This window comes from Nilaparvata lugens, chromosome X (assembly GCF_014356525.2).
Source record: "Nilaparvata lugens isolate BPH chromosome X, ASM1435652v1, whole genome shotgun sequence".
Lineage (NCBI taxonomy): Eukaryota > Metazoa > Arthropoda > Insecta > Hemiptera > Delphacidae > Nilaparvata > Nilaparvata lugens.
In genome coordinates, this window is record NC_052518.1 from 86,888,169 (window position 1) to 87,001,156 (window position 112,988).

General features: G+C 34.8%; 5 protein-coding genes across 8 annotated transcripts in view; 1 reads left to right on the plus strand and 4 right to left on the minus strand.

Moving 5' to 3' along the window:
• Positions 1 to 10,893: 10,893 nt before the first annotated feature.
• Positions 10,894 to 14,863, minus strand: LOC111045159. Its single transcript, XM_022330483.2, has 2 exons — positions 14,696 to 14,863; positions 10,894 to 13,696 (listed from the first exon to the last, which is right to left on the minus strand). Exon 2 carries the CDS (start codon positions 13,694 to 13,696, stop codon positions 13,106 to 13,108), a length of 591 nt encoding a protein of 196 aa, XP_022186175.1. The 5' UTR covers positions 14,696 to 14,863; the 3' UTR covers positions 10,894 to 13,105.
• A 3,303-nt stretch (positions 14,864 to 18,166) lies between these two features.
• On the minus strand, positions 18,167 to 18,715 carry LOC120354686 (zinc finger CCHC domain-containing protein 7-like). Its single transcript, XM_039442093.1, has one exon. The coding sequence runs from the start codon at positions 18,713 to 18,715 to the stop codon at positions 18,167 to 18,169; it is 549 nt and encodes a 182-aa protein (XP_039298027.1).
• Positions 18,716 to 19,720: 1,005 nt separating this feature from the next.
• Positions 19,721 to 63,336, minus strand: LOC111045160 (histone-lysine N-methyltransferase, H3 lysine-79 specific). 2 transcript variants are annotated; one of them, XM_039441813.1, is made up of 10 exons: positions 62,913 to 63,336; positions 47,859 to 48,196; positions 45,241 to 45,414; positions 43,041 to 43,183; positions 36,991 to 37,481; positions 29,186 to 29,351; positions 28,263 to 28,543; positions 26,313 to 26,444; positions 24,855 to 24,959; positions 19,721 to 21,892 (listed from the first exon to the last, which is right to left on the minus strand). In XM_039441813.1, the coding sequence occupies exons 2-10, from the start codon at positions 47,974 to 47,976 to the stop codon at positions 21,589 to 21,591; spliced, it is 1,914 nt and encodes a 637-aa protein (XP_039297747.1). In that variant the 5' UTR covers positions 47,977 to 48,196; positions 62,913 to 63,336; the 3' UTR covers positions 19,721 to 21,588. The 2 variants fall into 2 exon arrangements, with proteins under 2 accessions (XP_039297747.1, XP_022186176.1); XM_022330484.2 differs by having other exon boundaries at positions 43,041 to 43,213; positions 62,913 to 63,335.
• Positions 63,337 to 75,738: 12,402 nt separating this feature from the next.
• Positions 75,739 to 93,047, plus strand: LOC111045157. 3 transcript variants are annotated; one of them, XM_022330476.2, is made up of 5 exons: positions 75,739 to 76,019; positions 83,720 to 83,932; positions 86,351 to 86,437; positions 88,835 to 89,370; positions 92,480 to 93,047. In XM_022330476.2, the coding sequence occupies exons 1-4, from the start codon at positions 76,002 to 76,004 to the stop codon at positions 88,880 to 88,882; spliced, it is 366 nt and encodes a 121-aa protein (XP_022186168.2). In that variant the 5' UTR covers positions 75,739 to 76,001; the 3' UTR covers positions 88,883 to 89,370; positions 92,480 to 93,047. The 3 variants fall into 3 exon arrangements, with proteins under 3 accessions (XP_022186168.2, XP_039297749.1, XP_039297748.1); XM_039441815.1 differs by lacking the exon at positions 75,739 to 76,019 and adding an exon at positions 82,030 to 82,169; XM_039441814.1 differs by lacking the exons at positions 75,739 to 76,019; positions 83,720 to 83,932; positions 86,351 to 86,437 and having other exon boundaries at positions 88,882 to 89,370.
• Positions 93,048 to 109,678: 16,631 nt separating this feature from the next.
• The window catches only part of LOC111045153 (transcription initiation factor TFIID subunit 1), a 182,180-nt gene continuing 178,870 nt past the window's right edge, over positions 109,679 to 112,988 (minus strand). Inside the window, exon 8 of the mRNA XM_022330471.2 lies at positions 109,679 to 112,988. This exon is cut by the window's right edge and continues 1,137 nt beyond it. The gene's annotated coding sequence lies outside the window, so the exon portion shown is untranslated.

Genomic DNA, 112,988 nt, shown 5'->3' on the forward strand with positions numbered 1-112,988 from the left:
AACTTTTTTTTTAAGAATAGAATAGAATTTATTGTTTCTCATAAACAACAGTACAATATTACAAGAAAAAACAAAACAAAGTTATAAATCCAACTACTTATGCTCATAAAAAACTAATATTAAAAATTCATATTTCTTTTAAAAAACGAATCAATACATTATTATTGTGAATTAATACATTAAAATTTGTGTTCTTGAACTTCTCATAAATCACACTGCAATCCAGTACCGATTGTACCGGTATCAACTTTTGGTACATAGATTTATTTATAGTAGATTTATTGCAACATTATTCAAGTTATTCAGAAGCAATACATTCGTTAAAAAAGACAATTTATACATTAATATATTATTAGTATGTAGGCTAGATTCAATGTGTATATCTTCTTCTTCTTTGGCTACGCCTAATCCCAATAATATTGGGTCGGAATTTCCCTTCTTCAGCTGTCTCCTTCACAAAATCCTGTTCATCTCCTCCCCGTGTCACCAACCCCTCTCCCGCAGATCAGCATCCACTCTGTCTCTCCACCTCATCCTTGGCCTTCCCCAACCTCTCCTGTCATCCAGATCCAAATCTTGCACCCTCCGTTCCACATAATCCTCCCCACGTCTCTGCACATGTTCAAACCACCTCATCCTGGCCTCCTGCATCTTCCTACCCAGTGGTCCCACCCCCACCCCAACTGTACCTGAGTATCTCTAATCATCTCGTTACGAATCCTATCCCTTCTTGTGACCCCACATATCCATCTTAACATTCTCATCTCAGCCACTTCGATTTTCTTCTCTTGCCTCTTTGAAACAAGCCAGGTTTTCGCGCCATACAACGTAGCTGGTCTCACAACCTATCTGTACACCTTACCCTTCATCTTACAATTCACTCTCTTATCACAGATCACATCACTCATTCTTCTCCAGTTGAACCATTCGCAATTCAGTCTATGCTGTATTTCCTCATCCAGCCCACCGTCCCTTTGCAAACTTGAACCCATGAACTTGAGCTCACAGATGATTTGAGTTGGCTTGAGTTCCACGGTCAGTTCAATGTGTATTATTATTCCTGAATAAGTTGGATAATTTACTAAATTCTCTCCACATTAGGATAATCTTAGTCAAAATCAATAAAGAAATATCCAAAACACAAGAAAATTTAAGAAAAGATAAACTTTTAAGGACTGGGTTTGATATTTTTAAATAACAAAACAAGTACTGTCAATTCAATATGATCACTATATTATTGTACTATATTAGTCTGATCACAATAGTTAATCATAAATACAATATTGATTTCTCAATCTATCAACTTACATTGAAATGCTACTGTTATAAATAGTTGAATAATAATAATACATATCACAGGAATCATCAAGAACACTAAACAAATCAGAATGTTAAGAGAAACATTCATAACATGCCACACTTAAATAGTTTGAGTAAAGATTGAACAATTAACTTCAAACTCCTTATTTTTCAACCTGAGAAGTCAATCTATAGCTCTTAGAAAAGACGAAAACTAGTAGAAAGTAAACTCCCCTCGCCAACAGAGAAATTTGCAAATATGGACATTCATTTTGTTGAATGGATACTGTCCAATGGTTGAAGAATTCAGAAAAGGAGAACTTATTTCTGTATTTAAAAATTATATAAATAGTACCTTTATTTGTAGCTTCGTAAAAAGTGAACACGGTAATTTTACAACAAAAATACATTTTCAAGGGGACCCAGATCTCTCTGGGTATTTCATACTCCCCAGACCATACAGACTTATTGCCCCCACCGGGGCCAGTCTGGTAGCCCCTTAAAAACATGTCAATTTGTCCAAATCAAGACAATAAAAAATATTACTGTATATTATAAGTAACATTTAACTACAGATTTAGATGCATCCAAAAGCTCTATTTATTATAATGAGTTGAAAGAATAATAAAAGATTACAATTTCATCACAGGGACCAATTTCATAACAATATTTTTTTATTTGATGTATGGTATAACAACCAGGTCATTGGGAAACCTGACATGCTTTGGAGTATTTTTTTGTGAGAAATCGGTCTTATTTTTGTGTGAAATAAGAAATCTTGAATCAAAATTGCAGAAAAAGGTATGTTGTTTAGCATAATATTACACTGTATATCTTTATGGAACAATATTTTCGAGGTTCAAATTATCATAATCATATCAAGTTAGTACTAACATTATTACATTTTTACAATAATAGAATGATTACACAGTAAGACAAAAATGAAATATTGTTCAAACAAATCAAAATAACCTAATGCAATGAATAATGGTATCTTATAACATTGATACAATCCAACCATTTCTGAAGAAAAAAAGTAGTAGCCCAACTGAATCTAATACAAAATTTGACTGTTAACATCTAATAAGCCCTATAATAGATTGCATCTCGTTACAGTAAGGAACAATGCCTTTCAAGATTATCAGAAACGCAAATCGATAGAATTAATAAATATTCAAATCTACCACATAGAATATTATTGCTGATGATTCCTTGTAAAGGATAGATCAATAAATTAATTTATACAAAATGTTGAATTTATATTATCGAGTAGATACAAACTAACTGGCGATTGCAAACGCATTCTTTGAATCCGTCGAAAAACTGAGTCAAGTATAATAGTGGTTTATTTATTATATCTGAAACTAATATTGTGATACACATGTACAATTTACTTGATATGCTGTAATTTAATTAAATAAATTAGTTTGGGTAATTGATTACGTAAATGATTGTAGTGGCCTATGACCTTATTCTTGCAATTAAATAACTACTTTTCATTGAGACTCAATTCTCTTCAATTTTGATTTAGAATGAACATTAATGTCAATATTTATTTCATTATAAATCATAAATTTTCATTTAAAATAAACATCAATGTCGATTCAATTCATATTTTCCCCAAATTAAACTTAAATGCATGTTTTTGGAACTTACTCTAATCCGCTTTTAACTTATGGAGAGGTTTAGAGATTAATTTATTAATATGAAGTTGGTATTTTTTCGCCAAATATAATATTTACAAACTTACAGTACAGAAAGTAAAACAAGAAAAATTATATGATAATCTATGACTCTCAAGTATTCTATTTGCCAAGGTAATAATTTAGAAAATTGAGCTTCAAAATTTTTTCAATAGAATAAGCACATTCATCATTTTTCTATTGATATATTCAAGTGAACTCCTCATATTTAGAATAGTTGAATACATATCCCCCAATAAATTCCTACTTGCTTTGGAATAATACTTTAATATTAACAGGCTAACAAAGATAATTATAATAATACTGTTTAATAAATGATTATCACTAACAAATGGAATGTCCAAACTGATATGTCAAATAACACATTGCACTAACACACACACACACACACACACACACACACACACACACACACACACACACACACACCACACACACACACACACACACACACACACACAAGTGATTAACAACCATACGAAATCAAACCGCAAAAACAGTACATACAGCAACTATAGATGAACAACAATCATATTACATAGTTCGGAAATTTATAAAACAACTTTACACTGCTGTAAACAATCAACATCCAAAAATAAATAATCTAGTTTCTCCACCCAAACAACGAACCTATTACTTTGAAAACTAAGTCAAGTACAGCATATATGGAGTAATACTATGCTACATAAATAACATTGTCACTGCTAGACATATTGTCAACATTTCCTACATTAATAACAACAGGAATTGTTATTACTACTGGAACCATTAACTAGATCACGGCAAAGTAAGATGTAATATAAAATCATGAAAGTCGCATGTAGAGGCTTACATAGAAAAATATATTTTTTTAAAATTATGATTTCAACTTTTTATTTTTATTTAAAATGTTTCCAGATAACTCTAAGCCAAACAACACAACAGATTTCAAAAATCAAATTGCTTTAGAAATTTTCATAATTCATAACTAGTATTAACAACTGAATTGCAATATGAAATCATCACATCAAGACTGTATATTAGAAAACAGTTATACATTTTAACTAGTAGCAATAAAGTACTTGTTAAGTTCACGTTCAATATTCTTCTATCAATTCATGTTTCATTTAATTGCATTTTTCCACCAATTATCAAGTAACAAAAAATGGTACACTAATAGCCTACTTAATAGAGAAGGATGACAGGAATAACGTAATGTGAACAATAATATAATGAATAATGGTATAATGCTATAGAAGAAAAACACATCACTTGAATGGGCTACTTTTTACAAATTAATAAGAGCAATATGAAGACTTGTAGTTCCCTTTTTTATTTTAAATATTACAACGTTAGGTCATTTCCAAGTTGAAATGTGTCTTGGCAACACATTTCAACTTGAAAATGACCTAAGTTATGGTCGAAACTAGTCGTTGTAATATTTTAAATAAAAAAGGGAACTACAAGTTTTCAAATTAATTTGCTATAGAATGTATACAAATGATTCGAAAGCCTAATTCATATTATGTACTGTTCTGATCATAATTTGAATCTCATTTAACTATTTCTTGAAAACCACAAATCTATATCATGAGCAATAAGTCCTGTTATTTTAGATCTCAAATTGAATATATTTGTTACATAAATGTTGGGTATCATTCCATGTAATTGTCCACTGCTTTACTTAATATTTTTTTCCTTGCGTTAAAATATGAGATCATGACAATAGAAAAAACATGAAGCTTTTATTTAGTACCAAAAGTAAAACTAAAAGTCTAAGGCATCATCAAAGATAACATTTTCACTTCAATTACGTATAAATAAAAATTGCATCAGGTTTTTAAACATTGAATAGAATTAGAATTTAAAATTGTTTCAGATAGATGATCAATGAACTCGTGAAAGATGATGAATAATCCTGTAGATTATATTAAAAAACTAAACTTACATTCCTATTTGTTATGACTAAGAAGAATATCAGCACCAACAGTATGTGGTTGTGTACTGGCTTTTAAACCAGGATACAACATTATTAAAATTATTCATTGTTTTGGTTACTAATAGGTTTAGACAAATTATGAAGTTAATAAAGATGTAAGAAGACAAAATGTAGTAATTACCAATAATTGGCTTTTGCCCAAATTATAAGAATTACTCATGTGAACTAAAAGCATCATGGGCTGAAAGTTGTTAATCAACAACTTGCGAAGATTGTTGCATCTAATGAGTGGAGGTTCTATGTAGTTTACCAAAAAAGTTTTTTGAAAATATTTTCTGGCGTTGTCTTAGAAAATAACATTACACAAATTATCATATCACAGTTGAATCAGACAAAATAATGAAAAAAAGATTTCCTGTCATAAATCAAACTCGTAACATACAATAACAGTTCAAGTAAGAACATTTGAACATCAAGATAAAATTATTTATCAAATTAAAGACAATTATATAACACCTTATGCACCATGAATATTGTAATAGCATGTAATATCCAAGCACGTACGTCTATTACATTCTAATCGAATAGGTTTAGTAGTTGAACATGACTTTAAACTTTGAAGAATTATGTAATACTTGTATTTATTTGAACAGTAGCCTAATTTCAACATTATAAATATCTTTCCAACTGCTAATTTACTTGTAATCAACATTCAGCATTTGTTAATACTGTACTCATCAAGAACTAACATTATCAATAATTATAGAACGATTTTGTAGGATACTTCACAAAAATTATCTCTAATAATTGATTAAGTTTGAATACTTTGGGAGAATATTCTGATGATAACATCACTACAAAATACAGAGTATATTTCATTCAAAATTCAGCGCCCTTATAATCTAAATGCAGCCGCTTGTGTTATGAAAATTTTCATATCTTTTTTTTTAGTTGAATACATTCCCATACAAAGCTAATTTGATACTATACATATTTCAATCCCATAAAAATGTTTTATCACTGATAACTGTTAAAATATAGAATATTGTCAGTATTACTTAGGTTTTAAATGTTTAAATTAATTACATGGAATGGTTAAGAGCTTCACTGGTATAGTTGAATATTATATTAATTGATGTGAGATTCCAGGACAAAAAAAAATTAACAGGAAGATCAATTAATATAACCAAGAATGCGAAAGATTTATGTTATAACTCTTATGATTACAGTTTTTGGTACAGCTGTATTCTATTATCAATTAATATTTTTGTACTAAAGATTTTTGCATTGTCTTTGTTCTTATAGAATTACGAATGATATATTTTACAATCTGGGGCACACCAAAATTATTGACGACCCGTCAAAGCCTAATTGAATTCCTTTGTGGAAGGATTAAATTGGAAATGAGGGAGCTGGCAAGGTTTTTTCTATCCCATGGAAATGGTCTAAACTCTAAACCAATATCACATCCTCTATAGAACTAAAGACATTTACATCTTTGACAATGTTATTTAAATAGGAACTTGATTGTTCCGCAAAATTGCTTTTTTTAATTAAAATTAAGGAGTAAAAATGTCAGGAATGTAATTTTACAAACTAATTTAGTTGAAATATGTTCACATATGATGACTTTGGAGTCCCAAAATCTTTTGCCTACTGATGACTAAGAGGCCAACACGTTAAAATCAAAATCAGACCGCTCATTATATTTATACAGACATTTAATCATACAACAATTCACAGACATTTAATCAATTCATTATTCACAACGATATAACCGATCCTTTCTACTTCAAGCAGACCTGATTACTGTTAATGTCTCTTTCAAGGAAGAGTGTAAGTTATTTTCAAGTTGTTAACAGCTGAGAAATCTGATCTGAAAGATGATTCTAAGATTATCAAGTTATGTTTATAGTTAGTAGATACTAAGTTTTGGAATGGATAATCAAGTATTTTTACATTTTGATTGACGGCAGTAAACTTTACAAGAAATCAGTTGTGATTTGATATTTATTTCAATTCTTTAAAATCCTCAAATTATTTAAAAAGGATGAATACAGAGCAGTGTAACATCAAATAATCGTAATATTGCTCACAATCCTTAATTTTTCACTTCATTGTTATTTACTTTATTTTTAACTTGTTTAACTAGTTGTCATATTGGATTGATCCGTCACCTATTCACTTGACACCATCTGAGCAAAAAATACCACTTGGTTATAACTTGGGGTTCGACGAAGCTCGATTGTCTATCCATCACAACATTTTGATATTTGGGTCATCGTCCAACGACCATGAATTTATGTAACCACACATATACAAATTAATGCATTGCACATTATATCACTTAAATTGTTGTCACCAAGCACTCTCTTTCTCTGTTGTTTAACCTGATAATTGATTATTGAAGGCTGTAGAGATATCCTGTTGATGAAAAGCAGTAGATAAAATCTGATGGAACAGTAGAATGACTACGAATAGGAGGTAGTCCAGGCGAAATACTTGAAGAAAGTTGGAGCCATTGATAACGAAGAAGATTTTGGGAAGAATTTGAAAGAGAATTATAAGAATAATAAAATATTTAGGAGAACAGTGGGCATCTGGGAGGAAGAAGAGTAAAGATGTCCAGAATGTAAAGATGTCCAGAAAACGATCTAAGAGCAAAAAAGTTGGATTTCATTGGATAGTAATACGAGTAAGATGATGACAGTAGAAGAAGATTAACATTGCTAGATTACATTACTAGACAGGATAATACAGATGAGATGCAGTTGACCAAGGAAAGAGCACAGCTAGCATCTTACATACTAGACAAGTACAACGACACTGTTTAAAAACAGGGAGAAATTTTAACTACTACTGGAAGAGTTCATCATTCAATTCAACTAAAATCATCAAAACCTATATTTGTAAGGTCTAGAAGATATCCGCATTCAATGAAAAAAATTATCAAAGAACATATTGGAGACATGCTCAAACAGGGTATTATTAGAAAGTAAATTCCATTTTGTAGTCCATTATGGGTTGTTCCTAAAAAGACTGCCCCGGGAGAACCACCAAAGTACAGAGTTGTTGTAGATTTTAGATAACTGAATGATCAGACTGAGTCAGAAAAGTATCCCCTTCCACGTTTGGAAGAAATGGTTGACAGGATGAGGGAAGCGCAGGTTTTCAGCACTTTGGACCTAAAATCTGGTTACCATCAGATCAAAATGGACCCAAATGATATTGAGAAAACAGCATTCAGTTTTGAAAGAGGACATTACGAGCTCACAAGAATGCCATTTGGTTTAAAAAATGCTGCATCTACTTTTCAAAGACTTATGGATAAATTCTTGAAAAACATAGATGAGCAAGCAATCCAAATTTACATGGATGATATTGTGGTATTCAGTAACAACCTTCATGATCATAAACAACATCTTACGCAACTGTTTGAAAGAAAGAGGAAATTTGGACTTGAGGTCTCAAGAGAAAAAACTAACTTATGTCAACCAGAAGTGAAGTTTATGGGACATGTAATTTCAGCTAGTGGAATTCACCCAGATAATAATAAAATAAGTGCCATACTAGAAATTCCTATTCCCAAGAATATTAAGGAGATAAAAACATTTTTAGGAATGGTAGGCTACTACCGAAAATTCATTAATAATTTTGCACAGATGACAGAGCCACTGACAAATTTGTTAAGTGCAGTTCATTATGTCGTCTGATGTTATACAAGCAGTAGAAAATGTAAGAGAGCAATTCGCTGTACACCTGTTCTCCAGTTTGCAAACCTTTAGCAACCGATGCAACGTTAACAACTGATGCTAGTGGGGAAGCAATAGGGGGGGGGGGGGGAGTTTTGGCTGAGGATGATGCACGTGTTGCATTTGCAAGTAGTTGCACTGTCACCCGGCCACAGAGACACGTTATAGCACCATTGAAAGAGAGCTGTTAGCAGTTGTATGGTGTAGAGACAACTTGAGGCCGGCCATACCTCTATTCAGCTCACAACCCATCATATGCCGCATTATTATGCAAATCAAGCAAACCTCTGCACAAATCACAAAATGCAAACAAAAATTAGCTGTCTACAATTTTAAAATCAGACACATAAAAGGAACCGACAATTCTGTTGCAGATTGCCTATCAAGAAATATTAATCCATTATCTGTCAATTCAATGGAAGAGAACAATGAATACTTGACAATCGAACCAAATGAGATTGAAGTAATAAGTGACATCATCAATGATAAAAGGAACCAAATAGTCCTGTTAAAGAAACAAGATGGAATAATTGAGACTAACATGCATAGGTATGGGCCTATCAGAATTACAACTATTATTATCCCTCCTCAAACTTCAGATGGAGACTTTATGAATACAATTCGAGAAATAACAGTCATAGGTAAAATCTATTATATTTATTCGGACGATCAACTATTAAAGGATAAGATTGAAAGACTCTATAAAAGTAAAGAATGGGATAAGAAAATAAAATTCTTCATGCGTAATAAAAAGGTAGAAACAATAGAAGATAGGATACAACAAGATAATATAATCAAACAATATCATGTAGGGAGAACTAATCATCGAGGAGTTAAAGAGACTGTTCAACATCTCAAACGACAGTATTATTGGCTCAATATGTTCAAAACTGTGAATAATGTTCTAAGTGCATGTGAAACTTGTGAAAAAGTTGAATATGATAGAGCCCCTTACAAGACACCTCTACAGTTAATACCTACACCTGAACAACTCTTCCATACAATGGAAGTCGATGTTTTCCATTACAACAAAGAAAAATATTTAACTTCAATTGATCGGTTCACTAAATTCGCCACCGCTTGGCCTCTTGAAAACAAGACAGCTAAATGCCTAGTACGGTAGTGAATCTGATAAGACTTTTGGGGTTATACCAAAGTCCACAGGAGTTAATTATGGACCGAGGGAAAGAGTTTTGCAATAGTCGAGTGAAGGCAGTATTACAAGAGTTTGGAATCACAAGTCATTTTACAACAGGACATCCAAGATCCCACGGCATGATTGAGAGATTACATAATACTTTAACAAAACACCTTCATCTCTTGGAGGCTGATAAATCAATAACTGGAAAAGAAGCTATGGCGAGTGCAATATTTGCTTACAACAATAGCATTCATTCAACAACAGGCCTTACGCCTCTGCAATTAATTCATCAACATGAGATGCACAAACGGACTAAAGCAAATCACCGTTTTAGAGGACCTTTTATTGTACAGGAACGTCTCTCAAGGAATAGATTGAAGCTTGGAAAATTTCAAGGAATGACAAAACGTTCTGAGATAGCACATGCTCATGAGATAATAAGAGTCAAGAGGCGATCGCCAGATTGCCAAACGAACTAACATAGGCTTGTTTTCATTATTATTTTGGTTTTTATGTTTGTTGCAGGGATAGTGATGACTGGGGAGGGGCAGATAGTAAACCCAGCTGTTACATCAGCTTCACTATCCCTATCATTATAATTTGTTGATTTTACAAAAATAAACAGTTCAGTATTAGAACCAAAACGAACCACATTACTTAACTTGTATATTTTCTTATTGAAAGTAATGTTTTTAAGCATTTTTTTTTGCCAATTCTCATACTTTGTTAGGAGTCTCTGGGAAGATATTAAAAAAAAAAAAAAAACAGCAGGTCATAGTCAAGGTCAAATTGACGAGGGGGGTGAGGCCAGTGAAGCCAAGCGACAGAAACTGAGAGAATTTGGGGTTAGCGGTGACTGTGTTAAGAACCTGAAAAATAATCGAAGTAGTACTCAAAGTGATGGGATTCTAAGAGAAATTGATCCCTGTATAGTAGCTGGAGGTGCCAAATTTGGCTCCGACATTTCTCATGTCAAGCTATATCTATGGTGCAAGTTTCATCCAAATCTGAGATACTTTTTGTTTCAGTGTGTTTCACGATGAAAAAAGGGCAAAAATACTCCACAAACTAAAACTTTAGGAGATATTAGCAGTACACTCTCGCCGAGACAAGACGAGAGCAGGCGAGGGCAAGAGTGTACACGGTGTGCTCGTCAGGCCATGTCTCGGCCTCGCCTGCGCTCGGTTTGGGAGCGGTTTTTGGCACGAGTCAAAGGGCCCCTTTACACTCTCGTCTGCACTCGGGCTCAGTTGCACGCAGTCGCTTCTCCAACCTGTTGTTGCAGTTCATTGTCTTGTGCTTGTGGTTAAGTTGTGATGTTGTCTAGTGGAAATGGAGTGGACAAACGAAGCCACGCTTCAGTTTCTCGAAGCTTATCATGCAGAGGATGTTCTATAGAATCCTACACATGAACATCATAAGGACAAACGAAAATTACATGATGCCTGGTGCCGTTTGAGTACGGATTTAAACCGGCCACTTGCGGAGTTGAAGAAGAAAAAGGACTCGTTAATGGCAACATTTCGAGGACACCTTAGGAAAAAGAAGGCATCTATAAGATCTGGAGCTGGCGTGGATGACATTTACAAACCAGTATGGTTCGCTTTTGAGTACAGTAGAGCTTCGATAATTCGAAGTTCAAGGGACCGACGCTTTACTACGAATTATGGAAGTTTACGAATTATCGAAGTTACGAATAATTATAGAAGGTTGTAGAGAAAAAAGAACGAATTATAGAAGGTAGTATATAAAGTACTGTATTCTCCTGTTTTCACATACTGTACTAATCCTCACAGGGATATAACAAACAATATAACAAAACTGAAAATGAGGCAAAGAGATAAACTAAAATAATTATTGTATAAAAATAATCAAAGTAAAATGTCCTATAAAGCCTACGCCTAGTTTTTATATTTTCAAGATAAGATTAAATTATGGAATGATTCAGATATTGAATACAGTACCACTACTGTACAAGTACATAATTTAAAGGGAAAAGAACGCAAAAACCCCAAATTCTCACAAGGATATAACAAACAATGTAATAAACTGAATACGAGGCAAAGAGATAAACTAAAATAATCACTGTATGAAAACATTCATTTAAAAAACATTTTTACAATTCAGTTGAAAGCACTGAATTTGAATGATGACGACTGTTCTGACCTGGTGTTGATCTTCTCCATACTGAGAAACAGTTGACTCTTGTTACCAATTTATAACCTTGTTGCAAGATTTAACTGTTTCTCAGCCTGATGAAGATCAAGATCAGGTCGAAGCGATCGTCATCAATCAAAGTAAGTGTTTTTTTCTATTTTGAAAGTTTTTTTGAATCGTAGTTGAATTAAACAGTACTAGTGAAAAATAAGGGATATACGATACAGTAACTATGAGAAAAATCAAGATTATGTTATTTAAAAAAAGTCAGTTATTTTTGACTGCTTAAATTGGTCCGTTCTAGTACGATCAATTGCGTTTTCAATGGATACCAAGGCAGAGAAAACTGAATCATCGGCATCTCTTGTTGACAAGAAATTACGCATGCGAGCCCTCTCTCCCATTCTCTTGCGAGAGAAATACGCCATCTCTCCCACTCCTTGGTAACTTCGAATTATAGAGTGTTATGACCGACGTTACTTCGAATTACAGAGTCTCAGGATTAACCAGAACCAGCAGATTCACTTCGAATTATGGAAAGGACCAAAATACATTGTTTTTCTACGAATTAAAGAGGTTTTTTCAAGGGTCCGGAGCTCTTACTTCGAATTATAGAAATTACGAATTATAGAAGGTTCGAATTATCGAAGTTCTACTGTATATGGAGCAGTTTTTTCTCCAGTGTATGAAGTAACACAAAATGTGAATACAGAGAATCCGGTAAGTAAACAACACAACCATGTTCTGATTACTTACCATTTTTATTGTATAATTATAACAAAAATACATATGTGAATGATTGTTAATTAATCACGCTAAAACATTTACAAATTCATTTATGCGAGTAATAAATTGTTGTAATGTTGTATGTTGTAAATAACTTGGGAATTGTCCGAACAAAGATCCAACTGTAGGTTTGTAGAACACATCAAGTAATTACACGTTGTTTGCGAAGTAATTGACAAATTCATCACGGATCTTCTGAGCAGTGATCGCTGGTCTGCGGCCTACTCTTGCTATAGGCCTAATTGCGCAACGTTCATCGACGACTTGTCGCCAATCTCCCTCGAATTAATCTACCGGTGCCATCATACTGGTCCATAGTGCCTGGAGGGTTGTACAGTGGTCTAGATGTTTAACTATTCATTAAAAAGTTGTGGAGTAAAATGCTTGTCATTGTTATCAATGTAACTTTTTCTGGAGTTATTGCAATTGGTTTTCTAAACACCCTAAATCTTGCTGATAAAATACCAAAAGTATTCTCTACAATAATTCGTGATCTTGACAGCCTGTCATTAAATATGCGTTTGGCAGAACCATACTCATGGTCACCAGGAAAAGGCTTCATTATGTGGGTACTTAATGCAAACGCACCATCGCCTAAAAACACATAAGGTACAGGGATGTCAGATCCTGGCGAAGGCCTTGCGGTGGGCAGGTTTAGTTTATTGTCACAAATGTTGTCCCACAAAACACTGTTTCGCAAAACACCACCATCACTTATTCTGCCTTGACTTCCTATACCAGCAAAGATGAACTGGTACTTACTGTTCACTACAGCCAATAGAACAATACTGAATGTTTTTTTATAGTTGAAATAGTCCGATCCACTATGAGGAGGGTTGAAAATCACGACATGTTCCCCGTCAATTGACCCTATAGCGTGTGGGAAATTGTTACTAAATCCTTTTTCGATTTCCAACCACTCATCCGCATTACATGGCATCTAAAACAAAGTACAAGTATTAATATTATTGGTCTTTAACAGGCCCTTGTTAAATGAAGTTTATGAACTTCCAATATTATTTTGAGGTTGACCCATTATTTTAACAGATTTCCCCTGTCTATAGTTCTAACACAGTACTTAGTAAATACATTAACATTAAAAGTTATCGAGTTATGATTTTTTTCAGGTAGCTCAGGACGAAGTTACAGCTGATGACTTGGATGAAGGAACTGAGGATGCACCGGTGCCGATGACAACCCTAAGAACTCCACGTCAAGTGAGTGAAACTCCACGTCAAGAGCCTGAAAAAACACCGTCTGCAAGACAACAGGTAAATTCTCAGCAGACCATCCGGCGATGCCAAAACCCCCCAGAGCTCCAGGAAGCTGGAAACCAAATGCGAGAGGCATTTACAATGTTACAAAACGTTGTAAGCAACAAAACAAAGGTAAATATTGGAAAAATATTGGCCAAAAAGTTGAAAAAATTACCGGAAGAAGAAAGAGAACTCGTTATGTATGAAATAGACGGAATATTACTCAACCGAAGGCAAAACCTATTCCTAAGTGGAACCATTCCATCTCGTATGGACTGCCGTCCTTCTTCAAATGCATCCAGTTCTACAGAGATGTCTGGCACTACAACTAGCCGCCATAGTTATGGGCGGTCAATACCACATACTGTTCCGTATGGCATCAACTCGGACCAGTCACGTCAACAGGATGTCAGCCAAGACCCCCGTCGACAAATAAGTCCTGCAGATGTGCTTAGTGAAGCTCTACCAATGACATTTCAAAACAACAGCTATACTAAAGGTTATTCATAATTTAATTTGTGTGTTTTCAAATAGGCCTATTGATAAATAAATCTGACATATATTCATTTATACTTCCAATAAAAAAGTAGGCCTATGCAAAACTCATGCAGACATATTTTCATTTATAATAAATAACATTTTATACATGAAAGTTGTGTAAGAAAATTATTTGGACAACTAACCTTTACTTTTTCCTCTAACACAGAATTCAGAGCTTTGCAAACATCAGGAATAATTCTTGATATTATTTCACTTGAAACTTTAAACAAGTAGTGTAGACTTTTAAAACTGTCACCAGTTGCCAAATACCTCAGTGTGATAGCAAGACGAAGTTTGGCTGGTATGGCTAGTCACAATTGGGTGTCATTTTTTCCTATGACTGGAGATACTTTGTCCAGCAAGTACTCAAAATCAGAATATGACATTCTTGAAAAGTTTTCAAATTCTCCTGATGGCTCAATTAATAACTCATTTAACATGTTCTCCATTGACTGCCTGAAAAAACAATATATATAGGTATTTATATTTAAAAGGTACACTGAGAAAAATTGATCCTGCAACGATTTCGTGGTGTGAGATGAATTTTTTAAAGGGGACATTTAAAAATAACAGGTGAATATCCCATTCAAAAAGTCATTTTCACATTTCCGTAACAGGTTATTTTTACAGTTTTGTATAAGGTCGTAAGGTGCAGACAATACCGAAAATACCTGTTAATATTAGTATATCTAAATATTGCATTTTATTTACCTTGTTCTGTTCCGGTAGATTGTTTTCATCCACCATCTCCTACGTCTCCAGGGTTTTTTGACTTTCGTCTTCTTGTAGGTATACACGTACTTAAAATAAGCAAATGACAACAAAAATGCAGCTGCTGCCACTTCTAAATCAAGAGTCTCCTCCATTTCAACAACCACCAATCACCAGCCGGACCAAACCACCAACATGCAACGGCAGCAAACTAGGCACGGGCCACCTCAGCGCGGCCCCTCGGCGAGAGTGTCTCGGCGCGGCCCCTCGGCGAGAGTGTACTTTGTGACCTCGCTGTACAATTTCGTGGGTCCTCGTCGGATAAAGCCTCGCCGAGAGTGTACTGCTACCATAACGGTCGTATTATTCCGGGTAAAAAGAAGAAGATTGGAAAGAGAGGGAGACAGAAAGACAATGAGTGGATTGTTGATTTAACGTCAGATAACGAGGATTCTGATTGTCTAGTGGTTAGTGACGAGAAAAAAGGTAATATGGAGGATGATGCTTTGGTTTTGAATGTATTGGGTGATGATGAAATTGTAGATGAAAATTCACTTACGACTACAAATAATTCTGAAGAAAAAATTGTTGAAGGAGAAAAAAGTGCGGAGAGAGTTGGAGGAGGTGATGTGAGTGGAGAAACTGTTGCTAATGGAAGTGTGCAGCGAAAACGTCTAAAGTCGACCAAAAAGCAAACAAGATCAAAAATAAAGATGAAGAGGAAAAGTTTCAATTGTCAGAAGACGAGGACGGCTTCAATGGTGAAATTCTACTGTAAGACTTCCAAACTCCGAGAGAATTTCAATCATGATACGCTCCTCGTTAAAATGAGAGCCAGCAACATTGCACGCGACAAGTGGGTTGTCTCGAAAGTGGACAAGCGGCCGCCCAACAACCGGCTATCCTATACGCGGTGCGACCGCTGCCGTCAGTTCGGTCACGTGAGCCGCTTCTGCATCGAGCCTGTCAAGCCCATCATCTTCTACATGTATGGATACCACGGTCACCGCGAGAGCAGGTGTCCTGAGCGCAAGTGCTTGAATTGTGGAAGAGAGAGTGACATCTATGTGGAGATGTGCGCCGAATGTCATTGCGCTATCAGCGAAGGCATCCTCTACTGTGCGATCTGCAACAGTCTCACGCACCACACCCATCTCTGTCCCAACCTGTGGAGAGCATTCCATATGACTACAACATCGGGCCCCCTAATGGTGCCTCACACGGACATGAGACGACGCAAGTTACACTGTTCGAACTGCGCATGCGAGGGTCACATGTTCTACGAATGCCGCAACACGTTCCACGTGTTCCTTGGCCAAGCTAACCGTTTGAATACTGTTCCTTAATCAACAGGGATCAAAATGGAAATTTATCCCCAGTTATTCTTGAGAGATTTCGTACTATGTAAATAGATTGGAAACGAAGATTCAACTGGTGACCTTGTCAAAAATGTAGGAGGGGAATTATTGGGAATACAGTTCAGTCACGAGAATAGGTATGGCAAGTGAAGAATAGCCCACGTGTTGTTGGCTGCCCTGATAATTAGTGCAAACATACATCAAGAGAAACAGAGCAAATATTCCCTTCTCATGCCTCTACAATTTAAAACATATATCTGAAATATCCATGGCATTATTATAAAAAAGTAGCTCATTTACAAATACTAGTTTATTGACCTAGTTTGTTTAGTTTCATCTCTGTTTTCACAAAGTGAGATCCACCTTGAACTATCAGCAAACCTTATCAATAACACCAACATTTTACATCCAATCATTAATTCTGGCAGTTGAAGTAAATCTCACTACAGCCTACAATAACTAGCTTATGGTCGGTTGAGCGTGTGCTTGGAGTGGAGCTCTGCCCCCTGACACATTTTCGTCACGGTCAGCCCTATTCACAGCAAGCCTTGAGTTATGAGAAGTTGAGATTTTGCACGTGTAGTTTGGGACTTGATGAATGCAACAGTGCTCTGTGGCATAGATAGCTGTTACTCAAACGTAAAAATGAAGGCCCTTATATGGCCTTGATGCAAATGGATCAATCTTTAACATGGAATAAAAAACTACTAAAAGATGTTCTTTTTGCGAAAATCATGCTCTTATATGGCCTTGATGCAAATGGATCAATCTTCTAACATGGAATAATATGTACTTATGCAATAATATGAGCTTAAAACTTAAATACCTAATATATAAATTTTATCAAATTAGACAATTGAATAACTTGGAAATTACAAAATTAATTTACTTCTCATATGCACAATCGGTTATACAATATGGTATACGGGCTTGGGGTGGGCCTTTGGATACACATTTCAAAAAGCTATTTATAGTTCAAAAATATATAATTAAAACTATGCTAGGCAAGCCCAGACGTTATCCCACCTGTGATCTATTCAATGATTTTAATGTGTTAACCGTTCGACAGCTCTACATAAAAAACCTAATATTTTACATAAAAAGCAATAAACATAAATTTAATAAGCGTGTAACCGGTTCCAACTTGAACTTACGCCCTACTAGAGACATATTTCAGCAAAATAGAATGGACTTAAATGTGAGTAGAAGACAATTTTCTTACGTCTCTCAGAGGCTGATAAATTTAATCCCGACTAAATTCATAGAAAATATGAGCGGTAGAATTGAGGAGTGAGGAATGAAAAACTACTAAAAGATGCTCTTTTTGCGAAAATGATGCTCTTATATGGCCTTGATGCAAATGGATCAATCTTCTAACATGGAATATAAATCTACTACAGAATGCTATTTTAGCGAAAATGATGCTTTCATATAGGGAACATTTTTGACACGGTCACCAATTGAATCTTCGTTTCCAATCTATTTACATAGTACGAAATCTCTCAAGAATAACTGGGGATAAATTTCCATTTTGATCCCTGTTGATTAAGGAACAGTATTCAAACGGTTAGCTTGGCCAAGGAACACGTGGAACGTGTTGCGGCATTCGTAGAACATGTGACCCTCGCATGCGCAGTTCGAACAGTGTAACTTGCGTCGTCTCATGTCCGTGTGAGGCACCATTAGGGGGCCCGATGTTGTAGTCATATGGAATGCTCTCCACAGGTTGGGACAGAGATGGGTGTGGTGCGTGAGACTGTTGCAGATCGCACAGTAGAGGATGCCTTCGCTGATAGCGCAATGACATTCGGCGCACATCTCCACATAGATGTCACTCTCTCTTCCACAATTCAAGCACTTGCGCTCAGGACACCTGCTCTCGCGGTGACCGTGGTATCCATACATGTAGAAGATGATGGGCTTGACAGGCTCGATGCAGAAGCGGCTCACGTGACCGAACTGACGGCAGCGGTCGCACCGCGTGTGGGATAGCCGGTTGTTGGGCAAACTCTCTCGGAGTTTGGAAGTCTTACAGTAGAATTTCACCATTGAAGCCGTCCTCGGCTTCGGACAATTGAAACTTTTCCTCTTCATCTTTATTTTTGATCTTGTTTGCTTTTTGGTCGACTTTAGACGTTTTCGCTGCACACTTCCATTAGCAACAGTTTCTCCACTCACATCACCTCCTCCAACTCTCTCCGCACTTTTTTCTCCTTCAACAATTTTTTCTTCAGAATTATTTGTAGTCGTAAGTGAATTTTCATCTACAATTCATCATCACCCAATACATTCAAAACCAAAGCATCATCCTCCATATTACCTTTTTTCTCGTCACTAACCACTAGACAATCAGAATCCTCGTTATCTGACGTTAAATCAACAATCCACTCATTGTCTTTCTGTCTCTCTCTCTTTCTAATCTTCTTCTTTTTACCCGGAATAATACGACCGTTAAAGGATGCATTACCCTTGTTACTCACACTAGTATCAACAGTGGTGTCAAATCGTTGATGGTTGTTCGATTCATCAGGTTTTGGTGGATTTGTATCAGATCTACTGTTATCTATCTAAGCCTTCAGAATCTTCTACGGTTACAACTACAACATCACCGTCTACTTTATTAATATCTCCTAAAGTTTTAGTTTGTGAAGTATTTTTGCCCTTACTAACCATCGTGAAATACACTGAAACAAAAAGTATCTCAGATTTGGATGAAACTTGCACCATAGATATAGCTTGACATGAGAAATGTCGGAGCCAAATTTGGCACCTCCAGCTACTATACAGGGATCAATTTCTCTTAGAATCCCATCACTTTGAGTACTACTTCGATTATTTTTCAGGTTCGTAACACAACCGCTAACCCCAAATTCGAACTGAATATTACGTTGCCTAGTGTAAATTCTGAGCTGGTACTTTGCATCAAGGCCATAATATAGGGGCATCATTTTCGCGAAAAGAGCATCCTGTAGTAGATTTATATTCCATGTTGAAGATTGATCCATTTGCATCAAGGCCATAATATAGGGGCATCATTTTCGCGAAAAGAGCATCCTGTAGTAGATTTATATTCCATGTTAGAAGATTGATCCATTTGCATCAAGGCCATAATATAGGGGCATCATTTTCGCGAAAAGAGCATCCTGTAGTAGATTTATATTCCATGTTGAAGATTGATCCATTTGCATCAAGGCCATAATATAGGGACATCATTTTCGCGAAAAGAGCATCCTGTAGTAGATTTATATTCCATGTTAGAAGATTGATCCATTTGCATCAAGGCCATAATATAGGGGCATCATTTTCGCGAAAAGAGCATCCTGTAGTAGATTTATATTCCATGTTGAAGATTGATCCATTTGCATCAAGGCCATAATATAGGGGCATCATTTTCGCGAAAAGAGCATCCTGTAGTAGATTTATATTCCATGTTAGAAGATTGATCCATTTGCATCAAGGCCATAATATAGGGGCATCATTTTCGCGAAAAGAGCATCCTGTAGTAGATTTATATTCCATGTTGAAGATTGATCCATTTGCATCAAGGCCATAATATAGGGACATCATTTTCGCGAAAAGAGCATCCTGTAGTAGATTTATATTCCATGTTAGAAGATTGATCCATTTGCATCAAGGCCATAATATAGGGACATCATTTTCGCGAAAAGAGCATCCTGTAGTAGATTTATATTCCATGTTGAAGATTGATCCATTTGCATCAAGGCCATAATATAGGGGCATCATTTTCGCGAAAAGAGCATCCTGTAGTAGATTTATATTCCATGTTAGAAGATTGATCCATGACACAGTTATATTTTTGTCACATCCACAGTTATTAGACTTATTGTAGTGTTTGAATACTGTTGTAGGTTAATAACAATTCTGTGTTACTGTTGCATTGGTCCTATATTGGGGTTATCACAGTTACACTGTTCCTTGGCTCAGCTAACCGTTTGAATACTGTTCCTCAATCAACAGGGATCAAAATGGAAATTTATCCCCAGTTATTCTCGAGAGATTCCGTATGTAAATAGATTGGAAAAGAAAACCATATAGGTGTCTTTGTTACTCCCAACTGGTGACCTTTTCAAAAATGTTCCCTATATATGAAAGCATCATTTTCGCGAAAATAACATTCTGTAGTAGATTTATATTCATGTTAGAAGATTGATCCATGACACAGTTATATGTTTGTCACATCCACATTTATTAGACTTTTAAACAAAAATAACGAAGCTGCAGTCCTGTTCAAAAGTCTAATATGGTCTTATTATAAGTCTAATATAGTCTAAAATAAGTCTTTTTTTTTGTTTAAGTCTAATAAATGTGGATATGACATAAAATAAAACTGTAATCCAAAAATTGCTTCACATATATGGGCTACTTTTGCTCAAATTAATAAAAACAATATAAAAACTTGTAGTACCCTTCATTAAAAACTTTAAAGTATTTTAATGACTAGTTTCGACCATAGGTTATTTTCAAGTTGAAATGAAAACTTTAACTTGAAAATGACCTATGGTCGAAACTAGTCGTTAAAATATTTAAACGTTTTTATTAATGGGTACTACAAATTTTTATATCGTGTTCATTAATCTGTTTATCCAATTATTGGGAATATTCCACAGTATAAATTCTCATTAAAAAAATTTAATTAATGTAGAAATAATTACATAGTACCCTTTTTAAAATGTTGTATATAAACACTTATATAAAGGGTACTAAGTTATTATTTCTGAATTAATTGAACAATTCAAGTAGCCCTATTAGCCCTACTTTATAACAATATATTGTTCACACATCACCTTAATATGGAAAAGTTCCACAAAATTTCTGTATCTAGTGTGAAGTTTACTAAAAAGATGATTCTCTACTGCTTATTTGTCAAGTATTCAAATGATTGAGTCGAAAATTAATAAGCAGAAAAATAAATAATACTGAACAAAAATATAATCGATGAGGAAAGGTTAGCTCATGGTAGGATGTCTCTGCTGATGGATTCTGGAGTCGTTGGTTGATTTTGATGACAATGCAGCAGCTTTCCTGCAGTTGCACAGCCATTTGATGATCCTTGCGTTTCGCTCCACCACTGAGGGCAGATCGGTTGCGTTCTCGCGTTCATTCTTTTCAGGCTCGTTGAGAGCTTCGCCACTTTTATTCATCGCTCGCCTGGCGACTGCGCATAATTCGGCTGAGTCAACGGTTGACGCATCTGAGAAAAATACTGGTGATGACGTTTGAGAATTAGACTGGTTGCCAGCTATCAGGGAGCTGCAAGAAAAACCATCGCAATGTCAATCAAATAAAATACATGTCATAGGCTAATTAATTAAGAAATAATTTCTTAGTACCCTTTTTTCAAACGTTTTTCAAATAAACACTTGAATAAAACACAACAACTAAAGCCGAAACTAGTGGTGTTTTATATGAGTGTTTTACGACTATACTATATATAAAAATGATGGTACTATGAAATTATTCCTTTATTAATCAACAATTTCAATAGCCCTATTGTAATACTTTATGTAATAGGCTATTGGTTGGTCAACTCCTGACTATTATTGATTGAAATTTACATTTATGTATTTATAGAAAAATCCTGTGAAAGAAGATTTTTCTAATTCATATTGCCATGAAACACTAACTATTCATGACTTGTGAAGAGTGTCTGTGGATTCCAAGAATTTTATGCCTGTGAATTTTCCCGCATTGTACTTAAAGTCAATAAATGAATGACTGAATATTCCTGTTTCTACTTGAATTAATTTACTAATAACCACAAAAATCTACATAAATAAAGCGACTTTGTCAAGTTATCTATATCTATAAAAGGCTTAGCCCCGACAGACTGAGATCACACCACAGCCAAAACTACTGAGCCTAAAAACCTGAAATATTGCACAATTGTTTATGGTAGCCTCAAAACGTCCACTAAAAAAGGATTTTCAGAAATTTGCCCCCCTGAGGGAGCTGGGGCCTCCCAAAAATTTGGTACTTTTTAACCGCTCATTGCACCAAAGTCATGAGGAACTTTTTTGTTCAGCTACGAAAAAATTAGATATATGCTGAAAAATTCCAATCAGGAGCACAGGGGGGTTAAGGAGAGGGCATTTTTCGAAAATGTTGATGTAAAATCACACTACAGCTCAAACTAATTGGCCTACAGACTTGAAACTTTGCACAAATATTCTTCAAACATGCTAGACGCACAATAAGAACGGATTTTGAGATATTTTGCCTCTAAATGTTTCAAAGGATGAAAAAGGATCCTATTAAGTAAGGTTATGAACATGGTAAGGTGAACGCCATATGGAACTGAGATAATTGACACATGATATTCTAACATATGTTGTAATCATTGGAAAGCTTAAATAATAATCTTATCAATCAGCTGATCGAATTAATTTTGCGTTTATCGAAAGCGCGAGCTTGCCACGTGTTTGTTCCATTGTTGTATGCTTGGCCAGTTCGGTTTACGCCTTCTATCAGATGTATATGGAGTCTCATACATTCCGATTAGAACAGAGCACAGAGATTTTCGGTTAGGAGTTTGTTGATAATTCTTTCGGTTAGGAGTTTGTTGATAATTCTTTTTTCAAATTCAAATTTTATTGCCTTAAAAAATCAAATTGAAAACTTTCTTAATAGACAACAAGATTACAAGAACAAGATGTCAATCATATACCTACATTTATTTGTAGCACGGCCAGAAATAGACAAACTTGAGTACTAGCCGTGAGTTCATTCAATATAACTTATATATATTTTATGTTAATATTTTGTGAATAAAAAGTACGAGTTGATGAGAGATGTGAGTAATTCCTTATATTTGATCCAAATGGTTATTCATATTGTAGTAGTCGGGGTCACTGCAATCAAAAGTTTTTTTATTCTGTAGCTAATGAATTCCATACGTATTGATTGTCCATAATGTATCCAGTGTCCATAATGGAAGTGATTGAACTACTCAAAATTAATGGCTTACTGGTCCCTCATAGAATTTATAGTATTCCTGGTGATTGAGCGCTATCATAGTTTCACCACTATTCTGTTCCACAGTCCTATCTCTTGCAGTCGTTAACTCTATAATAAAGTAAATACAGTAGTTGGCTGATACACGTACTGGATAGGAAAATTATGTTTGACGCATCATCACGTCTGAACTACTGGACTAATTATCTTGAAATTTTGCATATAGATTCTTAATTAATCAAGAATGGTTATAGGCCTATTTTCAATTTCTCAAAATTTCATTACGTCAAGTTTTCGGTTTGTCAACTTTTGAAATAGATCCTTGCGGAGCACGGGTTTCTGCTAGTTGTATTATATGTATACAAGAGTATCATATACTAGCTACATAGTTTCAAATTGAAAGCAGTATTTTGTCTTATAATTCATAATGAAGAACACTGCTTAGGCCCGGTTGAACAAAAGTTTGTGGAATTTTAACAGCTATTGAATGACGACTAAATGCCAGAGAGCCAATCAGAGAAGCGGAAGACGTCTTTAATTAGCACTTGGTTACAGTTGGAATCTAACAGACTTGTGCAACCAGGTCTAAGAGTAGTAGTAATTCTGTGAAGTGAAATGAAATTGGAATCTAAACCTTATTCACAAAGATGAATGACACTATTAAAAATTAATATTGTAAGTATTTCAATACAATAGTAAAACTTTTGTAAGTTAGTTAGCAGAGAAAACTAGTGCAAATTTTCAAGGGAATTCAGTAAGTTGGTGACATCTATTTTGTACTGTATCAGGTTTTCCATCACTATAATGAGGATTGCAAGATTCTTTTAATAATGATAAATTATTTAATCACTGAATTTCCACTAAAATATTGCCGGCGAGTGACGATAAAACGACTTGTAACAATATTTTATATATTAAATTTTAAATTATATATTTATTTACTGACTTGATTAATTTTTACATTATTTTGACAAATATTGTCTAAAATCAATCATTACGATGCTAAATTAAGAAGAGAAACCAAGAAACCTAGTAACATCGCAGTTTGTAATGGTTTGATAAATTCAGGATTGCAAAATTGAATATTCTAACGTTAATTGGATTAAATCTCCAAAGCCCATCTGCACCATCTCAATTTAAACGGTGTATATATGGCCCTAAGAAAATGCATTAGTAAATAAACTGTCGACCATTTCAGGGTAGAGAATCTGATAATTTTCAAGGATTTGGAAATTTGTTTTTTTTTTCCATCAGTACTCACTTGTATTCTGCTGCATCGAGACCTAATTGTTGAAAGAATGTCTCCAGGTCGGCAGGGTTGGTAGGGGAAGTATCAACGGGCGAAGCATAAGACAATCGTGCATACCTGAAAGATTTTCATTTTTTAGAAACAATCCAATCAATTCGTTTGAACAATAATTAAAAACAACACAATTAAAGGTTTTACCTAGAAACAGTTACTGGCAAAGATAATTTAAACTATTACACCAATAATGTAAATTAAACTTGATATCGAGCCAAGTATTTTGAATTTTTGTGAATTGGTTCTGAGCTAGGTCAAGAATGTTGTAAAGTGTGCAAAGAAAATTCTAAGACAAGGATTACATGTGATATTCTGAAGTGTCTAACGGCAGGAGTACGGCATCCGTAATGCGCAAGCGCTGGTCACGTGCTAGCTATATGAGGTAAGGTTTCAGAGATAAAAATGACAATATTCTAGTAATATTAAGAATTTTACATTTTCGAGCAAGGAATTATATCAATGTAGTTGACAAAACGCCCACCGGAGCGCTGAAGTACGTAGTAAAGAAGTATGGTATTCCAAACTGGTTGAAAAACGCTTGTTTTGCCATAACCTTGAGAATACTTTTCTAAGTTTTAAATTAGAATCTATAAAGTTGTAATTTGCTGTACCCCAAACCAGCAGTTAAAAAAATCACAACCATTAAACAGAGTTCATAAACAGTGAATCTTGAAAGAGAAATATAGTATTTCAAGTAAGAAATATAGTATTTGGAGAAAAAAGAAATTATAATTTTTCGTCAATGATCAGCTGATTGCTGAATCTAGCCATGAAATATTTAGTGAGGTCCTCGTTATTTTGGCAGTAATTGATCAACATTGGTGTTGCTATCCTTGTCTAACATTCGACAAAGCAGATAGCACTATCCTTTTCTTGATCCGAAACGTTGCCAGGTCGTTTTTTAACACTGTAGAAATATAATTAAAAAAATATTCAATCTCAATTATGAACATTTATTATTTAATAATTGAAAAATATATTTTCTTGACTAATAAAATTTAATTGATTAACTTTAAGCAAGAATGAACAGTTAATATTAGATAAGATATACAGGTATCATCAATCATCTATAGGAGGCAGAGAATACGCAACGCTGTCTCCTATCTTTCTCCACTGCCATTATAACGTGGATCTCACTATATAGAAGTGTTTTCTTTTTCTGTGGCTGAAAATATTATGTTAATCCTTCTGATTTACACTTGTGTGATATTATTATTCATTAATAAATATGAATTGCGATAAATACCTGATTGAAGATTTTTGTTTAAAATCTGAGTATAGAAAAACTAATACCATACCAGATGATTGGAATAGAATAACTGTATAAAATTAAGATGTTAAAGGCACAATTATGAATATGAAGCCGATTGATTTCGAATTTGGAAGCTAAATACTATAAACATTGTAGAATATTACCTTCTGCCCACATCGGATTTGGATCTAAGTATGGGACGCCAGTGTCGAAGAGATTCACTTCCAACCAATTCGTTATCATCCTTGTAATCTCCATCCACAGCAGTACTGCTCCAATCGGTATCGCACCGGATCCTGGAAAAAAGGATAAAATCTGTAATATAGCAAGTTGTAACTAAGAGTTTTGGTTTCACTAACATTGTTGCTGATGTCATGAACGTCAACCTCAAAATTGTTAATAACTGGTGTCCTGGAGAGGGACTAAGCATAATAGTAATCCTGTCAGATTGTCGGCAGCCCTCAAGGCTCTTGACTCCAATGAAATCAAGTTTAGATTGGTGTGGGAGTGCCACAAAACAGTCAGCGGGCTTGCAACAAGCAACTCTGTGCATCTTGGTTGGGTACCTGGCCATGTAGGCATAGGAGGTAACGAGCGTGCAGATGAGCTTGCTAAGCGAGGTTCCAGTATGCCATTCTTTGGTCCAGAGCCAAGCTGTGGCCCTTCCATACAATAAGTAAATGGTCCAGGGACTTACATCACCAGCAATGGCAAGGTCACTCTGGTCAATCACTTGGCAAAAGGCTGCTGACAGACTTAAGCCCTTGCTTTACCATCTGGCTAGTAAGTCTGGGTAGAGGGCAGGTCAAGCAGTTGATTGCCCTGATAACTGGACACGGCCACTTCAGGAAACATCAGGAAGCATATCATACTGGATTGCGAAAGACTTCAGGTTAGAAGAAGGGCTCTGTTTGGCTGCAAGCAACCAGGTGAGAAATGGGATGTTAGTATAGGGAAAAAATTCCTGGACCTTGTAAAGGATACAGGAATTGGTTTGCATAAATAACATACTTGGGATACACACAATAAGCTTCGGTTGACGTGTGAGGTTCTTTGAACCTTTGGATCTTTGTATCCGTCCCTTCAAAACATTAACATTAGTTTTCAATTATTAATGGAACTAAAACAAAAAAAAAACAAAAAAACAAAACAAAACAATAACAAAACCAAACTACCGCTAGCGGACGTTTTTTGGTGTGGCCTGAACTACCGCCCGGGAGCGAGCTCGCTACCTCTAGCAGACGTTGGTGTGGCCAGTGCTTAATAGGCTAATTAATTTACAAACATTAGATATGGCTACTCGCTTGGCATTTCTGTAGTCTCTCAGGAAAAGAAAACTGTAATTAAATTTTGGGGTCGGTAAACTGGAACAATATCCTATTATCTGAAAACCTTACCTTTGATCACTGGTCCTTTGGTCTGCACCTCAGGTTTGTGGAAATGAACCACTCGCAACGTTAATAATAATAATAAAACTTCACAAAATGATTGATCAAAACACTACTTATTCCTACAAGATCCTAATCCTGAAAAATACAATATTAAGTAAGGTTTATAATGCCCGGACTGAGACAGCCTATAATAATTGTTTCTCAAGACGATGATCACTTCAGGTAAGCAGTGTCTCAAACAATCAGTTCAATCTATCACCATATTTTGATTTTTACTTGTTTTGGTTCGTTTTCAGTTTTAACTTTCTAATTGGATGTTTAGTGATATTTTTGATTGAGAGGATTGTCATTGTAATGCTATTTCTTTTTGCTGCTTTTGTTTTCGTTCTAGTTTCAAATTTCTAATTAAACTTTAAGTAGTATTGTATTGTAAGTTAAATAGCACAACTCGCATCCGCGCTCAGATTCTTTCTTTGCGGATGCTAATTTTTCCATAAATGTAATTTCTATCTTTGTTCGTGAGCTGTTTATTGAATGGAAATAAATTAGTGTGTAATGGGGCTCATAGGAACATGCAATAACATATATCTTTTCTTGTGCATTCAATGAGAGCGTTTCAAAATATAATTAGCAGGAGAGCAATTGAAAAGGTGTGAAATAAACATAAAACAGTAGATGAATAACAGAAATCCAGGAACACATAAACTCTGTTAAGAAACTTACCTACTATACCTAACTGTAGTAGATGCTGCCCCAATGTAGCTTGCAGAAGATTTGACAGGAGATCCAAACACCAAATCAACGTCTCCATCGAATCCCTCATCTCTTTCCGCATTCAGATCATCATCTTCTTCCTCTTCATCCTCATTATCATCCTCTTCATCTCCGCAACCACCACCATCGATATCATCATCATCATTGTCATCTCTCACTTCAATATTTTCATCATTGTCTTCTTCTTCGTCATCATAATCATCTCTTGTTTTATCACCGCTAGCTGAGTCCTGAAAGAGGAAAGGAGAATTGACACAACAATTAAAGATTGAACAGAAGAAAAAATTCCTTCAACCGAGAATTATGAACTATTATAACTTCATTTTTTATTACATTGTGCACAAATAATTGACTTGACTAGAGGCACAAAGGCTCATGCCAAAGAATGTCCCTTCTGTGATGTGATATGTGGCCGATTCCCTACTTATCTTAAGCTGGATTGCCACATATCAGTGACAGTGATGAGAGTATTATTCCCATAAGTTCTAATGGGATTTTCATGCACGCTAGACCGTGCTGAGTGGGAACAGTCCAATCAGAACTCATGGAGATTATATTTTCACAATGCCGGTCACTTTCACTGTCACTGATATGTGGGAATGTACCTACCATAAGCCAAATTCTCAACCGGTTATTTGTGTTCCTCTAACACGGTATAATTACTAATACACAAGTCTATGGTGAGGTACATGTTACCTGATCGTTTGCTATCCTTGGACCAATTAGATAACTCTATCCTTTTCCAACTTGTATCCTTTTGTTGCCAAATTGTTTGATGGATATGAAGAGATAAAATGAACTACCTACCAGAATATTGAATTTCAATTATGAAAATTATTAAATAACGAGAATATTTAGCGTTTCAAATTTACCTCATCTGATAAGCTTCTCCAACTGCTTCGAGCCGATTGTCTTCGGCTGTGGCCTGAGCACACAGACATTGCACTATTGCTGTTACTCGATTTGTTATTATTGCCACTCGATACTCGATGTCGTGCAATCGATCTTTGCTTTTTCTCACTTCGACTACTGTTTGTACTGTGAACATACGATAGAAGAGAAGCTGTAGAAAGTGTACAGTAGAATATTAGTCTTTCTTATCTTTTTTCATTTAATAGTCTATGAATAATTACCACAATATCAACTTCTCAACTACACAAAAAATCAATAATATAAGTTATTTCGATAATCATTATTCACGTTCATTTTTATTCTATATTTATTACAACAACTCAGCAACAACAGTATTTTATTACAACATTTTTTTCAACCACATATAAGACACAGACCAGCAGTAGGGGGGTATTTTTGCAAGCATAAGGCAATAGCATAGAGAAAGGATAAGCGTAAGTCTATTTGTTAGTCTCTGGCAATAGTTAAGCATGAATATAATGAAGAATTATTATGCGGCACATTGGTTTGACTCATGTTGAGCCGAGAAACTGTCGTCACAGAATGTTGTAGGCCGTTTCCATTGCTACAAGTTTCCGGTATTCGATCTCTAGTAATGTTCCTGCTTTAAATCCTGGTAATGGAAACGAAGCTTCAGCAATACAACATGGCGAAACAGTATTCGTTCCTATAGTCCGAGAGATATTATTTTAATATGAAGAGGGGAGACTTTCTCGTTGCACAGTTTGTAGCATGGACAGAGTAATGGGGAGGAGGAAGCATGCTGCGCACAATTGGATGCTGACACAAGTTCTGTGAACAAAAGTAGGGAAAAAGTAGGGAGAATGCAGTAATTAGTGAAGGAAAGAGCATCGGGGCTCTCTGTCTTTGAGAGAGAGTCATGTAAAAAGTAAATATCTCTCAGACTATAGTAATCAGTGAGTAAACACTAATATTTCTACAGCAAAAATGTTCGTAATTTTTTTGATAATATTGTTTTGTGTAACATATAATGATATTATAAAAAAATTTTCGGAAACTTTGCAGTAGGAAGAAATGAAATGAAATGAAAAAATTCTTTATTAGGCGGAGTTAGGACTTTTAAGTCCTCTCTACCACTCAACCTCAACATAACAAATGCAATTGAATAAAAAAAATACAGTGTAACTTAATATATAAATAAAAATACATTAAATAATATAGCTACAAAATAGAAACATAGTTGGAACAAAACAGTCAATCTGCATTTAGACTAAAAAAATCAATGATATAATTCAAGAAACAATAGTAAAAAAAAGGAATTATTAATATAATCATTCATACAACATTCACACAGCCCACCAGACCAGTTCCAAGCGCCAACCACACGCTACCCCCGCAGACCCGCCAACAAAATCCGCTTGACCTCCACCCCAAAGCGAGCACGCCCATCAATGGCCCGGACAGAAGCAGGAAGATTATTCCACAGCCTACAACCAGTGACAGTGAATGATCTCTCAAAAGTCGTCGTTCTATGAATGGGAAAAGCTAGCAGTAAGTTGCCATGCCTTGTTGCACGTTCACCGATCTCAGACAGGAATCTGAAGCTCTCAGACAGATAAGATGGAGATTTGGTTTTGATTATTGAGTGAAGCAGAGTCAATATGTGCAAAGTACGAAGATCATTCAATTTTAGGAGAGATAGTTGTACATAAAAAGATTGGTGTTTGAACCAACACAAACACACACAGTGTCCTAAAGCCAACTATATATTATAGTGTTCTAAGGGTCGGTTTCCGAGCTCGGGATTTAGCTAAGTTCTAGATTTTAACTGGCTGTAAACTCTGGAGTCAGAAAATTGGCTTTCCGAGCCAGAGCGTTAACGTAGTCGAGGACTTAAATAGACTCTGGAGTTTAGAGATCATGTTAGATTCTGGAGTTTATAATTTTGCTTTCTGAGTGAAGGGCTTATAAGTCCAGGACTTGAATTAGATTCTCGCCTCTTTCCGAGTCAAGGATTTATCAAAAATCGTTAAGTCCAGGACTTGAAACAGCGTGATTTTAAACCCTCGACTAGGGTAGGGTTTAAATTCAAGTTCTAGACTTAACTGAGCAAACACAATTCAGTTATTGTTTTGGAGTAGATAAAAAGCCAAATAGATGTCATATAATACCTAAATTATTTGGATTAGTCCATCTAAATTCATAATTCATAGTTTGCAAGTTCATTTTGGAATAAAATTGTATCAGAATTATGCGTAAAAAACTAACCTCATTTTACGACTGTGACATAACCTAAAAATGTTCAAGCAAAATAATACAAGGATTGCCTTGAAATGTATATTCCAATCTGAATGTCATATTCAATGTCATTTTGATTAGATTCTAAGAACCCTACCCTAGTCGAAGGTTTAAAATCACGCTGTTTCAAGTCCTGGACTTAACGATTTTTGATAAATCCTTGACTCGAAAAGAGGCGAGAATCATTCAATGTCATATTCAACATATCTCTATACTTATAAAAGGCTAAGCCCCTACAGACTGAAATCACACCACAGCCCAAACTACTGAGCCTAAAAACTTGAGATTTTGCACGATTGTTCATGGTAGCCTGAAAACATCCACTAAGAAAGGATTTTCAGAAATTTGCCCCCCTGAGGGAGCTGGGGCCGGCCCAAAATTTTGTACTTTTTAACCGCTCATTGCACAGCAAAGTCATGAGGAACTTTTTTGTTCAGCTACGAAAAAAAATTAGATCTATGCAGAAAAATTCCAATCAGGAGCACAGGGGGGTTCAGGAGAGGGCACTTTTCGAAAATGTTGATGTAAAATCACACTACAGCTCAAACTAATTGGCCTACAGGCTTAAAACTTTGCACAAATATTCTTCAAACATGCTAGACGCGCACTAAGAACGGATTTTGAGATATTTTGCCTCTAAGGGTTTCAAAGGATGAAAAAGGATCCTATTAAGTAAGCTTATGGTAAGGTGAACTCCATATGGAACTGAGATAATTGACAATGATATTCTAACATATGTTGTAATCATTGGAAAGCTTAAAACAATTTCATCAATTAGCTGATCGAATTGATTTTGCGTTGATTGAGAGCGCGAGCTTACCACGTGTTTTACGTGGTAAACGTTCTACAGATTTATAGTATTCCTGGTGATTGAGCCTGTCTTTTTCAGCGTTGTCTATCAATAATAAAGCTTAATTTACAACTAGCTTACCCAGCGAACTTCGCACCGCCAATGTATCTCATGTTACACTTGACTTTATTTGGTGAATCATGAAATTTATCTGACAATCAACATGTTCATTTACATCTCAATACGGACTTCCTATGTGCTTAGTCATGCAGCATTCATTATTCCGAAAACATATTATTCTTCTCAATCAATTGGTAGTAATATCAGTAAAGTTTTCAATTGAAAAAAAGGTTATATCAGAGTTTCAAACAAAAATATTCAATGTTTTCATAGCTGTAGATTGTCGATATATGGTCCAGGAAATATGCGATGTACGATGAATCACACAGAATTCCATATTCTTTCCATTTTAGGATGAATATAAGCTAATAAGCGAAATTCAAAAAATTGTAAATTATTCTTTCATTCTTCAGTAATTAATGATGCAATATGAATACTAAGTTATACATATGTACTATACAATACTCTCTTTCATTAGGTGAATGATTTTTTCAACATTTTCCAGTTTCTCAATGATAGGGGAGTGATAATTATTTGTATAGGTCTTCTAAGGAACCATTATCAACAGCTGGTACCAATCAACTACACTTCAACTCCAAACTACCGTTTTAATACCAGTACACAATAATTTATCACAGGGTGATATGTTTATTACAGCTGGTAACTTTAGATGCTAAATCATATTATCACAATTATGATCTTGAATCATGATCATCTTTTCGTTCTTCAGTAGCCGCTCGGCCGAAAATTTCGAAAACATATGACTGTGAAATGGATTAATAAATGATTATTATTAGCCCCCCTATTAAAATTTCTGTTCAGAAACCATCCCCAAGATTCACACAACATATGATTATTATTAGCCCCCCTATTAAAATTTCTGTTCAGAAACCATCCCCAAGATTCACACAACATATTCCCAAAGTTTCATGCCGTTATGTCAAGTAGTTTTCAACTTTTCAAGTCTACAGGGAACAAACAAAAACACAAACAGACATTCATTTTTTTATAAATAGATTTCCATTCGGCTCAAACAAAAGCCTCTAAATGAAGGTACTTACGATGAAATCCTCTGATGAGGATTCAGTTCTGTTGTTTTAACATTTTTTCAAATCACTTTCAAAAAGTTCATGTAGTACCTACTATTGTGTTTGAGACACTTCTGGCGCTATCATAGTTTCACCACTATTCTGTTCTACAGTCACGTTAACTATATCTATAATAATTATATAAAGTGAAGAGCTGGCTTATGCACGTACGGGATAGGAAAATTATGTTTGACGCATCATCACGTCTGAACTACTGGATTAATTAATTCAAATTTTGCTAATAGATTCTTAATTAACCAAGGATGGTTATAGGCCTATTCTCAATTCTTCAAAATTTCATTACGTCAAGTTTTCATTTTGTCAAGTTTTAAAATAGATCCTTGCGAAGCACGGGTTCTTGCTAGTTAATAATAATAATAACAATAATAAATTATTATTCCAGTTTTATCAAAACAAATACGTTTTCAAACTCAATAGCCTGATGAAATTTTTACTCTAAAATCACTGGTTAGGATCAATGATCAATAATAGCATAACGTAAAATGAAATGTTTATTCAATCAAAGGTTTTGCTTTGAATAGGCCCACAAAGAGATCGAAACGTATTTTTACAAAATAGTTTGGAGAGCATGCTTATTTGAATTATCCCGCTGCAATCAGCTGTTTCGTTTTGCTATAATGCCAACAATACAACAGCAAAATATTGTGAATTTCCCTCATGTTTACTGCGTTAAAGTTAGGGATGTCTATCCCGGGACTGATTTCCAATCCCGGTATTTCGGGATTATCCAATATCAATCCCGGGATCCCGGGATTGGCAAAAATCAGTTTTAAAAATGCATTTTTAACCAATTGTTCCTCCTCAATTACATGTTCAGTAACAGTGTGTGGAGATGAAAAAGGGTCCATTAAAGAGGAAGAGGCTATTATAAAAATGAAAAAAAAAACTTGGGAATAGTATTAAAATTGAACATTCTATTTCTGTAAAATAATGTTTTCAAGATAGGAGTAACTGTTTTATTCCATGTCCCACCTCAAATTTGCTGTATCCTAGATGATAGTGAGAACTGAGGAAAGCAAGATAACAATAGCAAAGCAATATAAGCAAGAGTCTTTTTTATGTAGAACAAAAGCATTTCTATCCTACATCAGGACGGGATAGAGCTCACACTTTAATTACGTCAAATACTGTAAAGTGATTTAATATCACTTGAATTAATAATATTAATAATAAAATAGAATACTTTTTGTAAGACCGTAACGCCATACCGACCAAACAACGCGAAAGCTGAATTACTATACTACTAAATGAAATTTTGTAGAGCCAACTATAGTATTCACTTCAACTAGGTAATTCTACTTATGATAGAGAAAGAGAAGAGAAGAGAAGAGGAATAATTGGACAGAGAGTGAATCGTAAGTGCTTTTTTATCTCTGATTTCGGAAGTCTTTTCAAAGTTCGGAATGCATTTCAAGGAAATGCCATCAGTACTATTGCAAATATTGCACCGTCTAGACTGGTAATTGTGGTGCTGTGTAAACAGAAACAAGTGTACAGACATAACAACCGATCAACAACCATTCTGCCAATTATGCGAATTATATTAAGCCAGTAAAGAGTACAGTATACAATCAATATTATGTATATGCAACTGTAGACTGTGCCTGTAGAATAAATTATGTAAACACTTAGGTCCGTTTGCACAGTGTAAGTTTAAGCTAAAGCTTAAACGAAATCTGGATTTTTTTTTTGGTTTAAACTAAAATTCCGTTTGCGCAGTATCAGTTTAAACTCTGTATTGAGTTTAAACTCTGGGAAAGTTTAAACCTCCAAAACAGGAGGTTTAAACCAAATAATTTGGTTTAACTCAACATCTGTAAGATTAGATGGGGAAACAGCTAATAGTAAATCATTTTTCGACGTTTGCTTTTAATGCTTCTGTAGACGATAATAATTATTTGGGTTATAATGAATCATTATTTGAATGTAAAAATAATTATAATGGAGGAATTGATAGAAGTTTTTAATGCGATTTATAAAGATGACTGCGAAGAAATTTTGGAACTGAGAAAAATTGGGCGAAAAACGAAACATTCAAATTTCTGGGATGATACCGAATATTTTTAACGGTTTGGTTGAGTAAAGCAAGTGCCAATTTAGTATTTGATTAAATAAACCACTTGTTAGAAAATAAGACAATTTTTATCAGTGGTCTTTGATTAGAAAACATATAACTGAGATATTTTGCTTTTGAGAGATTTCTAATAAACGAGGAAGACCGTAGTAGATTTAAGAAGATTTTCATAACCAAATAAGGTTTTTATCTTACATTCTAGAATATATTTTTTGGTGCCAACTAAATATTAGTTTGTTTCTGATAGTAATATAGCATTTCATCATTTTTTGGAGAATTTCTTGATCGCTTTTCACTTTTATTACTGTACAGATTACAGCTCTGTGGATTTTGAAAGAGGAAATAGTAGCTACATAACCTCAATTTACTGATGTTTTGTAAACAAATAACAAATTTCCTGTAAAAATCAGCCTTCCTATTATAAACGATGACTTTTATATTATAAACGATGACATTCTATTACGAACTTAACGCTAAACTGGTTTAACTTAAACTGAATTAGTAAATGCACTGAGAAAACCGATTCAAGTTTAAACTTTTAGATTAACTTAATCGAGTTTAGCAATCTATACTGTGCAAACGGCCCTTAGAGCAATAAATTAGTTATAAAAACTCATATTCATCACCGTAAATAAATTCCATATTGAATTGTTTTTGGAAAAATATGATTCACAATTTCAGGTTTACAATCCCGAAAATCCAGGGATTGACACTGAAAAATCCCGGGATAGTTAAGTATCAAAAATGGACCGGGATCCCGGGATTCGGGATTGACATCCCTAGTTAAAGTCCTGGACTCAAATAAGTCGAGATCTTCATAGACTCCGGAGTTTAGAAGATAAAATCATGACTCAGAAAGTCAATTTAGACCCGAGAGCTTATTCTATTCGTGGACTCTTCAAGTGCAGAACTTATAGATGCTGAGCTCGGAAACCGGCCCTAAAAGTGTTATTGAATTGATGTTGTTTTCCATGACGAAACACTATATAATAACTCTGTTGTAATTTGGATGGAAACTTCATCAGCCTTATGAACTTCCGAGACTGATGAAGCTCCTTCCCAAGTGTGAAATCAGTTTCTCATTTCATTATAAAAATGTAAGCGTTTTTTAAATATTTACAAGGATACACATTGTCTAAACTACAACAAAGTTATATATTGAATTTCAAAGTCCAAGCTATGAACTTCAGAGGCTGATGAAGTTTATCCTCAGGAGTGAAATCAATCCCTCATTTCATCATAAAAAAGTGAGTGTTTTACAAATATTTACAAGGACATACAGTTCTAAACTACAACAAAGTTATACATTATGATAGTGTTTTAAAACCAAAATGTTATAATTTTTCTTTTATAACAGACGAGTTTTATGATAATTTCAGAACAGAATAAAATTAGGGAATATTACAAACTAACCTTGCACTGTACAAAGCATAATTGCACGACGGATTTTCCTCACTGGACGAAATACTGGAAGTAGCTGAGGATGAGCTGCATTCGCGCGATTTGCAAGGAAGCGCCACAAGGCTGAGATCCGGCAGCGATTTGTGGAACCAACTGCGACGTTGCACATTCTCCGGCTGATCTTTGCTGGTGCGACTTGGCGGTATTTGTTCCGCGCAGAAGCGACCACTGACCGAGCGTCTGGAATCACCGCCGGAGCGACTGCGTCTGCGCCGTTTGCTCTGTTTGTCGACCTGTCTGTCTCGCGAGACAAGCGTGCCGGCCTTAGTGGTGCGGACGAGACTCGTTTGCGACTGTGACGAGGCCAGCGAAGAGCGACGGCTTTCCGAGAAGTTTTTCGGCGGCGGCAGTATTACAGATGACATCCTATCGATAGAAGACTGCGGCGAAGTGGGTGTCGGTATTGACGAAGGCAGGTTGGTTAGTAAAGGCGCGTCTTCAACCTGAAAATCAATGTGGGCTCTTATAAATAGAGTGAATCCACTTGTTGAACTGGATTAAACTAGGAATATTATTATCATAAATATAATATAGATATATATGATAGGGAAAAGGATAAGGTATTAATAGTATTATTTGTATTACATATAAATAAATAAATAATAATTATCAATTCATTATTTATTTATTTATTTATTCTTACAAAAATCTAGGAGTGCAACAGGCATAACAGCCCAAAACGCACTCATGAATACAGGAAATACATTATCAAAAATTATTACAAAAAATAGATATATATAAATACTAGAAAAGTAATAAAAGAGAATGATTAAAATGGTACATGTGAAAAACAGAAAAGAAAAATAGTATAATAGCTACTCTGAGAAAGAAAAGAACAATGTTAAAGGTAAATGATAAAATTTGAATTTTGATATTCAATAAGATCAATCATAACCACATAAAATAACAACATATAACCTATGTATTACATATGGTTCTAAGAGAAGTGATAAAATAACTAGACAAAAAGGGATCAAAAGGGAAGTGGAAAAAATATTAAAAGTTAGTTAGTGGAAAAAGGGTGACCATGGAGAGAACAAAAAAAAGGCCATTGTGAACCAGAGTAAATTAAGAACAACAGGTCTATATTACTCTTCAATTGAAGAATGGAGACATTTTCCTCTTGAAGCTCCATTTAGACAAGCAGAAGAGATCCACCTGACCATCACAGCAGAGGAATATACGAGGAATACGATTCATTGGTGAGTAATAATGACCAACCGTGTTACATCTACAGATTGAGAACTCTTGCCGATTACGATTATTGAAGACAGGAACCTTAAAATTCAGCCTTGCCAACAGATTAGGACTGCTCACGGAACCGTTCACAAGACCATAGAGGAATAAACAAGAAAGTACCTTCCGTCTGGATGCCAAAGTCTCAAAGCCAAACATGCTGCGCAACACACCAGTTGGAAACCCCAAAGGACAAGGACGATTCTGTTTTCTACAAAATAACAATCTCAAAAATTTATTCTGAACAATTTCAATCTCATGTATCAGACCCACCTGATGGGGATCCCAAACCACCGCGCAATATTCAAGCAAGCTCCGAACAAGGCTAGGAAAGAGAGCCATCAAGCCTTCAACATCTCTAAACCCAGCCGTAGATCTCATGATGAAACCCAGCATCCTATTAGCCCTACCAACCAAAGAATGGACATGGGGAGCAAAACTCAGAGAAGAATCAAACAATACACCCAGATCCTTGAAACTATCGACTCTAGAGAGTTGAAAGCCGTTAATTCTATAATTGAAAATAGGATAATTCAGCTTACGAGTGAAGACCATAAATTTACATTTGCCAACATTGAGATCGAGGCCGTTATCAGTGCACCACCCCGAGACAAAATCCAGGTCACTTTGCAGCAGAACAGAGTCATTATGGCAATCAATTCTCCTGTAGATCTTCAAGTCATCAGCAAACATCAAACAATTGGATTGCAACAGGCAGCCAGGTAGGTCATTAATAAACATTAAGAACAACAAAGGACCCAAATTACTACCCTGAGGCACACCAGAGGAACTGACATAAGTGCTAGATTTCAAATTCAAGACATAAACATAATTAAGACGATCACTCAGGTAGTCAGAAAAGAAACTAACAAGCTGAGGCACCAAACCAAAACTAGATAATTTGCAAACAAGCCGCTTATGACTGATTCTATCAAAAGCCTTGGAAAAGTCAGTGTATACTACATCCACTCTACCCCCAACATCAAGCGCCTCTGAAACATCAGCTGTGAACTCAAGCAAGTTAGTTGTGGTTGAGCGACCCCTCAGGAAACCATGCTGACTATTAGATAAAAAGGGACCAATATGACAAATCACACAATCATAAAGCACTCTCTCAAATACCTTAGCAAAAGGTGACAATTGAGTTATTGGGCGGAAGTTGGATATGTCATTCCTTCTTCCAGACTTAAATATGGGAATAACCTTACCAATTTTCCATCTGGTGGGGAACACTGAAGACCTCAAGGACAGATCAAAGATGAACTTCATGGGAGGGCCCAGTATTTCAGCACAACCCTTTACAATAAATGCAGGAACATTGTCAGGGCCACAGCCAGAGCTAGGTCTCAGATTACCTATTGCTGCCAATATTGTACTCAGGTCAATAGAACCAATTGAAAGGGAAGGGATATTAATTCCAGGATTGATGTTGCCATCGTCGACATCAGCCAAGTGTGTGTCATCAGAAAAAACTGAAGAAAAATATTGAGCGAAGCCATCCGGCAAATCATGCAAACCAAAAACCTGGTCACCCAAATACATACCTTCATGAGTAGAGCCATTAGTTCTCCTCGAGTTGACAAAACCCCAAAAGCTCTTGACATCACTTTTGATACCCGACTCCACCCTGGATATATAGTTACTATATTGCCGAGCAATCAACTGCTTGACCCGAGTTCTCAAGCTTTTAAATTGTTCCAAGTGGTATAAAGAGAAACTCTTCTTTTTAGCACACCTATCCTTCCTTTTCATTAATCCTATTATTTCAGCATTAAACCATGGTGGATATTTAGTGCCTCCCGGCCTGACCCTCCTCTTTGGCACACAATTATCAAAGCACTCATAGATGAAGTTGTAAAATATATCAACAGCTTCATCCACACCAGAAGAATTATAAATAAGTTCCCAATGACAATCTCTCAACTGAGTATAAAGCATGAGATAGTCCGCGCTCCTGAAGTCATACAGTTCAATACAATTCGAACGGGAATTAGGAAATGTGGACAACATCTGAACTGTAATGACAAGCGATGGATGGTGAGCATCCTCTGGAACCAGGAAATAATCACAACGCTCGACATTAATTTCAATGCTGGAAAAGACCAAGTCCAAGATACGATTATTACAATTGAGAACTGTATTACAGAGAGCCAGCTCATAAAAGTTAACGAAAGAGGCCAATCTTCTGGCAGAAGGAGAGCCCAGCTCCAAACAATACCTATCATTGGTAATTTCAGGTAAGTTAAAATCCCCCAAAAAGATCAACTTATCACCAATAGCTGCATAACAAGATTCCAGGTGACTCAAATAGGTATCGAAGTACTGAAAGCTAGAAGAGCAAGGAATGTAAACAGCGATTACTGTATGGCTAACACCCTCAAAGTTGATATTGACACCAAGACTCTCGTACGGATCAAGAGTTAAACAGGGACATAGATTAGAGCGAACCCTACGATTAACAGCAATCAGGACCCCACCGCCCATACCTTGTGGCCTATCTCTCCGATAAATAATGTAGGAGTCGGTGAACAACTCACTGTCCATGATTCCATTACACAACCACGTCTCAGTGATAACAATAACATCATAATCAGAAGCCAAGAGTGAAGTCAGAAATGAGTGTGTCTTTGTCCTCAAACCTCTAACATTTTGATAGTATATTGATAAATATTTATGCTGCTCATTCACTCTCTCCATGAAAGTAACAATTTTTAATAAATAGAAGAAAAACAAATAGATGGTAATAGATGGTAATAGTACTATTAAAATTGAAAGTACAAATTAAAATAGAATAAAAACAGTTAAGATATGGAATAAGATGAACGGATAAACCCATTCCGCACTCATCACCGATAATTGAGTAAACAAAACTAAACTAAATCTAGACATAACAACCAAAAATGAAATCCAAAATAAACATAGAAGGAATGGATAAGAAAAAAAAAAACAAAATAAAGCAAGGGTTTGCTGACCCAAAATTAAATAACTTGATAGATAGAAACTCTGTGATAACTAAGTACCCCAAACCATGTACACTCTCTCATACTCCTTTCCTCAAGTTGTGTATTTGCTCTGTTGTAATATTATTGTAAATTGTGTAAATTTTGCTGAAATAAATTCAATTCAATTCAATTGTCCAATGAAATATATTTATTATACAATTTACAATATTATCACATGAATAAATTATTACATTTATATTGAAAACTATGACTGTATAACAAAATTTTGAATTAATCATATATGTTCAATTATTATAGAAATAACTAGTACTCTCTTTAAACTTTTTTTACATAAACACTATCAGTTTCAATACTCATGCCACTTTCAAGTTTCAAAATGAATGTTTATTTTCCACTAAACAAATATTAAAAAAAAAGGAAGATGAAATATTTGTTTACTGGTAAATAATAATTTATTTTGACAATTGAAAAGAAGATGGAATATTTGTTTACTGGAAAATAATAATTTATTTTGACACTTGAAAAATGACACGAGTGCTGAAACACTAAGGGCCGGTTTCCGAGCTCGGGATTTAGCTAAGTCCTAGACTTTAAACAGCTGGAGTCAGAAAAATGGTTTTCCAAAACGGGGCGTAGTCGCAGTCATTGTCACGTTTGAATTAAATTTCGAAAAACTAGAAAATTGAACACAAAATAAAATAAAGAGAAAATAGTGTAAAGTATCAGCTATTTTGAATTATTTAGGAATGTCTAATTTCGTCAAGGGAAAACGTTTCCAATATTATAGAAATGAGAAAATAAAAACTACGACTACTGTTGTTAAAGCTGCGACTACGCCTTGTTTTGGAAAGCCAATTTTCTGACTCCAGCTGTTTAAAGTCTAGGACTTGGCTAAATCCCGAGCTCGGAAACCGGCCCTTAGTGTTTCAGCACTCGTGTCATTTTTCAAGTGTCAAAATAAATTATTATTTTCCAGTAAACAAATATTCCATCTTCTTTTCAATTGTCAAAATAAATTATTATTTACCAGTAAACAAAATATTTCATCTTCCTTTTTTTTTAATATTTGTTTAGTGGAAAATAAACATTCATTTTAATCCCGAGCTCGGAAACCGGCCCCAAGAGTTTAAAAAGGGCATTAGTCATTTCTATAATAATTATAGAATTCAAGTAACACTATTATAATAATTTATTTTTAATAATTATATACATCACACATGAGAAAATAAGATTAAAGATACAATTCAATATATTAATAAAATATTGTGGTGTGATGTGCGACCAGCGACAGTTAGATGAAATATAAAGTTAACGGAACTTAAGCTATGCTTTGCTCACCATGCCAATCATGATTAGGTCTATCAAAATGTATTTTAGTGGTAGCATTGGAGGGCTTCAAAGATTGAATTCAGTCCAAGACGATCAATCTCTTCTAAGGTTTTCTTACTAAAGTTTGTGCGTCTTTGCGAGTTTCGGTTTGCGCGTTAACTGCTGACGTTGACCACGACCGGGTCGTGCACATGTATGACGAACACAATGTTCACAATGTTCAACACAATTGTCCTGTCGTTATTGGCCATGCTAAATTGAGCTATAAGTAACTAGTTAATCTTCATGATTTACTTTATTCACTTTTTACAATAGCTTATTTTTTATAAGGTTAGCGAAATAAGTATTCCGTTGAGATTGTGTAAGATATTAGGACTTCTAACTGAACTAAATTGAATTAATAATTTCAATTCATATAGTACTTTGAATTAAATTCTCTGAAAAAAAATGACTTGAGCACTTTAATGTACTCACATCGACAAGGTTCTCCTTTGAATCAGCATTCAATAACCGTCGTAATTTGGCTTGCAGTTGATCAGAAGTCGATTTGACAGGCTGGTTGGGCAAAACCAAGGATGCGGAAGACATCACAAGGCGAGGTGACTTCGGTTGATGGGCTGGCAGAGTCGTTGCAAAAAACACACCATCTTCAAAATTAGGAAAAAAGTTGGGTGATTACATAGATACCCCCAATCAAGCCTTACATTGAACACATTAACACATCTACTAACTTAGGGCCTACCACAAGCATAGTAACTGCTAAAAAATTGCAGAACATTGCATAACTGCAGAACATAGCTTGTTAACAATAGTGGTCCTGGTCCTTACTACGAGCAAAATAAATCTGCACATTTTTACTTTCCTTGCCCTATTACCATAGGTAAGGAAAGTATTGCTTTCCAAAAAAAATTAAGGTACCCTAATTTCAAGTTTTCTATACGTTTCAAGGTCCCCTGAATCCAAATACATGATTTTTGGGTATTGGTCTGTGTGTGTATATGTGTGTGTATGTCTGTGAACACGATAACTCCATTCCTAATTAACCGATTGACTTGAAATTTTAAACTTAAGGTCCTTATATCATAAGAATCGGATAATAAGAAATTCAATAAAATTCAATTCAAGATGGCGAAAAAATGGCGGATAAGTACTAAAAAAAACATGTTTTTCACGGTTTTCTCGAAAACGGCTTCAACGATTTTCTTCAAATTTATACAATGGATAGCTATTTATAAGCCCTATCAACTGACATGAGTCTCATTTCTGGGAAAATTGCAGAAGCTCCGTAATATTCTTGAGAAAAATGGCGGATAATTAATAAAAAAACCATGTTTTTCACGATTTTCTCAAAAATGACTTGACCGATTTCTTTCAAATTCATACCCTGTATAGTTATTCATCAGCTCTAATAAGTGGTATGAGTTTCTGGGAAACTAATGGGAGGTCCACCCCATCCTTGAGAAATGAACTTTGTAACCTCCTTCTCGTGCATGAGGTAGGTAGGTAGGTAGAGCAGTTCATGAAAAGAACACATAGTCGAGATTTTTCATCTGTAGAACAGCTGTTTTGACGACTTTTAAAAAAATCATAGAATTTCACAATTTACACAAAGGTAAAAGTACTCTGAAAACAATTATATATACACATATACAGTAGTCTGATCGCAGTTTCAAATATGTTGCTGCCAATCGTCATTATGTTATTCCCCTAAATTATTCTCCTTTAAGAATGGGGCTTACAGTTCAATGAGAAAGGAAAGTTGTGTGAGTGCGCCACACCAGATTTTTTATAAGGTTAGCGAAATAACTATTCCGTCAAGATTGCGTAACATAAATAAGGACTCCTATTTGGATCGACGCATATAGAATTGTTCTTTTGAAAAGTGCAAGTGACATAAACTACAGTTTGATTTGGACTGCATAGTGTAAATTGGAAAATATAATTTCGGGCATGAGCCTATTTTGTATTTTTCAAGTTTAGTATTATTTGTGCACAATGTTGTAAATAAATAAATATAATTATTTGAGAGAAACTACCTGATACGAAATTCAACTTGACGACTTTCACTGATGAACCTACCAAACAATCGTAATTTATAACTGTATTTAATTTATAGTTTGTATTATAAGAGTGAGTATTATGTATGGGAACCCTTCGATAAGTTGAAGATATAATACTGTAACTTTCAGCATAAGTTATTGGTCGAATACCCTTCCTTTTGACGTACAACTGAATTTCAACCCCTCATAAAAGGGTGACTGTAACTCGAATATTTCAAATTTGAACACCCATTGTGTGGTACATCATTTTAAAGGCCTTTTTAAAACAAGAAAGATGGCATCAATAAAAAGTTCTATGATACTTGTATCAAAAATGGCGGCTTATTGAAGTTACAAGTGAAAACTAAAACATCAATCAGCCGCCATTTTGGAGACAAGTATCATAGAACATTTTCATTGATGGCATCTTTCTTGTTTTGAGAAGTTGTTCAAAAATCAAAGTTCATAGAACAATATAACAAGTTATAAGAGAGCATGATTTGCTTACTTATGTTGACTCATTATCGTTTACAGTGATTTAAACTGAAACCTACATTTTAGCATGATATTTAAACTGAAACCATAAACATTCATTCATTCATTAATAATTAAACGATCCAGATTGGAATAATTACCTCTCCGAGTCTTGTCACTATGATAATGGCAGTGATGGCTATGATGCCTTGGTGACTTCCTTTCACTACTGCAAGTCAAGGCACTTAGCTGCTGCTTCTTATCGAGCACTGTGTTCGATTTCACATAAAGAGACTTCGTTTCCTGAAGTAATTCGACAGCACTTTTACGTTTTCCTGGAATAATGAAAGAAGAACCTAGGATTACATATTGGAAACACACAGAATTATTAAGATTATAATTATTCAATGCAAGAAATTAATATTTTTAGGACCGTTTGCACAGTATAGATTGCTAACTCGATCAAGTTAATAAAGTTCAAGTTAATCTGAAAGTTTAAACTTGAATCGATTTTCTCAGTGCATTTACTAATCCAGTTTAAGTTAAACTAGTTTAGCGTTAAGTTGGTAATAGAATGTTATCGTTAATAATATCAGGAAGGCTGATTTTTACAGGAAATTTGTTATTTGTTTACAAACCATCAGTAACTTGATGTTATGTTGCTACTATTTTAGTATTTTCTTGTTCTTGTCCAAAATCCACAGAGCTGTAAGCTGTACGGTAATAGAAGTGAAAAGTGATGAAGAAATTCTTCAAAAAATGATGAAATGCTATATTACTATTAGATACAAACCTATATTTAGTTGGCACCAAAAAATATATTTTAGAATGTAAGATTAAAAGTTATTTTGTTACGCTTGAATCTACTAAAGTCTTCCTCGTTTATTAGAAATCTCTTGAAAGCAAAATACCTCAGTTATGTGTTACTAAAACATGTTTTCTAATCAAAGACCACTGTTAAAAATTGTCTTAATTTCTATCAAGTGGTTTATTCAATCAAATAATAAATTGGCAGTTGCTGTACTCAAGCAAAACGTTAAAAAAATTCTCTATCATCTCAGAAATTTAAATTATTTGTTTTTTGCCAAATTTTTCTCAGTTTAAAAATTTCTTCGCAGTTATCTTTATCAATCACATTAAAAACTTCTATCAATTTCTCAATTATAATTATTTTTACATTCAAATAATGATTCACTGAAACCTAGAACTCCTGAAATTTATCTGAGCTGAAATTTTCCCAGAAATGAGACTCATGCCAGTTGATAGGGCTTATAAATAGCTATCCATGGTATGAATTTGAAGAAAATCGTTAGAGCCGTTTTCGAGAAAACCGTGAAAACACGATTTTTAAGTACTTATCTGCCATTTTTTCCGCCATCTTGAATTGAATTTTATTGAATTTCTTAATGTCGGATCCTCATGGTATAAGGACCTTAAGTTTAAAATTTCAAGTCATTCGGTTAATTAGGAATGGAGTTATCGTGTTCACAGACACACACAGACCAACACCCAAAAATCATGTTTTTGGACTCAGGGGACCCTTGAAACGCAAAGAAAACATGAAATTAGGGTACCTTAAATTTTTTGGAAAGCAATACTTTCCTTACCTATGGTAATAGGGCAAGAAAAGTAATAAAAACAACCGTCGAAGAAATAATTTACTATCAGCTGTTTTCCCATCAAATCTTCACAGATGTCAAGTTAATCCAAATTATTTGGTTTAAACCTCCTACTTTGGAGGTTCAAACTTTCCCAGAGTTTAAACTGATACTGTGCAAACGGAAATTTAGTTTAAACAAAAAAATCCAGATTTGGTTTAAGCTTTAGCTTAAACTTACACTGTGCAAACGGCCCTTAATGAGATATTTCTCGAAAAATTTTTAATCAGTGAGATTCACAACAAACTGTCAGAATTCCATAAATAGGCCATTATCAATGGCTCCCATTCAACCAATGCTGACAGATGGAAGTGAATTTCACAATATTCTAATGGTTTAATCATGGTTGTGGATTATTGAAGTTTATGAGCTATCGCTTAATAGTTTGGCATCTTGTGAGACGGAATCCCATGCTCTCAGTGAACTATGGTTCTAGAGAATTGTCATGGAACATCAATCAATGCAAAATGTGAACAGCTGTGCTAATAGTGGATGTGTTTGTGATTTTTCTGGCTCCAAATTTATCAAGTTTTCCAATTTACCTTTCTTACTAACCCAGATACAACATCTTCAGTATTTGGACTGTAAATTTCTGTGATTATTATGAGAAATGTTTACATAGCCTCATTTGGACTACTATTTTCTTAAAAAAATAGAAAGAAACAGTTTTGGGTTTATCCCGTTGATTCTTTCCTAATCATTTACTTGATGTTGTGATAGGGTATATGGAATAAATTGAATAAATAGGCTGAATCATCTTCCCTTTTTGCCTATAAAGAGCTTTCATTATTAACTTATCAAAATTATATTTATTAAATGAGTGAGCGGTTTATGCAATCTCCATTAACAGAATAATCTAATCCAATCTTATTTCTCTACCAATGATGAATTGAAATAGATTACATACAACCTCTCTGTTATATGTAATACAATCTTTGCATCTCTTATAATAATAAAGTCAATTGGGACAAAATTCATCGAGCCTTGAACTCCCCTGGTCTGCAATTTAAAGATATCTATTTCTATATTCACCTCCAAAGTTATGTATATAGATTTAAATTCGTCTCATTCTTATGAAGCTTCAAATTGGATGAGAAAGAAATGAATCTTTAATAACTCACCAGACATTGAAACAGATGAACGTCCTGAGCCATTTCCATGCCTTTTGAAATTGCTTCCCCTATTAATTGTTCGAAGAGGGGTGGATGGTGCTGTCTGAGTAACTGTGCTAGTATTCATGTTTCACAGCCAAAAAGCGAAGCTGGTTGCACGCAATGAACAATACACAATTTGGTCAGCTATGGATGATTTGAAGGTCATCAAATGATGAGTCTGGCAAATTGGAAATCATTCCATCACGAATTGAAGCAAATACTGATAAGCTAACGGACATCTTGCGCTTTTTCATGTACAATTTGCATGGCAAAATTTTCTTTCGCAGTGCTGCAGAATCCTCAACCTGCAAATTTAGATAAACACAACATAAAAACAATCGCTTCTTGTTTTATACATTTCAATATTAAAGATATTCGAAAAAGGACATGGAAAAAAATAAACAGCCTAGTAAAAAATATGCACGATATATCCACTTGATGCGTTTAGGGGGGAGTTGCATTAATTATTCTAGGAATTACAAAAATAAATTTTATATTTTATAGAAAGGTAGTGATTCTATCTATGGGCTGTGACTTCAATTATGATGAGATTATCAATCTGACATGCCTCCCAGCGGCATTCAAACCCATGACCAGGTAGTTAGCAGACTGAAGGGTGTAACACCCGAGTCATATCCGCTGAAATTATTGAGATTTTTCTTCAATTATCTGACTTGCTTGACATAAACCTGGTCTCTTAATTTTTCTATGATGCCAACTGCTGAAAATAATAGTTAACATTGAAATTATTCTGATACTCTGTAGCATTGGAACTGAAATTACTCTTAAATTGAGATAGGCCTACTGCAATAAGAAAGTCGTCTGACACGATCAATTTCATTCATCAAATTCTATAAAATAAAAGAGCATCACATTGATCACCTACCCAAACAATAGACACACAATATATAGATACAATAGAGATTAGGATAAGCAAGTTGTTACTTCAATATACCAACAAGATTGCAATATGTAGTTCTAGTGGTGGCACTAGTTTCTGAAGGATTATCTGGCTCATCGTAGACAGGTGGTGTCCATTGGTGGTGCTGAGTCGGGCACTCGTGATGTGTGCTGTGGCGTGCCTCAGGATTCTATCCTGGGACCTCTCCTCTTCCTCATCTTCATGAAAGACCTTGAGCTGGATGGAAGTGCTTTGCTATTTGAGGATGACAAAACCCCAGTACCCAGGGATGAGGATGTTGATGTGGTAATACACAGGTCTGCCCAACTGTTGGAGGTTGCCAGTGATTGGTTCCGGGTGAACAAACTTGCATTGAACGAGAGGAAGACACTAAATCGACTCTGAGGCGGAATCCCCCAAACTTCGGGGATTGCAATGTGAAGCTACTTGAATTCATGATGGATGCCACATTGACATGGGAGCAGCATCTTGACATGATATGCAATCGACTGTCAAGAGTTACATATTTTATGCGCAAGCTGAGAGGTCATGTTTCTTTGGAGTACCTGGTTACATCATACCATGGCCTCTTCCACATCCATACCAATTGTGGCATTGTGTTTTGGCTGCAGGCAGCTGCAGAAAGATCCTGCTCCTACAAAAGAAGGTTCTAAAAGTTATGAAAGTCCATAATCAGTATCCGTTTAGTTCGCTGTTACTGTTGAGAAGAGGCCAACATACTTTTCAGCAAATAGGACATGTACACAGCCACAACACAAGGAGGAGGAATGATATCAATTTGACTCATTCCAGACTGACTCGATAACATAAATAGCTTCACTGTCCTTGCATTCCAGACTGACTCGATGACATAAATAGCTTCACTGTCCTTGCATTCCAGACTGACTCGATGACATAAATAGCTTCACTGTCCTTGCATCCAGACTGACTCGATGACATAAATAGCTTCACTGTCCTTGCATTCCAGACTGACTCGATGACATAAATAGCTTCACTGTCCTTGCATTCCAGACTGACTCGATGACATAAATAGCTTCACTGTCCTTGCATTCCAGACTGACTCGATGACATAAATAGCTTCACTGTCCTTGCATTCCAGACTGACTCGATGACATAAATAGCTTCACTGTCCTTGCATTCCAGACTGACTCGATGACATAAATAGCTTCACTGTCCTTGCATTCCAGACTGACTCGATGACATAAATAGCTTCACTGTCCTTGCATTCCAGACTGACTCGATGACATAAATAGCTTCACTGTCCTTGCATTCCAGACTGACTCGATGACATAAATAGCTTCACTGTCCTTGCATTCCAGACTGACTCGATGACATAAATAGCTTCACTGTCCTTGCATTCCAGACTGACTCGATGACATAAATAGCTTCACTGTCCTTGCATTCCAGACTGACTCGATGACATAAATAGCTTCACTGTCCTTGCATTCCAGACTGACTCGATGACATAAATAGCTTCACTGTCCTTGCATTCCAGACTGACTCGATGACATAAATAGCTTCACTGTCCTTGCATTCCAGACTGACTCGATGACATAAATAGCTTCACTGTCCTTGCATTCCAGACTGACTCGATGACATAAATAGCTTCACTGTCCTTGCATTCCAGACTGACTCGATGACATAAATAGCTTCACTGTCCTTGCATTCCAGACTGACTCGATGACATAAATAGCTTCACTGTCCCTGCATTCCAGACTGACTCGATGACATAAATAGCTTCACTGTCCTTGCACTCAGAATGCCGGTGTATTTCCGTGAGCAGGAGGAAGAGGCAATACAATGTTGTTTTTTTGAGATCTTTGACTAACCTCTCATCTTGAACTTAGTTTTTGTTATTAACCAAATTTTTGACGCAATCTATCCAGCAAGTGCCTAATAAGAATATCATTGCAAATGAGCTGTAAACTGGATCATCAATTGCATGCAGTTAATAACTCAATTCAACTTTTCATAAATTCACTGCTTCCAATAGAACAGCTGACAGAATATTAGAAGCATTTTGAACGAGTTATCCAGCCAGGGGTTCACTGAAATTGAATTGACTAGTTTAATACCTTTAATACCTTCAGCTTCATCCATTACCCACAATTGTGAGATCGATGGCGTCAAAAAATCAAAACATGTACAAAACACATTCAAAAAAACTGTGACAGTTCAGATGGTAGTGATCCAGTGCTCGCACTCTCAATAAAAATTCAAATTATCACCAATAGATTAGTTTACACTGTAATATGCCTTGTCACACGGTAGCATCATACCATCACAGCCTCGTGACAAGCTGCAGATGATCCTTTGGGTCTAGTCCTCATTCAGGTTCTCCTGAGGGCGGCCTCATCTAATTGCTTCACACTATTAGGCAGCTTGTTGTAGAATTTCAGGGCTGAAATCCTGTAACTGGCCTGTGATCGGTGAAGGCGTCTCCTGGGGATATCCAACAGCTCACTGCGCCTAGTGTTGTGGCGGTGGATGTCACTACGGGCAGCTAGAGTATGCTGTGTCTTCTTGACATACACCAAGCACAGGACGATTTAATGGCTGAAGACAGTCAGTACACCAAGGCGAGAAAAGATGGGCTTACAGTGGGCAAGATGGTAGCTGCCTGTTATAATTCTTAAAGCCCTCTTTTGTAGCCTCAGGACATCAGCAGCCCCTGCCGAACGACCCCACAGGAGCAATCCATAAGTGATGTGGCAATGGAAGGGAGCGTGATACACCATTAAGAGATACCTCTCCATCACCAGGCCCCTCATCCTGAGCAGCAGGAAGCAAATGCGGGAGAGTCGACTGGTTAACTGCTGTAAATGACTGTTCAGCTGAGTTTACAATCCAAGACAAAACCCAGCAGCTTTAGTGGATTCTGAGAGTCACGCAGTTCTCGTGACAAGCTGCAGATGATCCTTTGGGTCTAGTCCTCATTCAGCTGGAATCGATTAGCGAGGAACCATGAAGATGCTCTGCAGACGCCTCCAAAATCCGCTCAAGCTCAGCACCCGATGACAGCAGTGATGCATCATCCGCAAACATCAGAGAAGAACCATTGTCGTCGAGGTCGTTTATCATGACAAGGAACAGTGTAGGCCCCAGCACCGATCCCTGAGCAACACCAAAAGCCACCGGGAAGGGTCTGGGAGTTTGAACTACTGAGGGAGACAAGCTGAGTCCTTTCAGAAAGGTATGAGCCCAAGATGGAAAGGGCCGAGTCCCTTAGACTGTAGAAACTGAGTTTTCTAAGTAGAATATGATGGTCCACACAGTCAAAAGCTCGGCTCAGATCACACAGAGCCAGAGCAAGAGACTCACCATTCTCGAAGGCAGCATCAACCCGCTCAGCTACATGGTCGACTGTACCCACTGTTGTCTCAAAATAGTGAAAAAAAGCTGCAAACAACTCAGTGCCACCTGAGGAGAGGAAAATGTCATTCCAGGATGTACTGGACAAGACACCTCTGAAATTTTCAAAGGCTGGTCTCGTTCGAAAATTGTAGTCAGCATGCCAGGAAGAAGAGGGCGCTACACGTGCCTCAGCCGCTGTCGGGAGGATGCAAGCAGTCCTCAAAGCAGAGTGGTCATCCCCATGAAACTCTATCACATTTGTGCTGCAAATTTCAGACTGAAAGCTAACTGCAACATTGTCAAGACAAGCTCTTCCTCTTGTTGGCTCAGTGCAGGTGATATACAGTCCATAGCATTTCAATAACAGTTCGAGTTTTTGGATCATCACTGATAAAATCAACATTGAAATCACCAGCAATCAGGATTTCAGAATCATAATGCTAGGTTAAAAATATCAATAGTCGTTCAAAAAGTTCACAAAATGCACAAAATTCTCACTAGGTGAGTGATACAAAGACACAATAATAACACGTAATTTAGGCACTGAAATGGCAACCACTTCAAGGTCAAGTTCACAACAAAAAGGGGTTACATCAATAACATTGAAGTCAAGGTCAATTCGAACATAGAGGGCACAGCCCCCACATCTCGTCACACATCTACAAAAAATTGAAGCAAGAACTAGGTCTGATATCTTCATATAGAAATCAATTTCAGAAGAAGTCAACAAATGTTAATTCAAACATAATGAAAGTAAGCAGAGTAAAAAGAAAACATCAAACACTTATACAAACAGAAAGACTAACTGAATGCAAAACTTCTGACACTCCACCTCAAAATAGCAAACACATATGGCAATGTTTACTTTGAAAATCAGAAAAAAGCATCCAATAACTGGATTCAACCGAAAATAGAAGAAATTAGGAAGAAACATGCTAAAAAATTGATAACCTCAAAACAAAAACACAAAAAATACAACCTAACCACAACTTAGCCCCAGAACGATCAACAAATTCAAATTCTTTTATTGTTGAGAACATCGATACAATGTATAACAAAGTCATAGAAACATAGTATAATAAAATAAAAAAATAGGAGAACAATACATAGATAATGAGATCAACATAACATATAATATATCTATAAAAGACATATCACATCACATATTCAAAAATAATTAATTCCTGTTATAAGGACATTTTTCAACAACATAGGTTTTTATTTTACTTTTAAAACATTCAAAATCGTCAATGACTATCTGGCAGGTAATTATAAAGTCTTGTACCAAATTCAATAAAACAGTTCAATGTATAGGAATGAGTGAAAAGGCATTTCTTGTTTGATGGCTATGAACAGAGCTATTCAAAGCAAGACAGGCTAAGTTTTTCTTAATATATAACAAACATTCCAGCGCATAAATAGCATGAATTGTCAAAATTTTATGATGCTTGAAAAATGGTTTGCAATGAGACCGACTAGGAACACCAGCAATAATTCTAACGGCTCGCTTTTGCAAAACAAACAGTTTTGTAACATTAGTATCATTTCCCCAGGCAATAATACTATAAGCTAAATGACTATGCACATGAGCAAAATAAACAGTTTTTTACACATGAGAATCGACAATAAATTTCAAACGATTAAGTAGAAATATACCTCTTGACAGCCTGCCATGCAACAAATTTATATGTAACTCCCATCTAAGATTATTTTGAATAACTATGCCTAAAAATTTCAAACTATTTCTGTTAGAATTGAAATCAAACTCCAACATCTGAGTTTTTTCTTTGTTGAGATATAGTGAGTTTGCTGCTGTCCAGTAGTCAATACATCAACAAAACTATGTAAATTACTAAAAACATTGATAGGCTTACTTTTGATTTGTACTGCCAGATCATCCGCAAACATAAAAGGCTTTACAGAATTGGAACTTATGGCAGCAGGGATTTCATTGACGTAAATAATGAACAGAAGTGGGCCCAAAGTAGATCCTTGGGGGACACCTGATTTCACTTCCAAGAAATCTGAATAGCAATTATTGTAAAAGACAGACTGACACCTTTCACTCAAGTAAGATGACATAGGAGCAATTGCAGCATTGTCAAAACCATAAAAAGTAAGCTTCTTAATTAATATTTCATGAGATATTGTATCAAATGCCTTAGACATATCATAGAAACTACCTTTTACCCTATGCCCATTATCAATAGAATAAATGCAACTCTTCAAAAATTCAGAGACAGCCATGCCAGTCCCTCTGATAGGTCTAAACCCATATTGACTGTCACTAAACAAATGATTGACCTCAAAATATTCAATAATTAGATTATACAAAATTATCTAAAAGATTTTGGAGAAAATAGGGATTATTGAAATAGGTCTGTAATTATTACAATCTGAAACACAGCTCTTCTTGAACACAGGAATCACCTCAGAATATTTAAGACATTTAAGAAAAGATTCCAACATCAATACAATGATTAAACAAATAACAAAGCACTTCACAAATATAAGGAGAGGCAAGTTTTACAATAAACGAATTTAAATTATAAACATCAAGGCAGGTACTATTCTTTAAAGACATAATGGTTTTATGAACTTGTTCTACACTAGTATGACTAAAATTAAAAGAAGTAGGTATAGCATCAGGTACAGGTTTCTCAATTTATCAAGGTAGTAAGATACAGAATGACCAGCAGCTGGAACACTTTGCACAATTTGGTTAACCTTACTCAAAGGTTAACCAAATCATTTACTAAGAAATGATTAAATTTATATGATGAGTGGCTAACACAGTTCCTGTTCTTAGGTACATCATTTCTGATCATGTTTTCATTAACTATAGACCATAATATCTTTGGATTGTTGCTTGCATTGAGTATACGATTATTGTTATATTTGAGTTTAGCCTCTCTAACCATTCTTTTGAAAAGCTTTCTCAGATTTATCTCTATAATAGTTTAAGCCAGTGGTTTTAAATAGATCGTACATAATTAAATGCAGTTCTTTCACATGTCTAATTTCACTATTGTACCAGTTCATATTAGGGGAAGAATTGTTTCTATTAGGTACACACTTAACAGCAAAAACCATGTCCACAATACTCAAGAATGTATTGTGAAATTGAGCAAATTTGTCCTCTGAAGAATTAAAATAATAAATGACTAACCAATTAACTGCTGACAACATAGTAACAAAATTAAAAACAAAAGAATTGTAAAGTGGTCTGAAAATCCTGGTTCCAGGGTCATCAGAAGCATTGATAACTTGAGAACACAAATCCAGAGAGCACTTGAAAACAATGGCAAAATGGTCAGAACCCAACATTGGTTCAACCGCAGCAGTAAGTATTCTCTCTCTGTGGATAGAGGTTGCCACATTGTCAATGCATGACCCTTCTCCTTGCTAGGAGGAGACTGGTCTGGTAACTTCATTTATAACTAAATTAAGATTGAAACTGATTAAAATATTTTGAAAAATCATCTTAAAACTAGAATTTGTTAACATATTAATATTAAAATCACCACAAAGTATCACATATGCATTGGATTTGTTTCTATTATTAAGCCTATCAAGAATGTTGAAAATAATTTCAATGAAAGACTCAAAATTACTAGTCTTAGGAACTCTGTACACTTCAATACAAATAACGTTGAATTTATCAATAAGAACTGCTGAGATCTCTCAAACACGCTGTACTGATAGATCAATTAAATAGTCAACTTCTCGACCAATCAGACCATTTTTCAAGAAAATAGCAGACCCACCTCGACCACCAGAAGCTCTACAATAAGAACTAACACAGGTGTAGCCCATGACTGTAGTCTCAGCAAGTTCAGCCGCACTTAGCCAGTGCTCACTCAAACAGAGTATGTCAACATCAAATTTCAAATTTAGATAATGCAGTTCATCCAAACTACTGATCAATCCCTGAGTGTTCCAGTGAACAATCACCAAACCAGAAAAAGTCTCAAGAGAACAATTGATGCTAGAAGTACTTAAGTCAAGAACAATCGACCATTATGCTTCCTTGTGAAGTACTTAGCAAGATAGGTATTTTATGGCCATAAGTCTGCCTTGTACACAGTATCAAACGTACTATCTGAAACGCCATCTTAAACGACATGTAAGAGTCAGGATGATTCGAAACAAGTTTCTCAACTGTGAAATCACCAATATTCTGACTTTTTAAAAACTCTGATAAATTATCGGAAGTCGTACCAAGTGCAAATCTTGATACAAAAAGGAATTTTTTGCGATCCATAATTGATAGATTTACTACACCAATCATATTACCTGTAATAAAATTTTTATTCTTCCTAATATTAGCGTTACCAGGCATCTTGGGAGTGATAGACGAAGATTGTTCGTTAACTTTACGAGTTGCTTTACTAGGTTTTTGCCCTTTTTTAAGCACTGCAGCCCAGTTTTTCCCATTAGATTCACTAGCATCATTTTCTACTGAATCATTAGTAGTGTTCAAGGGTGGAAAAGATAAGGAATCGATTTTATAATTATTCCTAGCATTACTTGACAATGATTGATTTTGATTCTCCGAGTTGGAATTCCTAACCTCAATAGCTTTAATCGAAATCGAGGTATTCTTGTCAACCAAATCGATAGTAACTATCGATCTTTTTCGACCCGACAATCGGGCAGTGTCACCACCAGCATGTCGATTCAAATTAGAATCGACAGTCACGCTCTGTTTGATTTTGAACTGGAACAGTCCGTGTCAAGATCAACAAGTCCGTTACCGGTGTCATCATTTAAAATAAGTCAAATTGAGTTGACTTACCATTTATATTAATTAATAAAGCCAAAATAGAATCCAACTTTTCATTCACTCTAACATTTTCCTGTTCCACTACACTCAATTTTTTGTGAACCTGACTCAATTTACAATCAAAGTCTACTAGACTACTCGTATTAATCTGTAACTCACGAAGTTTTTCTAACCTCAAATTACATGTTGGACAAAACCATCTAGAACGATCTCCAAGTTCATCAATCTTCGAAAGATCACTTGAAGAAATATTAGCACATTTCGAGTGAAACCACATGTCACAGAAAACATCACACATGATTGCACCATCATTAGAATAGATTTATTACAGTGACCACATAGAGACCTGTTAACAGCGTCCGCAGCCATCTTGATAACCTGACTCTAATGTAACCTTCTCTGACTCTGAAATGAATCTCCTAAATGAAGGACTGAAGCACAACCTCAATTACAAAGCCAACACAAAAACTGAAAAAGACACAATATTATTGACACAGAAATAGGACTACAACATACAAACTCTGAAAATCATGATTAACTAAGATATTATAAGCCTGCCGAATTCCAAAGATAGAAAACAAAATTAAAACATCATCAAATCGATCAGAGAACAACACAGCTATTAAATTGAGAGAAAAAGCAGAGGAACACAACATCACATTTTTAAAGGCAGATAAGAGTAACAGCACAGTAATAATGAACAATGATGATTTGTATAAAAAAACAATAGAATTCATCACAAAAACAATATAATCGAACTTAAAAAAGATCCTACAGAAACATATAAAAAACAGTAAAACAAACTATTAACAACTCAATCTACATGATCAACAAACACCAGAAAAGATACCTGAAACAAATGCACCCTACTGCCCCAACTCTCCAAACCTTACCCAAAATCCACAAACCTGACACACCCATTCCCCAATAGTAAATTATCAAGGAGCACCAGCTTACAAATTAGCAAAGCACATGGACAAAACACTAAGAGAGTTGATAGACATAGAATACGTTTCATATTTGAAAAATAGCATTGATTTAATAGATAAAATAAAAGACAAGAAAATACCCAACAACTCCACCCTTGCATCCTTTGATGTAACAAATCTCTATAGAAAAATATCCCCATCCAAACCACCATAGAAATAATCAAAAACACCCTCACTAACAAACAGATACCCACTGAAAAAATCAATGAAATAATATCGATTCTAAAAACAATAACCACTCAAAACTACTTCACTTTCAACAACAAATACTATACCCAACCTGACGGCCTACCAATGGGCTCTCCAATATCAAGTATCTTTGCTGAAATATACCTCCAACACATAGAACAAAACCAAATCTTGAAAAACACTCACCGCAAAGAAATAATATATTGGTTCAGATATGTTGATGACATCATCCTCTTATATAATGGCAATAAAAGACAATGTGAATAGCTCAGAACAAAAATTAACAAAATTGATAAAAAACTCCAATTTACAGCCGAATATGAACATGAAAACACCCTCAATTTCCTAGATTTAAGTATCACAAAACACAACCAACAACACTCCTTCAACATATTCAGGAAGCCAACCATGTCAGACACCCTTATTCACAACTCCTCAAATCATCCTGTTCAACACAAACACTCAGCTTTCCTATCTATGCTACACATACTTCAAACCATCCCCCTCTCACCTGAACACTACAAAGCAGAACTCAATACCATAAAATATCTCAACCACAAACAAAATCTCAGCACAACAAAATGGATACCAACACAACCTGATCGACAAGCTACTTCAAAGAATCAAAAATAAAAAACAAGAGAAGGACAAAACTGAAAAGTTCATAACACTGACATACATAAACAACAAATACAACAGAATAGGAAGTATGTTTTGAAGACTTGGGTATAAAGTAGCATTTAGAACAAAAAATAAATTCTACAAGCAAATCAATAAAAGAGAAAAGATTCAAGACAACAGAAAACTCAAACTCCCTGGAGTATACAAGCTAAAATGCTCTGAATGTGATAAATTCTATATCGGACAGACAGGCCGTTCTTTCAATCAAAGATACAAGGAGCATATCCTCTTATCCAGGGACTAAAAACAAAAACAGAATCTGCATTTGCCGACCACCTAATTCAAAAAATCACAAACATAAATACTGATCTACAAATCATACACATAAAAAACAAAGGACCAGAATTAGACACAATAGAACAATTTGAAATATACTCCCAATTTAAAAGCAACAGACAATGTATATTGAACGAAAAACCAACTTCAAATCCCACATCCTCTTTGATTACCTTCTCAGCCACAACAAACCCAATAAACACCAACAGCACCAACAGACACTAATCCAATAGCCACCAACAGCACACTAAAAATTGCCATCCTATCTTTATACTTGTCTATGAGTACAACCAAGAAGATGGCGGACCTGCCGAAAGATCTCGTTGTCACAGTGAGTGATTAATTCATTTATTGTAAAATATCTGACTGCTAGTCGTTTTTTCTAATAGCAAAAAGTGATTTGAAAGTAAGCCTTGTTTGTTTCTCACGCTTTGGGCATTCCAGTGACCCACAATTAGTTTTATATTCTTTTGAGTAATATCATTTATAAGCCTGAGTAATGGTTGAGGCTTGATTTCCCTAAAAAAAACACGGGAATTAACACGGTTACTGAGGGGTATAAAGAGCTTCCGAAGGCCAAAATTTAGCATTTAATAGCCTTTCCAAAGATTTGGAAGGCACCACAATTTTAAATGACATATGAATTGAATTTAGTGTTAAGTTCAATACACTGAGACACTTCAATTTTCCTATCAGATAGGAACGATTTCACGGTATCAACAGTTTCTCTTAAAGAAATACGGGAAAGAAGAATATGATTACTATCACTCGAGGGACTAGAATCATTAGAAAATCTATCATGCATTGTAGTTTTAAGCCCATTTACCTCACCTGTGCATAGCACTGCATCATACTTTACACTCTTTTCCTAATTTCGGATTGATGTAATATTAGATTTCTTCCTTCCAACACTATCCCTAAGACTGCACGATTTTTTTCTCAGAAACAATACTAGAAGTCTTTTTAGGCTCTTCACAAATAACATCAGTTACAAAATCAGAGTAAATCACGTAACTGCAGGTTCAACTTCTCAGTTTGAGACACGTTACGTGCAGGTTTTGAAGAAACAGACTGTTCAACTTTTTGAACTCTATCACACAAACTCTAATAATTTTTACTAATTTTATTCAGTTTCTTAAGAATATCACCTACTTGAGAATTCTTTAGAACTTCAGGATTAGTTTTTCAACTTTTCCTGAGATAAAACTGATAACTAACTCAACACGACATGAAGCATAGAACTTCAGGATTAGTTTTTCAACTTTTCCTGAGATAAAACTGATAACTCAACACGACATGAAGCACAGTAGGCTACCACGAAGTTATGTCAACAAGATTCTGAATTTACCGATATTCGAACACAGATACTTTAGCACATTTAATATGATACCATTTATTGCAAAACCCATCACATTCCAGAGCATTATCATCATTTTTAACAACTTTAGATCACACACCACATGAAGACTCGCAATCACTGTTCACTGCCGTCTCGATTCACAATCACTGTTCACTGCCATCTCTATTTATTTTAAATTCATTTTATTCATCTCTTAGACCAGTTATTGAATAGACACGCTGGGAAGTCTAGCCTCTGAAGCTAAAGGGCAGGTCACACCGAGCTCGCGTCCGCGGCGGTAGCGAAGTCAAAAATCTCGCCTTCCATGTTATTAAGTTGTGCAGGTCACACCGAGCTCGTTACCGCGGAGGTAGTACCTCGGCGGTAGTTTCACTTCGCGAGTCAGGCGAACTTTTGAAACGTCTCCTAGTGGGAGTACCGCTAGCGGTAGTGAGCTTGGTCTGACGTGGCCAATCTAATAACATGGAAAGCGAACTCCAGAACTTCGCCATCGGTAAAACATGCGCAGAATACCGAGACCACACGTGACAATGAGTCATTTGCATGCCTACAGCGACGCAACATTTTGTGTTGCAGACGGAATTGAGCTATTGTCATTTGCATTGTCTTCCGTTGTTGCATTGTCATTTTCGTTGTTCATCATTTTATTAATCAACTATTGCTTCAATGGAGAACCTAATTGAAGAAGTGAGAAAACGACCCATAATATGGGATTTCAGAAACGACAATTATAAAGATGGTACGAGAAAAGATAGGGAGTGGGATGAGATTTCCAATATTCTGCAAAAAGAAAGTAAGTACTACCATGATCTTAACTTCTTAAGTATATTTTTCACTTGAAATTACTACAGACTACAGTCACTAGTACAGACTATAGACTATAGACACTAGTACAGTACTGCACGAGACGAAGTACAGCACTCTGCTCTGGTTGCCGGCCTTCCCCCACTTCTAGAGAACCAGCCTCATCAAAACAAGAACAAAACCAAACTACCGCTGGCGGACGTTTTTTGGTGTGAACTGCATCCAGAAAAACTACCTCCGCGGGAGCGAGCTCGCTACCGCTAGCAGACTTTGGTGTGACGACCGCTTAACATCTACTGCCATATCACCCCATCGTGACGTCAGCATCGGATAGAAAACTTTCCTGCAGTTTGTATACATTGTTTTCCATAGCTGATTGTGTCTATTTCAGATGGAAGTAATTGTGTCTATTTCAGATGGAAGTAAATTATTATTTATGAAAATGGTAAACTCCTGCTGAAATAGAAAACAATTGAAGAAAACTCTAAAGAAGTTTTCTATCCGATGCTAACATCACGATGGGGCGATATGGCAGTAGATGTTGGCTTCATCGACTTTGAGTATGAATATACAATGGGCAGTGTCAATTCTATAACTGGGGCCTATTTCACAAAGGTACCAGTATTGTTACCAACCATGGTTACGAACAAGTACTTGTAATTACAAGTACTCACGTTTCACAAAAATTTATGATCTACAATTTTACAAGTCTACAAATACTTCAATAGTAAACATAACATATTTTCATAATACTTTCCTTTTTCCATCCTTTATAAAGGTTACTTGTACTTTTCAATAATTACTTTGAAAATATTTGAAAGCGATATACTTAATGTTTTTTGTACAGTCTACTTCATTTATTGCTGAATTTGTAACCTACACAGTATATGTACTCTGTATAAATATATAGTATATGTACTATATATACTATAGTACACATAACCTATGAGGTAACACATTAATAACTATTTTGGAAATTTATTGAATTCAATTTCCTGATGCATACATTTCCAAAATAATGAATTATAGAGGAATATAGGGCATTTTTGATTATTAGAAATATTTATTGAATATTTAAAATCATTTTAATGATCACTTGTAAATCCTTTACACAGCTTTCCACTTCGGTAGAAATATACATTATGTACACATCTGCATTATACTTTCAAATTGTTGTTTTTATACATTCTACATTGACTGACAACTGTTTTTATTCCATTTTTCAATAAATAGGTTAGATTTCAGGAGTTGGTTAGATTGTACCTTCAAGTTGAATACAAAAGTCCAAATATTCTTGAGTCAAGACAACTTAAAGATTAAAGTTTTGAATCGACGAAACTTTGACTCAAGAAAACTTGGAGAAGAGTTAATATTGGTGAATTCAAGTTTCTGTTTTTGTCGTTTCAAGTTTTCTTTGACACTCGACTAATGCAAACTCTACTTTAGTTGAAATGTGATGTCTGATATGAAAATCGTTGATCTCACAGGAAGTTAAGGTTATATCACAAATCTCGTTCGTAATATTGTAAAGAGATAAAGAGACAAATATGCCTTGTACATAGAATAATATTGAATTTTGTATTTCCAGTCTCAATCTCAAGAAATAATAATCATGAAGGATGATGGATGATAAATAATAATTATGGTCAAAAATACTCACATACAGTTGGAAGCCGTTTGCATGCCTGAATGAAACTGATGTAAAATTCACAACTAGCCAATAATTTTGTACTGTCAATCTGCTCACACAACAGCTACCAGATTCAATCCCGATATTGTAATTAAAATTATTCTCAATGAAGAATTTCTTTGGGAATAATTATCGGGGAACCATCCAGGAGATTTATGAAAGCGGTTTCGCAACTTTTCACTACAGTGCTGCAATAAGTTATTCAGAATCTCACTAAAGACAAATGAAAAAACGATAACGGTGATCGTATACAGGCTAAAAAATTTAAATATCGTATCAAGTATAAATAACAGGAGAATGAACATTAACTGTACTTGTGTATTTGCATTTTTGCAACTGACATGGGATTGGGATGGGAACAAGAACAAGCCTGACATAACATAAACCAGTGACCACAGAACAGAGCTGCTAAATTACCCATAGTGCACCAGTTCTGCGGTCTGCGTCCAGCTGACATCAAAGAATCAGCTGTGCATACGTTCACAGAGTATATGACACGTCACAAACGTACCAAAACGTCACACATTGTGGGACAACCATCAAAGGGCGCACAGTCTATAATATATTATCCATTCTGTGTTTGGAAATGCACAGTGTGTCATCTGATTATTTCCATAATAGATGATAACAGTTGAAATGACCTGCACAGCACAGTAAATAGTCCAACAAGTGCGCAACCGCAAAGTGACACTTGCTGTTAAATCTGGCATTTGCAGTCACCACTTGTTTTGGTCGCCGCCTCCTGGAGCGCTGGTGCTTGTGTGTCACCACTTGTTTTGGCTGCTGCCGCTTGGAGCGCTGGTGCTTGTATTCACAGTTGCCCTGTCGATTTTGATAGTTTTAATTTTTATTCGTCAAGTTTGTCATTTCAATCGATTTATCAATTAGATTTATTGTACTTAGTTCAGCATCAGTCCTATTTTAGCCTATTATGGACTAAAATATTAGTCGTATTCATTTTCTCAATAAATCGAACAGTTTCCTTGATAAAAAAATATAATGTAAAAATTTAGGGTTTTTTCGATTTGATTTTTGTTTTCTCCGATTAACTTCGAAGCAAATAATCTAAAGAAAATTAGACAAATAATTAATGTAGCCACATTCATTGCGAATCCATTGATGTATATTGTTATTTATTTGCGATTCGATTTGACGCTGTGGAAGGGGAAACAGTTGACGTGGTACCGTGTGGCTGACTCTCTTCACCATAGTAAACAGTAAAAAACAGTAGTAGGCCTACTGCTTTCTAAGTTGCATCTTATTCACACTATGGCGCTCGAAACAATCAATTTTGTCTATTGTTTTGACATGCGATGAAACTAATTTTTCACATTTTGATTCTCTAAATTCTCTAAAATCATTTTGTTGTTATATATGTGCTAAATCATGCATTCTATGACAGACAAAGATATTGTTTGCAACCGATAAAATATTCATACTATTACATAATATAATACATATTTCAAATATGTGTGTATGATCATAATTCTATGCTAAAATTTATCATAAGTTATGAATGTCAAAAAGTGAGATAAATCATAGATTACAATAGTGTTAACAGTGGCAATTTCCTGAAAAATCATAGCGTGCAGTGTTTGCTGTTTTCTACAGTTAATATTCTCCAAGCCAGGTTGATAATATACCTTCAGTTGAGCCAAATATATATGACGGCTGAGGCATAAAAAAATTTATACATTGGGCTTGTTGAGTTGAAATTTTCTATGATTCTCTCTGTAAAGTAGCTTATCTTCCGTTCTTGCTAGTTGTTACCGTTCTTACTATTATTTAGACAGTCCAATATGAAAATTCAGTAGATTCTAAAGATGAAAGCCATGCAAACATACAAATTAAGGAAGAGTAAGCATGCATAAAAGGTAGGAAAATCATGAAAGTGTGTCATATTAATTTAACCACAAAGTACCCTACCGTATAAGATTAAATGAAAGATGATTCATCATCTTCTATTATTTTTGTTAACATATCGATTTTTCACCTCCACTCGCATCTTGTCATTCATTACACAAGGTTGGCAGAAGCTTTTCTTTATGTCGATTAATGTTGATTGAAATTGATTTTGATTAGGGCACCAAAAGAATAGATCATTTTCTATTTGAAGCATTCAAATTAAATCTATTGAACATGATTTCTTATGACTCAGCATTCACAGATTTAGTTGGGTGAAGCTATTTGAAAAATGTACCTGATTATCAATTTCATGGTTTTCATACCATTCTAGTTCATTGTGATCATTGAAGGGTTGAAGTGATGAGTTAGTTCAAGTGTACTAGAAACACAAGTATATTGTGCTTATAATAGGCTCTTCTTTATTTTCTATCGATGTTTTGCTCCAGTAGAGAAAATTTAAAATGTTGGTTTTACATCTCATAGGCTTTATAGATAATATAAATCAACGGTAATATAAATTCGATAAGTCCAGTATCGATGTTGATTTTCATTGTATCGCTTTGTATCAATGTTACTTGCACTGTTTGCAATTCATCATTATTCTCTCAAGAATTAGTTTTTTATGAATTTCATGATCTGAAAATTGAAATTCACATTGAAATTGAAAATTGACGTTCACATTCCACTGTTTTTTTTACAATAATTGTTACGTTAAAGAGTGAGGCAATTCAATCCATTTGGATGTAGAAGGGAATCACAGTGCGATTTGAACAGTGACTTTGAAATTCAGTTGCTCAATTCATTTCGGCTTGATACTATCATTTGTAATTATAGTTGATCAGAAATATGCATTGTATATAATGTTTATATTTCAGTTTGACTAATCTTCTATCACAATCTCGCTTTCATTCATAAACATGATAATCCTAAATACGATGATTACCTTAAAGATTTAGCTTATCTTACGTCGAACAATATACAATACAAACAATTTACATTAATTTACTAATATGATGATCATTGGAATTTCTGCCTGTGATTGAGAAAAAGTCATTTTATGCGCCTTTAAATTTGTACCTAGAAAAAGTTGCATTATTGCTAGAAATTTTGTTATTTTTACTATTTATTATAGGTACTGTACATTGATTTTTGTGATTATAGAGATCAACTACTTTATTCTGAATCAGGATAAGGATAAATAGGGAAATTGTGAGATGGGGATAACATCCATAGTTACATAGCATCAATTCGAAAGCTCTGATAATAATGATTTGAACGGAACTGCGATCTGGCTTGGTATTGCCTCTTCATGTTCAGTGAGAATAGAAAGCTTCAGAGTAATTCGTTCTCACTATATGTGATAATATTGGTGATATTTGGTAACATTTGTTAATATTTGAACCGAATGTGCAACAGATTAATCTACTTTCAGCTTGAAAATTTTCAACTTATCAGGAGTACAGTGTTATCATATAGAATCTCAGGTAGGCCCACCCTTTTTTTTGTTCACGTGATCTGATGATATTCATTCCATTATCAAGTATTTAAATTATAAAGAGTGATGAAACAAGATAAAACACAAGAAAAGCTATGAAAAGAAATTTTGAATCTTCATTTTTCACAAAATAAGGATAAGATGAAGGAGTCGGACACATAATATATCATGAAACTTCGTTGAAAAACATCAATATCTGAAACTAGAGTTATAAAATTGTGTTACCTCTGACTCGTATGAAGAAGGCAAACTTCAAATTAATATAATAAATTCTGTGAGCAAACAACGAAATCCTGATTTTTATCATGAGCATGGTTAAATCAAGAAAATTGTAATATTTTTTTAGAGTATTGAAAAGTGGAAATCTATATACAGCACATGTCAAAACAATAGACAAAATTAATTGTTTCGAGCGCCATAGTGCAAATGAGATGCAATGTAGACAGCAGTATTATACTGTATACTATGGTGAAGGGAGTCAGCCGCGTCGGATGTTTCACCTTCCACAACGTCAACTTGAATCGCAAATACATAACAATATACATCAATGGATTCGCAATGGATGTGGCTACAATAATTATCCTTCACATTGTTCTTTAAAATTACTTGCTTCGAAGTTAATCGGAGAAAACAAAAAAATCAAATCGAAAAACCCCTAAATTTTTACATTATATTTTTTTTATCAAGGAAACTGTTCGATTTATTGAGGAAATGAGTACGACTAATATTGTAGTCCTTAATTCAACGAATCGAATGACATATGATAGATTTTTTCCGATGTATGGTTACAAAGATAATTGATTTCCAGTTTGCTGTTTACTATGGCTAAGAGAGTCAGCCGCGCCGTTCCGTGTAGACTGTTTCCCCTACCACGACGTCAAATCGAATCGCAAATACATAACAATGTACATCAATGGATTTGCAATGAGAGTGACTACATTAATTATTCGGCTCATTTTTCTTTAAAATTACTTGCTTTGAAGTTAATCAAAGAAAACAAAAAAATCAAATCGCGAACCCCCTAAATCTTTACATATATATTATTTTATCAAGAAAACTGTTAATTTTATTGGAAAAATGAATATAACTAATATTGTAGTCCATAGTGTAAGGAATCAAATGGCATATGATAGAACTGTTTCCAATCAATGGGTACAGAGATAATTGATTTCCCGTGATTACCTGCATTTTTCAACTTTGAGGGTGGCTAGGGGGGAAAGCTCCGGGGGGATTTCTTGGGACTTTTGGGAGATTGACCCTCTGGGAGGGTTCTATCGATGGTAAAAGATTCAGCTTTTATTTAATTTTCGGATCGAAAAAACCTTTATTGACTGGGCTATGTCGATGGAATGGCTGAAGAAAGCGTATTTCCAAGTTTCAAATTTATCCTTTTTAATTTAAAAGTGACAAATTCACATTGAAAATGTGTCTCATCGATTCATAAATATCTATTCTCGATGTGGTATTCTAGTTTTCAACGTTCATCATTATTTGTGTCAAAAAACTTGTAAGTAACTGAACGGCATTACTCGCACGCAATGTGCTTTGTCCCTCAACTTCGAATTTCAACATTTATCAAATTTGTGCTTCTAATTCTGAAGAACTGTTGATCCAACAACGATAATATCCAGAATGAACTATTTTTACTAGAAGAAAGCTCAGAAGAACTTTATTCTCTGTATTCAATTCTAGCTGTGTCCAAATGATACATGTTAGGTTATTTGTTTCATCATGAACTTTGTTTGCAATCTCTCACTTGCAAGAGCATTTTTGTCAGCAACTGACAATTTTCAATCATCAAGAAAATATATAGTTCCACTACACTCAATGCATTAAAAACATTACTTATGCATTAGACATTTCTGCATTGAACTAGTTACTAAGCAAGGTTACAATTTATCCTGCATCTAGGATTTGAAGAAGCTTGTCCATGACAATTATTCCTGGAATTACATCAACCCTTGTAATTTCCTCTCATCATTTGAAATCTACACTATTGTGATTTCTTTTCTCAGTGACTATTGCGCACTATTTTGGCCACCAGTTGCCACCTCATTGTAACCTAGAACTGTTCATGTTTGAAATTGCTTTATTGGGTCGCGGCTATCAATCTACTTGTATGCTGCTAAGTTACATTGCGCCTGCCATGTGTACACCTTCATTGAACTATCATCATCACCATTGTGGTTTATCAGAATTTGTGTGTGCTTCGATCATATCACCACAACAATTTACATTTGTGATCTACTCACTTACCTGGAGTTACTAGTTTTCTCTAACAACATCTTGTCCATGCACAAGCCTACTCATTATCGCGCAACACTTGCCGTGATGACATCTGTAATCATCATCCTACTGACTTGGATTCAATTCTATCTCCATTTGTAACAAACCTACTGAGTTGTAGCGCTTAGTACAGCGCCCTTGTTACCATCATTACCTGCTGCTGGTCACACTTGGAGTGGATTCAACTTCTGCACGGCTCCTTGCCATCTCACTGCCGGTCTGTCTGAGGATTCAGCACAGTTCGCCGCCGACGCCGCCCTGGTACTTGGTTCCATGGCTCCCTGCCGTCCTGTTGCCGGTTTTGTCCAGGTATCTGGTCCAATTCAACGCCGACGCCTACCTGGTGTCCAGCCCATGGGCATCGCAGACCTTCCAGAAATCCTACTGGTTTTCTTTAAGCCAGCTGGTGAAGACATCTAACCTCTTAGTTAAGTATTTTGTTCCGTGCTTCTGTGCACTTAACGATTCATTGTTCAACCATTTTCATTTACATTTGTTTTTAGAAACATTTATAAATTACATTTTTTATATTTACTTTTTGAGGTCGTATATTTAAAGTTAGACTTTTCCGCAGTCCCAATTATTCGTCGTGGTCCCTTTTCAATTTCTCTTGTCTTGCGGAAGACTTTCAATATTTGTTTGTTTATGCAACAGCTGGAATTTTATTAATTACACGATTTTTGTGATTAGGAGTTCTACAATAAATTCAAAACAATTGTATTTTGAAGATTCTGAATTCTCTTTTTATTTGTCAACATAATTGTCCAACTGTGTGGACCCACCATTGTATGTACATGCTTTACTATTCTAAGGTAATAAAACAAACCAAATTACACTTTTTAGAAGGTCTGTTACGTACTCATGGTCATTATAATATTCTTTATGATTCTAATCCTTGTATGTCATTTAGCCTACCTGTTCCAAGATGGTACTATAAATTCATATATTCAATTTCAACTACAGCTGATCAATAACTCTCTTAAATATCATTCCTTTTTTGCTCAACAGAGTCTTTTATGAGGACAGTTTGGGTGGTCTCATTGAGAGTTGCAATTCAGATCTTGACGACTCTTAATGTCACAATCATTGCAGTCCGCTTAGAAGATTGGAGGTTATGCTTCAATTTCGCCCAAATTACTCACTTGCATTGAAAGAAACATTTACGCACGAGCCGTACGTGAGTGCAGAATAAATTCTTGAGTGCAACAAAGAAGCTTTGCGCAGGTATTGCACATTATATTTTCCCTGCAGTTGCTGTTGAATGTGAAAAGTGATTAATAAGAAGCAAAAATGTCCTATGAATCACCAAATGTCAGTCTGTGAAATTTCGTAGTATTTTTTGCTGATGATAAAGGTTTCAATCATTCCACACAAAGATGCTCAGAAGTTGGTGTAAATGACCATAGTGATGATATTTAAAAGTTATCACAAACTTGATTATTCTGATATCATATCTACAGGAAAAGTAATAATTTTCAATGTAAAAAGTTAATAATGTCAAAAAGACCTACAATACTCAGTCTGTGGTTTATTCATAAGAGGACAAATGATTTACAAGGTGATGTATAATAATACTATTACTGTTATATTGAATCACATCATATTTGAAACTTGAGAATAATGTAATCATCGAAACTATAGTGAGGTCCACGTTATAATGGCAGTGGAGAAAGATAGCAGAACAACAATGCCAATCCTTTGTCTAGTCAATGCCTTTTATAGACGGTAGCTGATACAGGTTTATTGATGTAATATTAACTGTTCATTCTAGTTTAATAAAAAAAAATCCTTCCTACATTTTTCAATAATTTTCATGATTGAGATGGAGTATTTTGTTAATTTATTATTGAATCTACATTGTTAAAAGACGTTTTTGCTTTGAAATTGCAATATACTAGAAGGGGCTAGGGTCCAGGTAGAGTTACGTTTTTTGATGTTTCAAAGGTTGAAGGATAGGTTAGGGGGTTGGGATTTTGCTTTGAAATCTGTATTAAATAATGTGAAAGGATTAGTGGTTAGGTTTTTCAGGTTATATTTAATGATGTTTCATAAGGGTAGGTTAGGTTTTTGCTTTGAAATTGTAATATACTAGGAGGGGCTAGGATCCCAGTAGAATTATGCTTTTTGAAATTTCAAAGGTGAAAATATACCTAGGTTAGGATTTTGTTTGAAATTGCAATATGCTGGAAGGGATTAGAGGTTTATATCAAGAGTTATGTTTATTAAGATTTCAAAGTGAAAGGGTAGGTTAGGGGGTTGGGTTTTTGCTTTGAAATCTGAAGTAATAAATAATGTGAAAGGGTAAGGGGTTAGGTTTTTCAGGTTATATTTAATGATGTTTCATAAGGGTAGGTTAGGTTTCTGCTTTGAAATTGCAATATGCTAGAAGGGGCTAGAGTCCCAGTAGAATTATGCTTTTTGATATTTCAAAGGTGAAAAGACAGGTTGGGATTTCGATTTGATATTGCAATATGCTGGAAGGGATTAGAGGTTTATATCAAGAGTTATATTTATTAAGATTTCAAAGTGAAAGGGTAGGTTAGGGGGTTAGGTTTTTGCTTTGAAATCTGAAGTATTAAATAATGTGTAAGGGTTAGGGGTGAGGTTTTTCAGGTTATATTTGATAATGTTTCATAAGGGTAGGTTAGGTTTTTGCTTTGAAATTGCAATATGCTAGAAGGGGCTAGAGTCCCAGTAGAATTATGCTTTTTGATATTTCAAAGGTGAAAAGACAGGTTGGGATTTCGATTTGATATTGCAATATGCTGGAAGGGATTAGAGGTTTTTACCAAGAGTTCTGTTCATTGATGTTTCAAAGGTGAAAGGATAGGTTAGGTGGTTAGGATTTTGCTTTGAAATCTGAAGTATTAAATAATGTGAAAGGGTTAGGGGTTGGGTTTTTTCAGATTATATTAATTAATGTTTCATAAGGTGATGTTAGGTTTCTGCTTTGAAATTGCAATATGCTAGAAGGGGCTAGGGTCCAGGTAGAATGATGCTTTTTGATATTTCAATGGTGAAAAGATAGGTTAGGGGGTTAGGATTTTGCTTTGATATTGCAATATGCTGGAAGGGATTAGGGGTTTTTACCAAGAGTTGTATTTTTTCTACTTTGTGCCATTAGGCCAGTTTCACACGGCAGAATCCTGCCTCCTGAAGATCATATTACAGAAGATTATATTTCATATTTTGCAGCTCTCTTGTGCTTTTACATGGGGATCTTTCAATTTAGCCGACGAATGTAACAAGTAAGTGGACGTTTGCTCAAAGTATGACTCATCACTTTTTCTCAAAGTCTAACTTCCTTAAAAATATACATAGAAGATTTATGATTTCGGATTTGGATCCAGCTACCCCAAATTATTAAAAGTGTAAGTCCCATTTTCAAAAATACCCAAAAACAAGGGAGTTATAGCTGTTTTTAATATAGCTTTCCATTATCATATGATTGTACAGTAAACGTACAAAGATAACAATACTCCTGTCTCAGGAAGAGACAGGCAAAGGTTTTAAGAAGTTTTCAAACACATAAAAAGTTTAAACATGAACATTTTCAATTTTTAAAAGTTCAAGAAAATTAAACTTTGAAAAGATGAATCCAAATATGAACTCATAAGTCATCTCTACTCATCACCAAATAAAATATGAGGAAAATGACAAGTAAAATTCACTGAATTTCAATTTTCATTCAACTATCTAATTTATCAGGTTCAAATAGTTGAATATACCAATAATTATTTCTTTGCAACAATCAGAAAAATCTATTATGAACATACAGTATAAACATTGTGGTGATCTGAATCGATCTATGGTAATAATAGGAACTGAAAGAATAAAAAATGTCATTCCATTCCAACTAAAACGAAACTGATGTCTGTGTTTGTATTAGAACTGCTGAGTGGATAATGCATACTGAGAAAGTCATGAATAGTCCAGACCAGCCTGGCGACTTTGATGCTTTTGACACTGGAATCTCGTTTTATTTTTATTAAAGAATGAAAACCATGTATCATAGTAAAAAGCAGTTCTATACTTTGTATTATTATATGAGTAGTGATTAACATAATCATGGCTTGTCAATTTTAGTCACTGAGCTGAATCCTCAGTCGTAGCACTATGGACCAAGCGCAAGCTTTTGCTTTCTATGTTGTATACCGTTGACTCAAACTTCAGCTTTTTTGTTGTTCGATTTTTTGCCATTCTTATGAATTCTGTTGAATCAAACATAATGATATTTAACAAGTTGCGCTGAACCTGGTAGAGTTCATAGGAACAGTAAAAATCAATTTTATGGAAATCGATGTGCATGTAACTGGATTTAGAAGATCAATACGATAATGTGTTCTATCATAATTCAATGATTATCACAGAAATGTTCAAGTGAAACAAAACGTTGGACGCAAACCCACTGCCATGAGGAGACAAATAAATTTATGAAAAGCTTGATTGCTTGAATAGTCATCTGGATATCTGTTACACGTTTTTAGTTCAAGACATAATATGTCTTAAAATAATTTTTAATCTGTTTTGTCAATCGGCAGGAAAACGTTGGGTTTTCAAAGTTATCTTACTCCCTTATTTTTGGGTATTTTCAGAAATCAAGAAAAATCACACAAAATTTCCTACACGAATACAGTGTTAGTTGTATTATAATAGCTTCAGTACATACATACTCTATAGTACAGTACCTGTTCGTTTTTACCATATAATTATATGATAATAGAAACTTTATTAAAAACAGCCATAACTTCCTTGTTTTCGGATATTTTCGAAAACGGGACTTTAAAGAATTTGGGGTCGCTGAATCCAAATCCGAAATCAGAATCTTTCTATCTTCATTTTCAAGAAAGATAGTTTTTGAGAAAAAGTGGTGATCGGAGAGACGTAGAATCCCCATGTGAAAGCGGCGATTTGTCCGCTAGTATCTCCTCGATCCAAGCCGGTTTCTGCTTGCCTCGAGGGGAAAAGACGTGACAGAAGGAGGTTGCTGGCTAGGGGTCACCATGTGAAAGACACAATTTGACTCAATGTACTTCGACAAAAAAACGTGAACACTGTTCAGTGTTCAAGTTGCACGTCTCCTATCATGTGAAAGTAGCTACTCTGTATCTGGGACAAAGAGAAGCTGCTCTCCACCTTAGACCACTTATAGAATAGACACGCTGGGAAGCCTAGCCTCTGAAGCCAACATCTAACTGCCAAATCCGCCCACCTTGACGTCACAACCAAGCTAACAACAATGCATTGAATGACAACAATGTAAGTTTAAGTTAAACACCACAAACACCTACACAACAAACTTTTTCTGACGTCGAGGTGGGCGGATTTGGCAGTTAGATGTTGGCTTCATTGACTTTCAGTATGAATGTATATTCAGTATACAATGGGCCGTGTCTAATCTATAACTGGTCTAAGCTCTCAACAATGCACTCATGTAAATAGCGGTAGCCACGCATGTGCAAATGTTTAAGCCTTGTACACACGTCCGTACAGATTCGCGCAAACAATCGTATGAACATATGCCTCAACATTCACTGTACGTCCTTGTGGACGCGATCCACGTATGCCTCAGCATTCAAAAAGCTATCTGATTTGCAGACGACACGAAGACATGGTAGATGTAGATTTTCCACAACATGACAACAATGGCGTCATTCCATCATTGAAGATAGTTATCACAAATTGCAGCAGTAACATTTTATTTCAATGACTTAGTATATAATAAAATCAAAAATAAAACTTGACAAACGATGTTGGTGGGTTGAACGATTGTAGGTTGAAGTAAGGAAATAAATTGCTACATGACATAATATTGACAATTCAATCTTTCTTAGGTTGTCAAAACATTATGTTGTCAATATACTGAATCTAATTCAACTAGTTATCTAAACAAAAAATGATATCATCATGAGGGAAGCAATAACTCCACAAGAACGATTGGCTCTAACTTTGAGATTCTTGGCATTAGGCGATTCATTTGTTGGTTTCCAATATCTATTCAGAATCTCAAAAAAAGAAAAATTCTACAATAATTCCAGAAGTTTTGATGACCTAATCAAAGCACTTAACACTGTCTCACAAAATTGACAGTCTTCTTTAAGGAAATTAGCCATAAATTGAATCAAATACTAAATTGCTGCCCATTTTAAACTAACTCTGCTCATACACATGACAAAACAAGATTCTCCAAAAGATTAGCTTCAAGATTTACCTTCAAGGGAATACTAGTTCAAAGTTTGAATAAATCTCTCTATAGATAGCCTAGCTATCTAAAACGTATAATATCATATTGAAGATTACAATTTTAATTAACAACTCTGATTGATAACATGAAACAAACACAAGATGATTTTTGATAGCCACAGTAAAATAATATTTGAGCTATACTTTCTTTTAGGAACCCTGTAGAGAAGCTTTTTTCACTTAAATTATGCAGTTCTAAATTTGTTAATCATGATACGAATTATATACTCCATGCATGTTTCTATTTAAATATTTGACAATCCACATATCCTACAAAATTACAAAAATCCTACAATTTACAATTAGTTATTGGATCACAATTTGATTTGTCATTCATTAACCCAATTCATTGGAATTAGGTTATGACGCCTTCAATGTTTACGTTTTGCCTCACCCGTATGGCAAAATCGCGTCCACACGTACATTCAATGCTCGCCCGAGGCGCCTTTGAGCACGCCAAAATACCGACAGGGTTCCGGTTCGCCCACATGCCTCAGCGAACAGTGTCCACACGTGCGAATGCAAGCCCATACACGTATGCTCACCCGAGGCAAACGTACGTGTGTACACCGTACACCGTGTGTTTACCGGAACGCGAATGGAGCTACGGTCACAGAATAGGTACAGAATGGAAACTTGTAATCAATCGCCTATCTAACCAATGCTTTTTACATGACCCCAATACTAAACACGTCACGTGACCTTGGGAAGTTCCAATCCTGGTCTTCTGATTGGCTCGTAGCAGTGAACTAGATCAATTGATCCGGATCATTGAAGTGATCCGAACCTAACATCAATACTATTACAATGCGGCGCTTCCTAACAAGATGGCGGATTTTAGCGTCAGGGTACTAGCCAAGTTTCCGTACTGTATATATACTGTGCTACGGTTACCGTATGTAGCCACAGCGTTAGCGTTAAATTATGTCTAAAACATGTGGAACATGTGTGAATAAGGAAATGTTTCATGAAATTTGAATCAGTTGGACTGTTAATTGTACTGGCAACAACACCATTCAGTTTGATACTCTATTGTTCTCTTATTACTGTAAACTTTTTTTGATACTCTCAGTAATATTCCTGAAAAATTAGGAACACTGATCACCGGGCTAGTTGATTGAAGTAAAAGAATGGCATCATATGAAAAGGTAAATTCAAAATAGTATGGTATGCTATGATAACAGCATAAAGGTTGATTCACACATATGGGACTGTGCTACATTGCGTTTGCGATGGGACTGCGGCCAGTCGATTCTAGATGGATTCGCCAAAACGGTCTCTCCATTTGAAATGCATGGCTACAGCCTACAGTCATTCACACATGGGGGACTGTGCTGGTACCGTACTGCGTTGGTGTTGCGACTGTGTCATTTGAGAGCTCTTTCAAAGAGCTCTTCAAGGCCACGGTCTCATGCCCTGTGGGTCGCCGAAGCGGCTTCGGCTGTTTCCGTACAGCCTCGGGCATGCTCAGAAATGCTTCATCACCAACAATCACGTATGGATAGGCTTCCACTGAATTTGGTAATTGTCTAGGACCTGAAATATTTGGCGATCTTCATCCAAACGTTTACCGAGAATTGATTTTGATAGAATTCCACCATCACTAGATTTTCCATAACCACCAACATCAATTATCACGAATTTATAGTTTGCGTCAACCAAACTATAAATTACGCTAATATAATGCTAATTATACAACCGAAAATGTCTTTTCATAGTTGTAGTAGAGTGACAGTGACCCACTATTTTTTGGAGCTTGAATTTCAATATGCTTCCCATCAATTGTACTTATACAATTGGGGAACTGCCATATTGAACCAAACTTCTCAGCTATTTTTCCCCGCATTTCCTCTGTTGATTCTGGCATTCCTTTATCAACCATACACTTTCATATAGCTTCCAATCTTTGAAAAATAATAGAGTTCACTGTCGAAGGAGCCAATCAGCTGAAGCTGATAGACAGTTGTGAATTGCCTGAACCCAGGTATTTTAATTTTAATATCAATGCCAACCTTTCTTCTGGAGAAACTGGCTACCTTCACCTCGAGTGCTGTTTTGTTATATCATTCTCAAGTATTTTCAAAATGTTCTCAAACTTCGGTAAACTCATACGAAAATACTTGGAAAATTTCACTGGGTCGCTTTTAAGACGCGAAAATATTGTGTGGAATTCTCCGTCTCCATCTCTTGCTTTCCACAGCTGGTGTACCCAATATTTTGGCCTCTTTGTTTCTTCTTCTTCTTCTTCTTGTAATACAATAAACGCATAAACCGCTATAATGACATCCTCTTCGTCGGAATCCATCTCTGTGACTGAAGTAATGAAGTGATTGCAGTGGAATGACGTAATACAGAGCAAAACAGCAACAGCACGGCCGCAGCACAGTCCCCTGTGTGTGAATGATAGCGACCCAACACGACCGCAGTCCCATCACAAATGCAACGCAGCACAGTACCAGCACAGTCCCATATGTCTGAATAAACCTTTATACACCATGTGCCTCTGGCGGTAAAAGAAAGGAGACGGGGCCGCGCTAGGCTACCTGTGCAAGCACTGGGCTATATTGTTCCAAAAAGGTGCATCCTCTATAACTCTCGACTAGCATACTTCATTGTCCTCTAATTCCGCTTCATTACCCTTTTAGTGGCCCCGTGTGCTTTTTTGAAGGCAATTCTAGCTGGTAGCACCAACTTATCTATTACTTTGCACCTTACTTACATCTGTTACTTGTATTTTCTACAGTTATTGAATGTGAATCAGTAATCAAGTACTTGTATATTATTTTATTATTCCCAATGGTTCATTTGATGAAACTCAACTTGCTCACATTCGATTTTTTGGCGTCCTTTCAAATTCTATTAGATTGATTTGACAAACACATGTACCGTATACGTGTATTATGTGTATGTCAAGTCCCATTCAGTATAGTAGAATTTATAAGGACGGCAAACAAATGTACGCCCAAAAATCGATGTGGGCTTTACTTACACACCACGTACGTTTGACTAAATTTGTACTTATCATCGAAAGTAATGTGTGTGTTTATCCAATCACTGTATGCTACCACTGGTATACAGTTGAAAGTGCCTTTAAGTAATCACACTGGTCCACCAATATATTCCTGGGAATGGAAACCTTAACAATAGACCACGAAAATGTCGAAATTCAATAACAATAGGCGACCACTGAAGGGTCACTAGAACTTCTACCTGTCCATCCATTGTTTTCCCGTCTCATTTCTTTAACCCGCCTCTGGTTACTGGTTATAGGTACTGGTACAGTAGTAATTCTGGCAATATTCTGTAGTCCCGGAAATGAATGCTCAAAAAAAGTTTGGAAGACAATTTTTGACCCAACAGTTCTGTCTATGGTAGTAAAGAGGTAAACATATCAAAAGTTTCCACCTCTATATACCATCTTAGCTAAGGGGGTGGGGGTTAGGGTTGCCACATTTTTTTATGAAAAATAAATTACATTGGTAATCACAGGCCAAAAAATATAGTACTTTAGGTTTAAGTAAAGTACATGTCATTTTTACCTGTATATTTAAAAATTTCTGTCAGTATAGTTCTTTGTGGCATTCTTATTTATACTCACAAGAATATACATTATTGACTTGAATATCAGTGATTTCTATTCAAACCCATTATAATTATCCTATTAATAATAACTAATGATAGAATTCAAATAAGAACATGCATGATAGCCTGGAAAGTTATTGATTATATACTGGTAATATATGAAGAAAATAATCATAAATCATTAAATAGGTAAATTAATTTTTTTGTTACAAAGCACACGCTCTTACATTAGAATTGTATAGTGTAGTATCATAGAAAAAAACATGTAATTTATTTTATTTAATCCAATAAAGTTATAGAGTTGGTCATCTAAATTCGAAATGTAAGTTATACGCCTTGAAAAAATGCATAGTATTGTTGCTCTTCAACAATTTAATTAACTCTAGGCTATTGCAAAATGATTTGAGGTACACACGATTATGAAAATTACTGCAAAAAATTGCACCCCTTTGGCCAAAGCCTGAGATATGTGTACTTCTCAAAATACAATTTTGACTGATTTATTGGATAAACATTATACAAACATAAAGCACCCTTTATTTATATAAAATAAATAAAGGTTTCAGCTTATTGAAGCCATTTTCAAGTTCAAATGAAAATATATAATAAATAAATACCTAACAAAAGTATTGACTAATTTATGTACATATATGACTATCCTCCATATGCTCTATCTCTTGGTTTGCATAATTTTATCAAAAATGGGATTGTCTAAATCGAATTGAATGATATTTATTACTTTATTTCTATTTAATTTTGCTGTAGTATAGATATGAAAATCGTCTTTTACATTTCATTTAGTACTGCTTTTGCCTACAACGTTTAAAATCTTCATATTAGTATCCATATCAATATATTCATGGGTTTCTTCTATCAAGTGCTCCACAACGCTGATTATTGAGTAGTATTTTTTTCGAGCTTGAATGTGCTCCTGGAAAAATAAATAATGGGTGTTTCATGTTTTTAATAACTTTTTACTTTTATAAGTAGCCCATGTAAATATAGAAATTTTGAATGAATATTCAAAATACAATACATGAATATAATGAATTGAAAATGAGTTCAATAATGAAATGCCATGGTAACGTATACGTATTTGGTGGAGCAGTCCGTTCCATTTGTTACCTGCTACCTGTTACTTTCTATCAGTAAAAATGTCTATTTATTTGAAATCTGACAGTCTACGCCACTCTACTACTGTAACCTAAAATGTTTTGATTTCCTCGTACTTTATTATATAGCACTTTATTGAGCAAAATGAAGTATTTTTGCGTACCGGTACTTTATCTTGCTTACAAAGTATAAAGTATAAGACCTCCAAATAAAGCACAATACCGTATTATATAGTACGGGTGGCACCCTACGGGTGGTTCAAAGGTACCGGTACCGTTAACAAGCAGTTCGTAATGGGAAGAGAAATGTAAGAGTAGGCTACTATAGAAGATAATATAAAGAATGTTGTTAGATCAATATTTTAGGGAATTAAGTAAGGCTGGGTATATAGCCTACACCGCGGTTAGTCAAGACAAGACTATAGTCACGTTTAGTCACAATACTTCTCATGAATACTTCATGAAGACATGCGTCTAATTGCAATGACTAATTAGTGTGAGTTGCGTGACAAGCAGCTATGTGAAGTATTGTGACTAAACGTGTCTGGTGTTGTCTTGACTAACTGGTGTGCGCCTAGCCTAAGCTTCAATTTGCATAGAATAGTCGCATGTCCGTAATAATGCATAGACGACCTCTTGGTTGAACAATTTTGAGATGGCTCCAAACCAGATGTAACTGATGAGGGACAGAAAGTGATAACTTAGTTGAGCCGCAGAGCCATACAAAACGTAAGCCTACTATCTACGGCCGTCTCAGTTAGTGTTATAATGCTTTTCACCTTCTGACAAAATCTGAATTCTATCGCCGGTGACCACCGGTCATGGATTGAAACTAATGAATTAGGTAGGTACTGAACTAAGTAAGTATCAAGAAGTAAGTAAGTTAGTAACTTATCTAGTAAAGGTTAGGAAAGCAGAGAGCATTCCACATAGCATTCTATAGAAAGCAAAAAACGAAAAAAATCACATTGAAAATTTTCAGATAAAGATAAATGTGTTAAAACTGTGTTAAATCTGAAATGTTCTAATACTTCAGTGAACTATCAGGCCGATGTGGTCTAGTGTTCTGGAGCTTGCATTTTCAGTCTGCTAAGCTCTTGCTTAGCCGTCTTGCGAGTCCGTTCGAATCCCGCCGGGGACATGGATATTTCATCATCGCTCATCCCATTAACCACGCACAATGTGTGGAAACAGCAATAATGCATGGAAACAGCAACATTAGGTATCGATTGACTATTAAAAAATCTGTACCTACAAAATGATACTTTTTTAATGATTGAGATCTCCATAGGTCTGAACTTGGGCTCTTGGGAGCCATTACACGATCAAATAATTAATGCAATTTTTGGTCAAAGATCTTAGATCAACGAATTTTGATGGTGTAGGTCATATTTTATCAAAGAAATGATAGCCAAACACTGGTCCAATAATATAGGGACTCAAATCTTTGATAAAATTTGGTCAAGGATCTTTGAAAGGTATATATGACCATGTAATGTATATGACCTTACACAATTATCATGCAACTATCCTGGCTGAAATGTGCAACGGTGCCTTCCCATCAATCGTTTATAGGGACAGATTAGTGCCAATTTACTGTGTACATCTTCTATTTCTTTCTTATATTACTGGACCTTCATTTTGCTCCACTTTATTGTTGAAATAATTTTTCTCTCCACTTTAGTCTCTTATGAAGAGTATTAGGATGAGGTACCTACCTCTTTGAAGGTATTTCAATTTAATATTAAATTTTTGTTAATCTAATCCTATTCCTTAGTGGACGTACAAAAGTTTGTGTAGGCCTAATTATTTACGGTACTTTATTATTGGTTTGTTTCTAATTTACTGGCAAGTTAAATAAGTTAGTGGCTTTATTGTTGACATGTTCGGTATTTTACCGTATTCAATTCTACAGCATGATCAATAAAATAATTGATAAAAATATGATCCCATATTACGTGCGCTATTCTAAATAAGAATTTGAACCATTCTAATCCACTTTCTGTTCTACCTCATAAATTTTTTATCACATCATTACCAGGTAAGCTTCAAGAACTGTTATGTTGAACTCTAAAATGATCAGTAATTTAATCTTAACCTTATACCCTATCTGATCATATACGGTATTATACATTTACAAGAAGAAAATTTTTCACTTGATTCATTCAATGTTCAAACAATGACAAATGCGGATAAAAGAATTTGAATTGAAAAAATATTTATAATCTAAACACCTGTTGCAATTATTTTCTATTATATTCGTAGTTGACTTCTTATTGATTTGATAAACAAGTTGTATTCATTCAGTTCAATTAAATGTATAGATCTATCAATTTTCTCTTCTACATATAAAATCAACCTTCACTTTCCAACTTCAATAAGGCACAATTGATAAGGATTTAAAGATAAGATAAGATATGTTTACCCCTGGTGGCTTACTACCCTACTATTCCGTAGCTTTTGATTGAATTATTTATAAAGATTCGAAGACGATCGCTTTCCTTGAGTTGACAAAATAATCAAGTTTATAAACTGAGCCAGTTCATAAATCTATTTGCTATAGTAACAGTTAAATTGATAATACATCACATTAGTGCTCTTATGGTACGTTACACAAAAAGTTTCACACTAATAGAATTGATATTTCATTTGGGTTCCATTGTGATAACAGTAGAAAAATTGATGATATAGTTATATTATTTATTCATATTATAAAAGTAAGAAGTATGATAAAATTGAGTACGGTAGCTCTAGATGATAAGGATTAAAAATTAATAGATAATTGCTTTCATTTGAAATATTACAATTTGCCATTGCTTGAGATGTAAAAATTATATAGAAATTATCAATTTTTCTACCATAGTAATAATCTCTAGTGTAGCCTAATTAGAGTAGCATAATCTATTAGTATTATTAGATTATTCGTAATTTATTATACAGCTCAACAATACACTAAAAATAAGAGATATATTATTATTTTAGAAATTAGTATTATGTAGATGACAAAAATTAAGTTATTCGTGTCTTATAAACTGAGCCATCATAGGCAAGCTTAAAAACATACTATCATTATTCATCGACTATACTATTACTAATCATCTTATTAAACGTATACTGATTTGTCAATGCTAACCATTGCATTAACTTCCATAACATTTGAATAAGATTAGGAGGCAAATTGTTATTTGTAGCTTTTCAGTTAATTATTCTGAAACTGATCTTACTTCGAACATAATATTATATTATGGGATTTCTGTGTAGGCAGGCTACTGCAAGTGAAGGTGATATTTTTATAGATATTGGTATTAAATTTATGTAGGCTTCTTGCTAAAATTTTGTTAACTACAACTCAAAAATATTTCACCTCAAAGTGGCTGTAACAATTTCAAGGCTTCAATTCAATTTGATTTGAAATTGTACCTGAATCAAATAAAATAAATCATCACCACAAATTATATGCTTTTGTTGATATTTTAAATAATAACATAATAATTTCATGATGGTAGGTTATTTATGATATAGCTGTATGATTTTTGTACATTGAACTATCAAATAGCTTGGTGTTCTTTAGCAGCCTATAATTTTATTATTATGTGTAGCTCAAGTGTTTTTTTAGTAGCTCAGTTTGCGTTTTATTTCCAAGAATAAAGAACTGTACTCTAGAACTTCAGCTTCAAAAGTTGGAGCCTTTCTGTGATATTTATTCAACAAAGTCAATTCACTTCATAAACAAATAGTTGTTCCTTGAAGCTCAGGCCTATCGTTCACGTAGCTCGTGACATCGCAATTTTAATGTTACGGTTTTCTATGTTTATATTAGTTTAATGATTTTAGGATGTAATTGATTCTCAACGTTTCATACCAACGGTTCATTACGTCAAATCAGTTATAGATAAGATAATATTGTACCGTAGGTCAATGAATGTTTGGTTTGGGTGTTGCACTAAGGGCGGGGCACTGTGAATTAGTTTTTCTGATATGAGAAATATTGATTGAACTTTATAACAATATCAATATTTTGGCGCATTTTTCCTTGAATGTTTTCTATCATCTGTCTCATTTTATTTTAACATTTTGTCAATATATCGTTTATTGGAACGGTTCGTTATTTTTAATTAGCTAAAAAGGCCTACTGTGAAACCTTTTTTTTGCAGAGTATGGAGTACGCTTCGATTGAAAAATTGAAAGAATCATTGCTAAAGGTGTCTCATTTCAACAATGGGGTATGCACTGCGAATATTATCTCCTATGCTGACGAGCAAAAACTTCACGAAGAATCCGTCAGATTGCGTAACGAAGAAGACTACAAAGAGTATCGTAGACTCTTGGGGTTTTCCGCTGAAGAGGCTCCTTACCAGAGCCACGAGGTAACTGAAGCATTAACAGTCATAAAATCCGTAGAACATGATATGTAATTTTTTCAATATTATCAACATTTAAATGAACCACTTTTATATTATATAATATATTCATATTATATTCGCTGTTCATATACGGTAATACAGGGTTGGACAATGAAGTATGTATAATAGGGTACCTATGTATGTATGTAGCAGGGTCACACTAATTTTTTAACGAAATTATATTTTTTGTACAGTATTCCGATAACCATTCTCATTTTGATAACTGGAGAGAAAAAATAATAATTGTAACAATGACTTTTTTAACATAAAAAAATAACTCCTGTATAGCGTCTGTTTTTATCCTAACACTTATGTAGACGTTGATGACGAAATGCTATTAAAGATGTAACTTGCTTTATCTGCTCATGTGAATAAGATGGCTGAAGATTGGGGTTGACTGTTTGTTATCTCTGTTTATATTGCAATTACGAATAATCCTGTATAACACCTCAATACTGTACAGTTCCATCATGACATATATCGAGAGAATGCTATGGCATTTCTAATGCAGACCTGTCCTGGATGCTGCATTTCTTTGAGTGGAGATGTGGAGAGACTTCCTCAGTCATCGGACCTGTAACTACTTTTTTATGGGCTACAATACTGTACATAGAAACACATACACTTTGCGAGATAATAACTCTGAGTGATAAAGAGCTCTGAGTGAGATAATAACAAAATAAACTCCATAGATACCACGTGCAACGCTTCAGAAGAGTAGGCCCACATTGACTTTTTTCACAATGTCTACAGAAGTATATGGACAAAAAAAGACGCCTCTTTAATTTTCCCTCAATGATAACATTAGAGGTAGGAGGAAAAATTATTTGAGGTTCGTTTAAAAATGTGTGTGTAACTGGACTACAATTTCAAATCATTCGAATACTTCATTGTCCAACTCTGTATAATATGAGAGATAGGCGGACTATTTTTTCAATTGAATTCAATTTATTTGCCAATTGATCAAAATAATACAAATACAATTTTTTGCAGTGCATCCTTGAACCATGAATATAGAGCAATATAAACAAAAATAATGCGATAGAATTTAAAAACAAAGTTCTTCAAAATTTTCAATTATTTTAATGGCATTGATAGGCAATAAATTAGTCTTTTCGCTAGCAATGGGTTGAAATTTTAAGAAAATGAATATAATTATTCATTAGTATTACATACATAGATTTTCTTCAAAAAATAGATAATAATGTTCTCACATTTTGTAACATTGAAGCTTAATACGGAGCTTTCACATTTATTTTCAACATCCTAGACCACAAATGAGCATGCAAACAAATTACTGATTTTGACTTTATTTATTATATTTTCTATAAACAAAATAGAAAAATGAAGTGGATTTAAATTACTTGAATAAGATTCTCATTAACATTGCTAAAACTTGTTTACATTATTTCATCACAAGATTATGAAGTTATTTTGAAAAAATGATAGATTTCACCCAGTCATCGACTAGACTAATGAAGTTTTTATTTATTTTATGTGCTAACAGACTCCTGAGTATTTTATTTATGAGAATATTGTAGTTGTGATCGAATTGCCTTCTGCTTACTGAGAGTCTGGGAAATCTTATTATAGATTGATTTGTACTTAGTGGTCGAGTATTGTAACTGAGAGTGCACGGGGTTGTGGTGAATTTTTGGCTTTATTAATAGATAGGATCAAGTTTTTAATGTATTGTTACCTGATCGATAGGACATTAATTTCTTGAAAAAAGGCTCTACTGGGAATCCCAAGGTTTGCTCAAAGCTGCTCCGATTAAAAATCTCTGAAGATTGAAGACTTACTTCAAATGAGTATCATATTCACCACTTCACACCTCTAAACAGTCTAAAGGATGACATGTGCATTTGCTAAATAGATATTTCTAATAATGACACGATTCGATAACTGGGTTATTTTATGAAAAGTGTGAATCAGATACTTTAATTTATTATAGAGATATTAGCCTAGTGTATGTGCAATCCATTTCAAATGATCGTCCAACATGACACAAAGGTATTTTTTGTTTTTACTTTTTCTATTTCTGTACATATCTAGTTGAAAGTCTCATGACTCCCAATACTGTGTGATTTTAGTTTTAGATCTGAGATTGGTTGTCCATTTTCATTGGGAGGAAGGTGATAAACTTGTCTTTTTTGTTATTCAATGTTAAAATATAGATCTTTTATTATAGCTCCCTCTTATTATAATTATTATAATTATTATAGATTATGTTATTATTGGATTCAAATTTGAATTACAGTGTTCAATTAAGTTCATCGTATTTTACGATTTCTTTTGATTTCGAGAACTATGTATTTCATTTGTAACTGTTACAAACCTACTTGGAATTTTATTTTCATTGAGAATTCATGATGATTTCAGGATGAATCTTCAACTGAAGACGAAGATACAGGCTGTTTCAACAAACAGCGAAAGAGAGATATTGAGATAAGGAACTATATGATTGAGGTAATGTAACAAATATTTTTCGAGATAGTTATCGATTCACGTGGGTTCCGAACCAGCGGGAAGCGACTTTTAAAGTATTAAATTACATTTGGAGGGAACGACTCTTGAAGTGGTCGCTCAACGGGTGCATGGATCAAGGCTGTGCAAAGGCTAAAAATAAACTTTTTACTGAGATATTTTTCAAAGTTTTTCGATTTGTACATCATTAAGCTATCATAATGGAAAAGTTTTCTCAGGAAAATATATTTTTTCCGATTATTACTTTTTGAGATATGTGCGCCTAAAGTTAAAATTTTTGGGACAGAACATTTCAAATTCGGTAAGAGATAAATCCATGAGATTTAGAGGATACATTCTTCATGGTATTGTTGATTGAATAAAATAACATTTTTCTGAAAATATCAATTTTTGAGAAAGTTTAACTCAATTTACTAAAAATGACCAAAAATAACTTTTATTTGAGTTATTTTTGGTCATTTATGGTAAATTTAGTAACTTTCTCAAAAATTAATATTTTCAGATTTTTTTTGTTTCATTCAATCAAAAATAATATCATGAAGAATTCATCCTCTAAATCTCATGGATCTCTTACTGAATTTGAAATGTTCTGTCCCAAAAATTTTAACTTCAGGCGCTCAAAAAGTAATGATTAGAAAAAAAATGTTTTCCTGAGAAAACTTTTTAATTTGATAGTTTGATGATATACAAATCGAAAAACTTTGAAAAATATCACCAGTAAAAAGTTTATTTTTAGCCTTTGCACAGCCTTAACTTATCTTATCAAAAGCTTATGGAATAGTGGGTGGTGCACATCAGAACATCAGATACCTCATATCAGATCTCCCACGAGATTCATGTTATAAAGTCAGTGCAAATGATAGGACTACAGAGTTGCCAGTTTTCTGTTTCCATCGCCTCTTATATTATTTATTTGAAAATTTACATATTTGAGGGCACCAGGAACTGAATCCCATTATTGCCCTCATAACACACATTGAGCATACCATTTGAAAAAACAATACATTAAAATGAAAATAAAATAACTTAACTAATATATACTATTGAGTTTTAGAAAAAAAACAAGATACAAAAAAAATAGAAAACCTTGCAAATATGAAACATAGTATAGCAGATAAAAGAACAAGAAAGACGTATGTAACTATTAGATAGCTGTGTTTTAAGTTATTCCGGTACCTGTATCTGATCATAATTATAATAATTCATGATTTTTGTTAATAATTATTAATTCAATCTCAAATATAATCTGTTTGTCAATAAAACACATTTTCTCATATTAACAGTACAATTGAGATGAAATATTTTGTTAGTTAACTAACTACCAATTGTTTGGTTGTTGGTGAAATATTTGGAGGTTCATTGTCAACAGTGCGGAGGGTGGAAAAGGATAGAACTATCTGCTTTGTGTAATGACAGACAAGGATAGGAAACTAATTTTAATCAAGGTGCTGACTTTATAACGTGAATCTCACTATAGCACTATGCGCACTATGTGCGTATGATTTATAGAAAATTAAAGATTGATTTTCGCCACCTTAGAACGTAATGAGCTGTTTTCCGTACCTCATATGGAGGTCGGAAGACATAATCAGATCAGCTGGGGGCCCTGTTTACTCAAAATTTGTATTTTCGGACTTTGAATAATAGCTGATTGTGCCCGATCATGCCGATTAAAATTTTGTCAAGTTTTCAATTCGTCAAATTTTCAGTACCTCAAGTTATCATTTAGTCAGATCTCATTTTGTCAAGCTATCAATTAGTCAAGCTTCCAGTTTGTCGAATTTCTAATTCGTCAAGTTTTCAGTTACCTTAGTCAAGATTTCACTTTTAGTCTATTTTCTTCAGAATTTCATTTGTCAAATCTTTGGTTCATCACTTTTCCAAATTTTCATATGATACGTTCACATACGATTGATACATTATTGCTCAAAGATAGTTTCGGGGAACAAGACCTAAGGCCTACATATGTCCTTCTCGACATCGTCTCGAACTTTAAACTGCGATCTCGAGCCGGTAAACACGCATTTCCCGCTCTAGCTACGAAATATACTATTTTGTCTCTATTAATAAAAACGATATGGAAACTTGAATTACCCTTTATTATTTAAAATATTACAACGACTAGTTCCGACCATAACTTAGGTCATTTTCAAGTTTTTATGTGGAAAATAAATGAACAAGTTGATACTATTTTCCACATTTCAACTTGAAAATGACCTAAGTTCAAGTCCAAGACCTATGAAAATGACCTATGGTCGAAACTAGTCGTTGTAATATTTTAAATAATAAAGGGTACTTCAAGTTTCCATATTGTTGTTATTAATTTGTGAAAGTAGCTCATTCAAGTGAAGTGTTTTTATTTTGTCTCTATTTTTCCAGGCAGGAGTTGCCACTAAGGAGCCCTTTGATGCCAAACAGTACTTCTAGGACTTGAAGAAAGAGAAGTCAAAAACCGTTGACTTTCTTTGGGATTCTGATGATAGCAATGAAATGGGAGGCATAGATGATAAGAAGAAGAAATCATTGATGCCAGTGCATCCAAATTTCGAATTCGTTCCTATGCATGCAAAAAACTCGGATGCGGCCAAAAAAGCAAACCTTACTAAACAGGTGATGGTAAAATATTCAGACAAGGAAGCGGAAATTACCAAACCTTTGATGGCAAAATATTCAGTGAATGAAAAGCCACAAGTTAAAGTGCAACCGCTTGCACTGAAATGCAGGAATGCAGTTGTGCTGCAGTTTTTGGCCAAATTGAACCCAGAAGATAAATCCCAGAAAAGGATTCCAGAAGTTGAGCCTAAAGTGGTTCCATCTGGTTTGAAGGATGAAAAGCAAAATGTGTGGCCATCTACTTCTGGTGATAGAAGCTGTTCGTCGTCTGGAAAGAAGGCGTCGACTTCCAGGAGAATTAAGTAAGTACTTCAAAAATATTTAGTTTTATCTATTCAATTTTCTATTCTTTTTTAATAAAAATACTAAGAAATTGTCAAAAACCACAGATTTAATAAAATCTGAAAAAAATCAGAAAAATCTGTGGTTTTTGACAATTTCTTAATATTTTTATTTAATATGAATAATTACCACAATATCAACTTCTAAACTACACAAAAAGTTTCTATTCTTTATAAATTAAATTTCGTATATCAGATTTTCAATTTGGCTAGCAGGCATAGTCTGATGATCTGAAGCATCACATCTTCTGTCGGCTCAACACATGCGTTCGATTCCCACTCGTCTCATGTTTCATTTTGATAATTCATTCTAAATAATATAATCTGATAATTCCCATCCATTGATATAAACTGGGATTATTAGCAAGCAAAATTAAAAAAATAAATGACAATCTATTTAGTAAATTTTGAAGCCTGGGCTACAGCAAATACTCATCAACTTTTTACTTTCCTTGCCCTACTACCATAGGTAAGGAAAGTATTGCTTTCCAAAAAAAATTAAGGTACCCCAATTTCAAGTTTTCTATACGTTTCAAGGTCCCCTGAGTCCAAAAACATGATTTTTGGGTATTGGTCTGTGTGTGTGTATGTGTGTATGTGTGTGTGTGTGTGTGTGTATGTGTGTGTGTGTGTGTGTGTATGTCTGTGAACACGATAACTCCATTCCTAATTAACCGATCGACTTGAAATTTTAAACTTAAGGTCCCTATACCATGAGGACCCGACAATAAGAAATTCAATAAAATTAAATTCAAGATGGCGGAAAAAATGGCGGATAATTACTAAAAAACCATGTTTTTCACGTTTTTCTCGAAAATGGCTCTAACGATTTTCTTCAAATTTATATCATGGATAGCTATTTATAAGCCCTATCAACTAGCATAAGTCTCATTTCTGGGAAAATTTCAGGAGCTCCGTAATATTCTTGAGAAAAATGGCGGAAACTGACTAAAAAACCATGTTTTTCACGGTTTTCTCGAAAACGGCTCCAACGATTTTCTTCAAATTTATACCATGGATAGCTATTTTTAAGCCCTATCAACTGGCATAAGTTTCATTTCTGGGAAAATTTCAGGAGCTCCGTAATATTCTTGAGAAAAATGGCGGATAATGACTAAAAATCCATGTTTTTCACCGTTTTCTCGAAAACTGCTCTAACGATTTACTTCAAATTCATACCATGGATAGATATTCATAAGCACTATCAACTGGCATGAGTCTCATTTCTGGGAAAATTCCATGAGCTCCGTAATATTCTTGAGAAAAATGGCGGATAATGACCAAAAACCAGGTTTTTCACGGTTTTCTCGAAAACGGCTCTAACGATTTTCTTCAAATTCAAGCCATGGGTCCTATCAAATGACATGAGTTTTTTCCTTGGAAAATTGCAGGAGCTCCGTAATATTCTTGAGAAAAATGGCGGATAATTACTAAAAAACCATGTTTTTCACGATTTTTTCAAAATAACTTGACCGATTACTTTCAAATTCATACTCTGTATAGTTATTTATCAGCTCTATTAACTGGCATGAGTCTCCTTTCTGGGAAACTAATGGGGGGTCCACCCCATCCTTGAGAAATGGACTTTGTAACCTCCTTCTCGTGCATGAGGTAGGTAGGTAGAGCAGTTCATAAAAAGAACACATAGTCGAGATATTTCATCTGTAGAACAGCTGTTTTGACGACTTTAAAAAAATGACGACTAAAAAAATCATTGAATTTCACAATTTACACAAAGGAAAAAGTACTCTGAAAACAATTATATATACACATATACAAAAGTCTGATCGTAGTTTCGAATATGAGCAAGGAAAGTTGTGTGAGTGTACCACACCAGATTTTTTAAATTGATCAGAGAATAGAACGAAAGTTCAAAAGAGTGGTATAGAGGGTATCGTATAGAGGAAAATGTTCAGAACTAAATTTTTGACCTCGCAGCTCTGTTCAGAAACTTCCTTCTGTTAAGGAAGTAAACATATCAAAAGTCTCCACCCCTACTACCTGTGCTAAGGGGGTGGGGGTGGTTCAAGGGTACCATATTTTGGTTTCTCACATATATCTCGAAAACTATGCGTCTTATGTACAAGACACGAAATCAAAGCTTACATAATTTCCTACAGTATCCATCTCAGAATTGTTTTTATATATTCTATTTTCTTTAGCTTCAATCATTCGATTGGTGGGCAGCTTTCTGTCCAGAGCTGTACGTTTCAGTTGGATGTAGCTCTGGATCCCTAGATCTTTGGTAACTTGCTTCAGATATTGTAGCCGGGATATTCCACGAGCCCTTTGTTCAATTATTATACCTCACATACAGTATTCTTAACGTGAATTCGTTGTGTCTAAATACTAAATACATGACCAAGCCAAGAATGCCGTCTGTCCTTTAAAATACGCAAAAGAGATAGGTTTCCCTCAAACCTTTCAAATATTTCCGCATTAGTATACTTCCTTATATATTCTATAATTTACGAGATATCCACACTTGAAGGTGTGACATTTTTGAAAAACGTCTCAATTTTTCATTTTTGCTCTTATAATTAAAAAAAAAAAATCATGGGAAAAATCCAGTCTGCTTATGAGCTTATTGAGCATTCATTGTAGGCAGAAATATATTTCCAATAGTTCTGAGCTGTTAGAATGGTTCCGATTTCTTCGAGAAAAATACAAATCAATTGAGCTTACTCCACCTAATCGAAGTGAACATTTATCAAAAGTCCTCATCCCTAATGGTTATTAGGTTGGAACCCTAAGAGGAGTTAGTTCCCCTTGTTCTAAAGGGATGAGGGTGGTTTAAGAGTTGCATTTTTTGCTTTCACACATACGTGTGTAACATGTATCTTGGGAACAGTACGTTACACCGACATGACTAACCGTACAAAATAGCCTAAAGCTTGATAAATTTCCTACAAGTAGAGCAGTTTCCGAGATAGCCGCTTTTGAAAGTTATGCATTTTGTAGATAACAGTTTTTAAACCAGTTTGCTGCTTTTCAGGGAATTTAATACATAATTTTTGTTTTGAAATTATTACTTTTTTGTTCTTACTTGCTCATTTTTTTTTATTTACAGAGATAAACCCAGGCAAGACATGGGCCTTGATGCCTTTTAGATTTCCAGAAATTTTCAGAGATTGTGGAAGAACATGAAACAATTTATTATTCAAATCTCATTCATTGTGCCTGTAAACCATACTGATTTTTCAAATCTACTGTTTTGAAACAATTAAGTTATTTGTCTGGGATCAACTACTAATGGCAATATTCTCAAATCATGTGGATGTAGATTTTGTGATTCTACCGTGAAATGTTTTAAGATTTCAAGAGAATTTATTTTTTAGACTGTAGAAGAAATCATCCAATCATCAGTGGCATGATATATTCGAAATAAATGAGTTATCATTCTTTACTTCTTCATCTTATACAGAATAAGGAACCCATATGCCTTGATTTCTTTAAATTTGATAATAATAAATAATATAAAATATTTTATTGCAAAGGTTAAGAAAGAAATCGTCAAATTAACAGCAGTAGGTAGTAGATATTTTCCATAAATAAGTTCTCATATAGTATTTTCTTATAAATGAGTGTATAATTAATTCAATTGCCGCTTATGAATAAAGAAATTATAATTCATGAAATTAATTTTTTTATTGTATTACCGGTATCAACATAACATTATTGGTGACAAGAAATTGGTCACAATATTGATCAATCAATATAGCCACCTCTAATAAATGCCATGTCCTAGTGAGAATGGCAAATTCTTGGAAAGTGAGGTCCACGTTATAATGACAGTGAAGAAAGATAGGAGAAAAACGTTGTCTCTGTCTTGTCAACGCCTTCTACAGACGGTAGCTGATACAGGTTTATTGATGAAATATTAACTGTTCATTCTCGTTTAAAAAACAAAAATATTTTATTAAGCAAGAAATTTCATTACGAATTTTCGTAGTTCAGATGAAATATTTTGTTAATTAATTATTAATTATTCATTGTTGAAAGACGATCTGGCAACAGAGCAAAGCGAGAAAGAGATAGCGCTATCCGCTTTGTTGAATGATAGACAAGGATAGCAATACCATTGCTAATCAAACACTGCCATAATAACGTGGACTCCATTACAGTGCTTACAACTGAACAGTATGAGTTCAAAAAAAGTGACCAAGCTGCATTGGGCAATTGATTACCTGAAATTATAGAGGAAAAATAATATTTTAATCCCTCTACTGTCTAAAGTACTCATTTTACTCCCTGAAACATAATACTGAAGTGTCACTTTTTCGCTCTCGGGACTAAAAAACAGAAAATCTCCCTACGGAGTAAAAGTAACTTCATTCAAATAACATGGAAAGCATCTCTATTTTAAAAACTCACATTGGAAATTAGTCCAGGCAACGAAGACAAAAAAATGCCAAATAGGGGAAATAATTCAAGTATAAGCCAAAATTGGTACAGTTGTAGGGGAAGGCTTCTTAAACAACATACTAGAAGTACTGACCGATCGATGGTGGTAGAGCCAAGGGGGAAGGGGAGGGGGCACTAAAGGTGCATTTTTTCGGTGTTTTGTAATTTTGTAAATAACTCAAAAACTATGGCCATGTTTATGTGATGGTAAAATATTCAGACAAGGAAGCGGAAATTACCAAACCTTTGATGGCAAAATATTCAGTGAATGAAAAGCCACAAGTTAAAGTGCAACCGCTTGCACTGAAATGCAGGAATGCAGTTGTGCTGCAGTTTTTGGCCAAATTGAACCCAGAAGATAAATCCCAGAAAAGGATTCCAGAAGTTGAGCCTAAAGTGGTTCCATCTGGTTTGAAGGATGAAAAGCAAAATGTGTGGCCATCTACTTCTGGTGATAGAAGCTGTTCGTCGTCTGGAAAGAAGGCGTCGACTTCCAGGAGAATTAAGTAAGTACTTCAAAAATATTTAGTTTTATCTATTCAATTTTCTATTCTTTTTTAATAAAAATACTAAGAAATTGTCAAAAACCACAGATTTAATAAAATCTGAAAAAAATCAGAAAAATCTGTGGTTTTTGACAATTTCTTAATATTTTTATTTAATATGAATAATTACCACAATATCAACTTCTAAACTACACAAAAAGTTTCTATTCTTTATAAATTAAATTTCGTATATCAGATTTTCAATTTGGCTAGCAGGCATAGTCTGATGATCTGAAGCATCACATCTTCTGTCGGCTCAACACATGCGTTCGATTCCCACTCGTCTGATGTTTCATTTTGATAATTCATTCTAAATAATATAATCTGATAATTCCCATCCATTGATATAAACTGGGATTATTAGCAAGCAAAATTAAAAAAATAAATGACAATCTATTTAGTAAATTTTGAAGCCTGGGCTACAGCAAATACTCATCAACTTTTTACTTTCCTTGCCCTACTACCATAGGTAAGGAAAGTATTGCTTTCCAAAAAAATTAAGGTACCCCAATTTCAAGTTTTCTATACGTTTCAAGGTCCCCTGAGTCCAAAAACATGATTTTTGGGTATTGGTCTGTGTGTGTGTATGTGTGTATGTGTGTGTGTGTGTGTGTGTGTGTGTGTGTGTGTGTATGTGTGTATGTGTGTGTGTGTGTGTGGTGTGTGTGTGTGTGTGTATGTGTGTATGTGTGTGTGTGTGTGTATGTCTGTGAACACGATAACTCCATTCCTAATTAACCGATCGACTTGAAATTTTAAACTTAAGGTCCCTATACCATGAGGACCCGACAATAAGAAATTCAATAAAATTAAATTCAAGATGGCGGAAAAAATGGCGGATAATTACTAAAAAACCATGTTTTTCACGTTTTTCTCGAAAATGGCTCTAACGATTTTCTTCAAATTTATATCATGGATAGCTATTTATAAGCCCTATCAACTAGCATAAGTCTCATTTCTGGGAAAATTTCAGGAGCTCCGTAATATTCTTGAGAAAAATGGCGGATAATGACTAAAAATCCATGTTTTTCACCGTTTTCTCGAAAACTGCTCTAACGATTTACTTCAAATTCATACCATGGATAGATATTCATAAGCACTATCAACTGGCATGAGTCTCATTTCTGGGAAAATTCCATGAGCTCCGTAATATTCTTGAGAAAAATGGCGGATAATGACCAAAAACCAGGTTTTTCACGGTTTTCTCGAAAACGGCTCTAACGATTTTCTTCAAATTCAAGCCATGGGTCCTATCAAATGACATGAGTTTTTTCCTTGGAAAATTGCAGGAGCTCCGTAATATTCTTGAGAAAAATGGCGGATAATTACTAAAAAACCATGTTTTTCACTTCCTAAGTCCTACTGGCGGGCACCAGCTGTCCTCCTGGGATCCGGATCGTCCGCGGAGTTGCGGGAAAGGCTTTTCCTGGCCTTCCCAGACGTCCTCTTGCGATCCCACACTGGACTAGTGCGCTGCGGCGGCTAGCACTCTGGACTTTCCTAAGTCCTACTGGCCGGGCACCAGCTGTCCTCCTGGGGTCCGGATCGTCCGCGGAGTTGCGGGAAAGGCTTTTCCTGGCCTTCCCAGACGTCCTCTTGCGATCCCACACTGGACTAGTGCGCTGCGGCGGCCAGCACTCTGGACTTTCCTAAGTCCTACTGGCCGGGCACCAGCTGTCCTCCTGGGGTCCGGATCGTCCGCGGAGTTGCGGGAAAGGCTTTTCCTGGCCTTCCTAGACGTCCTCTTGCGATCCCGCACTGGACTAGTGCGCTGCGGCGGCCAGCACTCTGGACTTTCCTAAGTCCTACTGGCCGGGCACCAGCTGTCCTCCTGGGGTCCGGATCGTCCGCGGAGTTGCGGGAAAGGCTTTTCCTGGCCTTCCCAGACGTCCTCTTGCGATCCCACACTGGACTAGTGCGCTGCGGCGGCCAGCACTCTGGACTTTCCTAAGTCCTACTGGCCGGGCACCAGCTGTCCTCCTGGGGTCCGGATCGTCCGCGGAGTTACGGGAAAGGCTTTTCGACCGCTCGACTTGGCTCCCCGAACTCGACTGCCTTCTGCTGGCCTTTCTCGAGCCTCCCTCAATGACCGAGAGGGAGGGGAGAGAGGATGCGCAGCATCGCTGAGCGGTAGGCCAGTGGCTGGCTTGAACGTTGACCCCTCAGATTCTATGAAAGATAGCCGAGCGTCGAATAAATGAGCCCTAAATTCAATTCCTTCTCTAGTTACGATATACATCGTGACAATTTATAAGCCCTATCAACTAGCATAAGTCTCATTTCTGGGAAAATTTCAGGAGCTCCGTAATATTCTTGAGAAAAATGGCGGAAAATGACTAAAAAACCATGTTTTTCACGGTTTTCTCGAAAACGGCTCCAACGATTTTCTTAAAATTTATACCATGGATAGCTATTTTTAAGCCCTATCAACTGGCATAAGTTTCATTTCTGGGAAAATTTCAGGAGCTCCGTAATATTCTTGAGAAAAATGGCGGATAATGACTAAAAATCCATGTTTTTCACCGTTTTCTCGAAAACTGCTCTAACGATTTACTTCAAATTCATACCATGGATAGATATTCATAAGCACTATCAACTGGCATGAGTCTCATTTCTGGGAAAATTCCATGAGCTCCGTAATATTCTTGAGAAAAATGGCGGATAATGACCAAAAACCAGGTTTTTCACGGTTTTCTCGAAAACGGCTCTAACGATTTTCTTCAAATTCAAGCCATGGGTCCTATCAAATGACATGAGTTTTTTCCTTGGAAAATTGCAGGAGCTCCGTAATATTCTTGAGAAAAATGGCGGATAATTACTAAAAAACCATGTTTTTCACGATTTTTTCAAAATAACTTGACCGATTACTTTCAAATTCATACTCTGTATAGTTATTTATCAGCTCTATTAACTGGCATGAGTCTCCTTTCTGGGAAACTAATGGGGGGTCCACCCCATCCTTGAGAAATGGACTTTGTAACCTCCTTCTCGTGCATGAGGTAGGTAGGTAGAGCAGTTCATAAAAAGAACACATAGTCGAGATATTTCATCTGTAGAACAGCTGTTTTGACGACTTTAAAAAAATGACGACTAAAAAAATCATTGAATTTCACAATTTACACAAAGGAAAAAGTACTCTGAAAACAATTATATATACACATATACAATAGTCTGATCGTAGTTTCGAATATGAGCAAGGAAAGTTGTGTGAGTGTACCACACCAGATTTTTTAAATTGATCAGAGAATAGAACGAAAGTTCAAAAGAGTGGTATAGAGGGTATCGTATAGAGGAAAATGTTCAGAACTAAATTTTTGACCTCGCAGCTCTGTTCAGAAACTTCCTTCTGTTAAGGAAGTAAACATATCAAAAGTCTCCACCCCTACTACCTGTGCTAAGGGGGTGGGGGTGGTTCAAGGGTACCATATTTTGGTTTCTCACATATATCTCGAAAACTATGCGTCTTATGTACAAGACACGAAATCAAAGCTTACATAATTTCCTACAGTATCCATCTCAGAATTGTTTTTATATATTCTATTTTCTTTAGCTTCAATCATTCGATTGGTGGGCAGCTTTCTGTCCAGAGCTGTACGTTTCAGTTGGATGTAGCTCTGGATCCCTAGATCTTTGGTAACTTGCTTCAGATATTGTAGCCGGGATATTCCACGAGCCCTTTGTTCAATTATTATACCTCACATACAGTATTCTTAACGTGAATTCGTTGTGTCTAAATACTAAATACATGGCCAAGCCAAGAATGCCGTCTGTCCTTTAAAATACGCAAAAGAGATAGGTTTCCCTCAAACCTTTCAAATATTTCCGCATTAGTATACTTCCTTATATATTCTATAATTTACGAGATATCCACACTTGAAGGTGTGACATTTTTGAAAAACGTCTCAATTTTTCATTTTTGCTCTTATAATTAAAAAAAAAAAATCATGGGAAAAATCCAGTCTGCTTATGAGCTTATTGAGCATTCATTGTAGGCAGAAATATATTTCCAATAGTTCTGAGCTGTTAGAATGGTTCCGATTTCTTCGAGAAAAATACAAATCAATTGAGCTTACTCCACCTAATCGAAGTGAACATTTATCAAAAGTCCTCATCCCTAATGGTTATTAGGTTGGAACCCTAAGAGGAGTTAGTTCCCCTTGTTCTAAAGGGATGAGGGTGGTTTAAGAGTTGCATTTTTTGCTTTCACACATACGTGTGTAACATGTATCTTGGGAACAGTACGTTACACCGACATGACTAACCGTACAAAATAGCCTAAAGCTTGATAAATTTCCTACAAGTAGAGCAGTTTCCGAGATAGCCGCTTTTGAAAGTTATGCATTTTGTAGATAACAGTTTTTAAACCAGTTTGCTGCTTTTCAGGGAATTAATACATAATTTTTGTTTTGAAATTATTACTTTTTTGTTCTTACTTGCTCATTTTTTTTATTTACAGAGATAAACCCAGGCAAGACATGGGCCTTGATGCCTTTTAGATTTCCAGAAATTTTCAGAGATTGTGGAAGAACATGAAACAATTTATTATTCAAATCTCATTCATTGTGCCTGTAAACCATACTGATTTTTCAAATCTACTGTTTTGAAACAATTAAGTTATTTGTCTGGGATCAACTACTAATGGCAATATTCTCAAATCATGTGGATGTAGATTTTGTGATTCTACCGTGAAATGTTTTAAGATTTCAAGAGAATTTATTTTTTAGACTGTAGAAGAAATCATCCAATCATCAGTGGCATGATATATTCGAAATAAATGAGTTATCATTCTTTACTTCTTCATCTTATACAGAATAAGGAACCCATATGCCTTGATTTCTTTAAATTTGATAATAATAAATAATATAAAATATTTTATTGCAAAGGTTAAGAAAGAAATCGTCAAATTAACAGCAGTAGGTAGTAGATATTTTCCATAAATAAGTTCTCATATAGTATTTTCTTATAAATGAGTGTATAATTAATTCAATTGCCGCTTATGAATAAAGAAATTATAATTCATGAAATTAATTTTTTTATTGTATTACCGGTATCAACATAACATTATTGGTGACAAGAAATTGGTCACAATATTGATCAATCAATATAGCCACCTCTAATAAATGCCATGTCCTAGTGAGAATGGCAAATTCTTGGAAAGTGAGGTCCACGTTATAATGACAGTGAAGAAAGATAGGAGAAAAACGTTGTCTCTGTCTTGTCAACGCCTTCTACAGACGGTAGCTGATACAGGTTTATTGATGAAATATTAACTGTTCATTCTCGTTTAAAAAACAAAAATATTTTATTAAGCAAGAAATTTCATTACGAATTTTCGTAGTTCAGATGAAATATTTTGTTAATTAATTATTAATTATTCATTGTTGAAAGACGATCTGGCAACAGAGCAAAGCGAGAAAGAGATAGCGCTATCCGCTTTGTTGAATGATAGACAAGGATAGCAATACCATTGCTAATCAAACACTGCCATAATAACGTGGACTCCATTACAGTGCTTACAACTGAACAGTATGAGTTCAAAAAAAGTGACCAAGCTGCATTGGGCAATTGATTACCTGAAATTATAGAGGAAAAATAATATTTTAATCCCTCTACTGTCTAAAGTACTCATTTTACTCCCTGAAACATAATACTGAAGTGTCACTTTTTTGCTCTCGGGACTAAAAAACAGAAAATCTCCCTACGGAGTAAAAGTAACTTCATTCAAATAACATGGAAAGCATCTCTATTTTAAAAACTCACATTGGAAATTAGTCCAGGCAACGAAGACAAAAAAATGCCAAATAGGGGAAATAATTCAAGTATAAGCCAAAATTGGTACAGTTGTAGGGGAAGGCTTCTTAAACAACATACTAGAAGTACTGACCGATCGATGGTGGTAGAGCCAAGGGGGAAGGGGAGGGGGCACTAAAGGTGCATTTTTTCGGTGTTTTGTAATTTTGTAAATAACTCAAAAACTATGGCCATGTTTATGTGATGGTAAAATATTCAGACAAGGAAGCGGAAATTACCAAACCTTTGATGGCAAAATATTCAGTGAATGAAAAGCCACAAGTTAAAGTGCAACCGCTTGCACTGAAATGCAGGAATGCAGTTTAAAGTTTTTAGATTTTATGTTATGTTGTAAAAGAAAACATTGTCACCAATAACGTGAGCTATTAAAATAATTTGATTTGCAGTTTCCATAATTTTAATGTAGGTGGAGGAAAAATGTTGTGTACATTGCGAGTGAAAAATTCTTTTTCGCCCCACTTGGATGTAATGAGCTGGTTTACGTGCGTCATATGGAGGCCGAAAGTGATTGTTTTCTGGCCAGGCCGGTAAAATTTTTACGGCCCTAGGGCTGTAAAATAACCTTGAAGTCAGCTGATTCTGATTTGATGTGAACGTGTTTACAAAATAGTTTATGAAACGGAATAAGTTTATGCTTCTAGAATCGAATGAAGTATTTTGCAATAAGATACTATCATTTTATTTGGATGAATGAAATACTTGAGATATTATAAACTATTCAAATTCAATTTTCAGAGTATAATAGAATCTAACCTCAAACCTCCTAGTACTGCGTTTATCACGGAACATAGTGGATAAATGGAATCATTTTATGCTTCTAGAATTCAATAAAGTATTCTGCAATAATATACTATCATTCTATTTGGATGAATAAAATACAGATAAGATATATATTATTATAAACTATTCAAATAATTCGATTTTCAGAGTAGGATAGAACTTCTAACCTAAACTTCCATTGACATTCAGATTGGCCAAATTTCAAGTGTGCTAAAACAGCTGATCAAAAACTTTTCATTATTTGTGTTTATCATTCAATAATTAAAACATTTATAATAATATCATCTTATTGTCATTTGGAAGAATAAAAAGTTTAAACTCAACCTCTTACATAATTGAACATAATCTTTTAGGTTATTTAGACAAATAAGAATAAAAAATAAAAATACTTGGACAATTTCCTGATATTCAGATTACCTCAGATTTGCTAGAGCTATGACCTTCCACTTTTGCTTTCGGAAGTGCTTATAATAGACAATAAATTATTTTCATATATATATATATATATATTGTTTATTTTTCTGTGTGGCAAAAAATAACGTTCCCACCATGGGCAAAAATGTTTTTCCAGCTCTCAATCTTTTCTAGTCCTCGGCCTACGGCCTCGGACTTGAAAACCGATTTCGAGCCAGAAAAGTCTCATTTTCGGCCCTAGGTGCGAAATATACTATTTCCGCTTCAGGGAAATTGTTGCCAGAGGCATCAAACTTTCCCCTCAGGGAGAAAAAGCAGTATTTTTCACTCTAGATATACAAATAGCTATTATTTACTTATAAAGAATAAAATAATTATTTTCAATAATAATAAATTCCTCATATTATTCGTCTATGATGCTATGCAATCAAGCCAGTTGATTGGATTTGATTAATCCTATAGTGACATTCACGTCAATCTGTCAGCATTTGTTTAATGGGAAGTGTTGAAATTTCATATAAGGAATGCTGACAATATACCTTACTACGAGGGTAGGCTGATAAGTAATGCCCACACGCTCGTAGAGCACAAACCAAATGAACTTCAGAAGGGCGCCTTGAGGCATGTGCAAGTACTATTTTTCCTCTACACGGCTGGACAGTTTGAAGGTGTTGCGTTCATCCAGTTTGGTTTGATAGATGAAATTACATCGTGCTCTGGTGTTATGTCAAAGCGAATTGAACCTGCTCAGTGGAGTCTTTAAAATTTCCAGAACAGAAAGCTTATTTGCACTTTACTATTGAAAAATGAAAATTGAATATTCAAATTATAAACTTGCTGAGTGGGTTCTGTTACTATTGAGATATGTCCATTTCCCTAGGGGGAGAGCTGACCCGGAATCAATTTGTTGACACTCTGCACCGTACAGCTAAACTTCAGTTCGCTAGAAACAAATTTGCAATAAGAAATTCTCTATCAAGAAAAATATTACCAAGCTTCCTAAGCCGCGGAAAATATTCCACAATAGCAGAATTCAGCCTTTTTTTGACGAGTGGAAGTTGAAAAAATATAATTGTTCATCAATTATTTGGCTAGTAATTAGTATGAGGCTAGTAAATAGATATTTGTAATGATACCGATAATCATCATCCACGACTCCAGTTTCTTACACCAAACCTCCTTGCATCTTCAGTGACTGAGTCCATCCATGTTGTAATTCATGATTCTTTTAGCCGGATATGAGTCATCAGCTCTTTCAACACGGCCTGCCCACCTAAGTATCCTTACTCTGATAATAGCCAGTGCATTGGTGTGGCCGTACATATCATACAGATCCCTATTCTTTCTTCTGTGCCACACTCCATCAATTTGCACACCACCAAAAACTCGGCATAGAATCTTTTGTTCAAAAATGTTGATCATATTCTCATCCAGTTTTGTTAGGGTCCATGCCTCACTGGCATAGGTCAGCACAGGCAGAATCAGTGAGCGGTAGATTCTTATATTTGTCTCTCGGCTCAAATTCCTTGAACTGAAGTGTTTGGCTAAACTGAAGTATGTCTTATTTGCAAGTGGGATTCTTCGCCTGATCTCATGTGTTGTTTCATTTTTTGAGTTTACTAAAGACCCAAGGTAGACGAGCTCATCAATTACCTCCAAACCACAATATTAGCTATCATGTCAGACTGAGCAGCATTCAATCTATGAGCATTGGACCTTGATGAGACCATCATCTTTGTTTTCTGCTTGTTTACAATCAGTCCCATACTATTTGCTGCCCCTCTCATGCTATTATATGCCTCCATCATATAGGGGACTGATCTGGCTGCAATGCCAATGTCATCAGCATAAGCCAGTAATTGAATTGTCTTATTGAGCAGGATTCCTCTACTGTCAATTTTAAAGTCTCGTATTACTTTATCCAATGCCACATTGAAAAGCAGACATGCTAAAGCATCACCCTGCCTAAGACCATTGTAAGACTGAAATGGATCTGATAGAAGATTCTGTACTCTTACCTGGCATTGAACTGCACTCATAGTCATTTAAACAAGCCTCATAAGTTTATGAGGTATTTCTAGCTCATACATGGCATCATACAGTTTCTTACTTTTTACACCGCCATATGCAGCCTCAAAATCCACAAACATATGGAAAGAGTTGACATTGTAATACAACATCTTCTCCATTAGAAGTCGCAAGCAGTATATTTGGTCCACTGTGGATCTTCCTGCACGGAACCCTGCCTGGTAGTTTCCTATTTTCCCATCAGTATGAGGTTTCAGTTTCTCATAGAGGACATTTGAGAAGATCTTGTAGCCAACATTCAATAGAGTAATGCCTCTGAAATTCTTACAATCCATGGGATCACCTTTCTTCAACAGGGGGCATAGTATTCCCTGATTCCATGTATGAGGCATGGTCTCTTCTCTCCACGATTTGATGACTATTTGGTGCATAAGGTGCCACAGAGTATCTCCACCATGTTTGAAAAGCTCTGCCACTACTCCATCCTTCCCTGGAGATCTGTTGTTGTTAATTTTTTTTATAGCTGTGACAACATCCTCCAGTGTTGCCTCATCCATTTCTTCTTGGTTAGTAACTGAATTTATTTGATCCTTGGATTCAGGCTGCTGCTCCTCGCTTCCATTTAGAAGCTCTTCAAAGTGCTGCTTCCATTTATTCATCACTGCTCCTTGCTCACTCAGGAGAGTGCCATTCTTGATTCTGCACACTACAGGTCTTGGCATCAACTCCTTTCTTTCATCATTCACCATGGCATAAAATTTCCTTGTCTCAGTTTGCCCTGCCAGTCTCTCAATACTGTCAAATTTAGCATTCCCAAATTCTTGCCTTTTTCTTCTGTGCATTTTCTTCTCCTCCCTTCTCAGTCCCTTGTACCTTTCTATAGCACTTCTTGTCCTTCACTGCTGCAAAATTTTGTAGGCCTCGTTCTTCTTCTTAGAAATCTCATGACATTCATCATCAAACCATGTTCCTCTACTTTGTCTAGAAACATGTCCAAGAATCTCATTTGCTGCACCATCCAGTGCTTGGACACCCCAACTCCCCAACAATCATATCCTTCACTCTCCTCCATTCCCAGCCTCAGTTGTGCACTCACTTTTTCCTGGAACTGTTGTGCTGTGTTAGGATTATTAAGTAGTGCTACATTATATTTAGTAGTTGGAGACCCCTTTATTGTCCTTACTCTTAATATGCGTGCTCTCACAACCGCTTCAACAAGATAGTGGTCAGAATCAATGTTTGCTCTCCTGTAGGTCCTTACATTGATTAAGCTGGAAAGGTGTCGCCCATCAATTAAGAAATGATGATCGATCTGATTGAAAGTCTCTCCATTGGGATAGACCCATGTAGCCTTGTAGATGTTTTTGCGAGGATGAAGTGTACTTCCTACAACCATCCTTTTAGATGCAGCAAAATTGATCAACCTTGTGCCATTCTCATTACTCTCTGTATGAAGACTGTTTTTTTCCAGCTATTCTACTATAGATAGACCTCCTCCTTACCAACTTTGGCATTCATGTCCCCAGTTATAATTTTCATATCATGTCTTGGACATTCATCATAGCTTCTCTCCAGCAAGTCATAAAAATCCTCCTTCTCATCTTCTGTTTTATCTTCTGTTGGTGCATGTAGATTGATAACACTCATGTTGAAAAACTTCCCTTAGAGTCTTATCACACATAACTTACTATTGACAGCTTTAAGTCCAATACCAGATTCTTGAGTCTCTTTCCAACAAGAAAACCTACTCCAAAGGTATGATCTCTCTCATCACAGCTATAATACAGATCATAATTACCTTCCCTCATCATTCCTTGCCCTGTCCATCTCATTTCCTGAATAGCTATCAAATCTGCTGTATAATCATTCATTATGTCCATCAATTGTTACATTGCACCAGCCCGGTAGAGAGTTCGTACATTCCATGTGAATATTCTCAAATCCTTTTCCATTCTTTTCCTTTTTTGTCTGCCAGGTTCTTTATTCCATAAATCCAGTCCATTCCAAGGCTCATTGTGAGGTTCTGAAACTATGTTTTTTCTTTATAGGGAGGGGTTGTTAGCCCCTCGCCCAACCCCCAACCTGGAGGAGCAGGTAGTTTTTTCAGGTTTCCTTCCCTAGCCTTTGACAATCCAATGCCGAGCTACAAGGCAGCAGCCAATTTCCTTTCAGGGTTTTGTTCCCTTAGCCTTTGAGTATCCACTGATACCCGTCTGCAAGGCAGCAGTTGTGTTTGCTGGTTTTGGTCCGCCCCGGGTATTTCATTTCCCCGGTACCACCTATATCTAGGAGGCATCCCCCTATCCACCACCTGGGGAGGCACCAGTTAGGAGACCAGCAACTCCCACGAGTAATGATACCGATAGCATTCTATTTACTTTGACAGAGCAGGAGATATATTTATCTTGAGAATTTGAGTTTTAGTTTCTCAGTTTTATTATTGAGCACATAGCTGCCAACTGTTTCTATTATTCAAATTGTTAGAAAGTGTTAAAAAAACTACTGTTAGATACTAGAAAAAATTGAAATTGGAGAGGGCAGAAGATTTATTTTTTCAACTCTAAAAAGTTGTTCAACTGTGGGTCTTGAGTTACAATTATGTATGATTCTGAATGCCTTTTTAGTAAAATCTATAGGCCCATCTTTATGTATTGTAGATATTATAATCTTAATAATAAAGCAGATTATGAAAGTACTAGAGTGACAGCTTGGATAGATATCTCCTTATGTGCGAGATAAATTACTTTTAACATGAAGAGGAGAAACCCATTTCTCCCTCCACAGTTTGTAGCATAGTCACAGACGACATCCTGCGCACAATTGGATGCTGCCGTGTCATTTCGTTTCAGGTTCTTGTGATGAACACATCTCCGTAACATACACAAACATATCACTTTGGAACATTGCCAGTGGAGGGGAGCGAAGCGTTACAAAGCTCTCTCACACAGACACAAAAGAAGGAGAATGCTGCTAGGTAGTGGGAGAGATTAGTGGAGGATAGAGCATCGGACCTCTCCGTCTTTGAGAAAGAGCCGTGTTAAAAGAAATTAATCTCGCACTTTAGTTATGAAGTAGGCCTATTATTTTCTTTGAAGCATTTTGAAATTCATAGATTCACACACTATGGGATTCATCAATACTAACTTTATATTATTACTAATATAGGTATTAATAAATAAAAATATTAATCTGAGTACCCTTGTAAATTATTTTGTCACTACATGGTTTCAGCTACTAATGCCATGGTAAATGGCCATTTTAGCAAAATGGCATTAGTAGCCGAAACATGTAGGTAGTGACAAAATAATCTAATTTCCTCAAATATAGCCTATATAATTACAAAATGTGAAATATTCGAAGTTTAATTATAATTATTAATACCTCATTTTATTGTCTTTTTTCTTTAGGGCTACTTTTGATAAAAATAAAAATATTAATCTGAGTACCCTTGTAGATTTTTTTGTCACTACATGGTTTCAGCTACTAATGCCATGGCAAATGGCCATTTTAGCAAAATGGCATTAGTAGCCGAAACATGTAGTGACAAAATAATCTACAAGGGTACTCAGATTAATATTTTTATTTTTATCAAAAGTAGCCCTAAAGTAAAAAGACAATAAATTAGGTATTAATAATTATAATTAAACTTCGAATATTTCACATTTTGTAATGAATTATATAGGCTATATTTGAGGAAAATAACTCTTCTGAAAATGTATGAAGGTGTAAAAAAATAAATAATGGACAAAATGCTTGTAAATAATTTTAATAAATAAAATTGAATTTCATTCAAAAACACTTTCCTCGATTAACTATTCAACATTAGAAAATTAGATTTTCAACCATTGCCTTCTCAAGTTATTTATCTATCATAAAGCCACAGAACATCATTTAGAAATACAAACGATTCGTGGTATGCGTTTATAATCTATCATGTTGTCTGATTTCATTATACAAAATATACCTCACCTACCACCAATCACATTAGTAACAAATCACAATCCACTATCCATGACGGTGGAAATCACTCCAATCAAATTAACCTTATTGAAGAATTCATCTAAAAATGTATAATATTAACATTTTTAACAGAACAGAAAGATTTTTCATGATAAATAACATGTAAAATATAATTTGCAAAAGAGTTTCATAATTTCTAGATATATAGAAATAAAATATATTGATGCTCTCAATATAGAGATCATATAACTCATCAGTTTGTATAAATCACAGTACACTGGTACTGTGCTGGTGAACCGCTTTTCCCTCGAAAACATATGAATTGCTATTTGAAAACATTGACAAGTAAATCGAGTAAAAAAAATGTGAATTGTTCAAAGAAAAATTACATAAATCCATGGTGAGAACCACGCAAACTTTCTTACTTTCAAGTTCTTCTATCTCTCATTTCATTTTAGCTCTGGAAGCTGACTGATAGCTCTTCAATCTCTCATGTGTTGTAGAAAATTCTAACACGACCATTCAAATCACATCAAAATCAACTTTCCAACGTTTCATAATATTTAATCTATACATCAATGTTACACATTCATGGTTATCTAATAATGTACATGGAAAAAGTATATCTTTAGGCCATCACCAGATATAGCGACAATAGGATAATCAATCTAATAGGTAATAATACAATACATAATGCGATATACTATCAATAAGCTAGTAGCTAAAAACATAAATTTTTCTAGTAAGCGATAGAGTAATATTTATTGAGAGCAGATTTCACTTTTGGAAATTCCGTGCTCAATTCATTACAATTATATTCAAACCCTGGAATATCCAATTGTGCTTTGATTTACAATGGAAGCGATTTCTTCTGTAATCACACATAAACATCTAAGGTGATATGCTGTGTATTGAGTAAATATACAAACATCTTCAATATAATATATAAAATTATTGAAGCTATGATAGAATTTATATGATTCTTCAAAATTTCTTATGAGTAGCGACAATGAACACATGTCAACAATGAAATGATCTTGAATATTTGTGGCATACCGGTACGCAAGCAATAGATTTAGCCGATGAAAATATTTATCTTCAAATCATTTGCATGAATAATCCAAATACGGAGAGGCGAATTTGAAAAGTGTGCTAGGAATCCAGTAGTTAGTAGGGCTGTTGTGCTTGTTGAAGTGTTCCAAACTAAGTAAATCTAGAAAATATTTCAAGTACTTAGTTTGAGATTCACTTGAAAGGATCTACTTGAAAAATGAAAAACACAGGAAACTTCAACTTAACTAACAAATTTAGATTGAGAGAGCATAAGCATAGACAATTCAAGCATTTATTAGAATATCTAATCTGCAATATAATGAAGGAATGAATTGGCTTATATATTATTTATTAGTACGGGATAGGAAATTCATAAATAATTCATCTCCACGTCTGACTTACTGAACTGATAAACTTGAAATTTTGCATATTGTTGATTTACCGAGGATGGTTATAGGCCTATTTTAAATTCTTCAAGATTTCAGTAGGTCAAGTTTTCAGTTTGTCAAGTTTCTAATTAGACCTGCCAGTTTATGAATTAATAACTCTTATTCCTTTAAAGAATAAAGCGTACGGTACTCAAATTATAGAAATGCAGCAGCGCACGTATCAGTGATTGAAAAAGAATCTTTGAGTCTCTTGTAAGAAGAATAAAACAATAATTGAAAAAATGCATTTGACATGAAAAATTATATCTATAGGATTTTTTATGAGATAGAAGAAATGCAGATGTGTTGATATTACTAAGTCGAATATATCGAAGAAAATAAATTCAAATCGGGAGCCTAAAAATGAGAATAATAGTTTTGTATAATTATCTTTTCGAGGCTGTAGATAAAAAGTATCATACTTTTATTGCGCTGGCAATAGAAGAGGAAATGAAATTAATAATAATATAAATATACTGATAATTTGTCTGTAAATGGATAGTTTTCATGAAATAATTCATAATAATGCAATAATTCATCTGAGTTAATGTGGTGAATTGCCTTATACACAACATTTCTGAAGACAGTGTACATTAATTATTGTAGATAGAAGAAAGTTCAGTTCTTTAAAACTTGGCTTCTTTGGTTCTTATTTAGTAGCCCTACTAACCTCAGGAAATAAGCTTCCTCAAAAACATTATCACAAAGCTTGTAGAATAATAATACGGTATTCAAATTATAAAATTGGTATATGTATATGTACCATCTATGCTGTACAAATATTTTTTTAAAGTTTTACAAAAATTCAGCAACATTGAAGGCTCTAAAATATACAAGACACAGGCATTGAAATTTGAACAGGCTTTAATAAATCTTAAAAGTAAGTACAAGTTGAGTAGTCTACTGCACGGTTTAGTACCACATGCAAAGTACTTGAAGAGGAACACACCATATTGTAAGAATTGAGTTGGGATCAAGAAGCAGTTTAGCTAGTTAAGCTAAAAACTTATCATGAGTTTGTGAAGATGATGTAGACAAACAATCATACCCTACACTATCTATTTCTAATATTATACACATAAGAACTATATAACCATTTAATATATTAAAATATGTGATAGCTCTATAAAAACAGTCAATTTTAGATTATGTTACGCTTTCTTCGAAAATTCAAAATCAATTAAAACAAACATATATACTTAATTATTAGGCGGAGTTAGGATAGGTACAATAAGTTTTCATGATAAGTTCATCATGAAGACAGTGGTACGCTTATTTTTACCAGACTTAGGCCCGTAACTGATTCATTCATCCGATAATTTCAACTGATTCTAATATTTGAAATTCATTGACTTATGATTCATATGTGAGATAGAAATTGGTCAGTACCCTTCAGTTTTTCTCAAAACTATAGGCTACAGTACAATAGGCCTCATATCCTTATTTCAATCTTACAGTCTTCTGTTACACAATTTTTTCAAAGTTATCTACTTGTTTATTCTTTCATTTTCATTGAATTCAACTTGGGTAACATGAAACTTCAACTGATTCAATGCAATCTCACAAACCTAATGATCATCTTAGCCTTTTCTCTATTCCTACGGAAATTTAAGCAATTGTACCATTCCTTAAATTTACTATGATAGAAGGTTCTCTTCTGACTCCTTGTCAGATGATCTTAAATTTCTTATGAAAATAACTGATTCAAGAATTATTTTCATAAGTTTCTTATATTCGATGATATTAGTTTATTGTTCATGCATGGACGACAATAATATGCTCATGATACTAGTGATCGGTTAAACATTGTAAGTTTAACATTTGATACTAATGACATTTATATGAATGGTTTTGTGATGCTGAATGCTTAGCCTATACATTTTCTTGAAACACATGTTCATTCAATGAAGAGCATTTGACTTCTTAGCAACTAACTCTAATAAGCCTACTGTACACACTTTAAAATATAATAATAATATATGATATAACGCTTGCTTTTCCCCTCCTCAGAGTATTTCTCAATGAGTTGAACTTTTTATTCACAATAATCATGGTAAATAATAAGTGCTTGTTATACTACTTAGTTTTATCAGCAAAAAAGAAGACATCCATTGTTGACTTATATCAAAAACACCTATTACAGCAACATTCATACTTTTAAAATGATTTAGAGTTTTGACACTGCCACAACAATATACTAAGCTAGATTCTACAACTACAACTACTACTACTAATACTATACACTACTATATATGGTTATTACTACTACTACTACTACTATTACTACTACTACTACTACTACTACTACTACTACTACTACTACTACTACTACTACTACTACTACTACTACTACTACTACTATTTCTTCTACTACTACCATTACTACTACTATATATAGTTATTTTTAGTATTACTAATACTACTACTACTATTACTAATACTACTACTACTATTACTACTACTATACTACTACTACTACTACTACTACTACTACTACTACTACTACCACTACCACTAATATTTCACAGCCAAAAAGACATTGAGTAGTAAATGCAAGTAAATAAAATATAAATAATCAAAATTTCATTCAACATCATTCATGCTCACAAATAAGGATAGCTCGTCAATACAGTCTCTGAAGTTACTATTGAACAATAAAGGTTGACTGACAGCTATTCAAATGCAATATACATTCATTTTATTGTTTGACATCGAAAAGCAGCAACATTAGTATACCGATGCAAAAAGTTATATTATTACATTGACAGTCATCTTATAATAGGGTATACACTTACTTATCTCTAACATCCATCGAACATATAATACATCTCTGATGAAGATGAAGATGAAGATGAAGATGAAGATGAAAATGATGATGACCTGATAGTGGAAATTAGGAGTAAATTAGTACCGGTAAGGTTGCAATATCGAACAACTAAAACCTCATTTCAATACATTTCCTTTTTTATTCAAAATTAATTTAGTAGAGAAATAAATATAGATAAAAAACTAAAATTTGTTGAATGATGGATAATTTCACGTTGTTTTTTCATAAAAATTGACGGTTTGTCAATTAAGTTATATATTTTTTATAGAAAACTTTCTAGTATATTATAGCCTATTCAATCGTAGCACCACTCCCTACCCCCTACCAAAATCGCACCTACATTATTTCAATCCATATAATTCACTCTTACACTCTAGTTCCTCAACTTCATTAACTTTATTCAATAATTAATATAGAATTTCTCAAGTATGAGTAAAGTAGGCATTATGGTCATGCAAAAATAGTAGCTCAATTATGAAAATATAAATTTCAACTACCGTTCATCATAAATAGTGATTTATAACAATTTTCATGAATAATAAACTATATATTCCGTTTATTCCGCATTCGTAGATGAATTTATAACAATAGATAAATGCGATACTGGATTTATTACAACAACGAAACATGCTTGGAAAATAGAACTTCTAATAATTATAAACAAATATAAATATTTATAAATATTGATAAACATTCGATATAGTTTTGAATGTGATGAGTTCAATGAGTTCTTAAACTCTAAAAATATACTTATCTCTATATTATATTATAACTATTTTTCGCTCCATAAGATGGCCTTGTAGACCATTTTGAAGCTAGAATATTATATGATCACAATAACATGACAGCCAAGAGGGAAATACTGTTGATAGTTTCATAGCACCATACGATACAATGAAAAAGAGTGGAAAGATACAAGGTTATATGTAGATTTCTTAAAGCTACTGACATATATTTATTCTTAAACCATCGACAATATCAATCTATTATATTTAATGATCATATACAGAGTAGACACCGAATAACATGGATCAGACAGTAACACCAATTATAAGCATTTAGTAAACATGACAATGATGTACCGTATGAAGTTATGATGTGAGGATGGAACACATTTGTGTTGTTTTTGTGTTGTTCATAAATGTGTTCTCATGGAATGAGTGCTCATTCTTGTGAATGAGTAATCATGGACTGAAGCTTGATGCTACTTCAATACACATGGCATACTTGTATTCGTTACAAGCAGTAGTTGAAAAGTTATATAGAAAAGAGTACAGGAGCTCTTCTCAGCATATTAAGAATAGATAGGATCAGTTGGGAAATAATTTT

Coding starts and splice junctions, on each gene's coding strand:
- LOC120354686 (XM_039442093.1), bottom strand. CDS start 18,715: ATGAAGAGGAAAAGTTTCAATTGTCCGAAGCCGAGGACGGCTTCAATG.
- LOC111045159 (XM_022330483.2), bottom strand. CDS start 13,696: ATGCCATGTAATGCGGATGAGTGGTTGGAAATCGAAAAAGGATTTAGT.
- LOC111045157 (XM_039441814.1), top strand. CDS start 88,946: ATGGGAGGCATAGATGATAAGAAGAAGAAATCATTGATGCCAGTGCAT. Junction 89,371..92,479: donor TCGACTTCCAGGAGAATTAA/GTAAGTACTTCA, acceptor TTTTATTTACAG/AGATAAACCCAGGCAAGACA.
- LOC111045160 (XM_022330484.2), bottom strand. CDS start 47,976: ATGAATACTAGCACAGTTACTCAGACAGCACCATCCACCCCTCTTCGA. Junction 45,415..47,858: donor TTCATCTGTTTCAATGTCTG/GTGAGTTATTAA, acceptor TCATTATTCCAG/GAAAACGTAAAAGTGCTGTC. Junction 29,352..36,990: donor TATGCTTTGTACAGTGCAAG/GTTAGTTTGTAA, acceptor GTATGTTCACAG/TACAAACAGTAGTCGAAGTG.